Genomic DNA, 144179 nt, shown 5'->3' with positions numbered 1-144179 from the left:
CCTCTTCTTCAGAATCCTTAGCTTCTGCTTCCATCATCTCCAACTCATAGCCACTGTTAAGAAAGAATGGTGGTTCAGAAGATAAAACGGCATGGTGTGATGGTGCAAATACAAGCAACACAAAATTCAGCAGTTCCTCCCCAAATCCATAAATAATAATTAAGAGAAATTAAAATATCAGTAGCAGTGTTATTGCACGGTAAAAACTCAACATTATTAGAGAAACTCAACAATATTAGCACATGTTCCATCTATTCAATAAAGCTATCTATTTACTTATAAAAAAAAAACAAAATGTTCCATCTATTGCATGAACCAACAAAGATGCCTAAATCTTGTTAAAATATAAATTAAATAATAAAAACTACCTCTTCTCATCAATTTAAACTTTTGGAACAAATGGTGATTTCACGTAGTATCATAACAGAGATCCTTAGTTTGAACCTTGACTCTACACTCTACCTCATTTAATTAAATATTCCACGTGTTTGACTCACTCATTAAGGAAAAGTTTGGCCCACACGTAAAGGATTAAGATATTGAAAGACTCTTGATGGTCAGATATAATTCAATGATCATAAACTCTCTATCCCCCAATTTCAATATAACTTGTAGATTTATGGGCAAATGCATTAACTGTTGGTCCCACGGTCAAAATTCAAGGGCCGGTATGGATACCAAAAGAATAAGGGCATGTTTGGAAAGTGAAGGTTTCTCTAATTTTTTATAATTCATGGAAAGCAAATTGAGATGTGATTTCTTAGACTTTGTAGAAGTGGGGAGGTTGAATGAGAAGTTGTTTGAATAAAACTTTTAGGATATAAATTTTGTTTAAAATTCATGAAAGTGAGTAGGTAGATTTGAAAATATGTTTAGATAAAATTTTGGGAGCCTTTTTTTGGCGGGGTTTGTGAAAGTTATTTTTCTTTTGTTTTTTGAGATTCTTTCACTGAAACTCGGGTAAATAATTAGTTCAAAAGTGTTTTTGAGAGAGGAAATTTGTTTTTGCGTTCAAAAAATATTACAATTGACATAAACAATTTTTCCTAAAAAATTGTTAAAATTTTTTGTAAAATTTATTCTGAAATTTTTTTGAAACCAAGTATACCCAATTTCCTGTTAAAAGCACATAGGAATAAAAAATGTAGAATAAGAAACAACTGTGTTTATTCATGCATATAGGCATAGGATGTAATTAGCTTCTCACCAATACTATAAAAAAACAGAAAACAAAACAAAAAAGGCCAAACCACCTCCTCTACTCCCCTTCTTTCCAATGCAGCCTTGATGTAATAGATTCTTACATGCACGTCACAAAAACATAACACAAGCTTCGATTCAAATGCCTCACCTTTTGTCATAGTTTTCTTCCGGGAGGAGCTCCCAATCCCTTAAGCTGCAAAAGAATAAAGGGGAATAGATAAAAGAAAATCTTTTCAGTTGTACAAAAATCCAGTGTCTCATTTTTTATGAAGGTTCTGAGACAATTGTATATTTCATCAGTATATACCTCAAAATTTCAAAACATGAAATTACAAGTAGAATGTCAACATACCAATCTTCCAACCATCGATGATTGACAAGCTTTATTGTATTTATTCTTTTGGCAAGTTCATACTTCTCCCCTGCATACAAAAATAAATACCAGCAAATTTATTACTATTTTACTAATAGTAATCCACAGATATCTCTCTCATCTCAGGTTATATGGTTCATAATGAGCTTTCAATACAACATGAACTGATTGTGGCCAGAAAGAAACCACAATAATGACTGAGATAGAGTAAAATATCCACAAATTAGAGGATGATGACTTTGTTCTGAAAAATCAAAAGATGAGTGCCTTCCTCTCAGGAAGCAATAAATAACTCCTCAATAAAAAAGCTACCCAAATAAAACACGCACGAAGAAAGTTGATTACAGAACCCGGGGGAGTAGATTACAGCAAATAAAAGCAGCATATGTATAAGACCAGTAATCATATTTCATTTTAATACACTTTGTGAGGTCATTGAAAACACACCCTCAAATTTGTAGCAAATCAGATGAGTAACCTTGTTTGCCACCAACGGCTTAGAGAATTCAGCACCCATCAAGCCAACCATTGCCTGAGAAGAAAACATGTCATAATACAATGTCCTTTCATTGAACTGCTCTCCCAAGTAAGTTACAGTAGGATCCCTATTAAGTGCTGAATAGCAAAAGTCTGTGAAATGCATACCATAATGTCCTCTCGATCTTGCCGCTGATAACCAGTTAAGCATATTACTAAACTTTTTGCACCTCGTATTCCATTTGTATCTTTGAGTGGCCTGTACATAATCTGTTAAAAAGCAAACATGAATTTCCAATGATATATGTAAACAGTGTTACAAGAACTAAAACACAAATTGCCAAAAGAAAACACAGATTACAAACTAGGGTTTGGCTAACGATTTCTGAAGTCACAGGTCCACACAATTTAGGAGAAACATTTAAGTTACTCATTGAGTCCAAAAAATATAAGAAAAATTTAGGCGGCATGCACTTGTTGCTGATATCTAATCACCCTCGTGTTACATTGATCTGAACATGCATGTACAAAAAAAAAAAAAAACAACAACAACAACAACAAGAAGCAAATTAAGAGAAACACAAACCCGATAAACAAAATACAGGAACCTGCAGGAACCTCTAGTTTATACTGATACTTTAAGTGGTTAACACTGAAATATCGTTGTAAACAAAATATATTCAATTATCTGCCATACCTATGTTAATATAAATAAAATAAGTCCTATCAATCAATATATGAAGAAAACTGAGAAACACACCGAAGTGGCGTCAACAGGCATTCCAACGTCAAAACTATGATCAACCCATAAGGCCGTGACGAGAGTCTTGGCGTCGTTTCGAGCAGCAATACATACAGGATCGTCCTGCACAACATACATGGTAACAATAAGCATACATAAACAGTAAACACCTCCCCAGCAACAAAATATAAACTTAAGAAAGAGGGAAAATAAATTTATAATAAACAAATAATAATAATAATAAAAGGGAAAATAAGGGAAAACATAAATTGGGGCTTACATAAACAAGCTTATCCACGATTACATGAGTACAACTTGGGCTATACTGACCAGCATCGATTCCACCGCCATAAACAAGCTTGCATCTAACCTACAATAGTTACAGTTTCAAGTCTAATCAATTAGCAATCAGATCAACATAATCAACTATCCAAAGTCACGAAATTCAGAGAGAGAGAGAGAGAGACCTTGTTTTCGGTGGCTGGATTGAATCCGAAGAGAACGAAACGGACACCGAGAAAAACACTGGATGAAGAATTGTTTTCCATCGGTGAATCGAATTTCAGCGAGGAGATTTAATTCCCGATAATAGAAGAGGGTGTGGAAGTAAATGGAGGGGACTAGTGATGGGAGATTGAAGTGAAATGAGAAAAGCGAACAAAAAGGAAGGTTTTGTGTTTTGTAATATAAACTTGCAGAGGAAGAGTGAGAGATAGTGCAAAATAGTGTTGGAGGGAATTTGATTTTTGTTCCGTTGATTTTTTTGGATTTTGGTGTGTCCTGGCGGGACGACCCAAATATATGGTCGCTCTACATTGCGCCACGCAGCCTAGGAAGGAGAAGCGGATTTGGGACGCGTCTACAGACCCGGTTTCATAGTTTTGTCTCGTGGGTTTTTATGTATTTTAATTTCTTTCTTAATAGATAAGAAATTGATTAATAGTGATTTCTGTATTTTTTTTTTTAAATGTTTGAAAGAAAAATGAAAAAAATTACAAACGTACGAGGAGCACGCTTAGCGGTACATATTGGACACAAAGTAACATCATCTATTTATAAATTGATATGACTTCATACAGTAAGTTAATGATTATGGACTCATTTGATTACATAGTTGAGATAAATAAATGAAAAATATGTGAATAGTAATAAAATTGTTTGAATTTTTAGAGTTTTGATAAATTAGAGATAAAAATATTATAAAATTAAAATATTTGTATAATATAATTTTTAAATATAATATTTATTTTAGAATCTGAAAAAGTTAAATTATTTTTTTGTATTTTGTTTGAAAGTTTGGAAAATTTATAATGATTAAGTAATAATTAGATGAAAAATTTAAAAATTTAAAAATGAAAAGAGTTTGTATTTGAATTGTAGTGTTGCGGTTATGGAAGGTTCTCCCTTGGCATTCCTAACTTGTAATGTTATTTCTGGTACAATCTATTCTCTCAAACAGTGAATTTAAATTGATTTTCAAGGATATCGTGATGCTTGCTGATTGTTCATGGAGATGCCAGTCAATAGAGACACTACAGCACCAAGTTCCAGTTATTATGAACCTATAAAGAGTGATTATTGTCTATGCTTGGCTATTCATGCACCTCAATGTAAGAAATTATTGAGGTACATTCATTTTCCTCCTTCCTCTCATGGAAGTATGCTTTTGCTATATTTGAACCATTCATTGTTGTTTATTGATGGAGGTATCTTGCAATTCTAGAGTGTGTGATGTATATTCATTGTTTCATTTTATTTCTTCTTGCATCTAATAGGTTCTTATGTGCTTATGTTTCTCTGTGCAGTGAAGTTTAGCCAAGTCATTTAGGGTGCCAAAGCTTTTTATTGATATCCTAGAAACTACCATTGTTGGTTCATTGAATGTATAAAAAAGTTGGGACTTTCTTTTCTTTTGGCACTAATATTCTATTTAACTGGAAAAATAGATAAGTATATTGTTGAGGCTACACACTGCAATTACCACAATACTACACTTACTTTTTTTAAGATTCTCCTTCAATTCATTGTTGGTTATTGATGGAGGTATCATGCAATTCTAGCTAGATGAACTTGCCATTTGGTTAAGATAAGTCAGGGTATTTCAAAGGGATCAAGGGAATTTAGGTTTTAGTTTTATATTCATTACATCCCTTGAAACAAAATTATTGCTTTTTCAATATGCAAACAAAGATAATTTTTTGAAAAAAATAAAAGAATCGCTTTGGTTTTTTCTAATTTCTCCCACTACCAATTAAAATATTTTAAAATAATAAACATTTAAGATATGCACAATATTTCAAGTTGATAAATGTTCTAAGGTTTGAGCTTGGGAACCCCATGCCTTGAAATATTGTAGTTGTTACAGGTATAATATGTACTCATTCCTGAAAACAAGGAAGATGGCTTGTCGAGTCTTTTTTTCTAGCTTTTGTAGCTTAATTTGGCTTCTAGATTTTTTCTCAATTTAATATAAACTTAGATGTTACTTTCCTAAAACAGAAGATAGGATTATTGTAACAGACCGTTAGAAATTCATTGGTGGAATTTCTATTGACTTTAGGAATCTCGTGAAAACCTCATAAGTTTTTACAAATCGACCAATTGCACAGGTTTTAGTCTGTCAACATAGTCAGTGTCATCACTCACTATGGTGCTAGAATATATGAGTTTTATTTATTTGAGATAGTTAGAAGTGTCAGAATGTATTATGATCTACGACATTAGACTCAGTTGATTATTTAGGATTTTATGAAGTAATAAGTTTATTTTCATATTTTCGGACAAAACACATGTTTGAAACTATGAAATTATTTTTAGGGGCACTTTGAGATTGAATTTCGGTAAAAGATTTTAATTGTAGGTTAGTATGAATATTTATGAATTTTTAGTACTAAGTTTATAATTCACTTTTTCGGAAGTGAATAGTAATTTTAATAAGCGCACCAATTGCAGTGTTTCAAAATCACAGTGTAAAATGTCCAAATTAGATTAGAAAAGTTCTATTTGGACACTTGGCAAGATCTTAACCACACTTAGGGTACGTTTGGGTGTTGAAAAGTGTTGAGAAGTGTTGAGAATATTTGTGAATAGTTATGAGTAGAGATTTGAGTGAGTTTGTGGGTCCCATTGAAAGTATTTTGAGCTGTTTGGATGTGTGAAGTATGTTGAGTTGTTGACTTTTGAATAGGTAGTTGAAAAATATGTGGGTCCCGTAAATATTATAGTGATTTGATTTTTAATAGTAAATATTATAATAATTTTATTATAGTGATTTTTTAATATTAATAAATATTGTAGTGATTTTATTTTACTTTTATATATAATAATGATAAATATTATAATGATTTTATTTTTAATTTATATATAATAGTGATAAATATTATAATGATTTTATTTATATATATAATAGTGATAAATATTATAGTAATGTTATTTTTTATTTATATATTATAGTGATTTTATTTTTATTTATATATTTTAGTGTTTTTATTTTTTATTTATATATAATAGAGATAAATATTATAATGATTTTATTTTTTATTTAAATATTATAGTGATTTTTTTTTATTTTTTATTTATATATTATAATGATTTTATTTTTTATTTATATATTATAATGATTTTATTTTTTATTTATATTTAATAGTGATAAATATTATAGTAATTTTATTTCTTATTTATTATATATTATAGTGATTTTATTTTTTATTTATATATTATAGTGATTTTATTTTTTATTTATATATTATAGCGATTTTATTTTTTATTTATATATAATAGTGATAAATATTTTTTATTTATATATTATAGTGATTTTATTTTTTTATTTATATATTATAGTAATTTTATTTTTTATTTTTTATATATTATAGTGATTTTATTTTTTATTTATATATAATAGATATAAATATTTTTTATTTATATATTATAGTGATTTTATTTTTTATTTATATGTTATAGTGATTTTATTTTTTATTTATATATAATAGTGATAAATATTTTTTATTTATATATTATAGTTATTTTATTTTTTATTTATATATTATAGTGATTTTATTTTTTATTTATATATTATAGCGATTTTATTTTTTATTTCTATATTTTAGTGATTTTATTTTTTATTCATATATTATAGCGATTTTATTTTTTATTTATATATTTTAGTGATTTTATTTTTTATTTATATATAATAGTGATTTTATTTTTTATTTATATATAATTGTGATAAATATTTTTTTATTTATATATTATAGTTATTTTATTATAGTGATTTTATTTTTATTTATATATTATAGTGATTTTATTTTTTATTTATATTTTATAGTTATAAATATTATAGTGATTTTATTTTATTTTTTATATATTATAGTGATTTTATTTTTTATTTATATATTATAGTGATTTTATTTTATTTATATTTAATAGTGATAAATGCTATAGTGATTTTATTTTTTATTTATATGTAATAGTGATAAGTATTATAGAATGTTTGAGAATAGTTATGAGTAGAGATTGAAGTGAGTTTGTGAGTCCCATTGAGAGTATTTTTAGTTGTTTGGCATGTGAAGTATTTTCAAAAGTACGAGAATACTTAAAAAGTATTGAAGAATGTTTGATACCCAAACATAGCCTTAGTGAATAATATTAGACACTTGGCACCAAAATGAGCGTTTGATGGATTTGAAGAAATCAATGTGTGAAATCATGCCACCTAAGCAAAATTTTGTTTCATTTGCTCAACCAAATTGTGTCAGATCAAAGAGGGTTTCAATTCTAGGGAAACCCTAAATGGTGGGAATCCAATTGAAAGCCCAAAAGCATTGTTGAAATCGGAACCCTAAACGATTTCCCAAACCCTAAAGTTGGCCTCTAAACATTTTCTAATCCGATTTTTAGCATTGTGTTTAATCACTTGATTAAATCACTTCCACATGCTATTAATCCTTCAAATTTGTATTAGAACACCATTATCCAACCTTGTTAACCTTAAAAAATTGATTGGGCCAAGTGATATTGGATTTGAGCTTGATAGCAACACAAACCCTCTTTAAATCCCAAAATTTAGGCCCATTTGGTTTAGGCCCACGAAATTGACCACATTAGCATTGTTTCATGGCTAAGTTTTGTAACCCCACTTGGCTGGCCAGATCTTTACAAGAAGGGCCTATAAGGTTTTAGAAGTACAAAGCTAAAGGGGCCACCTCACTCTTATACTCCACATTGAGAAAAGATCTTGGACTGATTTTTATGAGAATAAAAGGGTAACACTCAAACTTGCTTTTAATCCTATCACTTTCCATAACTTGTGTAAGAGGCTATCCAGTCCATTTCCCACGAAAAGCAACTCTCCTTTACACTTTTCATTCATAGAACACAGAAGACACTTTCGGAAAGTTTTTCTTACCTCTTTTGAACGCCTGTTTCGAAACTTTTGTAAGTGTTTTCTCGCAAAATTTCCTTCATAAAAGTTGTTTATTTTGGAGTCTAGTTTACGTGGATACCTTATTCATTCCATTTTGAGATCATTTGATTGGTCAAACATTGTTTAGACCCCAAAAAAGTCATTCTGGGTGATAAACTGGAGAGTGTATTATATTTTGTAGTTTTTGACCAAGCTAATGAATAGATCTTGGTCCGAAATTTTTATGAAGTACCGTTAACATGTGTATATGATTATTGGTTGAGGATTTGTTGCATGATTATAAAAGTTTTGGTGAAATATTTTCTTAGGTCTAGAAACTTAGAAACTGGAAGAGGAAAAACAGTTTCTGTTTTGAGAAAGTTTAAATCTTTATGATTTAATCTTATTCCAATGGCTTTGATATTTTTATTGGAAGATCTTAAGCATCTTATATACATATTAGAATGTTATTTTGAAGATATTTGATATTAGTTTCGAAGATATGAAATTTTATGCATTGAGACATTTGGTTAGGCCAAAGTGATGATGTTCTTAGCTAAATTTATGTTTTGGGTGATGTTTAACCATGTGATCTTGAGTTTGAAGTTTGGATATGTTTTAGAACATCTTTTTAAACCATGTGATGTTTTGGTTTGAAGATCATATCTCTATAAGTCATGGATCAAGAGTTTGATCAAAACAAGTTAGAAACAAAATTATGTTTTGAACTTAGAAGAAAAACCAAAAAGTTCAAGTATGGTTTTAGTGATTTTGATCACTTTTGTTCATGATTTAAAACATGATTATTCTTATAAATATGTTATGGGTATAGCAGAAGAAAATTTTTGATTTTATCATGAGTTTTGAGATTTGAAAGAATTACAACAAAAATAAAAGGAAATAGCCTTTGTAAGTTTCGGCCTTATAGAGTTTTAATAGTTGTGTTTAGTTTTAAATTTTTCTGAATTGATATTTGAGCTTAGGACAAAATTTACATAATGTATGTAAATTTTAGTGATTTTTTGAATTAGGATGCAACATCCTTAAGTTAGGGTTAAAATGGTTATTTTTCTACATGTAGAGGGTAAAATGGTAATTTTACTCTAAGTTGATATTTCTCCATATTCTTAATTGTTAATGATTAAGTTTTAATTTTTAGAAATCACTACTTTCAGTTTCTCGTGATCACACTTGAGTTTTGTCTCGAAGCGCGAAGATCGAGGTAAGTTAACTTTTAACTTACTATCAGTTTAATGTGTATGAGTGATAAGTAAGTGAACTAAATTGTATGTATACATGTTATCATATGTGCCATGCCAAGTCATTACATATTTATCTGTTACACAGAATTTATTCTGTCATAAATTATTCATCTATTACTCAAGATATTCTGTCACATATTGCTATACATTGCTATACATTGCAAGTATGTCATGTTAAGTTAAGTATGTCATATGTTACATGTATTTCATGTCACGTAATATTCACTATCACGTGTTACGCCATGTTAAGAAATGTTATATGTTATATGGTATGACATGTTACGAAATGTTGCATGTTATATGTATGCCATGTTATGAAATGTTCTCTGTTACATTTATGTCTCGAAGTATGTCATGTCATGTTATGCTACTTCAGGACTTCTGTCTTTTATGTCACATTCATCTTACGTCACATTACGAAATGTCATATATGTCAGTTAAGTCATTCATGTCAATCACGACCCTAAGCGCTAGGATAGGGTAATATCCTAGTGGAACTCCTTTGTTCACGCTGGAGTGTCTAAATAGGTGTGAAATTCCCTAGGTTGACGAAGTACAGTCGACAGGTTGCGAATGAGGCCTAATTAGCTGGTCACCGGAGCACGCCAGACACTAACTCCGATAGTGCCACACATTATGTTACGTGTATCCACAGCAAATGTGGCACAAACAAATAAGTCATGGGGCCACAACAACTGTAAAGCATGAAGTATGGGGCCACAACAACTGTAGAGCATACACTACGTGAGACACAATAATTATGAGACGTTAAATACGTGGGGTAATAACAACTGTGGAGTACGTATTAACACACTCACAGCTGGTATAGATACATGTATTGTGATGCGGTAATCGGCAGGGACACACGGCTCAAGGGGACCTGTGTAGCACCCATATGGTCACTTTAATGATTAAGTCTATTAAATAAGATTTCAAGTTCATGCATTTCACATTCAAGTCATGTTTCATGTTATGTTATGTTTAAGTTTACGTTCACGCAATCATAGTAATCTCATAAGACAATAATATGTTTCAAGTTCATGTTATGTTATGTTATGTTTACGTTCACGTTATGTTCCAAATTCACATTTATGTTATGTCATGCTCAGGTTCATGTTATATTCAAGTTCATGTTCAAATTATGCATGTGCACGTTCATGTTATGTTTCAAGTCCATATTATGTTTCAAGTCCATGTTATGTTTTAAGTTCATGTACATGTCATGTTACGTCAAGTTAAGTTTAAGTTCCAGTTCAACATGTAAGCTCATGCCATGTTATGTCAAGTTACGTTATGCTTATTATTTCATGCCATGTTATGTCAGGATATGTTATGTTTTCTATTGATTTGATTATGCATTCATGCTTTTACTGCTATGCATGCATCATTAACTTGTATGGAAGTTTCCTGTTAACTTGCTGAGATTTATAATCAAATCTCACTGTAGTAGTCCCAACTACCATTCCCCCCGAATGATAAATCATGTTACAGGATCAGAAGGAGAACCGGGAGTTGACCAACTAGAAACGGTCGACTAAGCAACAAGGCGACGTAGATGTAGTTACCTTAGATTACTACTTGTATTTTGTGGAGTTCAATCTCCAGCACTCTTTTGTTCACAACCATTTTGGACTAGTATTGTGATCTCAGTTGTTTAGTACGTCATTATGTATGAAGTATATTTTAAGTATTTGGGATATTTTAGTTTTGTGCATAGGATTGCCAAAGAAAAAATTTATCCGCTGTGAATATTGCATAATGCTATATGCATGTTAGGAATTTGCATCTTATATGTCATGAACGGAGGCAGGTAACCTTGTGTTGCATGTCTTGACGCTTCAAATGTCCGTCCGATTCCAAACGAAATTTGGAGGCGTCACAATTATCTTGACTAACTTAAATATATCATGTATGTCACTATCAAGGTCCTCATAAGATTCAAGGGATAGGTGTTGGTTTCATTCCTTGGGTGTTGGAAGTTGTTCAAGTATGGCTCACACTTTTTTGATTAGTTAAAATCTTCTATAGCCTACAAAAATAATTAATATTATTTGTAGGATATCAAATTATATCAACATTAGGGACTTCTATGCAACATGTGTACTTGGGTGCCTCTCTTTTTGATTATGTGAAAAGCATAAATTTCTATCATGTGAATTACTAGTTTAGCATACTAGATGAAATTGAGTCATTACGGTGATGTTATAACTAAAGTTTTGAATACTATTTCGACCAATGCATTGGAACGAAATATTTCAGTACCGGTATCATTTCAAAATGATCTATATATGAATAAATTATATATATAAATTATATTATAAAATAACAATAAAATAAGTAAAACATTCATTAAATAAAATACTTCAGTACATATATCAAATATACCATTCATATATTAAATATATGAAATATATATAACCATTTTTTTCCCAAGAAACATACCATTCATTAAATAAAACATTTTAGACTTCAGTACATATATCAAATAAACAAGAAAACAGTTAAAAAAAAACAAAAGGCAAGAAAGCAAGAGGGTACATGTTACCTTTTTCTTGTAGTAAAAGTTAAACAAGAAAGCAAGAGGTACATGTTACTGTTTGAAACTTAAAATCAGAAAAAGTACATGAAATGACCCTATCTGTAACCGTTACTTGCAATTTTACAAAAATGACCCTATAGTTTTACTTAAACTACAAAAAAGCCATCAATCTGATTCAATTATTCAACTTCAAAGTACCGGACCAAATTTGCATATCAACCTGTATCTCAAATTTCGGCCGGTACAGGTCGAAACACATCGGAATGGCCAACATTTTTTCTGGTACGAAGCATGTCTCTTCTCTGTACTGGTTGTTGTTCTGGTATTGCATATTTCAACCGTACCGGTCTGTACGGTATACTTTTTAAAACCTTGGTTGTAACAGCTTGTTTAAGCCACATATGTTTTACACTCAGAAAATTCTAAATATATATAATATTGTATATATTTTTCAGCAAATGACAAGTTCATGTTCTCGTTTCGGTTCAAATTCATGGACTGCAAGAAGGAAAGATAAAGCTAGTTTGGATAGATCACTTTGCTATTGTGGCATTCCATCGAAACTACGGACTTTTGGAAAGGCTAATAATTTTAGCAAAAGGTTTTACGACTATCCAAACTATAAGATTAATAAACAATATAGATTTTTGAATGTACTGATATTGAAAGTAAACAATATATTTATTGCAAGATGACGCTAGAGTTAGTTCAACAAAGGAACAAGAGGTTACTTTATGAACGTGTAATGATCGAACAAGCCAAATCTAAAACATTGGAGAATAAGTATAAGAGAATATTGAAAATGTTGTTTTTGTCATGGTTTTTTTTTTATTGTGATTTGTGCTGAAATTTTTATGTATCCTGAAAACATTCATGTATGTCGGCTAGTGCTATGACTCATGTAGCCTGTTGTAATCTTTAGGATACTTTTTAAATAGCTTAATGTAATTAAAATGTGATGTAATAAGTTGTATTTGGTGAATGTAATGGACATGTTATGGATAGGTTTTAGAATGTAATGAATTCGTAATGAATGTGCATGAACATGTGATGGACATATTTTGGAAATGTCTTTGATAGGTTTTTGAAATGTTTTATACATTTTTGAAATATTTTTGACAGTTTTTGGACACAACCTGAAATAAGTACACAAATATAAAAGCTCATCAAGAAACATCCAAAATTCATGTTGCAGTATTACATAAAAAAAAAAATCCAGAATTTAGAATCACATAAAGAAATAACATCTGAAATTCGTAATCACATAAAGAAATAAAATTTAGAATTCAAAATCACATAAATAAATAACATCTAGAATTCATAATTACATAAAGAAATAATATCCGGAATTCAAAATTACATAAGAACAAAATACTTGCCTACAGTTACATCCACAATTCAAAACACATAGATAGAGTGACATAAAAAGCTTCAATCCACTCCGCCAAAACTTCACAAATTTTAATCCAATCCTCAAAAGCTTCACAATCTACTGTGTAATTTCCTGTTATTGAAGATGTGTCAAGGTTTTAAGTTTGTATTTCATTAATGACATTTTTTGTAAATAGATTAATGGCAAAGTTGTAATATTTGAGTGATGGCAAAGTTGTAATATTTGAGTGATGGCAAACTTGTAATATTTGAATGATAGCAAACTTGTAATATTAAGTGATGGTAAAGTTATAATTATAGAGTTTATATATAATGCAAAGCTACGGGAATCGAAGCAGGATGCAGAAGCAAAAAGAAAAATAACTTTACATTCCCGTTTGCGCTTGAGGAGATGATCAAGTATATTTTATGGTATGGTTTCGTTAGAGGATAATACGAGGAAGTCAATCCATATTTTTTGTAATGATCAATGGTTGTAAGTGATTGAAAACTCAAGTTTTTTGATGCATTCTTCAATAATAAAGACTCCTAGACTATTCCTACCAGTGTTGTGAATTTCGTACCGTACTGGCCTGTATGGCGAAATTTTTCGTATCGGCCTGTACCGGCCGATATTTCTGCTAGTTTTTTTTTTTTCAAACTACAAGCTTATTTTTTAACCCCCAATTTAGATTAGAGTATTTATAATATATATATATATATATAATTTATTTATATATCGACTATTCCACAATGTTATCCCAAAATGGTATCAGTACCGAAATATTTCGTTCCAGTGCCTTGACCGGTACGGCATCCGGTACATTATTCAAAACATTGATTCCTACCGTAGATGTAGACCATTAGGATCAAACCACGTAATTTCTTGTGTTGATTTCACATTTATTTTATTATTCTTGCTTTTATTTTAATATTGCATGAGTATATACTGTGATTTCGGATTTTCTAATTAATTTAAATAGAAAACTAAACCGATCACATTAATTATATATTTTCTTGAGATTTCGTTGTCTGATATTCAATTATAAATTGCATATTACAACCAATTACGTTAATTTGATTTTTTTTTAGTATTTGTTTGTGAGAGGCTAAAAATTATAACAAGTGGTATTAGAGCTTTTGTTCGATAGGGATTGCAAGGTTAGATATCGAAAAGTTTGATGAAAAAATGACTTTGGGCTATGGAGGATCAAGATGAAAGCCCTTCTCATTCAACAGGGTCTCCAAGAAGCTCTTATTGGAGAAAAAAAAATAGAATCTGTTGAAGAGAAGGATAAGCAAGAAATCTTGAGGAAAGCTCACAGCACACTCATTCTTTCTCTCGGAGACAAAGTTCTGAGGGAGGTAGCCAACGAAGACACTGCTGCTGGAATCTGGTTGAAATTAGAGAGCCTCTACATGACAAAATCTCTGGTCAACCGATTGTACAAGAAAACAAAGCTCTACACATTCAAGATGTCTTCGCAAGTATATCGATTTCTGACCATCTCAATACTTTCAATAAAATTATTTTAGATTTGGCTAATATTGATATTAAAATTGATGATGAAGATCAAGCAATTTTATTGTTGAGCTCTTTGGATAATTCTTATACTAGTTTGAAAGAGACCATGATATATGGGAGGGAAACACTAACCTTAGATGAGATTCAGGCCGTATTACACTCCTGGGAATTACAAGCCATGTCTGAAATAAAATTTGAAACTAGGAAGGGCTTGACTGTGAGAGGGAGAACTGAAAAAATAGGTCAAAATGGAAAGAACAGTAAAAACAATGTGAGGGGTAGGTCTAAGTCTAAAAGGAAGCAATTAAAATGCTTCCTATGTCACAAAGATGGGCATTTCAAAAGAGATTGCCCCAATAAGAGACCTTACACAGGAAATGGGTCTAAGGAGGAGGGGGATGCCTTAGTTGTGAGTGATGGGTATGAGTGTGCCAAGGTTCTAAACGTGTCCGAGGTTGATTCAGGAAAAGAATGGATCCTTGATTCAAGATGTTCTTTTCACATGTGCCCTAATAAAACATGGCTTGAAACTTTTACTAATTTAGATAGGGTGTTTGTGATGCTTGGCAACAATAAGTCTTGTAAAATCCAGGGTATAGGGTCGGTGAGACTAAGGCTCCATGATGGTATTGAAAGACTCTTAACTGAGGTTAGATACATACCTGAATTAAAAAGGAACGTGTGTTAGACCAATCCGGGTACACCTTTAGATATGAATCTGGATCTTTGAGGGTTGCTAAGGGTTCACTTATCGTGATGAAATGAGTCCTTAAAACTGGCTTGTATACCCTCATTGGGAAAATTGTTATAGGTGAGGTTTCTTCTATCCTTGAGAAGGGTGAGGATAGGATTGTTCTATGGCACAAAACGTTAAGTCACGTGAGTCATAAGGGACTTTTAGAACTCCATAAACAGAGGTTGCTAGGTGCGAAAAAACTTGAAAATTTACCTTTTTGTGAGGATTGCATCCTTGGAAAAGCAAAAAGGGTAAGCTTTAAAACAGCCACTCACACTACAAAACAAACCCTGGACTATGTGCACTCGGACCTTTAGGGTCTAGCTAGGGTCAACTCACATTGAAGGGGAAGTTATTTCTTCTCTATAATTGATGACTATTCCAGAAAAGTGTGGCTGAACATTTTTAAAAATAAGAGTGACACTTTTGAAAAGTTCAAGGAATGGAAGAAATTGGTAGAAACTCAAGTGGGAAGGAAAGTTAAGAAATTAAGAACTGATAATGGGATTGAGTATCTCTCAAGTAAATTCAATCAGTTTTGTAAGAAGGATGGTATGGCTAGGCATAAAACAGTAAGGGAAACCCCTCAACATAATGGTCTAGTCGAGAGGATAAATAGGACCATATTGGAGAGGGTTAGATGCTTACTATCAAACTCAAGACTTCCCAAGTCTTTTTCGGCTGAAGCTTCCACAACTGCAGTCCATTTAATTAATAGGAGTCTTTCTTCAGTCATAAGGTTGAAGACTCCTCAAGAAATGTGGATTGGAAAACATTCTAACTATAATTACTTGAGGGTGTTTGGGTGTGTTGCGTATGCTCACACCCGAACTGACAAATTGGAACCAAGGGCTATGAAATGTATCTTTGGAGGGTACCCTGAGAGAGTAAAAGGGTACAAGTTATGGATTGATGAGCCAGTGATACAAAAATGTATCATTAGTAGAGATGTGATCTTTAATAAATATGAAATGGCTCGAGTTAAAACTAAAAGACTTGAACCCACTCAAGATACTAACCCTGAGAAGATAGATCTTGAGGTGGAGCAAGCTGACAATAATTTGAGAAAATTAGAAGGCCAGGATGCTGAGACTCAAACTCTCACTTTAGGTGATGAGGACCAAGGTGGAGTTAATTCATACAACTTGGTCAGGGATTAAAAAAAAAAGGGTTATAAAACCCCTCAAGAGGTATGGTCAAGCTGAGATGACTATTTATGCTTTGACCGTAGCTGATGAAGTTATAGAAATGGATTCTAGATCCTACAATGAAGCTATGGAAAGTATCGAGTCTTATAAATGGGTACAGGCCATGGATGAGGAAATGGATTCTTTGAAAAAGAATCAAACTTTGGAAATGGTTGTTAAGCCTGAAAATGCTAAGCTGATAGGGTCTAAATGGATCAACAAAAGGAAATAGGATAGACCAGGAGTTGAGGGTCCTAGGTATAAGGCTGGGCTGGTAGCAAAGAGATTCACTCAAAGGGAAGTGATAGATTTTAATGAAATTTTTGCACATGTTGTTAAACACAGTTCAATAAGATTAATTCTATCATATACTGCTTATGAAGATTTACACTTGGAACAATTAGATGTAAAAACAGCTTTCTTGCACAGTGAACTAGATGAGACTATTTACATGCAACCCCTTGAGGGTTATGTAAAGGAGTTCAACATTAATTATGTCTGTTTACTTAAAAAATCATTGTATGGACTTAAACAGTCCCCAAAGTAATGGTACAAAAGATTTGACTCTTATATGTTTGACAATGGGTTTAAAATGAGTCATTATGATAGTTGTGTGTATTTTAGGCATTCCGAGGACCACATTATCTACTTACTCTTGTATGTAGATGACATGCTTATAACATGTAGAAATGCCGATCTAATTGAAGAAGTCAAATGTATACTGAAAACAGAATTTGAGATGAAGGAACTTGGGCCAGCTAAGATGATATTAGGTATATAGATAGTTAGGGATAGGAAAAGAAGACTTTTCTATCTATCTCAGAAAAACTATATCACCAAAATCCTCAACAGGTTTGACATGTCTAATTTAAAACATGTTAGCACACCAATAGGACAACATTCAAAATTGTCCATAAATCAAGCCCCTAAAACTGAGAAAGACATTAGATTTATGCAAGATATACCCTATGCTGTTAGCATGATAAGTAGGTTTATGAGTAACCATTGGAAGCCGCATTGGCATGCTATGAAATGGGTATTACAGTATTTAATTGGAACTCAATGTCTTGATTTAAGATTTGGAGGGGATGTGCAACAGGGGAGTGAGTTGGAGGGATTTGTGGATTCTGACTATGCTGCTAATTTGGATACTAGAAAGTCTTTGACTGGGTATGTATTTACAGCATTTGGATGGGCTATTAGTTAGAAAGCTAATTTACAATTTGTAGTTGTTTTATCAACAACTGAAGCTGAATATATTGTTATGACAGAAGCAATAAATGAGACTATGTGGTTAAAGGGTTTTTCACATGAGTTAGGCATATTTAAAGGGGTTATCACAGTAACCAAAGTACTATACATCTTGCCAAGAATTCAGTATACAACGAAAGATCTAAACATATAGACATTCGACTTCATTTTGTGAGAGATGTAATAACATCTGGAGAGGTTAAAGTAGAAAAGATTCCAACTGAGGAAAACTCTTCTGATATGATGACAAAATCCCTACCAGCTACCAAGTTTAGGCATTGCCTAAATTTGATTAATAGGAGGAGCTATTAGATTTCGAATTACTTTGCAGGAATAGTCTAGAGGAAGAAAAATATCACTTTACAAGGATAAAAGACTTGTCAAGGTGGAGATTTGTTGAAGATGTGTCAAGCTTTTAAGTTCGTATTTCATTAATGGCATTTTTTGTAAATAAATTAACGGCAAACTTGTAATATTTGAGTGATGGCAAACTTATAATATTAAGTGATGACGAAGTTGTAATTATAGAATTTATATATAATGTAAAGCTACTGGAATCGAAGAAGGGTACAGAAGCAAAAAGAAAAATAACTTTACCTTTCCGTTTGAAGCCGCACGCGTTTAGAGAGAAACGAAAGGGTTTTTCAAACTTTAGTTTTATCAAGATCAAATTAGAGCTTGAGGAGATGATCAAGTGTATTTTATGGTATGGTTTCGTTAGAGGATAATAGAGGAAGCCAATCCATATTTTGTGCGGTGATCAATGATTGTAAGTGATTGAAAATTCAAGTTCTTTGATGCATTCTTCAATAATAAAGACTCCTAAACTATTCCTATCGTGGATGTAGACCATTAGGATCGAACCACATAATTTCTTGTGTTACTTTCGCATTTCTTTTATTATTCTTACTTTTATTTTAATCTTGTATGAGTATATACTGTGATTTCGGATTTTCTAATTAATTTAAATAGAAAACTAAACCGATCACGTTAATCATATATTTTCTTGGGATTTGGTTGTCTGATATGCAATTTTTAATTGCATATTACAACCAGTTACGTTAATTTAGTTTTTTTTTTAGTATTTGTTTGTGAGATGCTAAAAATTATAACACCTGTCATATATTAAATTAAAAAATCATGTACATAATATAAGAAAAAACAAAAAACAAAATCTCATGCAACATATAAGCGAATGTTTACTAAGAATCTAAGTTTTGAGATATGTTATCAGTTGTAAGCCCAATATCCGTACATAAACCACAACAAAACACAAATAATAATAATAATAATAATAATAATAATAATAATAATAATAATAATAATAATAAGTTTTCAATTAATAACCAATAATGTACAAAAAATTTATAAACAACTATATCTCACTAAAGGACTGTTGTTCTTAGCATGTCTCTCATTATTGCAAATGCTATGACACATTTTTTTCATTACTTACGTCTCTTTTGAGTTATTTGCTCTCAAATATTTTGGTCTTCTTTTTGTTGGCACCCATGGAGGATTATGTATCTTTTATGAAGAAGTTGATACGACTTGATTTATTAACATATAGAAATAATCGGTTGATCGGTTAACTTAAATAATCAAGTTAACATATAGAAATAATCGATTAACTTGGATTTCTATCAAAAGTAGCTATTTGTGGACCTTGTCCAAGGCAAGAGATATGTGGTTTAGTTTTTCTATTGATAGTGATCCAAGTTCTGAAATGTCATAAAATTGCATCATTAACTTATTTTTTCTCATCGTAGGATCATCTTGTGGCATTACATGCCTTTCAGGACATGGTATGTTAAGAATAGCTCGACTCTTAGTATTGATTGTTCATCTTTCTAGAACATAGTGCCATGACAACCTATCTAATTGTGATTTCTTGCCAAGAACATATAGGATATACCTACAAAGAATTATCATAAACTCAAACATATGACATGTACATATTGTATTCTTTTCTCCACTCTCAAAAGTCACATAACTATAGTGACTTTCTTGTATAGACTATGACTGTCCCTTCTTTAATTTCGTGATAAGTTCTCAATATCACCCATGTAGATTTTGTTCACTCTTCATTTTCTTTCTCTTTAAAATAACTTACATCTAATGTTTTCTTATATTGATACACAAAGTCACTAACTATAGTGCTTGAACGAACATAATCCTTGAAAAACATATTCATGCTTTCACTCATTTGAGTTGTTGACATACTGATACAAAATGTTGAATGCAAGTAAGCTCGAACCCACTTCTCCCGTCGGATGTAAAAATTTTGCAGCAAAGTATTATCTCATAGCCCATACTTCACTAATATTAAACTTCATTCCTGCTCGAATTCATAAATTGTAATTTTCTTAGCGATACAATAACGAATATCTTTTTGAAAATCCAGAAATTTCAAAAAATGTACCACAAAGCATAATTTATGAGTCGTATTTAGGAGTACCTCTACAATGACTTTCGGCAGAGCTTTGTCATCATTGGTAATTATAGTTGAAGAGACACGTCCAAGCATTACCTTTTGCAATGTTCTCAATAATCATATATATGATTCGGTTGTTTCATTAACTAAAAAAACACAATCAAACATTATGGTTTGGTGATAATGGTTTACTCCCGAAAACGACACAAATGGTATGTTATAAATATTTTTTATGTATGAGGCATCAAATGTGAAAACATTCCACAAATATTAGTATGCAGCCGTTGATCTTGCATCTGCCCAAAAATAACTTCCCATACATTCATTCTCAACAACTTAGATGGAGTACACAAACCCATGTTTTTTGCATTATCGATCAAGAGTTGGCATATAACTTTTGTGAATCTCCTTCTTCAAATAATTTTATCATTTTGTTTCCCAAGTAATTTTCCACATCCTTGCCAATACAACCGATGTTAAAGTTATCTCATGATTCTTTACTTAATACTGATATTATCTTCCTTATCAGTACACCAAACTCATTTAAAATCATAATAAATTTTTTTGACACATGTGACTCCCCTATGTCCATGGAGCAAACTAGTATTTCTCGGTGTAAGTAGCACATGGTTATGTTCAAGCACAAACTTACATATTGTCCAGTTTTCATCATCTTTTTTTATTCTCATTATTGCTTTACATCCCATATTTGTTTCAACATGTTCATAAACTGTTCGTTCTTTTTGTTTGCAACTTTCTTACCGAAATCATTCTATTGAGTAAATATAGTCTACTATAATTAGTTTTCTCTTATCTTTTGACAATCGAGTATGATTGGTCCAAAACTTTTCTTCTTGCATACGCCTTGTAAAATGTCTAGGCATCTTTCAAATACCATACCAACGAATGACTCCAAGGGCCACTACTCAAAGAGAAAATCACATTCACTCCATCATCCACACTGACTCCATCTTCCACATTCACTCAATCTTCTACATTCACATCACATTGTTCTTCTACAGTTTCCGCTTGAAGCCCTACATCTTCACCTCCTAAATATGTGTGACTCATCATTATCTCAACTTCATCACAATTATAGCTCGAAATTTGATCATTCATTACAAAATAATCACATTTCAAAATCAGTCAAGAAATACAAAATAAGATCTTCAACAATCTAATTCGGCTGATTTAAAAAAAAAAAATGAAGCTAAGCACACAATCTGAAATTCATGCAATCATTTTAGTTGGAAATTTTTCAGATTTATACAAACATACTTGAAGACAGAGCATTTGATGCTCCATGTGCAGATACATAGCATCTACTAACTAGTAAAAGATATATGTGAATCAATTGGCCCCATGTGCATATGATGCTCCAAAAAATTATTTTCCATACTAATTAGCAAATTCTAATTTGTCAAAAAAATCTAAGTTTTCAAGAAAATCAATTCCATAATCTATCATTTAAAAAAAATCAGATTTATACAAACGTACTCAAGGACAGAGCATATGTGTTAATCAGTTGGCCCCATGTGCAGATGATGCTACAAAAAATTATTCCCATGAAAATATATTCCATATTCAGTCATTTTTGCCAGAAAATTTTTCAAATTTATAATCAATGCCATTAAAATGTATACATTAGAAATACGTATAAATAATTTTCAAGTTTCTTTCTAAATAACCGACCCATATGAGTGAAGAAATCATAAATAAGTGCAAAAGTCAAACGATGATGTGGTGGAGATAGGCCTGTAAACGAGCCGAGCTCGAGCGAGTCTGGGGTGTGCGAGCTTGGCTCGTTCACTACTCGAGCCGAGCTCGGGCTCGGCTCGGCTCGTTTATCAACCGGACAAATGTCTGCGTCCGAGCTCGACTCGTGTAGCACTGAATTGAGCTCGAGCTCGGCTCGAGCTCGGTTTTGTCAACGAGCCGAGTCTGAGCTTGACTCGAGCTCGGCTCGCTTATTACAGAATTTAAAGATTACAATATTTAATATAAAATTGAAATAAATGCATCAGTAAAATAATAAATCAAATACAAATTTACATCATAAAACCTTCAAGAGTATTATGGCTATGGACCTATGGTACATTAAATTACATTTTTAATTTTTACATCATAATGGAACTAGTGAATAAAAAAATAATGTACAAATTACAACAATAAATTATGAAATAAGATACATTATGATAAAAACAATGGGCTATGAAATGAATGAAGTCCTCATTTGTTGGTGAATGGAGCTATAAATCTTGACATTGTTGCCCTGCAAGCTGCATACACTAATACACTAAAAAAATTGAAGTTATTTTTAATCCCTTGCTCAAGTATTGTTAACTTAATAATACTGTCAAGGGATGTTTGACAGAAAATGCAAAACTTAATTTGCTTAAAAAATCAATGGCATCTCTAACAAATTAGACAGTACAATTATACAAGCAATCTCATAAACAAATATGTGCATTAGGGATTCAGACTCATTGAAATTTGAAATCACCATGACAAAGTCACAGAAGTCAGCAAGATTACCACTGAACAGATCCAAAACAACGACCCAACAATAGGCATGACTCATATAAGCCAGACAAGTGAGACAACAAACTGTTAGGTAGACAAGTTGACAACTTCAATAGGTATAGACTAAGCAGTTACCAGCCATTCAGCCACAGTTACCACAAGAACAATCGAATCTGCCAACCAGCAGGCAACAATATGCAATACTCAATAGGCATACACTAATACCACAAATACAAACCAAATAAGTTATCAAAGAAGTTATAAGTTCAGTAACAACTTGACAACAAGTTACCAAAGATCAGCAAAATAAGCAAGACAACCAAGACAGACAACTGCAGACTGCAGTTACCAAAAAAAGTTCACAAGAAGTTACCACAGTCCAACAAAAATAGCTAGAAAAAATCAGCAGAGAACTAACCAAAACAAGTTCACAAATCACAACAAGTTACCAAAGTTCAACAAAATCAGCCAGACAATTGCAGAGTGCACTAACAAAAATTAATCAAAATCACAATGACAGGAAAATACCAAACTTATACAAAATCTGGGTTCACCATGACAGAATTCAGCACGTACCCAAATTTTAAGAAAATCACCATGACAACCTGCAGGCTGCACACACTAATAGAATAAAAAATATTAATATAAGTTTTATTCCCTTGCATCATTACTCAAGTACTTTTAACTTGAAAATATTGTCAAGGGATGTTTGCAATGCAAAATTTAATTTGCCATTTAAAGAAATTTAGGAAATCTAGATGGTGAGGAATTAGAACTTAGAAATTACCTGAATTGTTATGATTCATATCATCCCAAACAAAATCAGATAGAACGAAACTGTCCAAATATCATATGTGTTCTAATCATATAGATTAAACAATACAAACAAGATAAAACCAGAAAGCTACCCAAATGTTCCATAGATTAAACATGATAAAAAACAGAATCTGAGTTTGTATGGGCCTATGGCTATGGCAAGAGAATCTGAGTTTCTGATGGAACATCCTTCTATTGACAAGAAAAAAAAAAGGCATTAGTACTTTTGTAAATAAATTAATAGGCTGCAGAATAAAATAGTAAAAAAGCAACATGCAATTAAAATAAATAGATTACACTTACAGAATTTGTTGATGATCTTTTAAGCCCATATAATGCTCTAACCCAATCTGACCCACATAACAACATCTGGACAGTTTCAGTTGACAATGAAGCTCGATGAGGATCAATGACTCTGCCTCCTGCGCTGAATGTCGATTCTGAGCTAACTGTGGTAATTGGTGTAGCCAATATATCTCGGGCCAATTTGGACAAAGTTCGAAACTTAAGACTATTTGCTTTCCACCATTCCAAGGCATCGAAACTTGCATCTGAACCCTCTTCACATATATATATACTCTCCTCTAAATAATTGTCCAGTTCTGATTTACTAGGCTGCACGGTATCAACACTTCTAACAAAAGATTTAAATAATAACTGGCCACTCTGCATGTTTCTCCCAACACTTGAGGAACAACTGGATACGTTTATTCGAGCATTTTCCTGCTCTCTTTGTGCCTCAAGAGTTGAATTGTATTCATGAACATACTCATCATATAACTCATGCAACACTTGAGAGACATAATCAATATTCTTAGAAGCGTCCGAGTTTTGATAAATTAAAGGAAAACAGAATTGGATCAGGACCATTTTGAATCTAGGGTCTAACACTGCAGCGATTGCCATCAATAGATTACACTCCCCCCAATATTTGTCAAACTTAGCAGTCATTTTCCTTACCATTGATTTCATGTATTCATTCTCATCTCTACTCTTCTTACCTAAGATGTCCTTCATTCTCCATACTTCAGAAAGAAATAAGTTTGCTGTTGGGTAATCACTTCCGAATACAATATTGGTTACTTCATTGAAAATAGCAAGTAGTTGACAAACATTTTCAACTTGCCCCCACTCTTCAACTGTTGGAACCCATTCAAAACTGCTATCTCTATCACCATATCTAGGAAAAACTTCTTTGAACTGAATTGCAGCATCCAACATTAAATATGTGCTGTTCCATCTTGTAGGCACATCTAAAATCAGTTTCTTTGAGGGCAATTGCAACTGTTTTGCAATTTCACTAAACTGTTTTAGCCTACTCTCTGATGCTACCAGATATTTTATACCATCTCTCACACAATCAACAATCTCCCTAATCTCCCCAAGTCCATACTGCACAAGTAAATTAGTTATATGCGCACAACAACGTACATGAAACAATTTCCCTCCTACAGACAATGTTTTCTTCAATCTAAAATTATCCTTCAAGATCCTAATGGCAACATCATTAGAACTTGCATTGTCAACTGTAATTGAACTAATTTTATTCTCAATTCCCCAACCTTGGAAACACTTTTCTAAAGCATCAGCAATAAGAAGGCCAGTATGTGGAGGTGACACATTACAAAAGTTCAAAACACGCCTCTGAAGATGCCAATCAGTATCTATAAAATGACATGTCACTACCATATATGAAAGTTTTTGACAAGAAGTCCACATGTCAGTTGTGATATGGACTTTGTTAACAGGTTTAAGCAAAACCTTTAACTTTGTCTTTTCAGTCTCATAAGTTATCATGCATTCCTTCTTTGCAGCAGCCCGAGACATTTTTTTCCAATATGGAGTGTTTGCACTCATGAACTTATTAAATACCACATGCTCCATTAAAGAAAATGGATACTCATGGTAAAGTATCATTTGAGAGGCAAGCTCTCGGACCCTACTACGATCATAGGTAAAGTTTGAGACAGTGAAGCCACCATCTTTCTCCTTAGACTCAACTGCTAAGACTTTCTGTTTTTTCTTAGAACCCATATATGGCAAACAAGTTAGCAAGTGTCTACGTAGTGTAGTCGTAGAACTTGATCGAGATGCTTTAAACAAAGATTTACACCACTTACATTGAGGTTGTTTAGTCCCATCTCGTTCAAGTTCGACAAAATCATTCCATACATTGGAAGTCCTCTTCCTCTTTTTCCTTTCATTAGTTACTGTTTGAACTTCTGTTTGGCCCTCAGTAGAGACAGTATTAGGGGCATCAGTATTTGCAGTGTCTCCACCATCATCAGATATGGGGTCTACATGGCTAATCCCAATAGAGTTTTCATTTTCATATTCCTCCACCGGATCAACCAAATTCACATGATCATCCATTTGCTAGGATCTAATATTTTTAAAACACAAAACCATAAACATAAAATAAGCATGCAAACATTGACCATAAGCAATGACACTAAAATATGCTAAAGTCAAAAATAACCTTGTCTTGATGGCTTAAGGTGCCTCCAGAAGCAAGGACACTAAAATATGCTAAAGTCAAAAACATTTCACTCCAACAGTTTTATCTTGGCAGCCTTGCCTTGATGGCTCAATGTGCCTCCAAAAGGCAAAGCTGATATAATCAACCAAAACATGTTAAGAGTCAAACAATTTTGACTCGAACAGATTTAGTGGACTCTTGCCTTGGTGGCTCGATGTGCCTCCAAAACAGGTTGAAGAAAGCATATTTAAAGACTTGAACTAAGAACATAAACCCAAAACAGATTGAAGACAAAATTAATCAACCAAGGTCCAAGACATGTTGAATATGGCATAATTAAATAGTTGAAGCAAAAACAATATATGATAATTTATAATCAATCAAAACAGGTTGAAGAAAGCATATTTAAAGACTTGAACTAAGAACATAAATCCAAAACAGATTGAAGAAAAATTATTCAACCAAGGTCCAAGACAAGTTGAAGATGGCATAATTAAATAGTTGAAGCAAAAACAATATATGATAATTTATAATCAATCAAAACAGGTTGAAGAAAGCATATTTAAAGACTTGAACTAAGAACATAAACCCAAAACAGATTGAAGACAAAATTATTCAACCAAGGTCCAAGACATGTTGAAGATGGCATAATTAAATAGTTGAAGCAAAAACAATATATGATAATTTATAATCAATCAAAACAGGTTGAAGAAAAAATATTTAAAGACTTGAACTAAGAATATAAACCCAAAACAGATTGAAGAAAAATTATTCAAGCAAGGTCCAAGACATGTTGAATATGGCATAATTAAATAGTTGAAGCAAAAACAATATATGATAATTTATAATCAATCAAAACAGGTTGAAGAAAAAATATTTAAAAACTTGAACTAAGAACATAAACCCAAAACAGATTGAAGAAAAATTATTCAACTAAGGTCCAAGACATGTTGAATATGGCATAATTAAATAGTTGAAGCAAGAACCAGATAGGGTTAGATTTATAATCAACCAAAACAGGTTCAAGAAAGCATATTTAAAGACTTGAACTAAGAACATAAACACAAAACAGATTGATTATAATCAACCAACCAACCATATTTATTATCAAGCAAAGCATCTTTCAATACTTAAGACAATAACCAAACATGAACAATAGAACAACATTAAATACTTCAAGCAAGAACAACAATAACCAAACATGAACAATAGAACAGCATTAAATACTTCAAGCAAGAACAACAATAACCAAACATGAACAATAGAACAGCATTAAATACTTCAAGCAAGAACATAAAATAATAAGCAAGAACCAGATAGGGTCATATTTATCAACCAAAACATTTAAAAGAAAGCATATTTAAATGCTGGGAGCAAGAACATACTCCAATCAACAATATACACAAATAACCCGAGACTACTTAGAGAAGCAAATGAAAACTTAATACTCACAGTGGGCTGTAAATGTTGCTTCAAGCACAAATCTGTAGGCAAACTCTTCAGAATGCTTTTTTTTTCCTCAGTTTTCATATATGAAATATAAAGCTTAAAACATATATTTGTAATTGTAAACAATAGCAAAACAGCCTAAAGTCTTAACAGGGCATATTTTGCCATTAGAAAATAAAATAAAAAAGATAAAGCATAAACTTATGAATCAAAGTGATGGACATTGAACAGTGACAAAGCACCAATAGCATGCATATACGACTGGGGATGTTACTGATGTATGGCAGTCTGGCAGAACAATGTCAAACCACTGACCAGTGACCACACAACATGTTTGGCATACAGTGTACTTAGATGATTAGATCTATCATCTAGATCTACAACACTACAATGTAACAACTAACAACACTACAATGTATAAAGAGTTAAGATAGAACTAGAATGATTCCTCGAAAATGGTCAGATAAAACTATAAGTAGATAAGAATCATAAGATCAATCAAATCTGCCAAGTTACCAAATCCCAGACAAATGCTTAGAAACAAGAAATAAACAAGGGTAATCGACTCATAGAGGGACGAATCGGCGAACCAGAGAACCACGAACCATAGAATCATGGATTCAGTTGGTTGGGAGTCATAAATGCATGCATTTAATGACCCATGTGTCGAGGACCGGCTACAATCTCAGAGGCTGAGATTACAGCCACGGCTCCCCAAAAATACGGTTACCGGCTGTATCTGCTAGGGTTTCTCGTAGTTGCGGACTCGCGAGAAACCCATATCGAGACGACGAGAAACCCATATCACAAGATTCACAACAGAAGCCCATCGGATTCTTGAATCTTGATGGCTGCAAGCCTTCAAGAATCAAGAATGTAAGCGACGAAGCCGTTGAAGCGTAGAAGGCTAGGGTTTCACGCTGGCTTTGAGAGGATAAGTGAGGAAGTGTGAAACGGCTGAAGGAGAAATGTGAATCGAGTGCAAGTGGGCAGTGGCCAAGTGGGTGGGGCGGCTAGGGTATTGCGATTTGTGATGATTGATGAATCAACGGCTTAGATTTGGATTTAAAGATCCAAGGGCCTAAAAAACTCCAAATGTTATACGACCATACGTGATACGGGTAGGGGTAGGCTGGTAGCCTCTCTAACATGTAATAGGAGTAACAAGTAGGCTGTAGCACGTTACATGATCATGTAACCCATAAGTTTTTTTTTTTAACTATTTTAATATTTAAGTTGTAACAAATGTTATATACTATAAAATTATATATTAGTATATTATTATAAGTTAATATTTAAGTTATATACTATATTTAAGTTATAGTACAAAACAATACAATGTTATAAGTTATAAGTTATATCCTATAAAACTATATTGTAATATTTAAGTTGTAACACATGTTATATACTATTATAATATATAACTATACTAATATTATAATAGTATAACTATAAGTATATAACATTGTCTAACTTTATATTTTATCAAACATTATAATTTATTACTCATGATATAATAGTATAGTTCTATTATATATTAATACTATAATACTATTATACTAACATGATAAGGAGATGGTGTAATTTGTAATGTTAAAATGTTATATATTATGTAAGATTATACTACTAATAGATTAATAATACTATATAGTTATTAATACACTGCTAATATTGATACACCACCATCTGTATATACTAATACTAATATGATATGTTAATATTATCCATCATCATACATAGTAACATATACTAATATCTTATACTAATACACCATCATATTTCTTTCATATTAATATTAGTATATTACTAATATTAGTATATCATATACCACTATACATTACTAATAGTATATTAATGTATCATCTTTCTAACACCACCGGTCACCATCTTTCTAACACCAATAATATATTAACATACATATACTAATATACCATTACTAATATCAATAGACAATATACCATATTTGAGTTCATACATTTACTAATATGAATATATATATAATATGGGTCATATGGTGTAATTTGTAAATTTATAATGTCATATATTTATTGTATGTATTCATCATAACTTCTAGTTTTATAAGACTATAAGTTAATATTATAAATTTATATATAGTATATGTAGTGGACTATAAGTCTATAAACTATAATAATAAGTTAATAACACTAAGTTTACATACTTAATTATGAATATTATAAATTATATACATATCTAAATTTTGGTTATTATGTATAATATATTGTATTATTAATTTTATATGTATAAATATATACGAGTCGAGCTCACGAGTCGAGCCGAGCTTCATACGAGTCTGTTCACGAACATTAATCGAGCCGGTCGAGCTTTATACGAGTTTGTATCGTTTAATAATCGAGCCTAATTCTATGTTTACGAACGGCCCATTTAATATTCGACTCGAGTCGATTTCGAGTTTAGTCGAGTCGAATTCGAGCTGCCTGTCGAGTAGCCTGTTCATTTTACAGCCCTAGGTGGAGACGACAGCAGCCTCTGTCGATGACGATGGCCAACTCAAACTCAAATGCTATGGTGCGCGAAGGTTGTGATGGCCAAATGTAAGTAATGGTTGTTGTGGTCTCCTGCAGCAACAAAACTTGGTGGGGGCGACAAAGCTTGGTGGGCGATGGCGTTATTCGATTGTGGTGGCGACGAACCTAGTATTATGCAACAGTTTAGATTCTTCCCAATGTTCACAGTAATTTACAAAAGTTCTAAAGAGGCGTCGAGGAAAATAAAGCTTACTTTCGTTGATTTTATCAGAAGAGATCGGATTCATCATATGCAGTGTAGAATTTTATTGTAGATAATTTTTATTGGAGGCTGTTAAAGGTAAAAGGATAGACAAACCATTCCAAATTGAAACTATAATAAAAATATTTTTTTTATATAAAAATATTATTTATTACGACAAATTCTTAAAATAATAATAGCTCTGCTGTGTACAACCGCCCTTGTGGAACCGTGCGTAACCGGATGAAGTGGCTCTGACATATATATTTTTTTTTAAGAAAAATAAAATCGAGAAGATTATCAGATGAAGCCGGCGAGTGAAAAACTTGAAGGAAGAAAGAAGGACTACCAGTACATGCGCCCAATAAATTCTCTCCTTATCCAAAGAAACTTAGTCAAAGGGGAATTAAATTCTCAGGAAACAAGCAACCTTCTCGCTCCCCTCCTTCAAACTGAATTCAACCCATACTATCCATTTCCAAGGACCCAAACTCTGGCTCTCTCTTCATGTTAGTAGTAAGTATAGTAGAGTGAGCAAAACCCACCAAACCAGATACGTTTATCTACCATGTGACCATTGATGAGGAAAGTGCGAAGCACGGCTACTATTCCACAGCTAAGAAGTGTTCCACCATGTGAACATTGATGAGGAAAGTGCAAAGCAAGGCTACTATTCCACAGATAAGAAGTGTTCCTGAGAAAGCAGGGGTCTTTTTGGTTAGGAAAGCAGGGGTCTTTTTTTTTTTTAAATGATATTGTCTATTCGTTTAACAGAATATATTTTGGTTCAAAGTATATCAAACTCGATTTAAGAAAGAAAAATACAGAATATGACTAATAGAAAAATGATGGTGGCCTTGTGTTTTGACAAATGAAGAAGTTTGTTGAGGAAGGCTGGGTCACGAGAGAAATCCCGGATGCGTGTAGCCACTTTCATCTAAATGATGTGGCGACTACCTGGAGGTTGAGAAACGGAAGACGAACAGAAGCTGGTGGAAGACGAACATAAGCTTGTTGTAGAGACAAAGGGGAGAGATGCCGTCGTGCTATAGGTATTGAAGGCTGGAGTGAAAACGAAGCTTCTTGAAGACGAATGGAGGGATACAAAGGGAGAAGAAAAAGTCGAATCTCATATTTGTAGGATATTCGACTGTGATTTTCTTCTGTTTTCTCGGCAACCAAACAGACTATAACAAACTATTGTTGTGATTTTCCTTTATTTTCTCGGCAACCAAACATACTTTTACGGACTATTGCAGACTAGTGCGTGACTTTCCTCTATTTTCTCGGCAACCAAACAGATTGACTTCTGCTGTCCCACTGCAAAGTTAGTGGCGATGATGGTGCCGAGCGTGCGCATGCCATCTTAGAAATTAGTAAAGAAATTATATGTAAGTTGGTAAGGTATTTAAGAATAAAATTCAACCTGGGTTCTCAAATTCATTGGAAATGTGAAGAAAAATAAATTTAAGCTTGTGAAGGAAAAAAAAAAAAGAAAAAAAAAGGAAAGAGGCTTCGGTTGAGATTTCGAAGGGTTACGAAGAAGTAGAAAAGTTTGAGGATTGATGGAAAAAGGGTACATACATACATTGACTCGTTTCCTTCTTTTGATCTCTTCATTTTCATGCTTATGCAAATTTCAGTTCTCCATTCTCTTTCGTTAATTTTAAGCAACTTAAAAGACTTTTGAGTAACATAGATAGAGATGAACAGTCGTAGAGCTGAGCGAAATGAAGATATATAAAAAATAATTTTTTTTAAAGAAATAGGCCCAATTACGTGGGAGTTTCGCCTACCAACCGATTGTAAGTAGAGTTTTTGAAATAATAATAGATAAATTATCATTGATGTGGCATTGATGTGGCAGTTGTCCATTTGCCAGATTCACGTGGCAGCTGCTGGTCAAATAACATTGTAGGTGTACTGTGCATCCGCTTTTGAAATAGAAAAATATTATTATATTCACTCTATTTGAAACTTTTATTTGACTGTTTATTTATTTTTTAATAATTAATATGTATTTTTTTAATTTTTAAATATATTTAAATATGTTAAAAAAATTAAAAAAAAAAAACTTTTTAAAGGGGCGGCACAGTAGCCGCAACCTTTTCCTTGAAATAAATAGGGTGGCTCTACCTAGTACCTACCCAGGGCTACCCTTCCTTCTACTTGATTTCCCTTTGAAGTACAACCTGGTACCTACCCAGGGCTACCCTTCCTTGAAGGCTTCAACTTCGTTTGAATTGTTTCCCCAGAGAGAGAGAGAGAGAGAGTCTGCAGTCTGAGAGAGATGGGTTGGTTAACGCGATTCCTAGCGGCCGTGGCTTTCCTAGCAATCGGGGTGATATTCTCGCCGGAGACCTTCGGATCGAAATCGGACGGTCAGAATTCGTCGAAGCTTGCTATCTACTTCAAGTTGGCTCATCTCCTCGGCTTCTCCACGGCCTTTGGCTCCGGTCTCTGGGTTACCTTCATTAGCGGCATCATCATGTTCAAGTAACATTCTTTCTCTCTATCCCTTAGTTCGTCACTACACCGTGTTTGATTTATGAGGAAAAAAATGGTAAAATATCACTCTTCTGTGTGTTCTGGCGTTCTCATTCGAAAAGTTGTAAAATTAAATTTGACGGAATTCGACGATTCGTTTATTTATTTATTTTAAGTTCATTCATTGGTTCCCTGATTTTCTTCTTCGAAGAGAAAAAGTTATTCACCAGTTCCATGATAATTAAGTGGAGCATTTAGCTATGTTTACTGTAAGACAGAATTAAAAATGAAATAGATGAAAATTTAGAGTGTTTAGTTTTGCACATCAAACTTAAGAAAGCCTGATGTTTTTGCCATGCTCGATTTCGCAGTATCATTGTTTAATATTATCATAGGTCAAGTGTTGAAGTTTAAGATTCGACAAATTTGATTTCTTTTCAATTATTGGCCTATCATCTCAACAACCCAACGTCAAAGTGGTTTAATTACTTGGAAGGGATATATGAATATATAAAATTATTGTAATGTGTATGAACTATGAAGAATGTCATACAAATGAATAAGTCTTACAAGTTCATAGAAAATGGTATAGGGATGCGTCTTTTGCACCAAATTAAAGGTCTCTTATAATATAGTATATAGAATCCATATTATTCCTCGTTAAAGTTCCTTATGAGCAGCATTTTCATAAACTATTTTTGCTAAAACCCCATTTCTAAATTTAGGAATCTTCCGAGGCATCAGTTTGGAAATCTGCAAAGCAAGATGTTTCCTGCATATTTCAGCCTGGTCGGTACCTGTTGTGCAATATCAGCCGGGTCGTTTGGGTATCTGCATCCATGGAAGTCATCATCTACTGCTGAGAAGTACCAACTTGGCTTCTTGCTGTCTGCATTTGCGTTCAATCTTGCTAATTTGGTTGTCTTTACTCCCATGACCGTTGAGGTAAAGTTTTGTATATTACAAGTTCATATGGCCAATTACGTGATTTGGATTTGTGATATTTTGAGTTGAGAAATGCTACAAGGAAGCCTTACACCAAACACCTCCACCTAACCAATATGTGGTTTGTCACTTTTGCCCGTCTATTTAAACACACACATATTTGTGCATTGAGATAGAGGGGCAAAAATGACAATCACATGTTGATTAGGTGGAGATGTGTGGTGTAAAGCTTCTATGTAGAATTTCTTTTTTGAGTTATGTGGTTATGATTTTTCTGAACCGATTGTTTAATCTAAAAAATATGTAGATTTAACTACCCTCTATTTGGTTCCCTTAGCATTCTCAAGTCCTCTGTTGAATGTGCGCATATATTTGTGGGTGAAGGGGTTTAAAGGCATCTCTTAATTCAAAGATGTACAGAAAGATCCAACCAGTTGTGTGATTTACAAGCCTCCTTTTTTCTTCAAAAGGGTTTTTCACTTGATGAAAAAATTGCCTTACTTATCTATCTATTCATGATGAACTACAAAATACGAGGGAGAGTTTAGCTACCTTATATGTTTCATGTGTAGGTTCTAAACTAGCTTTTGAAACAAGTTTATTCAAAATTAACGTGAATGGAGCTTTAGCCAAATTATTGGATTAGGCTTGATTTCAATTTTTTAAACACACAAATAGTGAATAATCGCGTTCATCGTATTGTTTTGGATTTTTTAGGAAATGTTCTGATAATGTTTTCTTGTTCATGCTGAAAATCACATTGGGTAAAAAATCTTTTGTTGGTGGTTTTTTTTATTTTTTCAGTGTCATGTTGTTCTATTTGTTGTTGTAGATGATGAAGCAAAGGCATAAGGTGGAGAGAGAATCCAGCATTGGGGAAGAAGTTGGGTGGTCAAAGAACGTGGAGGTTGCAAAGGTGAATCCCAAGCTTAAGGCCATGAACAAGAAATTTGGGATGATTCATGGGTTATCATCCCTCGCTAATATCATGTCCTTTGGCAGCCTTGCCATGCACTCGTGGTACGTGGCAGGTAAAATCAATCTGTAATTGGAAACTGGTTTTCCTTTATTAGGGAAGGTGTTGTCTAGCTATAGATTATGTCCATTCCATTGAGGGAGGACCTTTGTGCTTTCTCTTCTTCTATAATTACCTCGGATTCATCCTGTCAAATGTACGATGGAACAATGCTTAAATAAATTAGAAAAGGGGTAATTATACGATATGTCAAGAGTAGGAATCCTTTGCTTGTCTGTGGATTATAATAATATTTTTTATGCTAATAACAATTGTTTTCCTCTTTTAAATATATATTGCCACCCCTTTTAAGCAATGAATGTCACTTTCCTTGTTCACTAATGCTAGGCAAAGTTCTTTAAGATGCAAATTTGCAAGATTATACTTAAATTACACATTGTACTGAAATTCTTAATAAATTGCTTGAGATCTTTCAGTGATGCTCATACAAGCCCTTTTTTCGTTGTGCCTCATCTAGGGCTATATAGTGAACTACCTTCCATGCCTTTTTGTTATCCTCAGCCTGATGTCTTTTCAAGCCCCCCGCAAATTGTATGTGTAGGCTTTGCCAAACCCTCTTATTTCAACTCTTCCTTTTTCCAGGTTTTGTCTTCTTATCTATAATCCCAGAAATCAGTTTCCTTAAACACTTGTACTGTTTACAGCAGAAAAAAAAAGAAAAGAAACATAATTCCAATATGGGTTCCAGATGGCGGGGGGGCATCGGTCATTAACAAATATATTTATTTTACAGTTGAGCTAGATGGTATTGAAATCTGGGAGAGCTGGGGAGTTGTCTTCAAATATGACCAAGTCCATTCCTCACCCTCTCTTGATTGAATACTATACTACCTGTCAGTCAAAGAAAAAAAATTCTCAGTATAACACTAGCACATGCTTGGAATAAGATGGCTTAGCTGTCTATAGAATTTTTGTAGCTGAGGCTTTGTTCAAAATAGACTTATGTCACACTTTCTGAATTCTATGGTTTTAGTTTGACAAAGAACATTTGAGTATGGATGTTTTCAAGGTTAGAACAGTACTCCCTCAACTTTCCTGCTTTGATTTGGCTGCGTTTTGGAACAACAATCTAGAGACACAAGAACATGCTCTGGCGGTTTTGAATAACTTGTGTTGTATGTTGATAAGAGATAAGAATCAGTAACCGAAGGTGTCAGCTAACTTCATCCGAGTCTCTTGACGTCGTAGTTAAGGGTGGGAAGGAGAAATAAATCAATTGTTAATAATGTTTTGGAATTTTCTTGTTCGTATTTTTTTGACCTTGCACTTGCAGAAATGCCTTGGTGAGAGGTTCAACATCAAGAACAGAAGAAAAATCATATGTTCGTAATGGTTCTGGGTTACAAAGTTCCGATATTCTTCTGGTGGTAGTGGCCATTAATAATCGTAGCTGGGCTGAATTTGCCACCAAAGTGAGGCAGATGTGAAATTATTCGGACTTGCCATGAACGGCACGAAACCCAAATGGCAAATCTAGAAAACCCAATATATTCAAAACCGGACAAATCGTATGGATCCTATCTCCGACCCCTAAAATTGAGCTCAACAATTTTCTATCTAGACCCAAAGGACAGCCCCATTTTGAGGCTATTATTAGGCTAGGCCTCTATTTTGATGCTATTTTAACTCATCCGGATCGCTTGTTTTCACAAATTATTTTATTTTATTTAATTATTATAATTTTTTTAAATTTATATAATATATAATAAATAATTTAATTTTTTTAAATTTTAGAACAAAATAGATATTAAAAAATTATATTTTAATAATATTTTATTCAACTTTTAATTTTTAATTTTCATCTTATCTCATCTTATCTTATCTTATCTTATCTGTGTAACCAAACGAGGTTTAAAAATTTAATTAGTTGATATGAAATTTTGAATTTAATAACTTGATATACATTTTAACTTATCATTTTTATTTTTTTAATAATTTGATCGATTATTTAAGAATACAAAGTGGAATTTTGAATACCACGTACCAAAACTTTGAAGGTATTAAGTAGGTTGTTTTTTGTTTATATTCTCTCTCGAGAAGAGTTATTCTAATCTTAAGCTGATGTATAGATTAGCATGTCATACATATTATTGAAATAATAAAATTTGATTTATAAGATTTAAATCTTAAAATTTATCTTTTAAATTTTCAAATTATATTATGTAAATATTTTATTAAATATGATCTATACATAAATTTGATAATAAAATTTTTCTTACTGAAAAATGACACGAGAAAAAGAAAAAGAAATCGTGTGCATTACACAGTCTACTTTCTGACTATCATCTAATGAAATATTTGGACTGGACCGATGACTTTGCTGATTGTAAAGTCGTGAAAGATATTTATCCAAGAATTCAAGAATGATATAATCTATACAAATACTTTTCACAATAGTTTTTACAATATATAATTATAAAATGATGTGAAATAGAGTATTTTTATAAAATATTATTATTTTTAGAAGGTATTTTATAATAATTTTTTTAAAAAATATAATTATAAAATATATTATAAAAAAATATTATGTGTTTATCATTTTTTATAATTTCAATATCGTCGAAGACCCAAAAGCATGACTCATGAGATGGCTGGCGGAAGCAATTCTAGATTTTGAGTCTGGAAAGTCCTCGATCCTAAACGTACGTTTCCAACGTGGATCTGATTACCGTCGGATGTATTCGGGAGGATTGAATAGTGAATTATGATGAGATGAGATGAGATGAGATGAGATAAAAATTAAAAATTAAATAAAATATTATCAGAATATTATTTTTTAATATTATTTTTATTTTAAAATTAAAAAAAATTAAATTATTTATTATATTTTATATGAGAATTTAAAAAAATTATAATAATTAAATAAGATGAAATGAATTGAGACGTAATTGATCCTATTTTCATCCCACCTAACCACATGCTCGTTCCTATAATTAGCACCAAACAAGCTGCAATTTCATGCTCATAATTTTGGCCAGTTGGAACTGGTCCACCTCTAAGCTCTACCTTCTCCAAACAAAACCCTACCGAGTCTGTCATATTCATGATTTTGGCCTCTATCTTGTAAATGGTCCACCCTAACTTTTTCTTCCTGAGTTTTTCTTGTATTCTTTAGATTCAAGCCAGACTAAAATGGAGAACGTGGAGGAAGGTGGCAAAATTCACCCCCGAAAAATCTTTCGCAATTTGATCATTGGAACGGAAATCCAAAACAAGCTGCAACGTGGACGTGAAAATGATACAACTCTGAACGTAAACGCTGTAGCAGTGCGCGCGTAGGCTGTGTATTGTGTTGTGCAACGTCTTCAGACAGAGAGAAGTTAAGATAATTATAATGAAGCTTAACCCAGTAAAGCTGTCAATCTCCTGACTGAGACGGCTGAGTCTGCCTTGTTGGATGGATAGGCATTCAGCGCTCAGCCATTTTGGACACCTATTTTGTCTGCAACTCAGCTTCATGTGCACCCTCAAAAAGACCAGAACAAAAGGGTTGTCCTGGCCGGTGGCTTTGTCGTCTCCATGCAGCTTGAAAAGTGAATCAGACACGTGTTTAAGATGGATCCCTAAGTGGGCATTCAGTTTCTAGCGAACTTTTCTAAGTTTTTGGCTTTTCTTTTTTTATTTTTCACATTTTTGTTGGACACGTTTTCTAAATCCTGAAAACAAGATAAGCATGCTGCAGTTGTACTCTGATCAAAAGTTACCGCAGCAAAATCTAAGAGCCGAATGAATCAGGATTCACGGTTGGAATGATTTGCCAAAAACAAAAAAGGCAGCACGAAAGAGTGATATCTGGTACATATATAAGGCATGTCTGACTTATTTATTGGACTGACTGAGACGTTTGTTGATGGCTAAGTAGATATTCACAATGAGACGAATATCGTGTCTGTAACATGCACGCAATATCACGCTTTCAACACCTCTCCATTTTTAATATATATAGAAACCGAAGATGACTAGCTACGACCCTTTCCTTGCCTTAAACATATTGGTCACTTTGATATTAGATATGTAAACCCAAATTGATATGGGGCATTTCGGTCAAGATTTTTCGTTGATTGCATTGAATTATTTTAAGAAGGTGAATCTGTGCAAATATGAAAAAAGAAAAACTTAATATTTTCCTTGAATTGAGGTAATATCAATTGTTTTTTTTTTCAAATCATCTATTTATGTTCATTTTTGTCATGTAATGTACAAAATGTGATGAATATAGATTTGCATCGACAGATAGTAGAATTAACCCAAAGTTTAGAGATGTAAAACCTAAAGGGTCAGACGGATGATTTCAAGATCACCCCATGGGCTATTTAAGTCCGATTTGTGGACTTCATAAAATAATTTTGAATTTCATCATCAATCAATATATTTCAAAGTTCTCTCTCTGTTTTGCATATTTTCTCAATCTCAATCTCAATTTCTAGTTTTTGTTAATTAACTAGCCATTAGAATAATTCTAATTCTTCCCCGCGTCAAGAATACACAGGATACAGCGAACATGGTAATTGTTACTGTGCCCAAAAAAGATAAAGCACTAAATGCAGTACCATAAAAGAATCACTGCATTGATTGTCTAAGTTCATTTGTAGACATTAATATTTAAGTGTCCTTTACATACCCTTTGATGAAATTTTCCAATCTAAAAGAAGAAAGAAGACTGAATGCTTTTTTTTTTTTTTTCCTTCTGAGCCAACATGAATTGCTTTTAATTTTCAGAACTAATGAATAAAGAATCATCTAACCATCCTGCCAACCATGTGCCCTCAGCAATGAGCTACCCAAACAAAAAGGTGCTAAATCATGTGCCAAGCATGATAGGCTGGTCAACGAAAACTGATCATGCTGTATGCCCCTAAGAGTAACAACCGAGCTGGAAACAAGAGCACCACAAACAAATGCATGTGCTGTGATGCCACGAACCTACTGAACCTTTTCAAGGACTCTCTTCCTGTTTGTAAGATGCCGGAGAAATGGAACTGGTCTTGGCCCATGTTGATTGATATCATGGGCCTCCCCACAATGATACCAGCATTGATGCCACGCGTCGCAACAAGGGGCCACCAAACTTTGCGGCGTTGCTCTCTCCTTGCCTTCCTGATGTGGTTAAGCTCTTGGCGAATCACACCCCTGACAGATTTCACGTAAGAATTCATGTCGTGATCTCTTTGAATGGTTCCTTCAGAACCATATGCAGAGCGATCACTTAGGATCTCAAGTGGGTGTGGCGAGTTCAAAAAAACCATTTGTGCAGCCCGAAGCTGCTTCTCGGTATCATTGGTATCAGACAATGGGCAGCTTAGAACATACAGACCGCTTCCGGAAGGAAGGAGATTATGGCTAGGGGAGAATTTCTCATCCGGCTGTAGTATGAGAAGCTCACCTATTGGAGCATAGAGTAGTTTCTGTAGTATAGAAATAAACAAGAGTACAGTCAGATAACTTAGATGATTAGGAAACTTATTTGTTTCATTAGCTCTTACTTTCTTGAAAGCGTGAAAATTACCTGGTTATTGAGACAAGGATGATTGCGGAAGTTCCCATTGACAGCCTTGAGAATCTCTGCAACATGATTAGGATAATTGCAAGAGAAGGCCCGAGGTACAATGTCTCTGTGCATTGTGATCGATTGGACATGGCTCTGTGGCAATCCAAGCTTGCGAAGCAGGCGTTCACCTCCACACATGATAGATGGTGCACCAAATGTAATTACAGGAAGTAAGGAAGACATTGGCACTTCATGCCGTATCAGCAACATAAGATTTACGACTAGTGCCAAGCTTCCCCCAAGAGAGTGCCCAGTGAAACGAAAAATTGCTTTCTTTCCACGAGAGTTTAGGTGTGCATGGACCTCGGGCAACATCTGTTGATAGATCCCTTTTGCAGCCTCATAAATGCCTCTGTGCACAAGCACATCCAGTCCCTGTAAAAAGATGTATCACATTCCTCAGTTTTGGGAAACAAACGTCTATCACATTTCTATATAACAGTAGCAGTACAGCTATAAGCTTCATTTAAAGTGAGTATATGAATGACTTGTTTTCCTCATTCATCATAATTAGTTACAACAAAAACATTTCAAAATCGTGAAATAAATATGGAAAATTCCAAAAACACAGTTAGAGAATTTACCTCAAATTGAACGGGCTCAAAAAGTAAATTTGCTTGCCAAGATGCTAGTGATTCTGACCCCTGCACAGGAAAACTTTCAGTACAACTGAAAATACAAAAGATGCCAAAACTAGCAAAATTAGTTTTGTCCCGATAACCATCTTATATTATAGACCTGTCGGTCAGAAATGAAGCAATACATGCTCCATTGATCTACTTGCTAGAAAAGATAGATCATAACTACAACACATTATATGTGCCCCTTCCTCGTGAAGTAAACAAATTTTGTAGAAAGCACATGCAGTCCTCAGTTACCTGATGCATAGAACATAGCTTAGTAGAAAGCAGATAATATTAGTGATAGATTCACCCTACCTGAATGACAAAGAATCTTGTTCCACTCTGATCGTCATCACATATGAACCACTCACAAGGTGATGAACGTGTTGAGTTCAGATCATCCGCAACAGCTTGCTTCACTTCCTCCTTTGCAGCAACCACAGCTGTCACGGAGTCCCTGGTTGCCATAAAAGAAGCGACATCTGAGTTCATCATATTATAACCATTATCACTTTCACCGCTTCCTTCAGGTGGATGTTCACCAGCCTTGGGTTTTGAGGATTTGAAGGGAAGTATGCTTGTGGTATGAGAATGCAAATAGGAAGCTGCAGAGGCAGCAATATGGTATGCTGCAGATGCACTTATCCGATACCCTTCTTTCTTGTTTTCCTTTCCTTCCACCTTGTCCTTCACATCCTTTTCTGCTTCCAGAGTTTCAGCTGACAATTGATTTTGCTCTGCTTTTGCAGCCAATTCCTTCTTCTCTATCGATGAAGTTACAAAATGCAGACCATGGTATTTCAGGAGATTCCCTGGCTGGATTATCAAAAATCATGGTACTGGATTCATGAGATAAATTTTCCACACAAACCATGGCAGAACTTTCGCAATATTTTTCTAAAATGACTTAATTCAAATGAGCAAGGAATGCAAAGTGCACCAAACCAAATTCAGCACGAAATATCTATGAAAACAGAATATTAAGATATTGAGTTCCTTTATGCCCAAGTAAAATTCACAGGCTTCACAAATACAAAAGACAACCATTAAATTGGAACCCCTACATACAAAAACTTATTGCAGAAAGAAGAATATCTATTGAAACATACGTACCTGCAAAAACCCTACCTAGTACACCATAATTTTCATCATTCTTGTACAGATATCGACATTAGTTTCACAAAATGTTAGGGGTGTGAAAAGGATCAGTCCAGTGTTAGGCAACATGGAAAATGGAAGTCATATTCTCACTTTCGGTTTTTCTAGAGAAGGGGAACCTCTAATTCCATCTGAGTCCAAATTCAATAACTAATTCCATTGTCAAAAAACACAGCATCAGCTGTATCAGTTTCGATGTTCTAATTCAACGTTTCATATCCAATGAAAATCTCCTGGAAAGGATCAAACTTTTTCATAAAATGTCATCATGATCTGAAGCTTCAAATCAAAACAGAGATAAAATTTAACCTGAAATTAGCATAATTGAAGAAAAAACTGGAAACTTTAATTTCATGCAATGTGATTCAACCACCGGACCAGAAACAGAAACTCATCCAGATGAGATGATTCCCGCACGAAAAACTCAACGACAATAAAAAAGAAAAACTCTCTTTACAATGGGGAACTTGATCTAGGGTCTCATAAACCCCCAACCCCACAATCAAAACATAAACCTCCAAATCTCCCTCCATTTCAACAAACCATTCCATAAAATCAACCAACAATAAAATTGGGAGAACTCTGAATATACGAAATCAAGGAAAATACAAAAGATTGGACAAAAAGCGGGTACCTTGATCTTGGGAATGTCATATGCCAGGTTCCCCAAATACGACATTTGAGCATACAACCTGGCCTCGGCCAGGGACACCCTCCTTAGCAACCTCGAAAACGAATCTCTATCAAACTCGACCCGTTCCTTTTCATCTTCATCATCACCAACTTGACAAGCATCACACCCTTCCTCGTCATCTTCACCATCAGAACCAATTCTCTGATTAATTGCCACAGCGCCCCGTTCCTCCTTCTCTACCTCCGAAAGGTCAGCACTCCTTTCCTTCCACAGCGACCTCACGTGCAAAATCTTCAACACCCAGTTCTCGCTCTGCCCCACATCCTCCTCCACCTCCTCTGCCACCTCCACACCAACCTTCCCTTCGTCTCTATTCATAACACTGCTATTATTCTCGGAAAGAACAGCGTCTTCTACGGCCAACCCATTGTACCTACTGGTGCCGCCACCTTGATTCAGCGGCCAGAGAGATCTCAAGGGAACCTTGAAGGAGAACCTGGAAAATGGCGCCGTCTTCTTCTCCCTCCCCACAGCGCTCACCTGGGACGGCGTCGAACGGGCTTCAAGACCCCCAGCACCACCACTGCAGACGGAGATGGAGGAGCCCAGCCCCCCATGAATCCCCGTCTTCAAACACAAACTATCCATCATCGGATCAGCACTTTCTTCTCAACGCCTAACGTTCCTTAATTCTTTGGTTTTCAAATTTATGTATTTATTTATAGCACAGAAATTAAACGTGCACCCACACCCTTTGAGCACGGGTTTTTCCCTTTCTTGTTCTTCTTAGCAGAGCATTTAGACAGGTAACCAACCTTCGCTTCCCTCTTTTTAACGATCTTTCTCGACTCAAGATTCTAAGCAATTTTTTGTTTTTTCCTTTTTAAATTATTATTCCGTTTTAAATTACAGCTCCTTCCGGGAAGTTAGGATCATTAAAAAAAAAAAAAAAGGAGAGAGAGAGAGAGAGAGAGAGGAGATACGACGTCGTAATAATGTCAGCGTGTGCGTTAAGATTTTAGATCTGTCGGGGACGATGGGTGGAGTTACGTAGGAAAAAGCGCGTAGGCGTAGGTTGGTTTGTCAAAGTTTCTTGCCAGGATGGGATATCTATCTGTCTGATCTTCGCCACGTCAGAGGATGCAGATGAACCGAATAACAACAACTCACCAGTGACGTGTCCCTAAAGCACTTAACAGTTGTATATCTTTCGGTAGACACGTCTTTTGTAGGGATAACTCTACTCGCTTAGATATCGTTTCCAACGCTACACGCTGCATTTCATCAACACGTGTTATTCAAATCAACATATTTTTTTCCCAAAAATATCTATTTTTAAACTTTTTCTTTTTACAAATTCAAAGTGTGTCTCGTAATAAATAAATAGAAATGGTAGTGATAGAGTTACTACTTTATTATTACTTATTTACTATTTAAGTGTATTTTAATTTTTTTAAATATTTTTTTAACATCCTTAATTACTAATAAAAAATTAAAAAAAAATATAAATTTACAAATATTCACTTCCTTAATTATTAAGTAAAATAATTTTTTTAAAATAAAATATAAAAAGAGTAGTAAATAGGTAGTAATAGGGTGTAAACCTATCAATAATGCTACTCGCCATCTCAATTTTCATTATCTCATAATGTAATATTAGATGATTAAAAACTATTTATTATATTCTATTTATAAATCTATCATCTAATATCAATCATAAAATTATAAAAAAATAAATAATGAATAATTTTTTTTTCATAAATAAAAGGTATTGATATTTTAATTTTTCTATTATATTTATAATAAAAGTAAAAGCATATACAGTGATACACCACACGTTTATGTGAAACAATTTGATTTAGAATATTAATTTTAATATTTGATCTTATAAATTAAATTTTATTATTTAAATAATGTGAATGATGTGCTCTATACACTGACTTAATAATAGAATAAGTCTTATAATAAATATGTCGATAGATAAATTTTAAAATTTAAATTTTAAAAATTAAATTATATTAGTCGATAGTATAGTATGAGAAATGATTTATATAATTTTTAAATAGATAAATTTTGTATAAGATCTCATTTCTAAGAAATGTGAAAAATTTATTTTTTATTAAAAGAATTTATTTTTTTATAAAAAATTTGTGTAACTTGTTCTTAATATTCTAATATTAGTCATGTAATATAAAGATGTTCAAATAGGACAATAATGATGGTAATAGATGATAATTAAAGCGCCGCCAAAACAACTTCGGCAACATCTATTTTGTGGTCTAAATTCTAAAATCTTCTAATTAATTTTAGAGTAAGGCTAGCCAGCGGCTGGAAGTTTATCGCTGTTAGTATAAAATTAATGTTTTTTTATTTTTTTAAATATTTTAAAAAAATAAAAATATTTTAATATATTTAAAATTAATTTTTTAATTTTTTTTTTAATAAGCGATCAAATTGAGACGACGGACTAATTTTATTCTTAATTTTATGTAAACTTTCACTAATGCATTGGTTTTTTATTTTTAGTCGGCTTTACTTTAATTGCAAAGCAGTCGTCGGCTTTCAAGGGATGGATAATGCTGGAGCTCCCGCTGGGAGCTCCCGCTGGAGCTCTAGTAAATTTTATCATGTGTATTTTTTAATTTTTTTTTTATATAGATATTTTTAATAATTTTAAATATTTTTAAAAAATAAAAAAATTATAATATTATTAAATAATACTTACTTAATTACGAAGTAAAATATAAAATATTTTTTTATAATTTTTTATTTTACTTGGTGATGGGCTTCATTTAAGACCTAAAACTTTGCAGTTTATGGTTGAGAGAATTTAAGTTGGATACTCCAAAACTCTGTTCCCAAAGCTGGAGGGAACTCACGAATGTGCAATGGCTGAAATGAGTCGTCCATCTATTTTTAGGTAGGTAGGTAGGACCGTAGGTGAGTTAAGAGTTAAAGCCCATAAAAGCTCTCAAACATAAATTTTGAGTGTTTAAAGTAGTTGGGAGTAGGATGGACCATGAGGACACCATGATTTTCCACATTCCAAATCTATAATACAATATTAATATACCGACAAGTTAGAGTCTTGTACATGTTTGTTATGGTTGGGCTTGCTTGTGTTCTAGTTTGCCAAATTTTTTTTTTAGCTGAATTATATGACAGCCTCATTTGAATACATAATATTATTTTATTTTATCTCATATAATTTTATTATTATAATTTTTTTAAATTTACACATAATATATAATAAAAAATTAAACTTTTTTAGATCTCAAAATAATAATAATATTAAAAAATAGTATTCTAATAATATTTTATTCAACTTATCTCAAATGATCTCATTGTATCTCATCTGACTAACCAAACGAACCAGACCCCGTTTGAATAAATAGTTAGTTTCATCTGATTTCATCTCAACATTCAAACACTACTTAAATACAAACTTTTTTAAATTGTCTTTCATATTTTTTCATATAACTTTCTCAAACTTCTATTAAAACACAAAAAATAATTCAACTCTATTATATTATAACAATATTTTCACTTTATAATATTTTTATTTAATTTTTTAAAATCCAATAAAAATTTGAACTTAGACTATTTTACTAATATTCACAAATTATCTCACTATTATTTATAAATTTTTTATTTTATTTTATCTTACTATTCAAACGAAGTCTTAGAATGAAAAAATAATAATAATAAACACATAAAATTTTATCGAGTGACTGAAAATTATGGAATACATTTTATGTGTATATCTATCTTACATACTAAACTCTAAGTTCTATCAAGAATGGTGAAAAATCTATCCGGCTTTTGCTCGTACTTCTAATCATCCCATTTAGGTTCATCATAAACTGAGGGATGTCAGGACCGTATTTTTTGGATGTATTTATACGGAATGTTATGGAGACTAGAGAATGAGACATATCAAAGTGCAATGACAAGTAAATGTAGGCAAAATATAATATGGATGGCTACATGGAGCTTAGGATTTGTTTAGATACTTTGAGTATTTTAAAATTAGTAGTAAAATAGTTTAAATTAATATGTTTTATTGAGTTTTGAAAAAAGTAAGAGGAAAAGTAAAATAAAAATATTATAACGTTAAAAATTTGTTTGAATATAAATTTTTAATATAAATTATGTTTTAAAGTTTAAAAAAGTTGTATTAGTTTTTAAAAAATTAAAAATTTGAAATTACAAAAAGTTTTAAGAATTTTATGTCTCATCTCTATGTTCATATGTCTCTACTGATGACGTGTTTCAAACACTGGGCGACTTTTTCAACTTGTCCAACAGACCTACAAGACTCTTGAGGATGAGGGGTGGTGTGTGACACCCGATGCCTAAGTCAATATAGAGTGTAACGATGTCGTATGAAAGGAGAAGAATTCAGAGAGCTAAAAAAAAGATCCCTTACCTAAGCCTGGAGGTGGGTTTATATACCTCAACCGAGATGGTCCCCGACTCATTGTCAGTGAGTTGTTCGTGTGCTGTATTGGATGCTGCACTTGTGATAGGGCGACTGCTTGCCACCCTAGACACCATGTCACCACATTGAATGCGGGCATGCTCATTTTCATGTATGCTTCATGTGGCAGGTGGAGGATGCACCTATCGAATTTTTTGGAAAAATGTGAGGCTCCAGCCACGATCATTTCTTGTTGCCATCTCTGTACATTTAATGTGGCGTGACCTCCTATCAGGCATGTGGGCTGTTGTACATACGGGTGATGTGACTATCCCTTCCTCCTTGACACGTATTTCGAGGGTTGGGCCCAAATTTTCCTCTTTTACACACAGAGAGGTGGGTCGTCCATGAGTTAAGTGTGTCCAGAAAAATCTGCGACAAAAGAAAAATATCCTTCCCAAACGTCTCTTTAGTGTATTTTTTTGGAAATTTATAATAGGAATTGCTGTAATTAGAGACTTAAAGTGCTGCCCTTCCGGTAATTATATATTAAGATTAAAGAAAATGGGTAAAGATCATTCTCTTCACAAAAGGTTTAAAAGGTGTAAAAGGTCATTTGAATCAGATTGTATTAGTCATGGTTTTCAAATAGAACAATTAGCTTCGAACCTCCCCACCCTTGTATATATATATAAAAAAAATATTATGACAATAAACAAATGGGCCACAGAAGGTGGTCTCACTGATGGTGGCCACCAATTGAAGGTGGTCTCACAATTACCAAAAAAAGGTAATCTGATTATTATTATATAATGATCGTTATTGTTTGGTGACTTCGAACCTGTAACGGACCTGCTGATTGTGATATGGTTATGGCAATCTATTTTGATGTTTTTTTATTTCAGACGGCACTCTTGGATTTAAGAACAAATGCAAATTTTTATATGTGAAGATGGTATACATTGCCATGGCTTGCTATATTTGTTGTTAGCGGTTGAATCACCTCATCTATCCTCCTGAGAGTTTGGTTTCAAACCTCAGTTCTAACAACGATGTCCTAAGCGGTCTTTGGTATGTAAATTCTTGGTATAAGAAAGAGATTTCAACTTAACTTGGCTCTGAAAGAATGATCCGATCGTCCATTTGCTACCAGTTATCTTTGTTACTAAGATGGTAATATACTCCCAGTCAGCCTATTGATTTTAGGAATTGAAGCACCAAGTCGGAAGGCAAGAGTCAAGAAAATAGCATAGCAAAAGTTACATAAGCTAATCAAATGAAAATGGGTTTGCATTTTCATAGGTTTGTGCTGTGAGATTGAAAAGAAGATGTGCATAATTCATCACATTTTGCAGCAGACCTGTAGCGACAGCTTATGGCAGTGTCTCATGGATTATTGGATCCACAGCTAACTAAAACTACAAGAAAAGACCTCCATGGACTCTTTTATATTAGGCTTTACATGCGATATGTTCATCTCATTTGTCCATGATTTGATTACTGAAATGTTCTGCCCTTGTTATCTACACCTCATTGAACAAAAAGGGTGCCTGCCTTTTCCTATTGTTACTTACTGCATTTTTTAAAAAAGTTGTGTAATGAATCCAATATTATTTACATGGAATTCTCTGATTATAAAGAATGCAAGGTGTAATGACGTAGAGTATCCAGTTTAAGCAATGTTTTATTTTTTATTGTACTAGATGTCTGTTATTCCAGTATCAGCCGCTTCTAGAGAGTGTGGCACTTGTGGAGGACATTGTTTTGGAGTGTATCACCGACCTGGTAGGTACTTCTTTGGTATTCGTTACTTCTTACTTTTACATTAGATGTGATGGGGGATATCATGCTTTTAAATTTTCTGCAGGTACATAAAGCCCAAGATATTAAATCAAAGAGGGGGAAGCTATCAGTTGAAGATTTCCCGGTTCTGATACGCAAGGTACCTTGATTAGTTACCATTTCACCATACAACTTCACTTCACTGACATTAAAAATTTCTTTATGACTACAATTGGTCTGACGCATACCATCTAGCAAGTTTGGAATGCCACTTTTTAGGTGCAGGTTGGGTCTGCTGGTCTCATATATATCTCATGCAATTTGTGCTTCAGCCAACAGCACTAATACGCTTCATTTTCTTTTTCTATTGAAAGTAAATAACCTACATGAAAACAATTTTCTTGTCCTTTTTTCAATGAGAAAAGCTTTAGTTAACTTTATAGTCTTGAGACGTTTGATGCCTTTATCTTGCTTTATACTCGTGGGATATAGACTACTGCAGAATGTTCTTGTGCAAAAGTTTGTTATTTTATTTGATAGTAAACAAATGCCGATCTGACCAGTTGATCCTGCAGGACTTGCCAAAACTTAACCGGTGTACAGAGTTGCTTTCTATGAATGAGGAGCTGAAACAAGCCAGGAAGGTTTTTGAGTCAGATGAGGAGAAGTTGAGGAAGATGAAGATAACTAGATCGATTTGTGTGGTTGTTTTATTCTACTTGCATCTGTTCATACTTTCTGGTCTGGTAAGATGGTAAGAGTAGACCAAACTAATTTTTTGGCTTACAATAACTAATAGAAAATGGCTTACAATATATATGAATCTTCCATAATACAATCAAGATTTGGTTTTTTAAAAAAAAATTCAAGACCCTTTTTTTTCCCCTTTTGGCAACAGGAAAGTCTTTATTTGAGTGAACCTGTGACCAATAGTAATTTGGAAGATGTACAAGTCGGTTTTAAAAAACCAAACCATTATTCAGCATTTGAAACAAGTTCTGCTTAATTAAACCTGAAAGTTTGAGTGGAAGGAGGGCCATAGCCATAGGACCTCAGGCCAGCAGCAGTGATCTCTTCCGGCAATAAATTGTTGAAGAAGTTGGAATCGGCTTCAATTTCCTGAACCTGGGCTTCACGCGCAATGGAATTGAGAACTGCAATTTCAGCTTGGGTTTTAGCTAGCTGGCTTTCTGCAATATGTATTTGTTGATGTAAGTGAGAGATGATACCAACACATCCATAAACTGGGTCTTGAATACGACATTTTGCTTCCGTATACAAAGTATCCGCCGTTTGAGCTCGGAGATGTGGTGGCAGTTTCTGATTCGAGTAAAGAGCAATGAGCAGAAAAAATAGTAACAAATCCAATCGTATAGGCCCAGAGTTACAAGAAAAGAGAGAATAGAGATTCATTTGAGATATATTACCTGGAGCATCTTTCCAACATTACTAGCACCATAGATTCTGTGAACGCAAGCGAATCTTTGAGGATCATTGGGAGGGAAATAGGGAGAGAAAATGCAATGTGAAGGGCATCTCCTTCTCAAGTATTTGCAAGCTGCACAACGACCAGAGATCATGGTTCAAATCCTTCAAATAATCTATCAAACCATATCACCCACACCCACAAAGATTTTCTTCAATATTTTTGCTACTTCGGATGATCTAATGGAGATTTTGGTGATCTACTATTTGTCCAGAATGTTAGGGATAGAGTATTTGTAATAAAACTCGTAAGCCCAACGGCTAGTATTTCTTTCAAAATGTAGATTATAAGAAAGGAAAGCTTCTGATATGGTAGGAATGGACTATGACCAATTATAATTTCACCCCTCCCCAAAATAGGGATTTGGCTTACCATATATGAATCCTCCATTCAAACAAATTCGTTCCAACTTTGTTCTCAACCGCAGGAAGACCACCATCTTCCTCCAAAATCATCATCCTCCGCTAGTCCAAAACCCCGCCTGAAAACTACGAGCACCAGACCTACGCAGCGGGTAGCACTGTCGGGGGCACCTATGCGGGTTGTTGCGTGATGAACACAAGCCATACTGCGTAGAGCGCGTTTCCTCGCATCCCATTCACTAGCTGTTGAGACATGAGACAGAGATGTGGATGATGAAATAATCAGCCATTTCTTACGCTGTTTCTGGAACTGCTTTTGATGTGTTTTGAGATACCGAAGTGCTGATTTTGTCGAGTAAAACAACTGAAGAACACCCCAAACAATATTGTTCCTGACAGTTAATTTTCATCAGAATAAGCTGATGCTTACGTGCAATTGTGCATGCAGGCTTTCCTCAGTTTTTGCCCTTAAAACTCAATTATATTATGAACTCTAGTCTCGATTTTCCCACCATATTTCTAAACAGAGAAGGCTAGTATCTTATAACACGTCCAAACTCTATTGGTTATGTGCGAATTAGGGCCCGTTTCGATACATAAACATTCTCAAGTTATCTCATATTGTCATTATAATTTTTTTAAATTTTCTTACAAAATATAATAAACAATTCAACTTTTTCTAATCTCAAAACAATAATAATATTAAAAAATAATATATTAATAATATTTTATTCTAACTTATTTAAAATCGTCTAATTTCATTTTATCTCATCTTCCAAACTAGCCTTAAATTAGCCTACTCCTTAGTAACTGGCGTATATATTTGGAAGGTGGGCTTTTGTGGCCATAGTATGTATTATGTATGATATGGACTTGCTTGTTCTTTGATAAAATTTTGAAATTGAAGTTTTTTCTCATCAAAATTATCAGCAAAGTCAGCAATTCCATAAGCAGAAAGCAAAGAGATCAACGCTCGACCCATCGGTAAATTTAGTACCTTTCCATTCCTATTATAGTTCCCCTTAAAACAATGAGAAACTATGCCGCTAACGAGGGAAAACTGGTATGCCAAATGGCTTCAATGATTACAGCAAAAACATATTAGAAACATACTAAAACAATAGTGTCTCATCATCATGTTACAATGGGTACATCTTTGAACCCAAACAAAAACATTTAACCTATATCCTAACCAAGAACTTCTTTGATCTTCGTCTTCTGGTCCTCTTTTAGAAATGTTGGGAATAAAACCTCAAATGTTACGTAAAGATCACCTTTCTTTGTGCTAAAATGCAACGGCATCCCCTCCCCTTTTAACTTTCTCACTTCCTTGGGCTTAGTAATTCCCTGAGCATTTAAGGCACTCATGTCAGGCAAGTTGCTAATAGGATTTTCTTCCACCCACTCAGCTACTGATCTTAGTTATATAAAATGAAGCTAGATATGATCTTCCTTACCTTTGTACTGATGTCAACCAAATGGTCATCGAGATGTTTGATGCTCTTCTCAAAACCAACAAGAGCTTGAACCTGGAAAAAGGTTAAGAAAATCAGCCCCACATGATTATAAGGACTTGGCATTTTAAGAGGATAAAATTGAGTAAAAGAAATTGTGAAATGAGAATGCCCAAGTCTGATGTTTGCTCAGACTAAATTACAACTATTATACTCAGCAGAAATTTATCAAAAACCCAAATCAGGTTTCTTTAGGCTCAGTAAACCTAATACGCATCTCTCCCCTTTCTTTGTTCTCTCTATTTCAAGAATTCAAATTATGATCCTAACTCTCGTTTATAGTCTCCACAAAAGACCTAACAGTTCATTTTGGACTGGAAGTGTGCGAGGTCTCAGGTATGCCATGCAATACAATGATAGATGTAGATGGTTTTAACACTTTAAACTGAAGATGTTAATTTACACTAAGAAAATCCAATGCAAAGCCAGCTATTGATATGCACAGAACTTAAATTCAGTAATAGTTACCAGTGTTATGGTGACAGTTGTGTGCAAGTCATTGCCTTCTCTTCTGAAGCGACCATGGGGTGCTGTGCGGATGCGAAACTGCCCAAAAATTGGTACATATTGTCAGTAGACAGTAGATACATAATACCAATCCATAAACCATTGTTAAAGAGCTAACCCTTAAATCTCCAGCTTCTCCATCTATTATAGGCTCACCATCTTCATAGAAAACAACCTCCTGAGAAAAGCATGTAAATTGTTATTCTGCAATCAACAAATATCATATTCACAACAATTATCTTATCCACAAAAATGATTAATTAAGAGTAAGCTTATACAGCCTGCTTCCAGATTAGTTTTAACACAACTGTGATTTTAGAAGAGAAAAAAAGGTGGGGTGGGGGGAAGAGATCAATCATATTGTTCTTTTCTTTCTTTCTTCTTTTCTTGACGTATTATTAACATTGAATATCATTGCTGATGATATGCAAGAGAAGTACAAACTAAAGATTGTAAAGTTACGATCTTAACTAAATAAGCCATAACAAAGCTTAAAATTGAAAAATCTAAAAGCATACTTGCCCATCCTGCATCCCTTTCTCAATGTCAACGGTGACAAAATATCCCTCGCGTACATATTTGACATTTGGGCACTGTTCACAGACCTGAAATGCAAAACAAAAAAAGATATAATGAAGGAAAGAGCATCCAAGGGATAGTGGTCAACCAAGAGATGGAGACAAAACAATCACAAGTGATTATGCCACTGCAGTGTACAAGAACATAATTTGAAGCTAAACAAAGGCATCATCAACCATAGCCAGAATAAAAAAAAAAAAAAATATCACTAATGCTGTCTGCAAACTAGATATAAAGGAAAACAATGGGAAACAGGGGAAACACTTCAAAAGACTTTCTTTGAAGAATTGTTAGAGCCATTGTATACCTGTTCAGTCATCTGTTGGAACATCCCTGGACCAATTTGCTTGTGATATACCTCATTTCTACAGTTACAGCGTCTCTTGCCTGGGGCTGGCTTTAAAATGTTTTTCTCCCTCCAAACCTGAAAAATCGCACATAAAAGATCATTTAAAAGAAGAAAGCACCGCTTAACCATTTGTAAATAATTGTTTGTTTTAACCATTTCTACAAATCAAGTCAGGACACAAGGAGAACTACTGGCCCAGCTCAAAAAATGAAATTAAAGTTGATTTGTAAGAGGCAATTACCCCCCACCCCCAACCACAAGAAGATGTGAAATGAGATTAAGGGCATGTTTGGACACTATGAGAATTTCTCAAAAGTTCACATAATTTTATTCCCAAACATCATTCAAATATAAAACACTTTTCAAATCAAATTTTCAACTTTTTCATCTAATCATTACCTAATCATTATCCAAACACAAAAATTAATACAAATTTTATAAACTTCAAAACAAAACACAAAAATCAATACACCTTTTACAAACTTCAAAACAAAAATAATATCAAAAAATTAAATTCAAACAATTTTTTAACTTTATAATATTTTTATTCAACTTTTTATCTCTACTTTCCCAAAATCCAATAAAACATCTTCACTCAAACTGTTTCATTACTATTCACAAAATTCTGAAATACTCCAAGTGTCCAAACATGCCCTATAAAAAGGACAGAAACCAAACAACAGCACATAAAAAAATGTAGTACTTGATTCTTGGGGTAAATGCAGTTCAGTGATTTCCATTTTAAAATTCTTAAATGGGAAGGTCATGATACTGGTTAGTAGTTTGATGATTCCCATAAAGTATTTCTCAGGACTGGTATGCGCTTGCTTAGTTAGTCCTTTCAGCCATGTCTGGCTATATAGCCAATGTCACAAAAGATTTCTATTGCTTGAGGACATACATGCTCTAAATTACATATCGAACACAAGATTACCTTCAATGATCCTCCCATATATAAATCTTCCAAACTTGCATCCAAGTCAACAATCACATCGTCACCTTTAACAACTTTTTCTTCTTCATCCTCCGCTTGGCCCCCACCAAAAAACCTAGAAGACAATCTCAAGTCAGTAATAAAGAGACAAGCGCATGGTTGACGCATGCTACACAAGATATATGGAATGCCTCTACAATGACAAAGGAAATCAATCTGCCAAATCAATTCTGATTGTTCACTATACACCAAAAGATAATCGCACCACAAAAATAAAATTTCTTACACCTACAATAATAGCTTTCCCAGTGAAGTTAATGACAACAATGGTCCACGTAAAATAACAGATATCGTAAACTCACCCTGATGAACCTAATAGATCAAGTAATGCTATAGCAGATCAAACTTTGAGGGCGGCCATCCTTTCATTTTTAATTTTCTCAAATGCCAGCCGACGATAACCATTGAAATACCAATAAATTAGGTTTATGCTTTTAGCATTTATATACACTACAAAAAAAAAAAAAACCCACCAAAAAGACGAACACTGATCCTTTTCACAACTTCAACAGAGATTCAATCCAAGTTTTCCAAACCTCCACTTCCAAAAAAATTCAATTTTATTACCGAGCATTCAAAATTTCAAAAAGAAAAATGTACTTAAAAAGAAAGACTCACTGGCTAAAAATATCTTGGATGTTCATTCCACCGCCACCTCTGCCTCCCCCACTAGCTGCATGTTGTTTCAGCCCCTCTTCCCCATACTTATCGTATATATTCCTCTTCTCGTTATCCGACAACACTTCGTATGCTATCAATAAATAATAATCATAGTGAAGAAACTAATTATCAGCACCTACTACGTAAGGAATCAAAGAAAACAACTAGGATTGATTAAAGATTTTAATAAAAGCTTTGTTTTTAGTAAATACCGTTGTTAATTTCGGCGAATCGCTTATTAGCCTCCTCATTTCCCTGGTTCTTGTCGGGATGGTACTTCAACGCGAGCTTTCTATACGCCCTCTTGATCTGGTCGTCCGAGGCACCACGCTGCACTTGCAGTATATCATAGTAGCTCTTCCTGGCCGGAAAACCAAAGAAAATTTAAGCATCGCAACAATACAATTCATCACACTAGCATTTGAGAGAGAGAGAGAGAGAGAGATGACGTCCAACCCTGCAATGGCAGCGATAGCGTAGCACAGAGCGCAAAGGAGGAACAAGAGCTCTGTCCTTCGATGCGCCATTGGGAGCTGTAGGGATCGAGGGAAGAGTCGGATCTCTGTGTGTGGTTCGGCACTCTGGCACCTGGTGAGAGTTTTTTTGGAGTCCCTCTGAGAGAACTGGGCTGACCCAAAAGACGGAACCTACGCTTTGCAACGTGTTCTTGCCAAAACTGTCCAATGAGAACACGCTCTATGTTGTTCAACCCAATCGTTATTTGCCACGTGGACATCTGTTTCTTTCCTCTGTTGCTTCCTGCCCAATGGGAAACTAGCAGGTCGTCTTTGACCTGACTTGTCTTTTGGGGTCTTGAATGGGATCGGCCGTGACACTTACGGCGAAACAAAAATAAAAAAGGGGGAGGAAGCCCGAAGACATCAGGCCCATTAATGGAGTTGGGCTAAGGCCCAATACAACAAGAAAATGACCTTTTATTTTGGGCCTTTTCACTATTCTAGATAGAGCATATAACATACGAACCAAAGCCCATAAAAAATGGATTAGTGTTACTACAAATTTTAAAAAGAAGAAGAAGAAGAAAAAGACAAAGGGTAGACAAATATGAAAAAAATACATACAAGAACTTGTTTGGAATGTGAAGTGAGACATAGTATTTAGTACTTGTTTAGAATATCAAATTGTTATTAAATGATTATATTTTTCAATATTTTCCACATTGGTTTCACAAGAGCAAGTTAGAAAGATTGATAAACAAAGCCATGTTTCAAAATAATCTTCTCATTATCTTAAAGAGTAAATACAGTTACAACTCATACACCAATTTTAAGACAGTTAACATTAAGATAATAATTTGGTCACTTTAACTCAAACATATGATTTGACATTCAACAGTCAAATAGACAGGAAAAAAAATTAATTTTTAAACACTGATTATCTTAAAGTTGTATATAAGTAGTAACTCTATCAATTCTGTTACCTTAGATCTTAATCTCTGTTCTCAAATATAATGTTAAGAATGTAATTATATTTTATTTTAAACTTCAAATTTAATATGTTAGTTGTGATAAATATTAAGATGATAACTATTTGAGTTTAAAAGTGACAAATACTGATCTAGAAAAGTTATTAAAAGAAATATAGCTGATAAATTACTTGAAGAGTATAGAGGATCCTACTCTTTTTGTTTTTTTGTTTCTTTATTGCCTTGCTCTTTTGGTGGGCCGGGAAATATATAAGAATATGATCACTCTCTGAACTGGTCCAGGCATGCAACCACTTCAACTTGGTGGCTGCATTTATAAGTTGATAGCTGAGTACATTTTCATTAAAAAAGTGGTTGGATGGTAGTCAATCTATTAGGGCAATTTTATTGTATGAATGGAAATTTACCCATCTTTCAAGAGGGTATTGACTACACCACTCTTGAATGGAAGAACATTAAGGATTTGTTTGGATGCTAAGAATATCTCAAAATTTTATGAATTGTAAGAAAATAGAAGAGCATCAAGTTGACACGAATGATCTATTAGTATATCTTTCACAAGAACATTGTAATTGTTTTTGCAATTCCTTTCATGGATCAGTTGCTTATAAAGTTTCAAAAGTACCTCAGCACTACCTCAAATTAACAGTGGTACGTAGATACGTAAATTTTCAAGGCTATTCTCCTTCCCTTACAGCCGCGTACAGCAGTGCATGCAGAGTTGCCTCGTGCAAGAAATTTAATGGCATTCATTACTCTTACAAGCAACCCAATTCCAAAAAGTACTAAAAGTAAATGTAGCCAATATATTGGCCGCAGGCCGACTCCACAGAGATCTGTGGGGGAAGACTCACTCAAGGGACAAAGAACAGCCTTAAAGGCTATATATACTTGAGTATTGGCAATGTTCTAATTAAAACCAAAGTTAAAATTTGACTGAAATTAGAGATTTTGTTTAAAGCTAAAGTCATTAAAGATATTAATTCATATGCTAATAATATTATATATTTTAATAATAATATATATATTTTAATTTATTTTTCATATTCTACAACTACACTAACCATTGTTAATTAATAATTAATTTTTACTTAAATTATTGTTTCTCAACCTAATTATCTAGCAAACGCATTTTGTCAACCCTTCTAACACCCAACAATTACATGATATTCAATTTTTGAATGAACAAACACATTTTGCCAACTTTTCTTCTATCTAACAACTACATCTATAATTTTTGAAGCCATTAAACACATTATACCAACCTTTTTTCTACCCTCACATCTAAAACAAATTTTGAACAATCACAAAACAAAATAATCCACAGAGGTTCTTAACAATACAAAATAAATTCTAAAAAGCCAAGCAAACAAAACACAGTCCAGCTGAGAGAGAGGTTCTGAACAATGACATAGAAATCGAGCAAACCCCAAAACACAGAGCAACCCCCAAAACAATCACATATGCTTTCCCATGAACCACCACATATTTAGACCAATTCTGAAAATCAAGCAAACAAGCACTTCCATAGAAATTGAAAATAGAAGAATGGTCACATAAATTTACCTTTGTGAAGCACAATAGAAATCGAGGGAAGAGAGACTTGGAGACTAGTTAGGGCAAAAAGTGACCAGCCAAAATCCAGCTTTCGTAGTTGTTTTTTTTTTTTTTTCAATTTCCTCTTGCAATGGTTGAAAATTGTCCTTGCTGAGTGTTCCTAAGTCAAGAGGGGAAAATAACTAAAAAAAAAAAGAAATGAAACTAAAAGAAAAAAAAAACAGAGAAAAGAGGAGGGATGAAGTGTTGGCGAGGGAAGAGAGAAAGTGAGAGAAAGAGAATGGAAGAGAGAAAATGGGTATGCAAATCGGAAATGGGGTTCAGTAAGGGAGAAAGGAAGAGGAAATAAAAGGGGGGCGTCAGGAAGTGAAAAATGAAGGAAAATGTTTCTGCAATTGTGAAACAAATTTTGGAATAAAATGTGTGTTTTGGTTATGAAAAGTATCACACCAAACTTGAAGAAGGTTTTGGATTTACTATTGATCAAAGGTAGAGTTAAGGAGTTTTGATTACTCTAATACAAATCATTTCATCGATATTTAAGCAAAATTTAGAGATATACTAACATTTAGCTAAGTCAGTATCAGAGCTCTTAGACCATCCTCATTGGCTTGGCCAAATGAGGAGGTTGACTAAAATTTGTATAATTGATGTCAAAAACATCCCACGTTGAATTGGGCAAATCTAAAATAATTTAAACTTTTGCTACAGTGGTTAGCCAAATATAGAGAACCACAATTGATTCACCAAACATTAAAATACTAATTTCTCACTCCAAACAAACATTAAAATATTAGTTTCTCACTCTAAACAAAAATACTATTTGATTTGTAATTAAGAAATTTAGATAGAATTTTAAATGAGTTTAATCAAATATTTTTTATTATTAGCATTAAATGACTTTTGAAAATATGATTTTTTTAATATTAATTTAATTAGAATATAATTATTATTAACATTTAATTGGTAGATATACAAAATGTGATAAAAATAAATTAAATAAAAAATTATTAAATTAATAATATTTTATTATTATATAGAGAGTGAATGGATAATCAAATATGGAGATTGAGTTTAAATAGAATAGATAAATGTAAAAAAGTGTGATATTGTCTAAATTTTAAAGATAAATTTGATCAAGCTAATAAAAATGCTCTTAAGAGTAAATATATGCCTAGCTACCTGGTCTATTATATTCTTAACAATAATAAATGTTATATTTACAAAAAAAAAAAAAAAAATTATAAATTTATGCTATATCAATATATATATATATATATAAACAGTTCAGAATAATAACAATAATCAATAAAAAAATGAAAAACCTAATAGTTACTCAATCTCCACTAGTACTCCACCATCATTGCATTAATTAATCTGCACACGTACGTTTGGAGATGTCATTGGATTTTGGAACGTAATCTTTGGGGAATCCCAGCTCTTAAATTAACGAGGCTCCGATCCCTAGCTACAAGTAATGGCAGTGGTGGTGGAAGGGCACGTCCAAAGTCATCGTCACGTACATGTAGTGAGTAATCAATAAATAGAGTACTGGTTTTCTTAACTTGTAAAAAAAGAAAAAAAAAAACATTGCTATATGCATTATTCTTTGATATATAATTTTTTTTTTTTATAAAACGGATCATAATCTTTTATTAAAAAAAAATTTATAAAATTAACTTGAAAATAAATCAATTACAATAATTAATAACTTTTTAATATATTTTTGTGACTGACATAGTTTAATCTAGACGGTAACTCTTTAAAGACCTAGGTATTAAGTCTTAGAAAAATATCACATCTGTCTACGACAGAGGTTATAGAGCCCCCTAACCCGATTAAGTAGGATATGGTTCATCAAATCCCGTCAATGCAGAGGGAGGGACCACTACTCCATTCAGACTAAGGTCCGAAGATATTACTTATTTTTGGACTTTTATTTTCTTAAAAACAACATTACACAAAAGAAATTACATAGGAAAAACACTACATAAAAAGGAAAAAGCAGTGCACAGAGGCTGTGCCACTTTGGAAAGAGAACCAACAGTCAATTTTGGAGATCTCAGACTCACAGACTTCAAAGACACCGCACGTGACATTGGCAAAGGGCTCCCTGGTGGTGCTTGAGAGCCACGTGCAGAAAGATGTCAGGAACTTCAACCCGCACATGCAGGCTGCTTGCCTCTTCGTTTGGTGCTGCATTCAATGGTCTTGAAGATCGACGGCTGGGCAACATCATGACGGGGCACGTGCTAGCCTGTAGGTGGCGGGAAGATTCAGATCTGCGATTCTCCCTTATTTAGCCTGAAAACACACAAAAATACAAACCAAAATGCTACAGAAGAGAGAGGGAGGGAGCCGAACCACTCGCCCTAGCCGGATCTGTGGAGAGAGTTTTAGAGAGAAGTGAGAGTTTTTTTTCTAGAGAGAGAAGAGAGGAGGAAAACTTATTCCTTAATATTATTGATTGCTCATTAATTTGCTTTTGGAATGCTGATCATGAAATTCAGACCGATCGAGGAAATTCGGTAGTTCCTAGAATGGTTAGTGTACTTTTACATTTATTTTTCAGAAGTCATACATTCTAATATGAGTAGGAAGCTTATTCATAATTACAAGTAGTAATTACTTGATGAATAAATCACGACTCGCGTCAATCCTTAATAAAATTAGAAGTAGTAATAACAAACTAGAGTGAAAAGAGTAGCCCCCCGGCCACAGCTGGGGGATGGACGAGGATTGGCATTCCAAACCACTACTCTTTGGAAAAGGGGCGGAACAAGAAATTTTATTTAGGGGCCATTAACATTTTGCATGTAACGTCTGACACGTTCATTTATATAAAATAAAAATAGACAAATATTAATATTAATTTCATGAAAAACATAATTATATATAAAAATAAGATCTCAATAAATTGCTATATACATGTAGAAATAAAATTGTTAAAATCTAAGTTAACATATGTTTCATGAAATAAAATCCATCCATTATTATATTTGTAATAAAGTATTTAGAATTTGTTTTCTTTATAGAAACTATAAAATGATGATTTAGAATCTCATCTTTCATTTTAATATGTAAGCTAGTTTATCAAATTTTATATCAAATTAATTAGTTCCGCATATATTATACATCTTAGATTCAAATTCGAATATAAATTAGCCTAATATACTATTAGCACAGCTAGTACGTGATTGAGTAAGAATTTAATGAATTTCGTAGTGAGATTAAGGTCTAACCAATGCGTCAAAAATGACTTAGAGAGCGTACGTGACTTTTCATTATCTAAACTCATTTTGCCAAATTTCCACTGGTAGGATGCTATTATACCCTATATTCCTTCAATTATCCATTCCTACCATTTTACCTAAAAAATAACAAAATAAAAAAGGTGATGGATAATTCTCTCCTCCTCTTTGTCAGCACTAGAACTTAGTCATGAACACTGTTTCTCCATGCCGGAAGTCCCAGTCACTCTAATAAATAAGGTTTATAGAACGAAAATTTTCATTTCAAAAGATTGATATTTTATTCTAAAATATATTTTGAGATGAAAAAAATTGTCTCAAATTCATCCATATAAAACTATCCCAAAAGGTATTGTGGGACGAAAATCACAAATTCATCCCCAAAAATATCTTTTGGAATGAAATTAAACTGGACCGTTCGATCAAGTTTGAACGGATTCTTTTTTTTTGGACGATTTAAATTCGTTTTGGAAATTCTTTCAAACGTCATAAATAACGTTCGAAGTTGGAACAATGAGGAACTATTCGAACGGGTATTTCATGGCCGATCGATCGATACCATTCCGTTCGACTAAATACACCTGAAGAAACGTTTGAACATAAAAATTGATGATCGAACGCAAATAGTGAATTGCCTGTTCGAGCACGTTAGAACGGCGTGTGATTTTTTACCGTTTGAACTCTAATTTGCGATATTCGAACGGTTGTGTCCAATTTATATATATTTGAACGTTTGATAAGAATTCGAATGGTTATTATTTTCTTGGACAATACTTAAAATCAATAGATATTTATATTTCAAAAATACATTACAAATTGTTCAATATAAATAAAACTAATCTAATAAGTTACAACTAAATAAATAAAATACTAATAATACTAATAAAATTATCAGTACATGATATATAATTGTTCAATATGTAAAAATACTTCTAATGAAATTCAATTGTTTGGATATCTGAATTGTTGCATAAACATATGCATTTGAAGCTGTATCTGTCTTTGTTGTTCTTGCATTTGGAGTTGCATCTCTCTTTGTTGATCTTCTTGCTATTTTATGCACATCTCCATGTCTGCTAATTATTTCGTCAATTGAGCCTCTAACTCCTACTGTTTTGCCATCAATTATTCGATCATAGAATTTGCATTCTCTAACATAATGACAATAGTGCTTGACGTTGATGAAGAGCCAAAAGACTTTACGTAGCAATCTAAACCCTTCAAGTAGCCCGAACGTTGATCCATAATTTATGTAAAAATTTTAATATCACTTCTTTTTCGTTGCTAGATTGGGCGGAATCTCTCGTACGTAAACTTTTCATTGTATTTAAGCATATGTAGACTTGCAGCAGTACTCGGGATTGCTTGAGTAAAGGGCATATATATATAGTGCTTGATGAGGACGTAAATTACTTGGGAACTTAGATATAACACATACATAATATATATTCTTCTAGGTACGACGTAGGTGTTGGTACGTTTAACGTAGGTGACCAAGGGCATTGAGGTAATGGAGAATATCATGTACATCGGATCAACTAATTAAGATATATAAGGTATATAATAATAAGATCTATTATTAGTTAGGATATCACATGTCACGATCAGGTGAACACTGAAGATGTACAGTTCTCCGCAAGGCTTCATTTTATTTTCCTTTCTTTGGAGAGCAAATTAAGCTACAGTTTTCATGGATATAAATAACTTGGCTGCTTTTAGAAGCAATTAGCTAGCTAGTGAGCTGGCTTTAAGTTGTCTGAGTGAGAAAAAACTCCCAGAACTCCCGCTCGCTCGCTCTCTCAAAAACTCTCTGACTGGCTCGAGGGGGTGGGAGCTTCGGCTCCTTCCCCCCTCACTCTTCCATCTCCCTTCTGGTTATTTTGTAGTTTTTTTTAGTTTTTTTGTTTTTCCAGGCCTAACAAGGGGAGAATCGCCGTTCATGATCTTTCGGGTCCCTATAGTCAACAAGCGCCCACCAGGAGGTTGTCCAGCCGCCGATCTACACGTCCACCGAACACGGCCCCAACCGGAGTAGAGCGTAGCTTGCACGAGCGGGACGAAAATTTCGAGCTCGTCGGCGCGTGTCCTTCACGCCCCACCAAGGAGCTCTCAGCCGTTGCAACGCGCAGCTGATCCCGAACCGGCGACTCTGGATCTTCCAAGATCGACCGTCGGTTTTCCCTTCTGAGGCATTTTTGTGCACTGTTTTTCTCTTTTTACAGTGTTTTCTCAATGTAATTTATTTATGCCTTGTCTTTATTTTCAAGAAAACAAAAAAACCCAAAAACATTTATCCCTTTGGATTTAGGTCCAAAGGGTATTGTCCCCCCTCCGCTTAGTCGATGATGTTGGAGTTTGGTTTCTCCATACTCAGTCTAGCTGGGTATGGAGTTTTATGTTTGGTTACTGTGAACTCTGTCGGGAACATAGTTGCTATCTCTTAGACTTCGGTCTGTAGAGATAAGCCGTCTGGATTAGACCATGTCAGTCACAATAGTGTACTGAGATTCTACTAACGTCTGTAATTGACTTGTTGTTTGAAGTCAAAGTTGTATGTCCTCTTTAAATGAATGGAATGAGATCCGTTTTATTAAAAAAAAAAAGCTAGCTAGTGAGCTATATTCTCAGAAGAAAAAACTCGTTTATCATCCATTGATTCCATTTTACTACCAATTTCTCAACATCTCTTGACTTTGCATCAAATAATTGATTTACAAAAAAAATAAAAGAAATTATCTCTGATCATTTAAAAGAAGTGTAATTAGATGACAACTAGGAGAAAGATAGTAAAACGAACAGTGAGCAACATTGCTCGTGCTTCTATAAAAAAAAAAAAAAAAACGCATCAAGAAATTATCACCTCAAGTTATTAAGGTTGAAATATGATCTTAATTACACGACTTACCAAATAACATCAATTAGTGTAGCCTAGACTTTCTTGAAACCCGAATCATAGTTCGTTAAAAAATGAAAACCCTATGTTCACGTCATATTTTGTAATCTTTTGGGTCAGATTCTAGCAACTAGTTTCTTGAGTTTTTCACATGTACACTTGAGAAAACACAGAGAGTGAGGGGCCTTGGTAGAGGTCGGTGAGTCTCCGATACTAAAGTTAGTATATCTCTTTAATAGTTTGTGATTTTTAGGAATCAGAGAGGATTCTTCGTACCTGGGGTCGAATTTTATACTATATTTCTACATGGGGACAGCTCGTACCTAATTTCGAAGAGCTCATGTCCCTTCAAATGTTCGGTTAGTTAGAATCCTTTAATGCGATGTGGTTTCTGAGACAACATCATTATTGCGACGTAGAGTCTAAGGAGTGGCGCCATTAATGTGGTGTGGCTCCCTGACTCACTTTCCCCTGCGGATGTACCTCGTTAAGTCCCTCCATGCCTGCTATAAGGAGTTCAAGGGTTTCCTATATTTTCTGCCCACATCATGTGCATGTTTCTGAGGGTAAGGTGTCATTGGGTAGGTGTCAGGGTGGCGAGTCCCCTCTGCCCCTACCATCCGCTTTCCCCACGTGTGATTTGCTTCATGGGTGAATTTTGCTCATGGGACGAGTACTCTGTAGAGGCCCATTGACTCCTGTTAGAAGAGAGTTGTTGGGTTTGGCTGGGCTTGGCCGGACTATCTGACTTACTTCCCCAGTGGTCTATTGTGGGCTTGTTATACGGGCCGATAGGAGGGAAAACCCCCTTACAAGATACGGGTCTTCGTTTTCATGCTATATATTTTCCTGCAGTCGCTGCAGTTAAGATCCTCTTCCCTCGAAATGGGTAGATATTGCTCTCTCGGCTCCTCTACGTGTCAAGTTCTAGGCTTTAGATTAGGCTTGTATGGTTTTCTCATCATTTGACGATGTTAGGCAACGGTTCCTCTCTCGACTTTATTGGCACGTTTTTTGACGGTTGGGTTTTGCACTTAAATGTGTCCTGGTTCCCTTAGCATTGATGGTGTTAGGCAGCTTTTCCTCTTCATGCCACATCATACAGTACATGTCGTGGGAGTCATGCACGTCTTGCCAGCTTCATGGGGCGCATGCATTCCCACAACTTCAGGATTCTAATCGTCGCTGGGGTTTATTTAAATTCCCCCTTATCGTTGGAGCCCACTTTGCCTTCACTTCCTTTTTATAGAGCTCTTCGTGCTTCTTCCATTTCTCTTTAAACTTCTCTCTGCATGTATTTTGTCTTCCCTTATTCCGTCTTTACATTCACATGGCTCCAAAGAACTTTTCATGTCCTGCCCCTAAAAACCCTAAGCCTGCCAAGCCTTCTGATTCTCTGCATGCTCTCTAGGACCTAGATCCTCTTGAGGTCCGCACAGAGTCACAAAGATTCGACGGATTCTTGTGGTGATCGATGGTGACTCCTGGTAAGTTGGAGTCGCTAAGGTCAACCAACAAGGTGCCTGGCATTGTAGAGTTTGAAGTGCTGTCCTTCAATGAAGGCGCGTTGAACTCTGAAGGGTACGCGTTGAAGGTGGCTGTGTACTCTAGCATATTCTCTAGCGGCCTTAGGCTGCCTTTCTGCCGTCCAGTTCGTGCTGTGTTGGACTAGTTGTGCTTGGCACTTGCCCAACTCCACCCAAATGCGTGGAGAATTTTGGTATTGTGTTACGTCATTTGGCAGTGAGCGCTGGAGGAGGCGGGTTTCGAATATCCTGATCTCACCGAGCGTGAGTTCCTCCTTATCCACTACCTTTTGAAGTAGAGTGACAACACATGCAGTTTTAGGTTCATTTTAAGTGTTGGCTCGTTTAGAGCCACAGTATAACAGGGTGAAGGGATATAGTGCGCTTTTTCTCCTTCTTTGGTAAGGGGTGGGGTGGGACCGTGGGAGTTCTCGGTCAGGCAGGCCAACTAGTGTGACTGCCTTGTTCGCGCTTGGATGAAAGCTCATCCGAAGGCTATTTTTTCAGAGGCCCTATTGGATGAGGGCAGCTTTCGCCAATATTTGCCTCTTCCGACCAACATTCATTTCGCTGACCAGACCGCATCGATGTAGGCGATTGTGCCTCAGGTACGTAGATGTTCCCCTAGCTTGCCGGTGGAAGGGAAAGGGAAGACACCTAGGAGGGAGTCTCCTGCCAAAGCTGACTCCAGTGTAATGCCCATTCTCCATTCGGGGCAATCTTTTGTTGTGGTGCTCATTCAACGACCTTTTCTAATGTGGTGCACAGGGGCGATCGTGCTGGGGTCCCTGTGCAGCTACCTTTTGCCTTGGGCTCCCTTCCCTCGTTGGCCTTCTGACTTTCACTGCACTTCTCTCTCGTGATCTCCTCCTCCACTCTCGCTCTGACCTCTGCACAGGAGGGTACCGCGGTCTTGGCCGCCCACCCTGCTCTCTTTCATCTTTCAAGGAAAGGTAATCTTCAGTGTTATGAGTGTTAGACTGATGGTAGGTGTAATAGCGGTGGCTAGAGCTATTGTAGCCGTCTTCTTGGGAGGGTTGACGATCGTCTTTTTTGATGGTGAGCACCAGCCGATCAAATCGAAACCCCAGGCCTCTCGTAGGGGCTTCTTCTCTCCTATTGTCGCATGGTCCTTTCTCCGGCTTCTCGCGAGCCTTGCCTTTGGTTGGTGCCTTCTCCTTCTTTTCTACCTGTTCCAGTTCTTTCCTCTTCGCCTCGGTGAAGGCCCAAACTGGGTCCTCGACGTTAATAAAATTGTTGGTTTGATCCATGAATTCTCGCAGCATGGTAGGAGTTCTCCTTGCCAATTCTGCCATGAACTAGGATCGAGGCCATACACCTCCTAAAAGTCCTGCCAAAGTTATCTTCTCATCATGGTTGTTTGTAGTCATGCATTCTTTGTCGAACCTGTTTAGGTATATCTTTAGAGTTTTGTTTCCCCCCTCCTCTTCTCCTGCTTGCCATAGACTATATAAGGAACAGGTAGGCCAACTCTCCAAAGCTGTCTATGGACCCGGGTGCTAAAGACCCAAACCATACTCTTGTTGGCCCCTTTAAGGTTAGCGAGAAAGCTCTGCAAGCCACTTCTCTTGGGAAGCCGTGCAGGGTCATGTGAGCTCTAAAGGTTTCCAAGTGTTCAAAGGGGTTTCTGGCCCCAACGTACATGTCCATGAGGGGAACTTGGAATTTTGGTGGTATGGGCACAACCATCACCTCCTCGCTTTAGGGTAGGCCCGTACTAGTGAGCAGTTTGTCTACTGATGATGATGTGCCAATTTTCCTCACCATTTCTTTGTATATTCCTTCGAGGTTATGTAGCTCATCTTGCATGCTTTTTCTTTCTTCCTCCACATTACCTCCCATTCTGCGTTTTTGGACTCTACGTGCTCGCTATTGCTTGGTTCTGCTACATTCTCTGGCCCATTGGTGGCTACTTTGAGTGTCTCGTTCTCTTTTCAAAAGGTCTCCACTTCGGTAGATAGTTTTTCTACTAGTTGTTCCATCGCAGAGAGCCTTGCTTTCATGTTTGTTGACGTTGTTTCTTCTTGTCTCCGAGTTGTCTGAGAATGGGTTGTCACAAACATACAAAAGACACATGAAATCCATAGAAATCCTACATACGACACCACTGTTAACGTATATGGCTTTTTATTATCTAGATTCTAGACTCATTTTGCCAAGTTTCCAATTGGTAGGACCCTATTATACCTTATATTCCTCCAATTATACATTCCCACCTTTTTACCGAAAATATAACAAAATAAAAAAGGTGATGGATTATCCTCCTCCTCCTCTTTTAATGAACTTAGAGTTAGTTTAGATAGTATAGTATTTTCAGAGAATATTAATTACTATTTATTATTTTAATATTACTTTTAACTATTATTTAATACTATTTAATATTTTATTATTATTTTTCACTACTATTCATATAATTTTTGAGATCACACCTCACTAGCCAAACACATTAACCTTAGTCATGAACACTGTTTCTCTATGCCGGCAGTCCTAGTTAGGGGTGTTCATCCAGGTTCCAACCCGAGAACTCGAGTATACCCGGACCGGGACTCGGGTTTCAAACCTGGGTCGGAACCCGGACCGGGTCAGGCTGGGTCATTCCCGGGCCAAAACCCGGTTGAACCCGAGTTTTTTAAAACCTGGATTCCGGGTTCCAGGTTGAACCCGCTTTTTTTTTTTAAAGAAGTCTGTATTTAAAAGCATAATCTTATTTTAATAAAAACCTATACCATATTAAAGATTTTTCAAGAATAATCCATGTTGAAAATCATATATATTTTTTTATTTTTATTATTATTTTTTTTTATAAAAGCCTATATTATGTGAAATTTTTTTCTAAGAAGTAATGTTGAAAAGCATAATACTAACATTGTGCAGAATAATAAAATATATAAGAATAAAAAACTAAAATGCATGCAATCTACTACATATTACATTATTGCAAAATATAAAATTACAAGATATGAGTTACAAATCAATAACATAATCTTCCATGTTATTTAATCACACCAAATAAAACTTCAAGCCTATTCGATGTAGCCATCCAACTAAAGACAACCGCTACATTGAATTCCTAGTATATTCTCTACAGCCACCCAAACTGAAGAGTAAGAATGCATTTCAACAAAGAAAAACACAAACCGTGGAAAGGAACAACACAAGCAATTGGAAGTAGACACAATATATAAAAGCAGCTCAATGACCAAGTATTGACATGGAAATAAGTAAAAATAAATAGCTTGTAACCTCACGACATCCCATAAACTCCATCTCAATCCACTCTGAAAAGACTCCCAGAGAGAAAAACAAAGCAAAAGGGTTAAGCAATAGGAAATCTTCTACCTTCATGTGTTTACTTTTGAGCAAAAATAAAAAAAGCACAAACAATATTACTGTGTTTATGCAAAATTACTCATAATATTGCACAATATTACTATGTGTATGCAAGAAATTAGGGATGATGTATAATTAATCATTCCAGAAATTAGGGTTAGCAATCAACTAATTAATGATGCATGGAGGGATAGAACCAAACAGACTCCTCTTTGAAGCAAATCAATCGGGCTAGACATGCATGCATACCTCAAAAATCACCTGCTCAATGCATGGTGACATTTAATTAGCAATAGCACTATAGAAGAAAGATCTGAATAAGTTTTTAAGGATGTTTGCAATTAATGAAACAAAAATGTGTAATTAAGTTTGGAGCTAATTAATGTAATTTTCTAAACAAACATAAAGTGCTTTTGTAAAGGCTTACCATCAGGATCTGAAGCAGAACCAACAAAAAATAGATTACTTGAAAGCAATGACAGATCAAAATGAAGGATTGTTTAATCAGAAACCTATATCTTAACAACCCATTAATAATGATACATGAAAATCTTATGAACATTCAAATATTAATACTTAAAAGAATTAACAAATGTTTCTAAGTAATGAATGATTGATATGAAGGCATCCTCAAAGCCAATAACAGGATATATATATATATATATATATATATATATATATTTATAAAGCACTTCACTTTTTCAATGTCACCAGTGACTTGAGAATTCCATGACCTGCATTTCCAGAAACACCATTGTCAAAAACCTTGAAAGCAACAACATAGAAATCCAAAATGTTCATCACTATAAAAATATAATCATCAGTACTGAATTCCATTGAATTACAAGCATAAAGCGCACAACTTTGGCCAACTGCAACATGTATGTTCAACTATTACCCACAATCCAAGCACACAAATGGATTCTCAATTTTCTAAGAAATATAACCCCTTCACCATAAATGCGTTGCTCTTATGTTACACTCCACCCAGAAACACAACTGATTTAAAAAAAAAAAAAACATCTAGAAAAATCAAAGATACAACATCCTAAAACCCAATTCTTCCAAATACTAACAAATCTCTCTGCATCAAAACAAAATCCTTTATTTATAGGTCTAGAGCTTAACGAAACTAGAGTGCCGATTCTTATCAATAAAGCACAAATCGGTTTTGAAAACATCTAAGTACCTCAAAAAGATTTTTTTTTTCGATCCAAAAAAAAAAAAGAAGAGAGCAGCAGCTTACCCATGATTCACTCCTAAAGTTTTCTTGGCTCAAGCCTTCTTATATAGTGTCAGAAACTCCAACGAGAAAAAATGCTTTAGAAACTCGAAGGCTATGGCTTTGGAGAGAGAGAAAAAACTAAAAGATACGACTAGAGAGAGAGCTAAGGTTTCGATTTCAGTTTGGACTTTGGGAGAGAGAGAGAGCTAAGGTTTCAGAGAAAGACATTAAGAGGTTTCGGTTTGAACTCAGGGTTTCGATTGGAGAATGAGAAGATGGAGAGAATGAGAGTTTCGGCTGGAGCAGGGGCAGTGTTTAGACGAGAGGGAGAGAGAGAGAGTGAGAGAGAGAGGGAGAGAGTGAAAAACGAATAGAAAGCGGCGGCTGGCGCTTTAGATGAATAAAATGGAATCCGAGTATTGGCTTTAAGATATGGTATCTGGATTTCAAACTCTACTCAGACCGAACAGGTCCGGGTTTTGACAGTTCGGGTTCCGGCCCGTATTTGATCCTGGCCAGAATCTGGAACTGGAATCCGGTCTTCTGGATTTCAAATTGGATCGAGAAAAAATTCATCCCGAATGAACAGTCTTAGTCTCAGTACTTTAATTTCTTTTTCGTTGCTAGATTGGGCGGAATCTCTGGTACTTATACGTAAACTTTTTATTGTATTTAATTAGATGTAGACTTTCAGTAGTACTCGGGATTAATGCTTGACTGAAGGGCATATATATAGTTGATGATGACGTACATTACTTGGGAACTTGGGTGTATATTCTTATAGGTACGTAGGTGCTGGTACGTATAACGTAGGTGATCAAGGGCATTGAGATAATTATGAAGAATATCATGTACATAGGATCAACTAGGATATATAAGGTATATAATAAAGTAGTACTTTTAGTTTTATGATCTATTTATTATTAGTTTGGATATCACATGTCATGATCAGGTGAACAGTACTGAAGATGTACAGTTCAACGCAAGGGTTCATTTTATTTTCCTTTCTTCGGGGAGCAAATTAAGCTACAGTTTTCATGGATATAAATAACTTAGCAGCTTTTAGAAGCAACTAGCTAGCTAGGGAGCTAAATTCTCATAAGAAAAAACTTGTTTATCATCCATTTTACTACAGTTTCTCATCATCTCTTGACTTGGCAATTGATTTACAAATAAGATATAAGAAATTGTTTCCAATCATTTAAAAGAAATGCTTTAGTTATAATTTTTTTTTAAAAAAAAAATAAACTCACAAACAAACTGACATGAGAAGAATGAGTGTTTAATTACATGATGACAGCTAGGAGAATAATAGTAAAATGAATAGTGAGTAGCATTGCTCGAGCTTCTATAAAAAACGCATCAAGAAATTATCACCGCAAGTTATTAAGGTTGAAGCATGATCTTAATTACACGACGTACCAAATAACATCAATTAGTGTAGCTTAGACTTTCTTGAAACCCGAATCATATTTCGTTAAAAAAATGAAAACTCCATATTCACGTCGTGTTTCGTACGTTTTTTAGTCGGATTCTAGCAATTCAATTTTTGAATCTTTTACCTACACACTTAAGAAATCACGAAAAGTGAGGGGTCTTGATGGAGGTCGGAGAGTCTTTGATATCTAAAATCAATATATCTCCTTAGTAACTTGTGCATGAGTTTTTAAGAATCAGAGATAGTTCTTTGTACCTAGGGTTGACATTTATACTAGATTCTTGGATGGAGACAACTCGTACCTGACTTCAAGGAGCTCATGTCCCTTCAACTGTTCGCTTAGTTAGAATCCTTTAATGCGGCGTGACTTCTGGGGTGACATCATTAATGCAGCGTAGAGTCTGGAGAGTGGTGCCATTAATGTAGCCTGACTCTCTGACTCACTTTACCCTGCGAAGATACCTCGTTAAGTCCATCCATGCTTGCTGTTAGGAGATCAAGGGTTTACTATATTTCCCGTCTACATACCTGTGTAGGTTCTTGATAGTAGAGTGTCATCAGGAAGGTGTCAAGTTGGTGAGTCTCCTTTGCTCCTACTGTTCGCTTTCCACATGCATGGGTTGTTTCGTCAGTAGTTTTGCTCATGGGCCGAGTACTTTATAGAGGCCTACTGACTCCTTTTTGAGGAGGGTCACTAGGCTTGACTGAGTTTGGCCGAACTCTTTGACTTACTTTTCTAGTGACCTCTCGTAGACTTGCTATATTGGCCGATATGATAGAAAACCCCCTTACCCACCATTTAATTTAATTTGCAGCCATCTTTATGACTCTATGTTAGGCTTGGGTCTTCAAATAATAAATAAAGGAGGCGTTTATTTAAAATATTTCTAATACTGTACGTACGTACGTACGTAGCTTACAATTAATTAGCATTTAATTAATTCCATATGCTTAAACGACGGAATTGACATCCTAGGAAAAAAAAAAAACATTCCTGAAATATAATCCAAAGCACACATGATCGACAATATATATATATATATATATATATATAGTTTGTTCTACAAGAATATGAAAATGAAGTCTCTAGAAGTGTTGAAAAGAATTGTAAATAGTAATAAAAAAAGAATAATAGAATATTAAATATTAATGAAAAATAATAAATAATAATAAAAAATAGATAAAAAATAATAATAAAATAATAGATAATAGTTGAGTATTATGATAATTAATATCTGAGATATTCTTAATATCCAAACGTAGCCTTAAAGTCATGCCGAAATTAGTTGGTAACGTCTTAACTAGCTAGCTAGGTTGCATTCGTTTTATTAAAGCTCACATTTATTTTATTGCATGTTACAACTTTCTTTTTTTGCCAAATAATTATCCTAATATATTAACTTATGAAAATTTTTATTATTAAGTTGGTGTGTAGAATAGACCTAATAAAGTATTTACATGATATAATTTAATCTAAAAGAAAAATTTTAAAATTTAAATATTATAAATAAAATCTTATTATTTAAGTTATATAGATAATATATATATATATATATATATATATATATATATATATTCTACACACAAACTTGAGAATATTATGTATAATAACTTTGACTGGATATATACCGTAGAATGAAATCATAAGATTTCAAACTGGTCGAAATTAAATCACATCCAGTTACGGGTAAACTAGAGTTCAATATTCTACCTTTAATTATTTTCTTAATATATATATATATATATATCTATCTTTAAAATAATGGACAGTATCATGACTTAGGTTATTAATTAACTTTTCTTTAACTAATTACAAGATTTTCCAAAACTGTTTGTTCCGATCGATTATTAATTAATCGGCATTTTGGCACGTATGTACATGATGAGTAATTGCCCGGCCATCCCCTACGTAGGCGCTCCCAAAGCAATTAGCAGATGGATGCATGGGATCGGCCGACTTGAAGAACGTAACATAAATGATCAGGTGCAGCCATTACAATTTATTGGTATTTACCAGTGGTCCTAGTCTTGCATCCGGATGGTATTAGAATTCATCATCAAGAAGGAAAAGATAAAAAAGAAATGAAATGAAAGGTATTATAAAAAAATTATTTATTTATGATCAGTTATTTTCTGTAAAAATAATTATTTCTTATTAAAATGAATATATTTTTATCTCAAATAGTCATTATTATCACAAATAATCCGTCACAAATATTATTTTTCTTGTAACGAAGAAACAAAATAGCTAGGGGAAACAAAAAAAATGTATTCATGAAGAAAAAAAGATTTATAAATATAAACAAAAAATGAAAGGGAAGTGATTTAAGGGAGATTAAGGATTTTAGTAATTAATTATCTCTATATTAAGGTTAATTACTTTCTTTAGGAAGTGTTAAGAGTGATCAATACTGAAACTTTTGACGAAGGGTCATCGTGAAAAGATGAACTTTCATTGGGTTTTGTCCATAAAATTTACATTAAAAAAAGAAAAAAGAAAAAGGAAAAAAGAAAGGCAGTACACTATGGCTGGGCTGGGGGTTAGATGAGATAATAAAGGCGAGGAATTTAATTAAAAAAATACAAAACAAAATGCAGGATATGCACGGAAGAGGGTGTTGAATTCGTTAAGGGCATCAACGTGGAGAGTAAAGCCCCGTCACGAGGCACTCGACGGTAGAGTAGCCACGACTGCGGCCTTAATAGGTAGCCCTCGTGGCCAAGTCATCCACCACATATACATCTCCATCAATAGCCCCACACCTACGTGGCTACTCTCTCTCTTTCTCTCGTTTCCTTTTATAAATATCAAATTTTTAACTTCTGCTTATTACTTCCAAACTTGCGCACGGATACATGAATTCCGTAATCTTAGCTACCTAGTCAACGGGGCTCGATCAGCTCTCTCTCTTTTTTTGTTTTGTAGCGAAATGGGAAGGGCTCCTTGCTGTGAGAAAGTGGGCTTGAAGAAGGGGAGATGGACTTCGGAGGAGGATGAAATCTTGATCAACTATATTCAGGCCAACGGGGAAGGGTCATGGAGGTCATTGCCAAAGAATGCCGGTACGTATAATGATAATGAATGATCCATATATGCTTTCTGTTTTCGTCTTCGATCTCCTTTTTTTCCTGACTGGTTTCTGTTTTCTTTTTTACTTCATGTAGAGAGAAACAGAGAGAGAGATTGTTCATTTCATGGTGTTTCTTTGCTTTTGTGAACAAATGGGCATGGTTTTGATCGAGAGTTTAGTATTTTATTCATTGATAGATGATCTGTGTCATTTTTTTTTTTTTTGTTATTTTGAAGGGTTACTGAGATGCGGAAAGAGCTGCAGACTGAGATGGATTAACTACTTGAGAGCCGACCTGAAGAGGGGAAACATTTCTGCTGAAGAGGAGCAAATTATCATAAAGTTGCATACTTCAATGGGAAATAGGTTAGTGCAGCGGCAATATTCAGTCGTTTCCATCTCCACGACGGCCTAATAAATGTACAAAAGATCCGAAATCTATCTCTCTGTCTCTTAATATCTTTGGTTCAAAACTGTGATGGCTGTCCTCAAAATGGTGTGAAAAGTCAGGGATTGCATCATGTAACATCGTTAATGTCTTTATCATCTTTTTCTTTCGTTTGGCCTTTTCCTTAATTTCCCATTGGTTTTTTTGTCATTTTTTTTTTATACATGGTGATTCTTCGATGTTTGATTCTCTTTAGTAAGAAATCAAGGTATTTATTCAAAATATCTTGACCTTTTTTTATCATTTTTGTGATCAACATCAGCAGTTGAAAATTAATATGCCCGCAAAACTAATTATATATTGCTCTTTTTATTTCTTTTACGTACCCAAAAGAAATACAAACTAAATAATATAGGGGTTAATTTTTAACAATTCTGATTTTACACTTTTAAATTAAATTTTTGCGATTATTTTTTTAACAATTAATTTGAATTTTTTTTAAGTTACAGTATTATTGGATGTATCATAATTGAAATAATTTTTTTTTTAAATAACTGGTCTAAAATATATCACATCAATTAATTAAAAAACAAAGAGAAACATTATTGTGATAAGAAAGACGTGAAGAGTAAGTAATGCTACAGTATCAGTACTGGTCCTATACTTTCTATATAGGGTTATATTATTATTTTTTGAGCAGCCTTACCAACTTTCACCCACAAATATTACAGGTGGTCTCTAATAGCAAGCCAACTGCCTGGAAGAACGGACAACGAAATAAAAAATTACTGGAACTCTCACTTGAGCAGAAAGATTCATACGCTCAGGAGGGTTTCCCGTACCGAAACCCTAGTACCGACGATCATGGACTTAGCCAAGGTGGACGTACCTGTTAAGCGAAGAGGAGGGAGAACCAGTCGATGGGCCATGATGAAGAAAGGCAAGAAATACATCCAAAAACATGTTGGGATTCCGACAAAACCTAAAGATAGCACTGTGAATACAACAGTATCATCAATCCCATCGCCCCCAACAACATCGTTGGTGAAAGAGACCACCTTCTCCACTGCCGTAATAGACGATTGCATGGTTTCGGATCATCCAGATCAGGTTAATGACAAGGAGAGAGACAACAGCCTGGTTTTGTGCCCTGAAGAGGAAAATAAATATGAGAACCAAGTGGTACTGTTCCCAAGTGGTCATGAGAAAGAGACTGAAACTTTGGGACCATATGATCATGAGGTCGGCGACATTGATGGGGTTTGGTTGGGTTTTGATTACAATATGAGCAATGGTTTGATGGATTCAAATGGGATTCTAACTTTAAACGATAAGGGGAATGAAAATCCTGATCATCATGATGTCATGGGTACTATTCATCATGATGTTGAGAAGAAAGATAGTACAGGGTTCGTGTGTGCAAACAAGATGGCGATGATGGCGGCTAGTGAGGATCTTGAGAGTGTTAATTACAGTTCAAATGGAGAGAGTGGGGAATGGTATTCCTGCTCTTCAATGGCTTCTGGTTTTGATGATGGGGTTGATAATTGGGAATGGGAGGGTGTTGTACAGGGAAATGGGATATCGGATCAAAATGAGAGTATGTTATCCTGGCTGTGGGAGAGTGATAACTTGGAAGGTGATAGTTCTAACTTGGCAGGTATAGATCCTGACAAACAAGATGCTATGGTGGCTTGGCTCCTATCCTGAAAATGCTCTTTCTTTCTTCTTCCTTTTTTGGAAATCATGATCATGATATCTTTCATGTATTTCTGGAGTGCTATTTTTTTTCCAATTAATTATACGGCCTTGAATTGTTAAAGCTCTCGATTTGCACTTTAAATTACTAAATTTTGGTAGTTTATAAACCTTCGGTTAAGATCTAATCGGCAAGAATTCATTGATCATTTCAATATTGGCCAGATCTTTATTGATCGAAGGTGTAAACTGTCAATTTTTTTTCTCTAGCTCTTGTTGAGCGTAGATGTCGTCGGCTATATGCATGGATATATCTCCTGTTTGTTCATTTTGTTTTTCTTTTTGTATCATGTAAATGTTTTTTGTTTTGTCTGAGGCCACTGTAAGTCAATGTCGGTGTACTTATATGGGCCCTGGAGTCGGTTAATTCTGCGTGTGGATTGTGGAAGAGAATCGATCGGTGGATATTTTTTGTGGAATTCTTATGTCTCAGATTTTTTAACGCCCGAATTAATATTAAATATTAGATTCGTATAATTTGAGGGTATACAACTTTTAATGTTTGAAAAACGTAATGAGTGGATCAAAAGCATGCACGCGTACTTCAGCTAGCGTTCATCTTCTTTCAAATAAAAGTTTTATAAAATTCAAACTTTACTACTGCTACCACAGGCCGTACGTACGATGACGATTTAGATGATATTTAATTGTCACAAAGCACGTGTTAAAAATATATTATTTTCCTAGTTTACTCCAACGAACATGATCATGATCATATATATAAAACTAGACAAATTAATTAAGTTTCCATTCACGTTGGCTAGCTTCTTATGGCATCCAATCCTGCTGGAAATTAATTAAATTCGAAGAGAATTTATATTTGACCTTAATGTTATGGGAAGTTAAAGATTTCTTTTTTATGTAATAATTACTTTTATATATGATTTCTCTCTCTCAATTTTCTTTGGCCATGAAATCAGTCTTAATCATTTTCATTTTATTTTTTTAATCATTTTGATTTTATTTTCTCAAATGGAAAATGTCAAGTTATCACTTTCTAATAACCTACGATGGATCGAATTGCACACACTCCATCGAGTCGCTACATTATTACTAAATTATCATTCAATTCAACATGTTTTGATCTGTACCCATGTTTCTATCAGTGTGTGAGGCTTACGTGCTATTACGTGTCTTTGTACCCCCAATTGTCAAAGTAAAGCTTGTTTATGGATAAATATTGATCTTAACAATAAAATCCTAACTATTTGTCTATTCTTTCACTTTTCCTGTTGGAGAATCTAGAGGAAAAGTGATTGAATGTCTCTTTCAAACATGTCAAATTAAAGAGTTAAAACTATAATGCTTATTTACGATTTGAACTGAACTTTATTGATCAATTTAATTAAGGTGTGTATATATATATTAATATATATATCATGGAGATGAGAAATTTCAAAAGATGCGCGTGAAGAAAGTATGATAATATAACTAAGAAACGATTAATTTAAACTGCTAAAGTTAACAATTATGACTTAACAATTATCTGGAAAAAAAAAAAAAAAAATCTTGCAGGATTGACATTTTACCACATCAACACGACAACACTTATATAACGATTGAATGCTTAGATGACCCACTTGCATGCCAATCCCTATCAGCGACGTGCTTGCTGGAACACCCTAGAAAATATATAATGGAGCTCACTGTACCTCGATCTGCAACACTTTTAGTGGATATTGACTTGACTGTCTGATGTTTCTACAATTATTTCCAAAGCAGAAAGGACCATGCTACAGTCCCTGCTCCAGCCACCGCTGGAAGGTGCAGTATAGGAATTTATTTATTTATATATTTATTAATATTTTTTTAAAAAATAAAAATATTATAATATTATTAAAAAATAATTTCTTAATAAAAAATTAAAAACTAATAAAATATTAAAAAAGGTTTGAACAATAATGATAATAAAAAAATGATATTATTACTCTCTTATTATTTATTTTATTTAATAGATAAAGAAGTAATTATTAATAAAATTATATATATTTTTAAAATATTTTTAATAATTTAAAATGTTAAAAAAATATTTAAAAAAATAATGAAAAAATAAAAAATTTCAAATATAATATAACTAGTAAAAGAGTAGTTAACCGGTCGTAAGAGAATCATTACCCCTAAAACGCACCTCTTTGCAACTTTAACCTTCGAGGGTTCTGAAGGTAGAACAAACTACGTACGGTTTCTGAATGGATCCATTAATATTCATTCTATTAAAAAAAAAAAAAAAAAAACTTTTGAGGGTTCTGAAGGCATATAAATGTTGTGGGTTCTCAGATATAAATGTGGTGGGCATAGGTGATGTACATATCACTGATAAAAACAAAGGGCAATGTCCTTCCATATCATCATAATGTATAGGTAGCATTCGTTGCTGATTGATTAGTAGTAGTTTTCGAGGTCTTGGGGTGTCCTTATAATTGGCTTTATCTTTTAGCTAGCTTCGTGCCCTTAATAATTTGCTTCATGTAATTCATGTGAGTATGCTTTGAATCTCAGCTAGCTCTCTCATCATGAGTCCAGGTTTTTAATTAATTTGCACCCTAAAGTCTGGAAAGAATGCATGCATGTTCATAATTATATATATCAAGGTTTCAATATGAAATATTTTAACATGAAACATTAAATATAAGACTTTTCAATTTTCTGTAATTCATGATAATAAATAATTATGGTTAGAAAATGTATCTCCTTGCATCTCAAATTGATAAAAAAATCTAACTTGATTATGATAGAATGATCACCCTAACAACTTTACCTCTGAGTGTCTTCTGATAGCTAGAGACACAATAATATAGTAGGTGAAAATTCTTAACTCCTCAGTGCTATTTATAGACTTCTGACTATCATGAAATCTAGAGATATTTGTATCTTAGTATGACTAGAATAGAAGTATTTTTGTCCCATTGTGACTCATTAATTAAGTGATAATATTTGAATTAATTTAAACTCATTAAGATATAAGTTTGTAGGACATAGAGTTTTAATAAAACTCTTACATTCTCTCACTTGGCCCATAAAATAATATTTTTTGTTCATGAGTTTATTATAGGAAATCAACCATATTGTGCATGTTCATTTCCAAAAAACTTTCCTAACTAAAAATACATTACATGAGTTTTGTAATATCAATGTAAAATCAGCTACCAATGCGAGTCATGGTGATCCTCTATTATATAACCAACGAATTTCTTTCTATGTATCACAACAATAATAATTTAATTGAACACGATCTTTAGTTTGGACAATTAAGACGAGTACTGTAATATGCCTTGGGTTCTAATTTATGTCTATTTCAAATTTTATTTTGTTATCATTCATCCACAAAATTTAATGTACATATAAAGTGGAAAAATAAGAAAATAGAAACAACCATAATAAATATCTCTCAATGTCCAGTAACAAAATATTCAGCATATCAATTATCTGTTTAACATGTTCACATCATGGTATAAGCATAATACCCATCTTTTCAGCATGTTCTTAAAGTATAATCATTAGCGTACTTTCTTTCTAATACTTAGGTATTTAAAATTTCATTAAATACTCATCATTCGAAGAAAAATACTCTAAGAAATTCTTGCCATACATTCTTAGCGGTTTGGCTATAAGCTGACAATTTTAAGTCTTAAGATAAATTTCCTCAGTCAAATACCATACATTGTGGCCTCAAAGTATACCACAAACTCAGTCCATATTACACATGAAGTAATAAGAGAGTTGCCTCATACTTTTCCCTAAAATAACTCTACTAGATAACAAAGACATAACCATAACTTTATTTTTCATCATTAGAGTGATCCCACAAAATAGGGTCTGAATATCTGGTTACCTTAAGAGCATCAGTTCTTCTTAAGACAACAATAGTCTTTAATTTTTTGCAAATAACATTGCACTATTTTCACAGCTTTTAGTTCAAATATCTTTGGGTTGCTTTGGCAACAACCAATGATGCTAGCTGAAAATTGATATTTAACTTTATACAAGTTTGTTCAATTATCAAATTTCTTATAACAATCATATACAAAATTTCTTTAACAACATAATCAATTCAAGAATACTGTAAAATACTGAGCATGCACATTTTATTTTTATATCATCTATTGACCAACAAGCCTGCAAAGTCTTTTAAAACTCTATCCAAATATATTGAGACAATCATACAATCCATGATTTATACATGCTAAAAAGTCATATATATACATGACCATAAATGAAAATACACTCCCACTAACCTTCGAGTATATATATGAACAATAAATTCAAAAATAATATTGGTATTATCAAATTTCATATACTATTTTTTAAAAAATCTTTTACTTTTTCTGAGTTGTCCTTTTATTCATTTCTTGTAGACTTCAAACTTTCACCTTACAATTATTTTCACATCCAGTTGATATAACTCTAAATCGTAATGAATTACTAATGTTATAGTAATCTTGAATGAGTCATTTCAGGTATATTAGAAAATCTATCTTTCTTATCAATGCTTATTTTTGGATAAAATCCTTAATTACATGTTTGACTTTATGTCGTTCAACATTGCTTTTAATAAAATCAAGGAGATCCATTTACATTCGACTTTTTATACATTTCGGACAAACTACAGACTTTATATTAATTCATGTATTTTAATCACTCTTTTATGTATCGATATTTTATAGAATCACTTATTTCTATAACTTGTAAAAACATATGTAAATTTTCATTTTTTTTATATCAAATTCAAAATTTGAAAATACAACACGTAGCCTAACCAAATAGCAAATCAAGAAGATTACATGAGGTTACCTGTTCTGATGTCTCCATGACCAATTCTTCAGCAATGTTTATTTGATGAGGTAGATGATCATTTGCTTGTTGTTCCATGTGATTATTGAGATAATCAGAAAAATGAACTACAAGCATTTTTGAAATACAAGAATGCACTTCACGACAATCACATCTCTAGTTTTTATACTCCCACTGATTTTGCAAACTATAAGAAATTTGACATTTCAATTTCAATTTCCTCAAAATTCAAACTATGAATAGAGACAATACAACCTAAATCATTTGAATCTCCCTGAGTAATCAAAATGTACCCATTAACTGTTATACGATCTAACTTTCTTTTATTTAGATTGTAAAGTCTTACTTTAGATTGACTACTCATATACGTATATGCCTTTAATCAGGTACCCTATCACTCTACAACTCAAAATAAGTTTTTGAGACTGCTTACTAGAAACACAATCTAAGATATATAGGATTGTTTTTAAAAATCTTACTACACATTTTTTCAAGAAGTTAATGAAATATGTTAGGATTATGGCTCAACTCTGAATATTTTTTCATGACACTACTTCAATTCAATTAAATGATTTTCACATTTCTATCTAACTACAATTCCCCCCCATGAGAACTACCTCAAGAATTACTAATGGCTTGAGACTTCTCTATAGCAGATAGATACATTCATACCATGAAAATCATTTATAAGAGTAATGAAGTACTTCTATCTATCAAACATTATAGAGAAAAAGGTTTACATGCGTCTATATTGATTATCTCAAGAAACTCTCTATTTCTTGTACCATCTTTTTTTGATATATTTGACTTGTTTTCCTTTTATATAAATCAACATACATAATGAGATTAGAAAATTTAAATGCGAAAAATATTTTATTTACTAACCTCTACAACTTTTCTTGAAGATATTCTCCAAACTGGAGAATCTTTTATGCCACAAATTATGTTTCAAATTCTATGCCAAAAATTGTAAAAAATTTTCATAAATAATGTTCATTTGAAACCAGTACATGCCGTATGAGTAAAAAGGGAAATGTTTTAAGAAAAACATTATTATAAAGGCATGAAAAATAAAAGTTTTACCGGAAGATAAATGGAACCAACATAAATGACACCTTGAAACAAATTGAAATTTGAACATTTGTGCTCGAGTTCAACCACCAAAATAAGTATAAAAATTTATAGAGTTTGATTTGAAACTTCTACAGACAAAATAAATATGAACATTTGTATTCGAGTTTAATCTCAAAAAATGGATAAACATGTATAAGATCTTATTCGAAACTTACACAGAAAGAAAAGTTTACCTTTCCTTTCGAATCAAGTCTTATGTTTAGGACACCTAAACCTTCATATGCCCTTATTTATTTCAAAATTTAGATGACACGGCTTTTACACTTCTGTGACCATCATTTCCTTGATTTCTCAAAAGATACAGTTGTTTTTCCATACAAATTAACAAAATAAATTTGTATTTAACTAACAACCAAGCTACCAACTTATTCATATTATTACTTTAATGAAATAATAATTCCCATGGAGTAAACCATTATGCACCAAACTAAGAAATTCCTATAGTTTGATATGTATCAATTAATTCCATCTTCTTAGGCATTTTACTTTTATGACCCTTATCACTATTCTCAATAATAATTGATGTTAGACTTAAAATAGATAAACCAGGATCTAAAACTCATAGTATAAGTTTGGCATGCTCATGTTTATCTAAATTAGAGTCAATTATGTATAGGAAACCTTATAAAAATATTCGTATACTTAATGCAAGAAAAGCCTTTTAATCACATTAATGCTTTGAGCACGACACTCACAAAGAATATCAGAATTTAAACTATTATAGATGAACTAATAGTGTCATCAAGATCCCTCATCTAGGTGTGAACCCAAACACACAAAATGTTCCCTCCAATTTTAAATTTATGTGGATGAACTAGTTGTATCATCATAATTCTCCTTTGGTAATAAACTTTGACATACAAAGTGTTCCCTCCAACCTTAAATTATGTAAATGAACTAGTTGTATTTTCAGAATTTTCCTTTGGGAGTAAACTTTGGCATACAAATTGTTCACTTTAACTTTACTTTAATAGATGAATTAGTAGTGTCATAAAAAATTACCTTTGGGAGTAGATCTTGACACACAAAATTATTCACTCTATCATACCCATCTTGTACTTTTGGGCAACCAATATTTTCCTTAACTTTGGTGCAAACCATTTGCTTCATATGAGTTAAGCAATTATATATATATAAATATATATATGTATATATATATTATATGGCTAGACATACACTCAAATCAATAAAAAAAAAATAATTGAGAATTTTATAACTAATAGCCATAACTCAAGTTCAAATAACTCATACATTTATATGACCTACCATACAATAAAATTCATAGAAAGCAATAATTAAGAATTTTTATAACATATAGCCATAATTCAAGTGCAAATATTCATATATTTATATGGCATACCATAAAATAAAATTCGTAAGAAACAATAATTAAGAATTTTATTACTAATAGCCATAATTCAACTTTAAATAATTTATACATTTAATAAACAATAAAGCATTTTCTTTGAGAGAGAAGAGAAAGAGAGAGTTATTTTTCCTTTTATTTTTAATTTTTTTAAAATAATATTAAATAATAATAATATATTATAATCTAACTGGTTCGGGTGCGAATCGGACTAGTCCATTAACCCAGGCTGAAACCCGATTCATTTGTGATACCGTGGGTTGGGTCACATGTCACCCTTTCATCTGGGTCAAGCCTAGTGTACAAGCCTGACTCTTTGGCCCCTCTTTACATTTTTTTTTTAGTTTTACTTCTGGGTTGGACCACAGTTGTAGCCAATGTTTCGAATACCGTACCGGACGCCATATCGATCAAGGCATTGGAATGAAATATTTCGATACCGGTACCGTTTCGTGTACCGTTTCAGGATAGTCGATATATAAATAAATATATATAAATTATTTTCCAAAATCATAGTTTATATATGAATAAATTATATATAAATACATATATATAAAAATTATAAATAGTCTAGTCTGAATTGAGGTAAAAAAAAATGAGTTTATAGTTTGAAAAAATGAAAAAACAAATTAAAGGACGAAATATCGACCGGTACGGGCCGAAATATAGGTCGGTACATGCCGAAATATAGGTCGGTACGATAGGTATTTGGACCGGTATGAAATATGTGTAGTACTTGTACCAGACCAGTGGTCGGTACAACATATTTCGACCGTACAGACTGGTACGGTATGGTATTTAAAATAGTGGTTGTGGCCCATTGTGTTGGCTCGCAACTCTATTAGCTGTTTTTTATTTTCTTGTTTCTATCATTGGGTTGGGCTAGTTTTTTAGCCCACTACGCTGGCTCGTATACATGATTTCCCTTTTATTTTCTTGGATTGGGCCAAAACCTAATGGCCAACAATCATCCCACAACCCTTAATGGGTTGAAGAAAACCCTACCCATTTCACATTTCTTCTTCCCTCAAGCAGCTGCCGCACTTGACTGGAGAATGATCACCCTAACAATTTTACATTCGAGTTTCTCCGGTTGGCTAGAGGTACAATAATATTGTAGGTGAGAATGCTTAACCCCTGAGTGTTATTTATAGACTTCTCGCCATCATGAAATTTAGAGATATTCATGTCCCACTATGACTAGAATAGAGGTATTCTTGTCCCAATGTGTAGGGGTCAAATCAACAGCTTATAATTTAGCCTTGAGATAAGGCCGAAAATCAAAAGCTAAGAGATAAAACCAACAAGAGATAGGACAAGTGGACTCAGACTCCTAAAAGGAAAGGGACTCAAAATGAACTGTCCACGAGCTCTCTGCACAGAAGCTCCCTACACCCAAACTTCACTACAACTCTAAATGATCTTTTCTAAATTTTCATATTGTATTGTGAGATGTGTGAGGCCATGAAAGATTGTAAAACCACCCATTATAATCAATTTTGCCCCAAAACAACCCGTGGATATAGACATTATGCCGAATCACGTAAATTTTCGTGTCTCTCTTTATTTACTTTTATTCGCTTATTTATTATTTATCATATAGATGTACGTGAAGAGTATCGTATCGAAGTCTGAATCACCAACGTAGGTCGGTAATCATTATTTCCTTCTTTCCGATCTGTTGTGCAAATTAAAACATTAACATAAAGATATGTCGATGGAACTAATCAAAATGATCCTAGAATGAACCATTATTTTTCTTTTGAAAGGAATGATAGAGATTTATTCATCAAGTAGGGACCAAATGACAAATACAACTAGGAATGTCTTCTAGCTCTATGATTACATAATCAATAACAAGAGCATGCTTAGCTAAAACATGAGCAATCTCATTGGATGCTCTTTTAACATGTTGGACAGACCAAGATTCAAATCTATTTAGAAGAATCCTTGTATCCATGGAAATTAGACCAGCTTGAGCCCAGTCTTCACTTGTGCCTTTGAGTTCATTCACCACCTGCAGGGCATCGCCTTCAAGAATGATGTTTCTAAGTCCAATGTTTGTAGCTAGAAGGATAGTCTGTTGAGCATCATAGGTTTAGAAAGGTGGGGGTTTGGCTATAAGGATCTTTTCATCCTCATTATTGCAACAAAGTTGCCTTCCCAATCTCTGATGGCCACACCAATCCACTTGTACAATTTTGTTTCTGAAGACTTGCATCTCAATTTATCTTATAGAAACCATGAGGAGGTGCCTCCCACTGGGATACTAGATTCCCAACCAATGGAAAGGATGTCAAGATGTGATTTTGCAAAATTTGCATTTCTTCCATCTTTTGTTTAGACTGAAGAGATAGAGTAATAGGATTAGTGGAAATCTGCTTGAAAATTGGCTCATTCCAGTACTAGATTTTTTGTCTTCTAGTTATTTTTTCTTTTCTAGGTAGACCAACATTATTATTTTTTATCCATCTTCTTTCTCCCCTTAGGACATACAAGCTGCATGCATTAAGCAAAGTGGAAAAAAAGAAGAATTAGATTACTACAAGAGAAACACATGAATTTAACAAAAGGAACGTACCTTAATAATTAGGATGGGTGATCGATCCTAATTCCATTGCCTATCATATGATTGAAAATTCAAACTGCAATTCAAAGATCAGAAAATAAATATCTTTTTTTTTATAAAGGGAAATTACCATCATTCATTCTTAAGAGAAACTTACATTCATGATCAGATACATTATATGATGTTCCCATATCAAACATGACATCAGAAACTAAAATAATGCATTTGAAGCTCCACTAGTATACTATTTTCTTTTGTGACTGATCTGGTCTTTACTATTACTAATACTCTCTACAGACAAACGTCCAAGAGACAACACTCTCTGCCTAAACAGAGACTTGACCTCACATTTCATAGAAAAAGAAAACTCAACCTCTATAGACAAAAGTCCGAGAGACAAACTATTTTTTTAATTTTAATTAACAATAAGAAAACAAAAAAGGAAACATTAAGATAGATGTAGAAAATATTGGATTATAGTTTGGACCAATTTCGGTAGACTTCGGAATCTATGATAGTCCGTGAAGGCAACGCACTTGTTTCTTTTCAGTCACAAAAGTCAGATTTGAAAGGTCTGGTGGTAGCGAGTCTAGTGATCTAACGTGTGTGTCGAGAAGAGCTGTCGAAATGGGTGGTGCGTGAGGACCACGCATAGATGTAAGTGGCGTGTGAGAACCACGTACGGTGATTTTTGCAAAACCACCACTTTTCTCCTAACGATTTTCGACCTATGAATTTGCTTTAGTTGCGCATGTCTCTCAGGAGTTATCGGAAAGCTGCAGGTCTATTTTTTTGGTCTTGAAGAAAGTAAAATAAAACTAAATAAAAGAAACCTTGATAGGCAAGGTGGGCAAATGGGGGAAGGAGGGAAGGAGAGGGAGGAAAAAGAAGAAGCTGATGCCTCATCCCCTTTGGCGAAAATCAAATTTGGAGTCCTTGACTTTTTTAGAGAGAGAGAGCATACTCCTAAAGTCTTTACTGCTCAAAAAAAAATTTGATCTAATTAATTATAATTTGCTTAAGTCTCGGTTAAAAAATAAAATCAAAACCTCACAATTATAACAAAACAAAAAAAAAAAATTATTTTGGCTTGCTAATAGCGAACTATATATAAATGAAAAATTTGTCTCATTAATCACTATTCACCATGCTACATCCCATACCATATGAAAAACATCCCCATACCTTATGAAAAATACCTTCACGCCTTACAAAAAAGCTATAAATGTGGGGTGTGAAAGTAAATAGTGACTGATGCATATCATTCCTATATATAAATATATATAACAAATATTTATTTGGTATTATTAGAGCACTAGTAGTGGCCTCAACAAACTTTGGCTAAAACTTGATTAGAAAATTCACTTTTACAAATTTAGCTAGTGACTTTTCAACAATATCAAATAACAGGCTCAACAAATCTATCACTATTCTATTAAAATATTAAAAAAAAGGGAAATGGAATAAAAAGAGAGAGAGAGAGCAAAAAGCTCATTTTCTTCTTCACCATCATCTACTCCGACTAGTAACTACTAGTTCTTCTACTGTTCTGCTCTTGTTGACAGAGATTATAACAGAAGAAACCAAAATTCCCAAAAAAGGCCCAAAATTCTACTTTTTTTTTTCCCTATACTTTCACAAAAAGAGACCAAATTCCAGAAAAAATGCCCAAACATCACAAACCAGATTTCTACATTCCAGAAAAAAAATCCTCATCCACATTCCATTTTCTGGAAAAAAAAAAAAGAGACAAAGAAAAAAAAATGGTTCGGCTTGGCTTACCAAGAGGCGATGGGCTGCAACGGTGGCAGATGAAGAAAGTGTGGGATTTGGGCGAAATGGTTTGGCTGCTGGTAAAAGCACTTGTTCGTGGGTCACCTGCAAGGATATGGCTTGCGAACTTCATTTCACACGGGACGGATATTCCCGGCAATGACAATCCTAAAAGTCTTGGTGGTCACATGCGACTTTTGAAAGAGAACCTCGTCAATTATCCATCCAGGGCTTCCTTAATTATCATGCCATATTCAGAAAGAGAATCTAGGAGTGAGGAAAGCCATTTGTTAAAGCATGAAATGGGGCACAAGTGAAACACGCGGAACGAACAACACGGGGGTTGGGGATTTTTTATGCCGAAATAATATTTTGGCCAGCAGTTGGGGCTCAATAGATTTGGCCAATGAAAATATTGAAAGCTAAAATTACTTTAGCTTTATTGAGTCCATTACAACTCATTTTTGTGCAATTTAGTTAAATTTTGGTCAAATTTTAATTTTGTTCAACCCACTATTGGTGCTCTTAGCATACGACTAGCTATGTAGGTGCCTAAACCCTAATCCTAATTACCCTAATACTTCCTCTCTATTTTACCCATAGAGCTTCGATTTTGAATAATAATGCAGGTACTTATTAGGTTTTGAAAACCGGCTTTCTTCAAATATATATATGCACAGGCCATGTTCCTTCTTTGAGAAGCTCAAGCGTTTCTGTACGCCAATTATATATATATATATATATCTATTCCTATTATATAAGAGTCTATCTGAACAGTATCTGTCTTGTTTTTCTGTGTGTCCTTTGTGTGTTATATGTTTACTTCTAAATGTCTTTTAATTTATTTTTTCTCTATTTGTGTTAATGGGCTAGTAAGCCGGTGTATTATTTTAATTATGGGAAAGGGGATGGGCTGTGTCAGTGATTTTATGTATCTGAGTGCTTGTGTCAGTGTAAATTTTTTTTATTTACTTCTTTTTTCTCCAGTAAGTGACAGTGCATATTTTAATTATGGGGAATGAAATTGCTTGTGTCAGTGATCTGTGCATCCATCGAGTGCTTGTGTCAGTACAATTTTTTTTATTTACTTCTTTTTCTGTTCTTTTCACTTCATGTTTTCTCCACCGAGTGTAGTTTGAGAGCATACACAAATCCCTCTCACATTCACGATTCCCTCTCTCCTTTGAGTTCTCTCTCAACCTAACATGCTCTCTTCTCTCTCTCTGTCTTCAACTCGCAACCCCTGCCGCTGTCAACAGCCACAGTGCACGATAGCCCCTAGCGAAACCGTGTGTCGCCTCCAGCCACCAGATGCAAGCCCCCTCATCCCATAGCTCTCTCACTCCTCAATTTCTCTCATTTTTGCCACCAGTGACGTCGTGCGTCCCCTACAACCACCAACTTAGCCACCCACAGCAGCAGCGCCACCAGACATAACCCCTCAAACCATTGAAGTGGTGAGACCCAGCCGCAACGCCTCGCTGTCCCTCTGTTTCTCTCATATTGGTCACAACCTAGGCAATTTCTAGTGCCACCACCAGGCGGCCACCTCATGCGGGTAAGCTCCTTTCTGTAGATCTTTCTCCGATAGCATCTCCCTCTCCGTATCTCACTCTCTGTTTCTCTCTTCCTCTCTCCCAGGTCTCAGCAACGTCACTGGCCTCTGTGTTGTGGTAATGGCTCCACCGTACCAAATGGTGAGTATGTTTTAAGGGTGGAAGTAACTTATTTCTTTGTCTGATAAAATATTTGAACAACCTGATCCAAGTATTTCAAGAATTTGCACAACAATTTTGTAGTGATCTAGAACTATATGCATGCATTCCATTAATGCTAGGTAGCTGTTAAACAAGTTCTATTTAGTTGAGCACCCACTATTTTGATATATAAATGATCGAAGACATGCGAGTTAGCAGTTCAAGTCAGGAGAAAGGAGAGGTGGTGGTGGCTAATATAACTTTGAAGTATTTGGGTTCCGTCCAACTTGAGAAAGGAGTCATCAATCCTCATTTCCAGGTATTCTCATAATTAATGTCTATGTGATTATGGGTAGTGGATCGGCTCCCCTCCGTCGTGACCCAGCCCCCAACTCAGCCCATTTTCCTTCCTCTCCACGCACAGCTAAAACATTGGACAATAATTGGTGTTGTCTAATATGTTTATGTTCTTATTTTTTAAATTAACCGATAGTTATTGCTTTTTGCAGGAGATTTGGACTCTTTGGTTTGAAGTTTATGCTGCTTTGAGATTGTATGTTGTAGTAGATATTCTTCTGGGTATGAAGAAAAAAGATGCTTTTTAATTTTTTTCTTGTTGGACTAAAAGATGTTGCTATGTTATTTTTTCTTAATATATTTGGTTAGATTTGTATATTTTGAGAAATTGCTATGTTATTTTTCTTTTATATATTTTGTTGGAATTGTATATTTTGTTAAAGATGCTTCCATTTAAAAGTTTGTTTTCTAGCTTCAAATCTCTATGGCATAATTGATGCACTTTTAGCTCTACTTTTACAGGCAGATATCGAATCTTAGATGGCTGGCATTTCCTCTGTTGTTGATGTTATGCAAGCAATGGGATCCTCTATAGGCTTCTTGCTCTTGAGGGTGACATTTGCTTGATACAACCATTTCTATCGCTTATATTGTATTGCAGGTTCTATGTGTGAGTAAATCTATATTTACCCCACTTTTTTTTTTGTTACTAAACGAGTCTCATTTTGCACTCAAGTGGTTTGTACATTATGTGTGTGGGACTCAAAGTTACATGCCATAATTCAGAACTTTCATGTGTTTTTGTAAATTGATTGTGTTGATGTTTGTAGTTGGATAGTTAAGTGAATGAACCTAACTTTGTAAGATTATAACCTGTTCTGGAATATTTGATTGCTCTTCTGTGTTTGGACAAGTTTAATATGTAGTAGGAAAGGTTTATGATAAAGGTATTGGATCAATATTTGCCTATGATTTCCTGCAATATGTTTTTATATTCAACAAAGCTTGATTTAGGGGGTTTCATTGTCACTATAATTTAGGAATTAGGACAATATAGATACAACCATTTTCTTCCACTTTTTATAGAACTGAGATGTACCCTAGCAGCATTTCACACTTTCACCTCTTGACCCATCACACAAATGGCAAGACGAGCCATCAATAAAGACTTGTCAGAGCTTCATGAGAGGTGCATGTTTGGCCCATTCTGGGAAGCCGATGAATTTTGCCAGAAAATTTGCCAATATTTACCCCTTAATAGTATTACTTGTTGCTGGACCTTGATACGTATTTGTTAAGGGCCGCTACCTGCCCGGCTAGTTTCTGCACTTCGTCTATGCTTCGAGGAGGAGCCATGCTGAGTATGTCTTCCGATTTCTTCGGATTAGCTTCTATTCCCCGTTCCAGCACCATGAAACCCAATAATTTTCCGGAGCTTACACTGAAGGCACACTTCACCGAGTTCAACTTCATCTAGTATTACCTTAATACTGTAAATGCTTCGCGGAGGTTATCCAGGTGTTGCTTGGGGGGTTTTTGCTCTTGACCAGCAAATCATCCACGTAGACCTCCATGTTTTTCTCGATCTGATTTTGAACATACGGTAGACTAGCCGCTAGTAGGTAGCCCTCGCATTTTACACTGATCGGTGATGAACCAAGTCTTCTCCTCATCATCCAGGTTCATATGGATCTGGTTGTACACGAAGTAGGCATCCATAAAACTGAGCATTCCATGACCCACCATGGAGTCGACAATCAGGTCGATTCGGGGTAGCGGGAAGCTATCTTTTAGGTAAGCCTTATTTAAATTAGTGAAGTCAACGCACATTCTCCACTTGCAATTTTGCTTCTTCACCAACACCAATGGGACAACCAGTTCGGGTAATGGGCCTCCTGTATGAAGCCTGTTGTGAGTAACCAATTGATTTCTGGGGCGATGGCAACATTCGCACTGAAGTTTTGATGCTTCTACCATACTCCTTTAACTTTTGGGTCCACGCTCAGGAGGTGTTAAATGATCTTTGGTTTGATTCTAGGCATCTGCTCGTCACTCTAGGTGAAGACATCTTGGTGTTCCATGAGGAGCTATTGCATGGCGCTCTTTATTTTGAGTGTCATTCCGCCGCTAATCCTGGTGGTGGCTTCTCGGCGGCTTGGGTTTAAAGGGATCAACTCCAGCGATTCGTTCGGCTCGACCGTCCTAAGCGCTTGCTCATCTTGGATCTCTGCATTTCTTGGGTGTACTCTGGTGGGGGCAGGAGACAGTGGTTTCAATTCCTGCATGTAACACTCCCATGCCAGAACTTGCTCTCCTCAGATTTCTCCTATTCCTTGAGGGAACTTCATCTTCAAGTCGTTGGTCGACGTCACCACCCTTAGATTGTTGAGGGTAGGGCTGTTGATTATGGTGTTCTAAGATGAAGGGGCCTTTACCACCAAGAAGTCGACCATGACAGAAGTTGTACAGGAGGCACTACTTGCCAAGATGGACAGTGTGATAGTCCCGATTGGTTGGACCATTTCCCCAGAGAAATCTTTGAGTGGCATGTGAGATGGTTGGAGTTGTGCGGTGTCTATCCCCATATGAGTAAAGACTTCTAAGAAGAGGATGTCTGCGGAGCTGCCATTGTCGACAAAGATCCGCCTAGTGGTGAAGTTGGTGACCAGCGTAGTCACCACTTGGGCGTTGTCTAAAGGAAATGACGGGGGCCGATTCGTTTCTCCTGTACTTGGTGGGGCGGTACTCTGTCGATTATACTTCTCGATATCTTGCTTACTTGGCGTGCACCTTCCGACCGAATGATGTTGCGCCCCGGCCAGTGAATCCTCCCGTGATGGTTCTAATTTCCCCCAACGACGGCCCTTCTACTGTGGTGTGGAAGGGCGATCGTGCTGGGGTCCTTTCCCTCATTTCCATTTGTCTCGGACTCCTTTCCCCTTGGCCTGTTGGCCTTCTCGGCACTTCTTTCCCGTAATCTCCTTCTCCACTCCCTCTCTAGTCTCCTGGCAGGTGGATTCTGCAGCCTCGGTTGCCCAGTCTATTCTCTTTCCTCTTTCAAGGTAATGTAGTCTTCTGTGTTACGAGTGGTGGAATGATGCTAAGTGCAATAGCGGCGACTAGTGCTCTTGTAGATGTTTGCTTATGTGGCTTCCCGGCCGTCTTTCTGGATGGTGAGCGTCGTTCGGTCAAATCGAAACCCCAGGCCTCTCATAGGGGCTTCCTCCCTCCTGTTGTCATGTGGTATCTTCTCAGGCTTCTCACGAGCTTTGCTCTTGGTTGGTGTCTTCCCTTTTTCTGCCAACCTGTTTTAATTCTTTTTTTCTTGGTTCGGTCAAGGCTTGGAGTGTATCTTCAATGTTAATGAAGTTGTCTGCTTGATTTGTGAACTCTCGCTGCTTGGTTGGAGTTCTCTTCGCCAATTCTACCATGAACTGGGACCGGGGCCATACTCATCCTAAAAGCGTTGCCAAAGTTATTTTCTCATTTTGTTCGTCTGTAGTTATGCACTCTTTATTGAACCTAGATATGCATGCTTTCAAACCTCTATCTTCCACTTGCTTGATGGTAAGGAGATATGTCGCAGGATGTCTTCTTTTTTCGCTCGTGATAAAATTGTGTGAGGAATAGACGAGCTAGCTCCTCAAAGCTGTCTATGGACCAGGGTGCCAAGGACCTAAACCATACTCTTGTCGGCCCTTTCACGATCAGCGGGAAAGCTCTACAAGCCACTTCTCCAGGGAAACCATGTAGGGTCATGTGGGCTTTGAAGGTTTCTAGGTGTTTGAGGGTGTTTCTGGTCCTGTCATACATGTCCATGAGAGGACTCGGAAGTTTGGTGGTAGGGGCACAACCATCAACTCCTTGCTTTAGGATAGTCCTGAGTTGGTGAGCAATTAGTCTACTAATGATGACTTGCCCATATTTTTCTCCATCTCCTCGTACTTCCCCTTGAGGTTGCGCAGCTTATTCTACATGTTTATTCTTTCTTCTTCCACGTCACCTCCTCTTCCAGTGTTTCTGGATCCTACGTGCACGTTGTCACTTGGTCCTGCATCATTCTCTGGTTCGTTGGTGGCTACCTTGAGCGTCTCGTTTTCTCTTCGGAGGGTTTCTACTTTGGTAGTTAGCTTTCCTACCAGTTTTTCCATCACGACAAGTCTTGCTTCAATGTTTGTTGACATTGCTTCTTCTTGTCCCTGATTTTCTGAGAATTGGTTGTCACAGGCATACGAAGAAGATATGAAGTCTATTAAGATCCTGCAAACGGCGCTACTGTTAGTTTGTGTGTGAGTTTAGAGGGTTCCAGCAACTTGGGTCTTGAGTCTTTCACCTGCACACTTAAGAAAACACGTGGAGTGGGGTGCCTTGGTGGAGGCCGGAGAGTCTCCGATGCTAAAGTCAGTATATCTCCTTAGTAGTTTGTGTGTGAGTTTAGAGGAATCAGAGAGAGTTCTTCGTACATGGAGATCGACTTTTATACTAGGTTTTCGAGTGGGGATAGCTCTTACCTGGATTCAAGGAGTCCATGTCACCTCAACTGTTTGCTTAGTCAGAATTCTTTAATGTCGTGTGGCTTTTGGGACGATGACATTAATGCGGCGTAGAGTCCAATGAGAGGTGCCATTAATGTGGCTTGGCTCCCTAACTCAATTTTTTCTGTGGAAGTTTCCTGTTAAGCCCTTCATGCCTGCGGTTCCCCATATTTCCCGCCCACCTGCCTGCACAGGTTCTCAAGGCTAGGCTGTCATTGGGGAGGTGGCAGGGCGGTGAGTCTCACCTGCCTCTACCTTCCACTTTCTCCACACGTGGGTTGCTTCATGGGTGAGTTTTGCTCATGGGCTAAGTACTTTGCAGAGGCTCACTTACTCCTTTTAGAAGGGGAGTCGTTGGACTTGGCTAGGTTTGACTGGGCTTTCTGACTTTCTACCTTAGTGGTCCCTCGTGGGCTTGGTATATGAGTAGATGAAAGGGAAAACCCCATTATACTAGTCATATTCTAGTAGTTTTTATTATTTGACCGTCCATCTCCCATCCCTTCCTTCCCACCTTCAGACAGTGCTATTGTTAACATTGTGTTTCTTACGCCTTTGGGCCAGGTTCTAGCAACTCGAGTCTTGAGTCTTTCACCTTCATACTTAAGAAGACACGGAGAGTGAGGGGGCCTTGGTTGAGGCCGGAGAGTCTTTGATGCTTTGTTAGTATATTTCCTAGAACCTTTACAAAAACTCCAAGCGATAATTCTGGTACAAATCCTAAGACTCTTTTTCCCTCTTGGCGCACTTGGATTGTATTATCAATATCTGATTGGGTAATTTTATACGCTAATTTCATGCTCCTTGTAGTCCTTCAATTGATCAAATTCTTTTTTAATTTCAAAATCACATTCTTGAAAATCTGCAGATGGCCTATTGTGATAGAATTCTACATGTTTGGATAATGAGATGAGATAAGTGTTCTGTGAATAGTAGTAAAATTCTTTGTAAAGAGTAGTGAAATGATTTGAAGTAAGATATTTGATTGGGTTTTGAGAAATGAGAAAGAAAAAATTGAATAAAAATGTTATAAAGTTAAAAAATTGTTTGAATATTATTTTCATTTTGAAGTTTGGGAAAATATTATTTTTTGTGTTTTATTTCAAATTTTGGAAAAGTTGTAATGATTAGATGAAAAAGTTAAAAATTTAAAATTGAAAAATAATTTGTATTTGAGTGATGTTTGAAAAGAAAATTATGAAAAGTTTTGAAATGAGTTTGAGAACTCATCTTATCTAACTTTCTAAACAACCCCCAACTCTTCATCAAAATTTCAGATAGTGGTGGGGCCTTTGTCAAAATTCTATGTTTTGCAATTTTCAAACCTCCATTTTCATCCAATACATAAATTTATCTCATCAAATAGAGAATTCTAAATGAATTTGATCTCTTAAATACCCTTATTCATCATCCCTGTAGCTAGATAAATCTTATATATCAATCCAAACCAAGAGTCTATTTGGGTTGCATTATGAGTCTTAAAAAATTGTTTAAATAGTTTTAAAAAAATTTTAATAATAAAATTAAGTTGTTTAGTTGTTTCATATTAAAAAAAATTTTAATATAAAGAGCTAAAATGTATTTTAATGATAAAAGTACCTTTTAATTGATATTTTTCTTTAAACATACTTTTTTCAGATATTTCGAAACGTAGCCACGCTTAAAAAAAAACTGTCAATGAATGAAAATATCTATATAACTTTTAAATAATTACAACTTTACCCTTATTTTATCTGATTGAGTGACAATCCATTTTATCAATATTTTATATTTTAATTTTAATTTCAAATTTCAAATTTCAAATTTTAAAATTTTTACAATTTTCAGAAGTTGACACATAAGCATGTATGATTGTGTAAGTAAAATTATAAGTATAGATTGGATTTTCCATCTTTAAAAATACAAATGACTTTTTATGTCATTTATACTTCAAAAAATATATATTTTTAATTTGTTTCCAAACAAATGTAATATATTTGAAAGTAGTTTTGACATATGGTTACTAAATAATAAACAACTTTTTAATGATAGTATTTATTAATTTAAGCTCTACAATTATAAAGTTTAAGCTAAAAGCTAAAAATCAAATAGCCATATTTCCTTTCGGCAACCCTCTCTTACAAAAAAAAAAAAAAAAAGCCTCCAAATGAGTTTTGCTAGAGGAGAGGGGACTTCGATTTCCTCTTCCTTCCCCCTCTCCTTCCCTCCTTTCACCGTGCTTGGTCCTCACATGCCGCTCACAACTGCACATCCTCACATGCCACACGAGCTGGATCACCACAATCACCACCACCAGATCTTTCAGATCTGACTTTTGTGACTGAAAAGAGACAAACTTGTTGCCTTCACGGCCGTCAAAGTCCATCGGAGTTGGTCCAAATTGTAATCCATTTTTTTTCATTCTTATTTTCCTTATTGTATGGTAAAAGTAAAAAATGAGTTCGTCTCTTGGACGGTTTGTCCGTAGAGGTTGAGTCCCCATTTTCTATGAAAGGTGAGGTTGAGTCTTTGTTTAGGCAGATTGCTGTTTCTTGGATGTTTGTCTCTAGAGAGTATCAGTATCAGTGAAGTTCAGATCAGTCTAGTAGTGTACTGGTTAGCTCCAAATGGTTGATATGAGGATATTCCAGCATGTATCCGGTCATGAATATAAGTTTCTCTTAATGAATGAATGAATGATGACATTTTCATTCAAAAAAAGAAAAAGCTAAAAGCTATATTATAATATTACCCACCGCAACCCTAAATAATAAACCTTACTCATTATCATGATTTTTATCACAAACCTTATCCATTATTTTGAAATTGAATTTAGCTGATGTAGCACTATTCTTAACAAAAATCAAAGTTTGTTAAGTTATGGTCCTCTCCTTGTTGGGTGAGATTTCTCTCTAGAATAGAGTGAGTCTCTTAGGCTAGTGTGGCTGGTTTGAAGAGGTGGTTATGGAGGAAGAGTTAGCAAAGTTGTGGGAGGAGTTATGTCTCACTTAGAGGGAAAAAGAAGGGATGGTTCTACCGTCTAATTCAATGGCTAGAGCAGTGCAACATGGTCAGTTTTGTCTGTTGACCATGACTATGGCTGATAAATCTATTAATAAAGAAGCATTCAAGAGTACAATGACAAAGGTTTGGAGGTGTGAGAGTTGGATCCAATTCTCTGAAGTTGGAGTCAACAAGTTTCTCATAGAGTTCAACAAAGAGAAGGATATGCATCGAGTGATCAATGGCAGGCCATGGTCATTTGATTGATGGCTTCTGTGCCTTCAGGTTCTTTATGGCAACATGTTGATCAATGAGGTGCCTTGAATAAAGAGGAGTTATAGATTCAAGTTTATAATATGTCATTTGCTTGTATGACATAAGAAGTGGGATATCAGATTGGAGGAAGTCTAGGGAGGGTGCTCAAAATCCATGCAGATGCTAGAGGGATTGGTTGGGGGACATTTCTGAGAATAAGAGTGGAAGTTGACATCACAAAAGCTCTCTTAAGAGGTATGTTCATAACTGTTGAAGGTAAAAAGTCTTGGGTGCAATTTAAATATGAAAGATTGCCTATTTTTTGTTTCAAGTGTGGAGTAATCAAACATTCCCAGAACGCTTGTTCTAAGTCTTGAGTGATAATGGACAACAACAATATGGTGTATGGCTAAGAGCCCTTGCAGTTAAGGAAAGTGAATTTCATCAGAAGAGGTATGGTGATGGGGATAGTCAGTTTGCTAAATCTGAATACCAGTCATGCATGAAGGGTGGGGAGGATAGGGATGAAGCCCAAAAAGGCAACACTAAATCTCTGGAGTGGATTCAAGATCCTACTAAGGAAACTGCAGAAATTAAGGCCAATGATTCTAAGATGGAAGGTCTGCATTTTTTAAGGATTCTGAAAAATTCAAAATCAATACCTGAAAAGGAAAGGGAGACAGAGCTATAAAAGGAAGTTACTACAATTACCAAAGTAGAAGGGGGCATGTGTCAAATGCTAGTGGTTGAGGAAACCGACTCAGTAAGGAAAGATTCTACTGATGAGCAAAAAAGGTCTAGTCAAAGCAAGTATCATAGCTCAGCACAGGATATTGAGGCTCCTAATGATCTAATGGCTCAGGTTAATTCCCTTGATCAATTCATTAATGACCAAGTTCAGGTTCTGGATTAGTCCAAAAAGAGGGCCAGTTGGAAAAGAAGGGTCAGGGATAAATGTTTTGAAATTTTAAATTTTGGCCCAAGAGAGAGTAATACAGGCCTTTCAACCAAAAATGAGAGAGTTGCAAGTTAGTCGAATGAAGGAATTGTCAAGTATATGGTTAAAAGATCAAAAATTGAGGGAAAGGAAACTGTGGACTCAAGTAATACAAATTTGGTGGTGGTTGTTTGATAGTCCCACCAAGAGCAATGAGTTGCCTCAGCTGGAACTGTTGAGGGTTTGGGAACCTTAGGACAGTTCATGACTTGCATCTAATGGTGCAAAATAAGCTCCCATATTTTATTTTCTTAATGGAAACAAAATGTAAAATGAATAAGGTGGAATTAATAAAAAGGATATTGAAGTTTGAAAACAGCTTTGTCATTGATTGTAAAGGGCTTACTAGAGGGATTGCCTTCCTTTGGAAGGATGATGTTGAGGTTGAGGTTAGTTCCCATACCCAAAATCATATTTCTCTATTGGTTAAGGGGGAAAAGGAAGGGGTGAATTAGATTTTAACTAGGTTTTATGGCAATCCTATCACTACAAAGAGAAAGTAGAGTTGGCAGCAACTCCAAGCAATCCAACCTGAGGACTCCAAAGGGTGGTTATGTGTAGGGGATTTCAACAAGATACTCAGTTATAGAGAGAAATGTGGAGGGGCTTTGAGATCTTACAAAAAGATAGAGGCCTTTAGAAAGATTGTGGATAAGTGTGGTTTTAGTGATATGGGATTCATTGGCAACAAATATACTTGGTCTAATGGCAGATATGGTGAGGCCTTCACTAAAGAGAGGCTTGATACAGCCTTCAACAATAATATATGGGCTGAGGCCTTCCCTATATCGAGTGTATACATTCTTCTAGCACTGAGCTCAGAACATAGTCCTTTGCACATCACTATGGAATATAATAATTTTGAATGGCCAGAAATGCTAAGCAATTCAGGTTTAAGGCTAGTTGGTCTTAAGAGAGGAGTGCTACAAGATATTGGAGGAAGCTTGGAGTCAACCCAGGATGGCTGAGACTAAACTAAGTTTTACAAATGTAGGCCTTAACAAGTGCAATATGAAATTGATGCAGTGGAGTAAGATGAACATTGGCAATTCAAAAAAATAGATTAATGCTAAGTTGGCTCAATTATCAGAACTACAAAAGGTCAATAAGGGACATCTGAATGAGAACATTAAGCAGATGCAAAACAATGTGGACAGATTGCTTGAAGAAGATCATATCACATGGAAGTAAAGAGTCAAACAAAGGTGGTTGAATGAGGGGGATTGGGCACAAAATTTTTTCACCAGTGTGCATCTCAAATGAACAAGACAAATTTGATAAAGAAGTTGTTTGATGACAATGAACATGAAGTACATTCTAAAGAGGGCATTTGTAACCTATTTCAAGAATACTTTAAAGAATTATTTACCTCTTCTGAACCCAGAAATATTGCAGACTGCCTTGGATCATTGGAGACTCGAGTAATTGCTATCCAGAATGAAATGCTGATCCGACCATACACTCAGTAGGAGGTTGAAGATGCACTTTTTCAAATGAATGGCCTCAACTCTCTAGGCCCATATGGGTTCCCTGCAGCCTTTTATAAAAAATATTGGGCTATAGTTGGAGCACAGGTGCGTGAAGCAGTTTTGTTTCTGTTGAACTCTAATGACAGCTTAGCAGAAATCAACAACACCTTCATTACACTAATCCCCAAGAAAAAGGCCTTACTAAAGTGACTGTGTTTAGACCAATTTCTCTTAATTTGTAATGTGATGTATAAGCTTATTTCAAAAGTAGTGGCAAATATATTAAAGAAAATTTTGCTGCTCATAATTTCTCCTACCCAATCAGCTTTTGTTCCTAATAGACTAATTTGTGACAATGTCATTGTGGCATTTGAGGCTTTGTATATTATGAAATGTAAAATCACAGGTAAGGAAAGCTACATGACATTGAAACTAGATATGAGCAAGGCTTATGACAGAATTGAGTAGAGTATTCTAAGAGTAGTGCTATGCAAAATAGGATTTTGCAGTCAATGAGTGGAGATGGTGATGAAGTGCATTGAATCTGTCTTTTGTGCAATTATGGTGAATGGAGATCCACAAGAAACTTTCCATCCAACTAGAGGTATAAGACAAGGTGATAATCTTTCACCCTATATATATATATATATATATATATATATATATTTTTTTTTTTTATCTTGTGTGTGAAGCTTTCAGTAATCTGATTGGAAAGGTTGAGGCGAATGATTTGATTCATGGTGTTCCAGTTGCAAGAGGTCAGCTTAGAATCTCTCATATTTTCTTTGCGGATGATAGTCTTTTATTTTGTAGGGCTAATTCTATTGAATGTGAAAGGTTGTTCAGTCTTTTGAGAGTGTATGAGACAGCTTCAGGAGATAAATTAAATCTTGAGAAGACCTATATTATTTTTAGTAGAAATATAGCCAAGGTTACTCAAAATTACGTCCTATCTATTGCTGGGATGAGGACTGTCATGTCATATGAAAAATATTTTGGGTTGCCATTTGTAGTGGGAAGGAATTGAAGCAAGTCCTTCAAAAGAATCTTGGATAATATCATAATGAGGCTTAGTAATCAAAGAGTTAAGATGTTATCTCAAGCAGGGAATGAAATATATATAAAAGTTGTGGTTCAAGCTCTCCCCACCTACAATATGAGTGTTTTTAAGCTGCGTAACTACTTGTTGAAATCTATTAATAGTGTAATCCAAATTTTTTAGTGGAGGCAGCAAGAAAAAGAGCATAACATTCACTGGGTACCATGGAAACTGATGGGGAAGGCAAAATCTGTTGGGGGCATGGGTTGTAGGGACCTCGAGTGCTTTAATAAAGCTAAGCAGTGCTGGAGGTTGATCTAAGAACTTGATTCTGTTGCAGCTAAGGTGATGAAAGCCAAATACCATCAAGGCTCCACATTTCATAAGGCAAAACTGGGCTCTAAACCATCATATGTGTGGAGAAGCTTTCTTGCAACTAGGCATACAATGGAAGTAGGTTCTTTTGGAGGATTGGTACTGGGAGTGATATCCATATCTAGTAGGATAAATGGCTAGATCATTCTAATCCTAGTAAGGTGCTAAGCCCTTTCAAGGTGCTGGACAACAAAGCCACAGTGGCAGATTTGATTGAGCTTAATTCTAGGCAATGCAAGTCTGATTTGGTGTAAGAGAGTTTTTAGCAGGGGGATGCTAATATTATTTTGAAAACTCCAATTAGTACTCTAAACAGCAATGATAGAATTATTTGGTAGGGCTCAAAATATGGTTGCTTCTATTTCAGGAGTGCATACCAAAGGGAGAAATCAAGGGAATTGGCAGAAAATGGACAAGCTTCAAGTAGTAACCATTTTAAAGAGGTATGGAAGCAAATATGGCAACTCAATGTGCAACCTGGAGACAAGGTTTTCTTGTGGAGGGCCTGTCTAGAGGCTCTTCCTACCCAGTCCAATTTATTAAAAAAGAAAGTAGTTGATCAACTATTATATCCGATCTGTTATATGGAAGAAGAGAATGGGATAAATGCTATATGGAGGTGTGAGTCTACTAGGGATGTCTGGAGTCAATATTCTAAAAGATTGCATAAATGCTATCTGCCTCAATCTTCTATATTGTAGCTTTTTGAAGCACTAACAGGTTCTATGGACAGCCAGATTCTTTAAGAGTTTGTAGTGGTGGCAAGGAAGATTTGGTGGAGAAGGAACTGCATCATTTTCAACATTGAGTTTTCACATCTTAACTCTATTGTGAAAAAGGCTAGAGTCATTCTTGACTACATGCTAGTTGAGGAAGACCTTAAGAACAAGCAACAAAGTTAGACAATTATGCACATCAGCTGAAGAATAGAAGGCCCCGCCTTCGAATTGGTTCAAGTTGAACTGGGATGGATTTGTTGATAAAATTCATGGTCTGATTGGAGTTGGTGTGGTTGTGAGGGACAGTGAAGGACAGATAATTGCTACCATGAGGCTAAGAAAACAATTATTTCTAAACCCACTGCTGGTTGAGATGTTTGGAGCTCTTCAGGCTATTAAGTTTGGTGTGGATCTAGGCCTCAAACAGGTTATTATTGCGGGAGACTCGTTGCCAGTAATCAATACATTACAAGATGATAAGGAAGGTTGGAGCAATGCTAGTATGTTTGTATGTGAAGCAAAACAGTGGATGACAAATTTTGCTAAGTGGGAGGTTTCTCATGTTTAGAGAAATTGCAACTTTATGGCTTATTTATTGGCAAAAGATGCTCTTTCCATTTTAGATATAATTGTAACTTTGGAGAATGCTCCTACTTGTATCTCATCTTTGTTATAATGGAATGGTTTAAGAGTTTTTCCTTTAAAAAAAAAAAAATTGAATTTAACTAATATTAACAAGAGCAATTTCTGCGGGTGAAATTAGAGTCATCTAGGAATTCATCCTCTATATGTCCAAGACAATGTTGGGAGTTGCGTTCAGAATTGGGAACATCTTCTCAAAGACTGCTGATTCAGCAAATACGATATGAATGACTACAGATCGAGAACTTCATTTTTAGGATCACGCCATTCTGGCGAGTATGTCTCGTACTGGGTGTGTATTTAATATAATTATATATATATTTTTATTTCAAATATGTTTTAAATATTTTAAAAGAGAGTTAATTTTTAGAGACTATTCATATAAGTTCATATAGATATTTTTAAAAAATATTTAAAATTATAATAATATCTTTTTTAAAATAATAATTTTTCTCTTATACCCTCATTCATCAATAGAACTACACACAATCTCTTATTTAGGATTGCAAATAAAATTTTTCAGAAGTAAAATCATGATGAATCTAACATTTTCCTCTTTCTATGCTCTGATCTCCAAAATCCAATGATAGAGAAGTGGTCGTTTAGATCTTTTTTATTATTTTACATTTCATTCGGTTTTGTGTCTTTTTTTAGTAGTTGTGTAAAATGTAAAACAACTGGTTAATCCAACATCATGTTTGAGCTATCTGTACTTACACACAAGCGTTGAAAAATTATCTATCATTTTCTGTTTTTAACCAACAAGCGAGTTCAATATGAAATGTTCAATCAAAATAGATTGAAGTATAAAATCACAGTAGAAAGTGAATTTAGTAATTTGCTTTATTTATTTTCAAGAAACTTTTAAACTCATCTCATATAATTTAATTATTATAAATTTTTTAAATTTTAATATAATATTAAATAAAATAAATAATTCAACTTTTTAAAATTATTAAATAAAAATAATATTAAAAAATATATTTTAATAATATTTTATTTAATTTTTTAATTTTAATTTCATCTTCTCTTATCTCGACTTTAAAAACATATGAGACCTTAATTTATATTGTAACACTTTTTTATTCTTAATATTAAAAAATTTAAATTTTAAAAATATCCCAAAATTTGTAATTTAAAAAATACAGTTTTTCGCCACCTAAATTTTTCCATTGCCCTCTCACAACTTGGCACGTCATCCAAACACGTCAACATTGTAACAATCGGAACGACCAAGCAAAGAGATTGCCACGTACTAATGACGAATGGAAAAATGCCACGTTAATAAAGTGTGAACAAAGGGGCAGCACATTACTAGCACTCAATGAGGACGCACGCTTCTAAGCTTTATCCGCTGGACACTCACCTGCTCCAACTCCAACGGAGCAGATATATATATATACACATTTCTCCTTTGTTCAGTTCCCCATTCTTGTAGCTTTTGGTTTCGGAGTGAAGGTACAAACAGAGAGTGCGAAATGGAAAAGCTTCTTCAGATCTGGTTAGTCTTCGTAACCTTGGCTTTGTTGGCTGTATCGGCACTAGCAGACGACGATGTCGTCGTTGTCCTAACCGAAGAAAACTTCGACAAAGAGGTTGGTCAGGAAAGAGGAGCTCTCGTCGAATTCTACGCTCCTTGGTACCCCTTCCTTCTCTCTCTGACCTTTGATAAATTGATTCCTTTTTGTTAGTATTTTTGGTTTTAGTGCTTAATTTAGCTCTTTCTGTTTCCCGTCGATCTGTGTTTTATAGTTCTGTCAGATCTCCGATCAATTCCTTTTAAATCAATGGGGATAGTGTATTACTCATCAATGTACTCATTAGAATCTCTTCAAATTATATATGCAAAGTAAGATTTTTGACGAAGAATAATGTATGGATGCAATCAAATGACGAATTGCGACGTAAACGTCTGTTGCATTGCAGTGAATTCTAAGTAGGTGGGTGAAAAATAACTATGAACTAGAAAAAAGGTGTAGCTTTTAATAATATACTAACAGGGCTCTTTGTGTAAATCCGTGTCTTGTAAGCTATTTCAAACTGCACTATACGGTCTGTACCGATGTTTACATTTTGTTTTGTTTTGTTTTGTTTTTTTTTTTTCATTTTAAATTTTCTGAAAGGTTCCCAGAAGGCCTACATACAGAGTTTACCAACATTACCACTTACATTGGCATTTTGTTTTGTGTAACAGGTGTGGTCACTGTAAAAAGCTTGCTCCAGAGTATGAGAGACTTGGCACAAGCTTTAAAAAGGCCAAGTCGGTTTTGATTGCAAAGGTCAGCTCTTTATAGTGGTCCTTGTACGTTAACTTATAAATTGGTTATAATTTGTTCGCTACAAGTTTTAATTTTCCATATCTTAAGCTGGTAGATATTCAATGAATGACATATTGGTCATACTTATTTTTTCTAATTTTACTTATCATTTCTAATTTTATTGAGGCTTTGTTGCATTCTTCTTGACGTATCATTTGGGAACATGGAGTAGGTTGACTGTGATGACCAAAAGAACTTGTGCAGCAAATATGGGGTTTCCGGATATCCAACAATTAAGTGGTTCCCTAAGGGATCTTTGGAACCCAAAAAGTGAGGGTGATTCTACTAATTAATACATAGTTCTAAATTGTTTGATTTGTGCCAATGGTCTATCTCCAGTTTTGACTGTATGTTATGTACGCTTATAGGTATGAAGGACCGCGAACTTCAGAAGCCCTTACTGAGTTTGTGAATACTGAAGGAGGTAGGGTGTCGTTCTTGAAAAGTTACCTTGTACCAACATATCAAGCATTTTTTTTCCCTTCTCTTGAAACGGGAAATATGTATATATATATTTATTAAAATTTGGCACTTTTCACAGAGAGAATTGTTTTGTTTTTTCATTTATTTATATTAATATTTTTACTTCAAAAGAGGGGGGCAGGGTTTTTTTTTTATTTATATTTTTGTATTTTATTTTATTTTTGGCTTCACTTTAATTTCTCTGTTGTTTGAAGCCTACTTTATGGATATGGATCCTAATCGTTGTGACGCTAATCTGCAATACACACCTCCACATTTAATCCTATATCTTCAAAGGATGCATGTCTCTGTAGCTCGGTGTGCCTTCAAATGAGTTCTGAGGTGTTAGCCTAGCATACGTGTTATTTTCCTATCACATCTTCCCAATGTGTCAACATAAATTATTCTGGCCTGGCCAAGCATGTCTCTTAGAACATCAATTGGCATGCGGATTTTGTGTTCATTATTATCCTTTTCACGGTATCACGAACTTGCATCACTTTTTTTTTTATTGGTATCAGGAACTTGCGTCACTGTTAATTACTTCTCTTTTTGTTTTTGTATTTTTTTGTTTTTTTCCCTTTCGTTCCCTCTAGTGTGTTTTGAATAGACTTGTATAACACCAAGAGTTTCTAATAATGTTAATCGATGGCAGGGACCAATGTGAAAATAGCTTCAGTTCCATCTGATGTAGTGGTGCTCACAGCTGATAATTTTGGTGAGGTCGTGTTGGATGAAACCAAAGATGTTTTGGTCGAGTTCTATGCACCTTGGTAAGGATGCCTTTTCTTCTCTCTTTTTAATATCAGTATATTTTTAGATACTCTCGATCTTGCTTCCTTCATGGTTTGTAGATTTTGTTTTTAATTTTTGTTCTTTTTTATCTAATGGATTATGGTTCTGCCAGGTGTGGTCATTGCAAGAACCTTGCTCCAGTATGTCTTCCCCTTCTATATTCTTATTGTGTTTGGCACCTTTAACTTCTGTACTCTTGACGGCATGGATTTTCCTTTTGTTGATTCAGACCTATGAAATGGTGGCCACAGCATTCAAATTTGAGGATGATGTAGTGATTGCTAATCTTGACGCTGACAAGTACAAGGATCTAGCAGAAAAGTAAGTGCAAGCTCGGTTTATATGTTCAATTTACATGCTGAAGATGGATTTATGTTAAACTTAAGAATCAATGTCAAAGGTCGGTGTTTTGTGTTAAGGTATGATGTAAGTGGGTTTCCTACATTGAAATTCTTCCCAAAGAGTAACAAAGCTGGTGAAGAATATGATGGTGGCCGAGATTTAGCTGACTTTGTCACTTTCATCAATGAAAAGTGTGGAACCAGTCGTGATGGTAAAGGACAGCTCACTTCAAAGGTTAGTAGCTATTGAGATAAAAACTGATGGCGATGGCAATTTATTATTGTCTTGTTAAGTTTGATGGTTAATACAGGCTGGTATAATTTCAAGTTTGGAAGCCTTGGTGAAGGAGTTTGTTGCTGCTAGTAATGAAGAGAAGAAGGCTGTCTTCTCTAGGATAGAAGAGGAAGTTGAGAAACTCACGGGTTTCAGTGCAAGGTACTTCCATATGGGTGTGAGGCTGTCTGCTTTTCATATCTAACTGTTTTAATTGTTAACTTATAACTGATATTAATGCCTTGGGAAAGTTTGTATTACTATATTATTGATGGCTGTCCTCTGTTATTTGCTTGAAACTATCATTTGTTTTTTCTTTTCTCTACAAATGCATTTCTTTAATTAATTTATTTGAGATAAAACCCTTGTAAACCTCAATGTAACTCTTACAAGCCCTTTTTAGGTATGGAAGGATTTACTTGAAAGCTGCCAAAAGTTGTATGGATAAAGGTGCAGATTATGCTAAGAATGAAATCCAGCGACTCCAGCGCTTGCTTGAGAAGGTAAGGTTTATGGGCTGTTCATCTTATTTGGATAGCTTTAAATGGTGCCATTTGGTGGAATCGGTATACATTGTTGACAAATTGAGTCGATAATACTCCTTAGTTTTAGTTCCTGTGTTTTTTCCCTTTCTTTCGGATAAGGAAACAGCAGCATTGAGAATAATATATTAAACATTGAAGATGAATGATTATAAACTACTACCATATGGAAATTTTGTCGCTGCGCCGGAGGAATCATGACTGTTGGTTTTCTTGTTTGTTGCATGCAGTCAATCAGCCCAGGCAAGGCAGACGAGTTCACCCTGAAGAAAAATATCCTATCAGCATTCGCTTGATCGTGATCTCCGGTAACCTAGCCTAGTCTAGAACTCATCTTGCATATACTGGGAGGTGTTTATTAAATGGTTTTCCTGCCATTACAATTGACACCCATCTGACTCGAGCTGGCTCGAGCTGGGCATCTCAGCGGTTACAATTGTAGGCCTTGATGGTAATCGGTCACCCATGCTACTATATCAGAGAATTGTTTTGAGATCCAATTTTAGCTAATTGCTCAAAGAGTTTTGTATTTTGAATTCTGGATAATAAAACTTAATTTTGGGTTGAAGCTCAGTTTCTGCAACCTATATTTCTTTTCTGTTACATGTCTTAAACTTCCAATTCACTCATCAAGAAAAAGAAAAGAAGAGTTTGTGAAACTGGGATGTCATGATCGTTGTGTTTAAACTACCCAAGAAAAAATTGATACGATATGATTCAAAGACAAGACCAGCCTCCCTTCCCACCGCCGACGCAATCCGGTCCCCACTCCGAAATTAGTTCAATTAGCTGCAAAGTCTGTTTAAATATTCACTTCCGCCTCTGCATGGGAGAAGAAATTATCCAAACTAACATAGCTTTCTTCTAAATTGGGTTGAAAAAACTTAAATAAATTTGTCACTGCCTTGATACCAACATTAGAATATTAGTATAGTGGAATAACCAATGCTTTTGTTACACCAAAAGATGATCCTCAATGGGGCTGTTCCACCCTTTTAACAAAGACAGGAGAATTAGAAGTAGAAAGAAGGGAAAGAAGAAGATGATGGGGAAGAGAAAGATTGTATACTCAAATTGTATGAATATTAAAAACCTAACTCTACTAGACAATGCTACTCCACATTTGTATCATCCAGCTGGAGTCAACATTATCTGAATTTGATGTCAACTAAAACATTGTCACATTAAAATAATGAGAGAAATAATTTTTTAATTTATTTATAGCTAATGCTGAGCAAGTGGTGTTAGATTCATTGTACTTCATTAGTGGAGTTTTACGTATATTTGTACATTTAAATATTATTTGTTGTGCTGTTATTGATTTTAAGGTTATCAATATTATTTGTTGTGGTGGTGGTGGTGTGGCCATAGTGGTATAGTTTGATTTTAAGTATTATTTGGGTGGTGGGGATGTCATGGATCTGGAAAATGGATTTTCTTGTTTTGAATATTGTGCATGGTTTGGATTTGTGGTGTTGGTTTTGTCATTATTTTTTTTTTCTATTTTTTGTATCATAATTTGACTGGTGCATATTGCTAATTTGAGTTGTCAAAAGATTTGACTAAAAAATGAACACGTTGTTTGAATACTAATAATAAAATATTATTAAAGCCTAGTAAAATAAATAAATTCATACTTCTGTTGTACCAACATAAGATCTTCATTGGGATTGTTCCTCCCTTTCAGTGAAGAGAGGGGAAGTAGAAGTTGAAAGAAAAGGTAGAAGCAGAGCTTCAAGAAGAAGAATGAGTGAAAAGGACGAAGAGAAGAAGTAGAAAGTTAAGAAGTGAGCCGGGTAGAGAATGAGAAATAGAAATTGAAAAAATAACCAACGATAAATATGTTCTATAAAAAAAATGGGGGAGTATGTGAATCAAAAGTATTAAACGACCAATCAATGTCTATTTAAAAATATGTATCATATTTATGTAAAAGGTTATAGATAAATTCATCTCAATCATAGTATTTCTGCATGAGTGATAATGCAAACTGCTTAATCCAAAATATATAACTAGGCACCGATGAGAGTCATCATAATAGTTGAGTGAAAGAGTAAAGAATATGAAAACAACTAGCATATATGACACCAATATAATAATGCTATTAAATTATGGTGTAATAAAGAATCTCATACCTTGATTGCATCAAAAGATCTTCAATGAGTGAGAGTTCTACACTTTCAAACATATCCATCAAAGTATTTTTTCCGAAGGTGGGGGAACCCACTAAATCTATAGCCAACTCTATAAAAATTACATTCCAAACTCTAATTCATTATGTACTCAAATTGTATGAATATTAAAAAACTAACTCTACTGGACAATGCTACTCCACATTTGTATCATCCAGGTAGAGTCAACATTATGTGAATTGGATGTCAAATAAACCATTGTCGCATTAAAAAAATAATGAGAGAAATAATTTTTTAATAGATTTGTAGCTAATGTTGAACAACTGGTGTTGGGTTCTGTAACAACCCGATCCTAAGTTTAAGCTATAATATAAGTTTTATGTAAATTTATTTTCATATAGCTATAAATTTATTATTAATATTATTATTATTTTCTCTCCAAAATCACGAGTCATTTTCATAATAAAATTCCATTCTATCGGATTTTTCTTCTATGAATTTCAACAATCCACTCACATGCACATTCACGTCTCTTTTTATCTAGGGTTTTCTTTTAGGTTTTCAATCATTATATATACATATATATATATATATATATATGTTACACTCACCAAAATTGCAAGCCGCAAGTCCTCCACCGTGAGTCTTCCTCTCATGCATCAAACCTATGCATGCACGACTTCATCTGTTTCCTCCGCAAGCACGTCATGGTGTCTATTTATACACTTCATGCATAGCCTTGCACACACTGCCTTTCATATATCCTAGGGTTTTCAGAACAGCAAGCCCACTCCGCTGCACCATGAGGCAATCGTGTACTCCCCGACACCGCATGGAAAGTGCACTACGCAGCACGTCCAACCAATAACCCAACGTAGCAACGACCCCTGCACCTTGGTAAGCTGCCAAGTACCGGTTGCATCACCAACAACCAAACCGAGAACCACCATAAAGCAGCCCCATTGCACCGCCAGTCATCCCCAACCTCTTGGAATACTCTGTTTTTCTATACAAAAAACAGAGCATCCCGAACGTCCGAAACCACCATCACCCACGTTCCTCCGCGGCGACTCCACCATCGCCCAGAACATGCCGACGCCACCACCACTTTTAGATCACGCCGGTGCTAGCTCATGGACCACCACTACCCGAGAAACCAGCTCAACCACGCTGCGGCCTCTTGCACCGTAGACGAGCACCTCGATGCAGTCAATCCAAGTGGTTTCGCCAGCCACCTTAAGGACGTCGGAGCACCTTTCAGGAATCACGGAAACCGCCGGTGAAGACTCTTGTCACCTCAGGTACGCCACGCGCCACCTCAGCCTCGACTGCCTCACAGTTCTCGGCTAGGCAGTTCTCTCTCTTTCTCTCTCTCTCTCTCTCTCTATCATGGCGTCGCACCACCCTGCCAGAGACCCAGTCGCGCTGCCGTGACCCCTCGCCAGCCACCCAGTCGCGCTGCCGTGACCCATCGTCAGCCTCTCTCTCTTGGTGAGCCCCTCTCCCGAGCCTCTATTCTCTCTTCTAATGATACATATTGTATTTTTAGGTTTTCAAGTGTTAATTGATAAAATTACAAGTATGCCCTTTTTAATCTAGTATCTGGAAGCAGTGTTTTAAGTATAATTATATTTATAACCTTAAGTATATGTTAATTATGAATATTATTATGTCATTTTATTTAAGTTGAGTTTAATTTTATTAAATAAATATATTACTCAAATGCTCATTTTATTAAGAAAGTGTTGAAAGAATTTGAAATATAATTTAAAGTATATTATTGAGCCTAATATTTTGTCAATATTCATTTGTCTATTTAGTTGAATTTAATAAAATTATTATGTTAAGAATATTTAAACAATATTAGTATTTATTAGGTTTCTTATAAGATTTAATAATTATGTTAAGAAATGAAACTTAGTTTAAGAATTTAAGTTTTATGAATTATTTTAAAATAGCTCAAGTATTCTACTAAATTATAAATTAGTATTTTAAGTAATTTAAATACTAGGATTTATTGTGTGATACCCCGTATTTTAGTGTATTTTAACTGAATGATTATTTTAATTAATTTAAATATTAGTTCTCTTATTTTAAAATTTATTGGATTTCTCGTTGGTTTATTTTATGATTTTTTTTAAGTTGTGAAAATTATTTTGTTATGCTTTATTAATATTAATTATTGTTTTGCATTTAAATTTATCTTAATTTAAATTAGTTTGTGGGTTTTAAAATTATTGTATTGTTGGATTTAATTATTTTATTTTACTTAGTCACTGTGTTTAAATTTATTTTATTTAAACTGTTGTTTTGAAATAATTTTCGTTGGAATTTTGTGACCCAAGTTGTGAGGATTAGACCTCATTCATTTCGTTCCATTTTTCTTTTTTCTCTTTCTTTTTCTCTTTCCTCTTTTTTTTTTTTTCTTTTTCTTCCTGAACTGCTGCTTCCTCCCTTGCACGATGTGCCTCTCTCCCTCTCCCCGTGCATTTTCCTTCCTCTCCTAGCCCGCCATCGTGCACCACCGTCCGGTGACACCACCCAGCCCACGGCCTTCCCTACCCTCCAGCAACCACCTCCCTCCAATCTCAGCCCCTCTTGGGTCATCGTTTGCCCCCACACGCAACACTATGCCGCGGCGTTCCTTGTGCTCGCGCACCGCCGTCACGCCACCACCGGCCACCATTTTTTCACCACTTCATCCTCGACCTTCTAGCAACCCAATGCACTCAACCCCAGCTCCGATCTGCCACCGATGAAGTCCCCACCATCACTTTACGCCGCCACCCACGGCCAACCACCACCACCACTAACTTCACCGACATCCCTAAACCCTTCCCTATCAATCTCGAATCTTGGTTTGTCCCCGTTCAAAAGTGGGTTTTTGAGACCCACGACCACAGTGCATTTTGCACTATTCCGTTGCTGTGATGCCACTTCTAGCACCTCCGTGATCTTTCAAAAAATATATTATAACATTGTAAGTATTTTCCTAAAGAACTTTTGAGATTTAAATGTATTTTTGCACTAACTCATTTTACTGTGAATTGATTGATTTTGCCGGACTGAGTCCGAGGAGTACGGGGGTTGGATGGATTGGATGATGGAGTTGTTGGTGTGATTGGTTTATGCTATGAGATTTGTTGGCTATTTAGGGTTTAAATATTGGTGTTTTGAGTTTGACGTTGGTCATGATGGATATTGGCGATTTTTAGGAAGTGATAATATATTTTGGGATTATGAGGGTTTTAAGTTTTGAAAAATTAAAATAGGTTATTTTAGAAGCTTATGCTTAAATATCGAAATCCGTGATTGATTGAAAACTTACGAAAATTATGTGATTATTTTTATAGGTGACGATTTATAGTCGACTCGACATTTTTTAGGAAAATTTTGAAAAGCTAAGTTGTCTAGGTAAGCAGGGTTCATATACTAGTTTTGCATAAAAGAAATAAAATGAGCTTGACTTTGAAAATATTCATGTTTATTTTTTAAAAGAAATCTAAAAACAACCTCAGATGTTTGTTCTACATATGCATAAATTCTATAAGAAAAAGTATTTTCTAGCATGACTGGTGTAGACATGAGCTAGTTTTGTGCATTCTGTTTTGGAACTATACAAAAAGAGCGAATATGAAAGTCTAAAAGTTTTTGTTATGAATAAATGAAGATGTTTTGGTGTCTGTTTATTTCGAACATGTGAAATGATCTGAACATTTTCAGTATTTTGTTTTGATATGATGTGTCATTTGAAAACATTGACATGAAGTTCTGATTTTGTATCTGAATGTGATCTATTCCGATAATGTTCCATTCTGTTTCTGTTAAGGCCCAGCCACGTGTATAATCATGGTTTATAACCCTACCACGGGGTGAAACATGGTATACGGCCCAGCCACGGGTATTATGATGGTATATAATCCTACCACGGGGGTGAAATATGGTATACGACCCAGTCACGGGTGTAATGGTGGTTTATAACCCTACCACGGGGGTGAAACATAGTATGCAGCTCAGCTACGGGTATAATGATGGTATATAACCCTACCACGGGGGCTGAAACATGGTATACGGCCCAACCACGAGTATAATAGTGGTTTATAACCATACCACGGAGGTTAAACATGATATTTGTCCCGATGTGATGCTATGAGATGATATGAATATAATGTTTCAGTTTGGATATGCCAAAGGATTTTCTTTTTGAGAACAAGTTTGTTTTTCTGAAAATTTCGCTCTGATGATTTGTAACAAGTTTTGTTTATACATTCTAAAAGAAAATATGTTGTTTCTACATTCTGAAAGTAAATGTCTTGTTTTGCATACCGAACTTTTTAAATGCTAGTATATGATTTCTGCTTACTGAGTTGTTGATAACTCACCCCTTATCTCCACAATATTTTTCAGATATTTTGATTGTTCAGCTGAGAATCAAGATTTTGAGGCATTGGGTGAGATGATTTAAGTATAGTGGTTTGAATCGAATTTTCTATATGATATTGAGAATTTGGAATCTATTCTTTATATTGTTAAAATGTGAGTTTAAGTGTTAGGAAGTAACTCTCCTACTCGTGTGAGACCGGAGCGTTACATATTGATTATAGTGTATTTATTCAATTTATTCATTTAAGATTTTGGAAGACAAATTATGCTATGATTAGTTTTATGGTTTAAGGTTTAAATAAGTTATTTTGATAAACACATGAGATTTTCATATTTTTTAAATAAGTACTTATGCAGACTCTATTTTGGATTTTCAGTATTTATTAAAATTTGTTTTATTTATGGAAATCTTTCACATCTGGCGCTTTGTTAAAAAGAAAAACTTTTAAGTTTACGTTTAGTATTAGCACATTGCCTCTCTGAAAATTCTAAAATGTCTTTTTGGAAAGCGGGATGTTACAGGTTCATTGTACTTCATTAGTGGAGTTTTACGTATATTTGCACATTTAAATATTATTTGTTATGTTGGTATTGATTCTTAGGTTATCAATATTATTTGTTATAGTGGTGGTGTGGCCATAGTGGTATAGTTTGATTTAAGTATTGTTTGGGTGGTGGGGATGTCATGGATCTGGATAATGGATTTTCTTGTTTTGAATATTGTGCATGGTTTGCATTTGTGGTGTTGGTTTTTTCTTTATTTGTTTTCTATTTTTGTATCATATTTTAACTCGGGTACATTGCTAATTTGAGTTATCAGAAGATTTAACTAAAAAAAGAACACGTTGTTTGAATACTAATAATAGAATATTATTAAATCGTAGTAAAATAAATAAATTCATACCTCTATTGCACCAACATAAGATCTTCATTGGGATTGTTCCTCCCTTTCAGCAAAGAGAGGAGAAGTAGATGTTGAAAGAAAAGGTATAAGAAGAGCTTCAAGAAGAAGAAGTGAAAAAGATGAAGAGAAGAAGTAGAAGGTTAAGAAGTGAGCCAGGTAGAGAATGAGAGAAATAGAAATTGGATAAATAATCAACGATATATATGATCTAAAAAAAATGGGGGAGAGTGGTATGTGAATCAAAAGTATTAAACGACCCATCAATGTCTATTTAAAAATATATATCATATTTAAGTAAAATGTTATAGATAAACTCACCTCAATCATAGTATTACATTATGCATGAGCGATAATACAAACTTCTTACTCCAAAATAAATAACTAAGCACCGATGAGAATCATCATAATAGTTGAGTGAAAGAGTAATGAATATGAAAACAACCAGTATATATGACACCAATATAAGAATGTTATAAAATCATGGCGTAAAAAGAATCTCATAACTTGATTGCACCAAAAGATCTTCAATGAGTGAGAGTTTAACACTTTCAAAAATATCCATCAAAGTGTTTTTTTCGATGGTGGAGAACCCACTAAATCGTTCAGGATGTGTTCCACTGCTACGTACTCCGAATCTCCTGCAACCAAAGAGTAAGAGGGCTTGGGGGTTGAATGGGGACACCTCTAATACCTAAGTCAGTAATAATATGAGTAGTCTTAGAGCCAAGTGTTCCAGAAAGGTTTATTAGCGTACCTGAATCCTTTAAATAGAGGGCTTGTCTTCTTGAGACCACCTAGACTAACTGGCTTGCCCACTATTTGAAATTTGAATCTCGGTTCCTTCAGGCTATCCACTCGTTTTGAATGAACGAGTATTGTAACAATCCTGGGATAAGTAGGCAAGCGTTCCCCTTAACGAACTGACCTGAGCCCTATTAGGTCAGGGGGTGGGTGTTTAGGCCTTGAATGACTTGTTGGGCCCTCATGGCCCAGGCCTAGGGAGCACCCCGCGAGCCCTTATGGTGGTATTAAAGCCCTTTCAATTATCCCGCGAAGTCTCATTACATATGGTGTGATGAGACTTTTATATTAAGTGTCTTTGAGCCCTCTCGGTTAACTTAATTTGTGCCCCTCCAATTACCCCACGAAGCTTCATCGTGTGCCATATGATGAAGCTTTTTAAACCACAAGGTGTTGGGCCTTGCGAGTTGGGTCGAAGCCCCCTCTGGTTACCCTGCGAGTCCTTGCCACGCGCAATTCATTTTTGGGGCGACGTTTGAGGTTCTACTTCATTATTCCCCCAGGATGTCTGTCAGCAGCCGATACGCATTCCCCCTTATCAACTGCCGCCAGTATTTATTGTTCCTTGCTGTTTGTTTTTCTTTTTCCTCCCTTCTTGTCTTTTTGCGCAAGCTTCATGTTCTCTTGCATCCAAAACCCTTTGTGCCTTCCAGTCTTCTCCTCATTCTTCCTGCATTACTTTCTCTGTTCTTGGCATTTTCATGGGATTCTTGATGGTACCCAACCCAACCCATGTGCTTGGTTGGGAAATTCTTGGTACCCCCTTATCGGCGGGAAACTTAAAAAAGGGACCACCCCCGGAGGCGCGGGGAAAGAAAAAGAAAGCTCGCCTCATGGTGAAGTCGTTAGACGCGTCTAGCTTCTTCCAAGGGTATTCCACCTCTCCCTCCAGCGAGCAAAGGGGGAGGGGTCGAGGGATCCTCCAGTACCCCGGTTCAATTTGTTAGATGACATCTTGGACCAGGTGGACGCCGAGCTGGACTTCATTCTGGAAGCTGAGGAGGCCCTAAGGTCAGAGGCTCATTCTTTAAAAAAAGGCTGAGACTTCTGGGCTAGCGGTCAATCCTAAAGATGCCCCTTCTCAAGAGGGGGATGATCTTATATCTGTTCTGGACCTACACTTCCTCAATGCACCTCTTGTGGGCAACCTTCATTCATTACTTGATGAGTTTGGCGACTCGTTTCATCCTGGAGATGCTGGTCAACCATCTCCTGCTATCTCGTCGACGGCTTCAAGTGGGGACACTCCTGAGTTGTCTTTTGTCTTTCCAAACCTATATTTCGCTAGCTGGAGCAGGGTGTCGATTCCTTCCTCGCCCTTCAACACTTCCGCGAGAGAGGGTGGGGAACCTTCTCTAACTTTTTCTATTGGCGATCGTCAAGTTGGTCCTCCCGGTGGATCTCCATTCCAAGAGGGTGTCGTCGCTCCCCAAGTTGACCAAACAGTTGGGATGTCAGCTCAGGCGACTAGCGACCCGTCGCCTCCCACTACTTGAGAGTCATTGACCTCGGAAGATGCTGTTGGGGTCTCCTTTCAGATTCCAAGTGCTCGGCCTTATGACTCTTCTCAAGCCTTCAGATCAAACCGCGAATAGGCATTTCATTCCACTATCCTCAACTTACACATCATCCTTTTGCCAGTGAGCTTCATTCTCCTTTTAGTTTAACTTTTCACTAGGCTGTTATTTTCTTTGTCTTGACTATTTTTTGCAAGAGTTGACAAGTTGGTTGTTGCACTGGTGAAAGAACGTATGGAGCTCGAGGAGGAAAACGACTCCATGCGTTCAATCATTGGTAAAAACCACGGGGTTGTTGTCTCTGCTCGGGCGGAGAAAGAAAAGCTAGCTGGGGAGCTTTCCCAAGTTGAAGCTACCTTTTAGGATCAAATTTCCTCACTCCAATCCTAGTTGGCGAGCGCATTGGGAGAAGCTGCGTTGTACAAGGCTAACGCCACTGATAGGGAGGCTGAACAAGATAGCTTGGCCGCCCGCCTAAGTGAGGTGGAAAAAGAAGCAAAGGAACCACGCGCAGGAGCAGATTAATCGCCTTATTCCTCAAATTAACTCTACCTGCGCAATTTGAGACCGAGGTTTTGGCCTTGGTTTCAAGCTCGAGATTAAGCAACTGCAGAAGCTTCTACTTGCACATCTTGGGGCAGATCTCTGTAACTCGAAGTTGAGAGAGATAAGAGCTAGTCTTGTGGCCTACCATTACTTTGATTCTATCGGGCGAGATGTTATGCTGGATGCCTTTCCCCTTCCTCATCTCCCTTGATGTTTTATTTTACCATTTCTTGATTTTGTTAAATTTCGGGCAACTACCCTTTAGTAATTGTATATTTTGAACCATGGTTTATTTTTAAGTAAGATGAATGTTTGCAATCGAAGACTCTTTACCTTTGTTTTGTTCCTAAGGATGACTGTAATTGATTTATGGAGTGTGAACCTAACTGGTTCTAGCCTTGGTCATGTGGAATCAAGTTACATAAGAACAATGAAACCAAAAGTAAAGACAAAATTAATTTATCCAAAATTTAGACGTGTGGTTTGGTGAGCTGCGAGAAAGTTCTTTGACCATGTAACATTAGCGAGAATGTGTGGCGAGAGAGTTGATCGACCGCATAACCTTGACGAGTGGAGTGTAACGGAAGAGTTGATCAACCGCTTTACTTTGGCGAGGATGTGTGGCGGGAGAGTTGCTCTACTGCATAACCTTCGCGAGTGGAGTGTAGCGGGAGAGTTGCTCGACCGCGTTACTTTGGCGAGAATGTGTGGCAAGAGAGTTGCTTGATCACGTAACCTTGGCGAGTAGAGTGTAGCAGGAGAGTTGCTCGACAACTTTATTCTAGCGATAAGGTGTGGTGAGAGAGTTACTTGACCGCATAACCTTGGCGAGTCGTGCTCTTAAGGTTCTAAAGTGTTAAGGTAATAAAAACAAGAATACGATACGAGCAACTGAAAAAGAAATCTTTTCGTAAGAATAACTATTTCATCAAAAATTTCATGGGCATAACAATGTTTTAAATATAAAACTTCCTTAAATGTTCAGCATTCCACGGGTGAGGCAATTCACGCCCTACTGCATCCTTTTGGTGATAGGCTCCCTTACGACTAGTGCCCGTGACTACGTAAGGCCCCTCCCATCTTGGGCTCAACTCTCATTCTTCAGTGGTCACCCCTGTTTCTTTTAACACCAGGTCGCCATCCTTGACCTCGACCTTGAAACATTGCTCCGTCTTCCTCTTGTAGGCAATCGCCCTTGTCTCGACATTCCCTATTTTTTTCTTCTAGCATGTCCAGATGCTCTTCCAATTTCCTTCCATTTTCATCAGTGTCAAAGTGGAGCTTCCTATGACTTGGTATTCTCATTTCTACAGGTATCATGGCCTCGATTCCATACGCTAGGACGAAAGGAGTTTCTCCTGTTGATGTTTTGGGTGTTTTCTTGTATGCCCATAAGATCTCGAGCAGTTTGTCCGGCCACGCCCCCTTCTTTTCGCCTACCTTCTTCTTTAATATCTCTATTATGGTCTTGTTGGTTGTTTCAACTTGTCCGTTTGCATGTGGGTGTTCGGGAGATGAGTATTTGACTTTGATCTCGAGTTCTAAACACCATCTACGATAATTCTCTGCATCAAAATGATTGTCATTGTAGGAGATGATGCTTTGAGGTATCTCAAATATGCACACGATTGTCTTCCAAATGAATTTCTTCACACTTTGAGCAGTCACCATCTACATTGCCTTGGCTTCTATCTACTTTGTAAAATAGTTGATGGTGACGATGATGAATTTGGTTCATCCTTTGCTCGGTGGCATAGGGCCGACCAAATCTATCCCACATTGGGCAAACGGCCATGGGGCTATTATCGACTTCTCTTGATGCAATTGGCACTGGACACACTTTTTCATGAACTCCTTTGATGCAAGGCGTTGGGCAATAGTAGCCTGCTTTCATGACTTTTGCCGCCAATGACCTTCCTCCTGAATGGTTTCCACAAACGCTTTCGTGTATCTCCCTCATCACATACTCAGCCTCCTTTGATATGCATTTTAGCAATGGGCTCGAGAAAACCCGCTTGTACAATGTTTCGTCTATCAAGGTGAATCGAGCTGCTCTATTTCTTACTTTCTTCGCCTCTTCCCAAGAAGCGGGTGCTCCCCATCCTTCAAGTAACTGATGATGTTTTTTGCCCACTCCAGCGAGTTTCCTTTGATCTCAAAATTTCCTCCCTTATTGTTGTTGTGTCTACTATCTTGAAGGTTACTTCCCATGGCAACATCTGCTCCTACCCTGTCGGTGCCGCTCGTGCTAACCGATTTGCCTTCTAGTTGTCCTTTGGGAATTCATTCGATCCGAAAATACTGGAACTAAAGGGATTTCTCATGGACATGACTGAGGTACCTTATTAGCTTTGGTCCCTCTGCCAAATATTCTCCCGTGATTTGGTCAACCACCACCTGGGAGTCCGCTTTCATTACCACTAACGTCCCTTCTCGGGTGCCTTCGGTGTCTCCTTGGGGAAGTTCGTTAGTTCCGAAACAAAATTGACCAAGACTTGTCCATTGACAGTGGTTTTAGGAACATAAATGATGTCATACTTGCTCAACTAGACAGACCATTTCACCAGTCGCCCCGAAGTGTCAGGCCTTTAAAGCACCTTATACAAGGGTGTGGAAATAAGGGCGTAATCACCGTGCCGACATCATAAGGGCGAAGGCGATCAACTCTATATTTGGGTATCTCTTCTCAGCCCCTCTCAAGGCTTTGCTGACATAATACACCGGCCTTTACTCATTGCCCTCATCTTTGACTAGAGCGTAGAAAACCACATCTAGGGTGGCGACCAGATACAACGACAAGGGTTCCCCTACTTGGTTTGACTATGTGTGGATTAGGTATTCTTTCAACTGCGCAAACACGTCCTCACATCACGCTTCCCATTCTTGAGCCTTTTTAAATTCCCGAAAAAAGGCATGCTCTTGTCCGTTGAGCAGGACACAAACCTATTGAGGGTTGTTATAATTCCTGCCAATTTTTGGACTTCATTAAGGGTCTTGGGCAGCTTCATTTCGATGATCACCCTGAGTTTCTTAGGATTCGCTTTGATACCTCTCTCAGACACCATGAAGCCCAAGAACTTGTCCAACTAAACCCCGAACGTGCACTTGGTTGGGTCAAGCTTCATTTTGTACTGTCACAACACATTGAAAGCTTCCTTTAGGTCTTCCAAGTGTTGCCCAAACTCCATGCTCTTTAGCAAAAGGTTGTCCACATACACTTACATATTCCAGCCTATCTGATTCTTGAACATTTTGTTGGCCAACTTTTGGTAGGTTGCTCTTGCATTCTTCAGTCTGAAAGACATGATCGTGTAACAGTACAACCCCGGTCGGTTATGAAGGTCGTCTTATCCTGGTTAGCCTGGCCCATTTTGATTTGGTTATACCCGAAGTAAGCATCCATGAAACTCAACACCTTGTAACCCGTTGTGGCATCGACTATTAGATCTATCTGGGGGAGAGAGAAGTTGTCTTTTGGGCAGGCTTTGTTGAGATTCGTGAAGTCTACGCACATTCGCCACTTGCCATTGGATTTCTTTATTAACACAACGTTCGACAACCAGTCAGGATACTGAGTTTCCCTGATGAATCATGCTGCCAATAATCGATTCACTTCTTCAGCTATTGCTTTGTAATTCTCAATGCTGAAATTTCTCTTCTTTTGCTTAACAGGCGTTATTTCCGGGTTGACGTTCAGTCAATGCTCTATCACATCTTTGCTTATTCCTGGCATATCCTGATGATTCCATGCAAAGATGTTTTCGTGCTCCAAGAGGAGTTGGATTAACCGGGTTCTTTCTTCCTTCGCCATTGTAGTTATGATCCTCACGTGGTTATATGGCTGAGTCAGATCAAAGGGAACGAGCTCCAATGGCTCATCGACTTCTCATTGTCTAAGCGTTTCGACATCCCTTGTTTCTGCCTCCATCATGAAGACTTCAGGTGGAGGCGACGAGAGGGTACCATCGTGGTATTCCCGCGGCTCTACTGTTTTCACATCCCGCTCTCCTTTCCTCAGTTCCTGTACATAACATTATCAGGCAAGCACATGTTCGCCACGCACCTTGCCAACTCCAGCTTTCGTGGAAAACTTCATTTTAAAATGGTAGGTAGATGTGATCGCTATCAAGGCGTTCAATGTTGGTTGACCTATAATGTGGCATTATATGCCAATTGTGTTCTTACCACTAAGAACTCAGTCAGGGTGGTAGTGAGGTGATGGTTCGTTCCTACACAAGTAGTGTAATAGACCCCATGGGTTGAACTACATCTCCCATGAACCCCTTCAATGTGGTTGGTGCTAGGCGAAGCTGACTCATACTCAACCACATCTTCATGAAAGCATCCTAGAATCCTAGAACAGGATGTCTGCCGAAGTTCCATTATCTGTCAATATCCTCTATGTCATGTAGTTTGCTACCAGCATTGTTACTACCATCACATTATCATGTGGGTATACTACCCCTCGAGAGTCATCATCGCCAAAAGAAATTGGGGGTGAGGTTTGCACCCGCGCCTGCTTGACAAAATTTTACACGCTGTACTTTCACATACCTTGCCCATCTTGCATAGGCCTTTCTTCTTGATGATGTTGGGCCACCTCCTGCATATCCCCCTACTATGGTACAGATCTCCCCCAAGGGCGGATTTCATCGATCTATATCTTACCTGGGTCAGCAATTCCTTGGTTCTTGTGACCTCCTTGCCCTCTTAAGTGATTCTCTCCTCCTTGGGCTCTCGCTTCGTCTCGTTTTACGCTCCTATCTTCTGTCATCTAGATGCCGTGGTAGATAGGCATTTTTGGCGACAATGCATTCTCTAGTTCCTCATTATTCTTCATCTCTTCAATTTTCTGTTTGAACGTGTGACAGTCTTCGGTTTGGTGACCATTCGCCCTGTGGTATATACAATACCTTTGAGCATGTCGCTCGCGGTCTTCCTCACACCTAGTTCCCCTTCGCCTTGTCATGGTCTTGCACACTAGAATAGTGTATATGTTTACTATTGTATCGCCCTGCGTGTGCTTCTCATTTTCCCTCGTACTAATTCTTCCTTGGCCTTAGACTGGTTTCTCCAACCTTCCTTCGACGCATTTTCCTCCTTTTTCCCTGGCCTGGCAGTGAGGGCGATCAATGTATCATCGGCATTTACAAAGTCATTCGTCCGATCCATAAATTCATGCAAAGTGGATGGGATTTTCCTTGCCAATTCTTTCATGAAAGGATTCCTTGGCCAATTCTCCTGAGTAGCACCGCCAACATGATTTTCTCGTCCTAGTCATCAGCGGTCATTCTTTCCCTATTGAATCGTGACAAATATGCCTTCAAACTGTCGCCCTCCCTTTGCTTTATTGTTAATAAGTACGATGCGGGCCGCCTGCATTGTCGACTGGCCATAAACTGGGTGATGAACTGTTTGCCTAGTACCTCAAAATTCTCAATAGAGCCTTGCTACAGTGCTCCAAACCAACATCGGGCTACTCCCTTTAACATCAAAGGAAAAGCCCTACTTGCGATCTCTCCTATGAATCCATGGAGAATCATGTGGGCTTTAGAAGTTTCCAAACATTCCACCGGGTCCTTGGAACCATCATACATGTCTATCGACAGGACCGTGAATTTCAGTGGTAGCAGTACCTCCATGATCTCCGAGGTGTATGGTAAGTTGGTGTTGGTTAGAGGTTCCTATCTTCTTGGCAATTTCCTCGTATTTATCCATCAAACTGCACAGATCATAGTGCATCTTCTTTGCTTCCTCGTTCTCCTAAGGAGCTTTACCTGTGCCTATGCTATGAGCCTCCATTTCCACCCTATCTCAGGCGTTGTGTCTTCTCCTGGTAGCTCATTCTTTGCCTTGAGAATCTCATTCTCCTTTCTTTTGTAACAATTCAACCTCATGGGTGAGCCTCCTCATTACTTCTTTCATTTCTGCAAGCCTTCCTTCCATGTTCCGCGACGTCTCCTCCTGATCTCGAGTTGCCTGAGATCGAGTGGCGGCGGGCATGTGAAAAGCACGTTGATTGCAAGATAGCTAACTATCCCACAGGTGAAGCCAACTGTTGAGGACGTGTTTCACTACTAAGCACTCCCGATTTTCTGCAACCAAATAGTAAGAGGACTTGGGGGTTGAATGGAGCCCCTTCGATGCCTAAATCAGTAATAATATGAGTAGTCTTAGAGCCAAGTGTTCCAAATAGGTTTATTAGCATACCTGAATCCTTTAAATTGAGGGTTAGTCTTCTTGAGATCACCTAGACTAATTGCCTTTTGAAATTTGAATCCCAGTTCTTTCGGGCAATCCATTCGTTTTGAATAAACGAGTATCCTAACTATCCTGGGATAAGTGGGTGGATATTCCCCTTAACGAACGAACCTGAGCCCTATTGGGTCAAAGGAGTGTTTAGGTCTTGAGTGACTTGTTTGGCCCTCATGGCCCAGGCCTAGGGCGGCACCCCGCGAGCCCTTATGGTGGTATTAAAGCCCTTCCAAAATCCATAGCTCACTCCATAAGAATTACATTCCAAACTCTAATTCATTGTAGACTCAAAATTCTTTAAATATTAAAAAACTAACTCTACTAGACAATGTTACTCCACATTTATATCATCCAGGTGGAGTCAAGATTATGTGAATTTGACTCCACCTGCTGGTGTTAAAAGATTGTCACATTAAAGACATAACAAGATAACTAGTTTTAGTAGATTTTATAGCTTATGCAGAGCAGGTGGTGTTGGATTCGTTATACTTCATTAGTAGAGTTTTACATATATATACATTTAAATATTATTTGTTGTGTTGGTATTGATTTTTAGGTTATCAATATTATTTGTTGTGGGGGTGGTATGGCCATAGTTGTATAGTTTGATTTTAAGTATTGTTTGGGTGGAGGGGATGTCATGGATCTGGGTAGTGGATTTTGTTGTTTTGAATATTGTTCATGGTTTGGATTTGTGGTGTTGGTTTTTATTTATTTTTATTTTCTATATTTTGTATCATATTTTGATTGATGTACATTGCTAATTTGAATTATTATAATATTTGACTAAAAAAAGAACACGGAACACCAATAATAGAATATTATTAAACAGTAGTAGAATAAAAAAATTCATACATCTATTGCACCAACATAAGATCTTCATCAGAATTGTTCCTCCCTCTCAGCAAACAGAGCAGAAGTAGAAGTTGCAAGAAAATGTAGAAGGAGTGTGACGGACGAAGAGAAGAAGTAGTAGGTTAAGAAGTGAGCCAGGTAGAGAATGAGAGAAATAAAAATTGGAAAAATAATGATCAATAAATATGTTCTATAAAAAAAAAAAAATGGGGGAGGATGGTATGTGAATCAAAAGTATTAAACGACCCACCAATGTCTATTTAAAAATATGTATCAAATTTAGGGAAAATGTTATAGATAAACTCACATCAATCATAATATTACATTCTGCATGAGCGATAATGCAAACTGCTTACTCCAAAATAAATAACTAGGCATCGATGAGAGTCATCATAATAGTTAAGTGAAAAAGTAAAGAATATGAAAACAACTAGCATATATGACACCAATATAAGAATATTATTAAATCATGGCGTAATAAAGAATCTCATACCTTAATTGTACTGAAAGATCTTCAATGAGTGAGAGTTTAACACTTTCGAAAATGTCTATCAAAGTATTTTTTTTCGAAGGTGGAGAACCAACAAAACCCATAGCCCACTCCATAAGAATTACGTTTCAAACTCTAATTCATTGTATACTCAAAATTTATGAATATTAAAAATCTTGCTCTACTCTACAATGCTACTCCACATTTGTATCATCCAGGTGGAGACAACATTACGAGAATTTGATGTCAAATAAACCATTGTCACATTAAAAAAATAACGAGAAATAATTTTTTAGTAGATTTATAGTTAATGCTGAGCAAGTAGCATTGTATTCGTTTTACTTCATTAGTGGAGTTTTACGTATATTTGTACATTTAAATATTACTTGTTGTGTTGGTATTGTTTTTTAGGTTATCAATATTATTTGTTAGGGTGGTGGTGTGGCCATAGTGGTATAGTTTGATTTTAAGAGTTGTTTGGGTGGTAGGGATGTCATGGATCTGGGTAGTGGATTTTGTTGTTTTGAATATTGTTCATAGTTTGGATTTGCAGTGTTGCTTTTTATCTTTATTTGTTTTCTATTTTTTGTATCATATTTTGACTGGCATACATTGCTAATTTGAGTTATCAGAAGATTTGACTAAAAAAAAACGTTGTTTGAATACCAATAATAGAATATTATTAAACTGTAGTAAAATAAATAAATTCATACCTCTATTGCACCAACATAAGATCTTCATCTCCCATTGTTCCTCCTTTTCAGCAAACTGAGGACAAGTAAAAGTTGAAAGAAAAGGAAGAAGACGAAGAAGAAGAAGGAGTGAAAAGGACGAAGAGAAGAAGAAGCAGAAGAAGCAAAAGGTTAAGAAGTGAGCCGGGTATAGATAAATATGTTCTATAAAAAAAATGGGGGAGGGTGGAGGTATGTGAATCAAAAGGTATTAAACGACCAATAAATGTCTATGTAAAAATATGTATAATATTTATGTAAAAGGTTATAGATAAACTCACGTCAATCATAGTATTACATTCTACATGAGCGATAATGCAAACTGCTTATTCCAAAATAAATAACTAGGCACCGATGAGTCATCATAATAGTTGAGTGAAAGAGTAAAGGATATGAAAACAACAAGCATAGATGACACCAATATAAGAATGTTATTAAATCATCGTGTAATAAAAAATCTCATACCTTGATTGCACTGAAAGATCTTCAATGAGCGAGAGTTTAACACTTTCGAAAATATCCATTAAAGTATTTTTCCCGAAGGTGCAAAACCCACTAAATCCATAGCCATAAGAATTACATTCCAAACTCTAATTCATTGTATACTCAAATTGTATGAATATTAAAAAACTAACTCTACTGGACAATTACTCCACATTTGTATCATCCAGCTGGAGTCAACACTATCTGAATTTGATGTCAAATAAAACATTGTCACATTAAAAAAATAACGAGACAAATAATTTTTAATAGATTTGTAGCTAATGCTGAGCCAAGTAGTGTTGAATTCGTTGTACTTCTTCATTAGTGGAGTTTTACGTATATTTGCACATTTAAATATTATTTGTTGTGTTGGTATTGATTTTGAGGTTATCAATATGATTTGTTGTGGTTGTGGTGTGGCCAGTGGTATGGTTTGATTTAAGCATTGTTTGGGTGGTGGGGATGTCATGGATCTGAGTATACAATGAATTAGAGTTTGGATGTCATGGATGTTTGGATTTGTGACGTTGGTTTTTTCTTTTCTTTTTCTTATTTTTTGTATCATATATTGATTGTTGTAAATTGCTAATTAGAAGATTTGACTAAAAAAATAACAACACCAATAATAGAATATTATTAAACCGTAGTAAAATAAATAAATTCATACCTCTATTGCACCATCATAAGATCTCCATCAGGATTGTTCCTCCCTTTCGGAAAAGAGGATAAGTAGAAGTTGAAAGAAAAGGTAGAAGAAGAAGAATGAGTGAAAAGGGCGAAGAGAAGAAGAAGAAGGTTAAGAAGTGAGCCAGGGAAAGATTGAGAGAAATAGAAATTGGAGAAATAATCAATGAGAAATATGTTTTATAAAAAAAATGGGGGAGGGTGGTATGTGAATCAAAGGTATTAAACGACCCATCAATGTCTATTTAAAAGTATGTATCATAAACTCACCTCAATCATAGTATTACATTCTGCACGAGCGATAATGCAAACTGCTAACTCCAAAATAAATAACTAGGCACCGAAGAGTCATCATAATAGTTGAGTGAAAGAGTAAAGAATATGAAAACAACAAGCATATATGACACCAATATAAGAATGTTATTAAATCATGACGTAATAAAAAATCGCATACCTTGATTGTACCGAAAGATCTTCAATGAGCGAGAGTTACTTTCGAAAATATCCATCAAAGTATTTTTTTCCGAAGGTTGAGAACCCACTAAATCCATAGCCCACTCCATAAGAATTACATTCCATACTCTACTCTAATTCATTGTATACTCAAAATTTATGAATATTAAAAAACTAACTCTACTCCACAATGCTACTCCACATTTGTCATCCAGGTGGAGTCAACAATATGTGAATTTGATGTCAAATAAACCATTGTCACATTAAAAAAACTAGGAGAGAAATAATTTTTTAATAGATTTGTAGCTAATGCTAAGCAACTGGTGTTGGATTCGTTGTACTTCATTAGTAGAGTTTTACGTATATTTTCCCATTTAAATATTATTTGTGTGTTGGTATTGATTTTGAGGTTATCAATATTTCTTGTGGTGGCGGTGTGCCATAGTGGTATAGTTTGATTTAAGTATTGTTTGGGTGGTGGGGATCTGGGTAGTGGATTTTGTTGTTTTGAATATTGTTCATGGTTTGGATTTGGGGTGTTGGTTTTGTCTTTCTTCTTTTTTTTTTTCCTATTTTTTGTATCATATATTGACTGGTGTAAATTGCTAATTTAAGTTATCAGAAGATTTGACTAAAAAAAGAATAATACCAATAATAGAATATTATTAAACCGTAGTAGAATAAATAAATTCATACCTCTATTGCACCAACATAAGATCTTCATCGGGATTGTTCCTCCCTTTCGGAAAAGATGAGAAGTAGAAGTTGAAAGAAAAGGTAGAAGAAGAGCTTCAAGAAGAAGAAGAGTGAGTGAAAAGGACGAAGAGAAGAAGTAGAAGGTTAAGAAGTGAGCCGGGGAGAGATTGAGAGAAATAGAAATTGGAGAAATAATCAACAAGAAATATGTTTAATAAAAAAAAATGGGGGAGGGTGGTATATGAATCAAAAGTATTAAACAACCCATCAATGTCTATTTAAAAATATGTATTGTAAAAGGTTATAGATAGATAAACTCACCTCAATCACAGTTTTACATTCTGCATGAGCGATAATGCAAACTGCTTACTCCAAAATAAATAACTAGGCACCGATGAGAGTGTCATCAAAATAGTTGAGTGAAAGAGTAAAGAATATGAAAACAAGAAGCATATATGACACCAATATAAGAATGTTATTAGATCATGGCATAATAAAGAATCCGATACCTTGATTGCACCGAAAGATCTTCAATGAGCGAGAGAGTTTAACACTTTCGAAAATATCCATCAAAGTATTTTTTCTGAAGGTGGAGAACCCACTAAATCCATAGCCCACTCCATAAGAATTACATTCCAAACTCTAATTCATTGTATACTCAAAATTTATGAATATTAAAAAACTAACTCTACTCCACAATGCTACTCCACATTTGTATCATTCATGTGGACACAGCAACATGATGCAAAGTCGATGTCAAATAAAACATTGTCACGTTAAAAACATAACGATAGAATAATTTTTAGTAGATTTGTAGATTTGTTGTACTTCATTAGTGGAGTTAGTATATTTGTAGTTTTAGATATTCTTTGTGGTATTGTTGATTTTGAAGCTTTAAATATTATTGGTTGTGGTGGTGGTGTGACTATAGTGGTATGCTTTGGTTTTGTGTTTGCGGTGGTGGGGATGCCATGGATCCATGGTAGTGGATTTTGTTGTCTTGAATTGTTCATGGTTGTGGATTTGTGGTGTTGGTTTTGTCTTTGTTTTTCTATTTTATGTACGATCATATTTTGATTGGTGTGCATTGCTAATTTGAGTTATCAAAGGTTTCACTGAGAAAAGGAACGCGTTGTTTGACACCAATATTAGAAATTATTCAAGCATAATAGAATAAATAAATCCATACCTCTATTGCTCCAACAAAGAATCTTCATCGGGGTTGTTCCTGACCAGCCATTTTCAACGCATAATAAGAATAAACAGATTTCTTTTTTCAAAAACAGCAAAGGAAATAAAGAAACAAGAAGATATATAATAGGAAATAAACCCAAATCATAGTACGTCCTATGTTGCCCCAATCTCGCTGAATAGTCATATACATTATTTATTATACAAGAGAGGGTTTCTAGCAGAATTTCAAATTAGAGACGAACTTAAACAGTTTAGAAGGATTTATCCCATCTGAACGTTAATATCTATTGCATAAACAGTAGAGAGAAACAGAAAGTCTAGCTCGCCCCACTCAATTACTCCAAATTTGAACATCAGCCTCGTTGAGGTTCTGTTGAATACTCGGTAATTTATTTATTTTTTGCATCCACAAGCAGTGTGAGTTTATTTTTTTATTTTTTTTGCATTCCAATGCCCATGTTAAAAGTCCGTCTCATCTCAGCATCTTCTATTTTTCCCGCCTAATCAGAAGGAAAGAAGAAATTCAACTATTTTATCAAAGAAACATATATACAACCCAAAGTAAAAACATTCATATCAAATAATAAAAAGTTTATATCAAATAACCAACAGAAGTACTGAGCCAAACATTCACTTGGTCTTTGTCTCATATTTCTATTAGGAGAAGTCTATTTTACCTCTTGAATCCACTTAAACAGAGTTGGGACTTCCCAGGAGTTCTTATGGATGACAGCTCCAAGGCCTTTTGGAAACACTCGAGGTATGTTGTAAGTTAAACCACCACCTGTGATGTGGGCAATCCCCTTTATCCCCACCCTTGCTAATCAAGCCAAGCAACTAATTTGGAAGGAAAGGGGGAAAAAGCATTTTTCAGTCTAGATAACAAGACGATATGAAGCATTATAGAGGGAGGGCAATAAGTAACCTGCTTAACATAGATAACAGTTGGGGCCATCAAAGCTTCACCTGATGAAACATCTTCACCAGGAAGTTTGTCCTTCAAAGAAAAGCCACTTCGAGCTAGAACCCTGAGAAGTCACTATACATATCAGCAATTGACATAGATAAACGCTTCACCCATAGTTATAATTTCATTTGCGGAAGCCTTTTCATTTGACATATAACAACAACAGAAAAGTGGAAACGTTTGAAAATAACATAACTTTCTTACAAGAGAGAAACCATTAGAGTGAACACCACTGGATGGCAGACCAACAAGGACATCTCCAGCCACAATGTCATTCCCATTAATTACTGAATCTCCTTTTACAATGCCAACTGCAAAACCACTGAGGTCATACTCACCGTCAGCATAAAAATCTGGCATCTCTGCAGTCTAAAAAGTATGTAAAACCAATAAAGCACAAATTAAGACGCTAAAAAATGCATATTATATTTTATCTAATAGTTCAAACCTCACTTCATATCATACTACATAAATTTATCCTCCATCCAAATGGGCAATGGCTTGTCCAAATCAGTAAATTTTTAGTAAGTCGAACAAGAAGTTTGAACATAGTCAACCACATCTTTAGATTCCAGGGACCATCTTGATCCATTAAAAAAGACTTCTAGTGCTTGACTCTGGTAACCACAGGGCTACAAGAAACACTGGTTAACTCCTGGGGTTACCATAAATATACTGACCTCAGCAGACACTTGCAATATTTTAAAAAGATTGAATTTTAAGTACTCTGCCGTGGCAACCATTAACTTGAAATGCTTGTTTGCCTAAATAAAATAGCGTTTATTGCATGCTCAGCCAATTCACGGCTAGTAGAACTTTGTTATAAGGTTAAATACATTGTACTCGACGGTTCCTTAACCTTCAGCACTATCAACTATTAAACAATGCTGAAACGCATTAAAAAGAACAATAATTGAGTACCTCGCCTCCTAAAAGAGCACAATCAGATTGTTGGCAACCATCAACAATTCCTTTTATAACCTATATAAGAACCAAGACAAAGATCAAATCAGCTTATGCTTGAAGTACATGTACTATTTCAAACAGCAACACAACCCAGTCAGTGTGTGGCATTTTGTGCACCTTTTCAGCAAGGTCAACATCAAGGTGGCTAGTAGCAAAGTAATCAAGGAAAAATAATGGCTTTGCTCCAGAAGTAAAATGTCGCTGACACTCATCGCAACCTGTAGCAGGCAGAAGTTCATTAGAGAGCTGATCACAGATAACAAAATGATTTAAGTTAACATCAAAGTTTTACCAGGTCAATCCCAATAGTTTCATGGATTTCAGTTTCAAATGCAAGTTTAAGTTTAGTTCCCACGCCATCCGTACAGGCAACAGGGTATGAATCACCTGTCGAAGAGAATCCGATTAGAGAACCGGAAACCAAAAGATAGATACTCATAAAAACGTTATCAAGCTCAGTCTTTTTCCCCACAGTCCCGAATTTGCACCTCTTGATATAAATAATGAGAAAATAAGAAACTTACATCACCGGCGAAAAAAATAAAATGAAACAAAATTATACCAAGAGGAAAAAGTCCACCAAAGCCACCAATTCCCGGTGCCATTTTGGCAATTGTACGAACAAGTTCAGGGCCAGCATCTATGTCCACGCCAGCATCCTTGTACGTTAGACTCTCACTGGAACTGTTTCTCGGCATCGAAAGCACGCGGGGAGAAATCCTCGTCCTTCTTGTCACTTTTAAGTTCTCGGAAATCAATAAGGTATTCTCCAAAGGAAATCAAAATGCAGATGCTACGAATAGAGATAGGTTTAGAACTCAAAAGGGAGTCAGAAACACCTCTGGACTGCTGCAGAGGAACAAGAAATCCCAAAACAGAAGCATCAAAAAGAAATAGAGCACGTACCGTCCCTCTGGGTTCTTGAAGTACGTCTTCAGGCCCCGAGATTGAGCATTTGTCGCGGATGAAGACAACGTCATGGCCATGGGCGTCGTCGCCGCCGATGCCGACGTCATCACCCCGTTTCCATAACCGTTGTGCCCGCTGTGCATCATCTTCTCGATTCTTTCCGTCTCTCCGCTCATCTCTCATTGTCTATAATATTTCATGCTCTGACATTTTCGTAGCGCTCTCTCTCTCTCTCTCTAATTCTTTTTTTTTTTTTGAAAGTCTCTCGAATTCTATTGATTCTTCTTTCGAGTCGCTGTATTTCTCTCTCTACAGAGATGGACTTTTCAATTTTGGAGTATACAATGGCTGAATAGAGAGAAATCCAACAGCTGTTCTTTATAGCTAAATTGAAATTTTCTAGCCGTTAGCTTTCAGCAATATTAGTAAAATCGGAAGAGAAATGCAAACGGCCCTTTACACTTGTATTCGCTTGAATTCAAAATTTTCTTGGCGTTAATACGCTGGTAATTTTAAACCTTAAACCGCTATTGCCTGTCACAAGACCAAAAACCTCGTATAATTTGCCCAACTTAAAGCAAAGTGACACGATTTTCAGAGGTCTGTCTATATAATCATGGAACAGCTGTTTTGCATATATCAACCCCAACTCCGACCAGACTCAAAAATAACGTTAGTGGTTAGAGATCATACACAGAAATAATAACGCTGCTTATAATTACTGAACAATTAATATTTAGATGGAGTATTTTGAAACTAGCTAGAATAATTACTGAACAATTCATATTTATAGATTTATATATTTATCTGACACCGTTTTTCTCTAAATTTGGTCCAAGGTGAAAATGTATGAGCTCATGACATATCTCAGGCCGTGTCACTTGAACATGTAAGACATATTTTTTAATGATTTTTTAATGTTACTAATAAAAAAAAAATATGTAGTACTCATATTCCAAAGGTATAAGAGGCAAATTTATGGATACATTGAATGAAATTTCTTTCATCTTAGTTTGAAAAGCAAACTTTGTCCTATTCGAAGTGTGAAGTTGAAAAGCAGAATTTCTAATATATTTTTAGAGAGAGCAAGAGCTGGACAAAAGATGAGTGTTTGCGTGAATCATGTATTATGAGGAAATAAATAAATAGCGGCTTTTTTTAATATTAAAAAAAGCCTGTCATATATGTGTGTATACATGCACACACAAAACTAAAATTATACTAACACGGACTCTGGGTTTTGATTGGGTAAAAGATATAATTGCATTTGCATGGTCTCCAAAATTCTCTATCATAAAATTTTAAAAAAAAAAAAAAATTAAAGAAACGAATACTGAAAAAAAAAAAAAAAAGAGATAGAAAATATGAATCTAAATGTTAAACATCTAATTATTGATCTAAAAGTCCTATAATTGTTAGATACTAATTTAGTTAAACATTGAACCCTCAAGATCATAACATTCCACCACGCTTCCGAATCTAATGTCCACGACGGCTCACTCTATCAACACTGACCCAGTAATAGTTATTTCTCTTTTGGCAGTTTCATTCATCTATCAGTATTCAATGACAACACTATACTCATACAAAGTACCAAAACATTTTAATTTAGTCTATAGGTCACCCCCTCCGTGACTTGAACCCATGATGTGATCCATGCTCTAATACCAATTATTAAAAACTCAACTATTGATTCAAAAGTCCTAAAACAGTTAAATACTAATTTAATTAAACTTTTAAGAGAAATACTCTAGCCACAAAGTGATTATACAAAAGTAATCCCACAAACTGATGTAGCTTGATGTGGTTTGTCAAATTGTAAAATTACTTTTATTGTAAAGCAGATCTAACGAATCATATTAAGCCACGTATGTTTGTGAAATTACTTTTCTATAATCTCTTTATGACTGTAGTACTCCTCAACTTTTAACCCTCAACATCATAACACTAAACATGTTTAATTTACAGCGAAATGATAAATTACAGGGTTTTGTTGACGGTGCCCCTAGATTGAAATATCAAGCAACGATGTTACAATGCCGGAGTTCTGGTTCCGTTGTATATTTCACCGACAAACCCAGGCTGTGTTCATGGTTATCAAGAGGGAGAAAAGCTCAATTCATGGGGCACTACCAAACCACAAGCATCAGACATGGCTCATTCACAGCGTTTTGCACTAATTTTTTTCCCTTCTGGATAAATTCACGACTTAAGTGGAAGGCAATTAAGCGTAAATGATTACCATTATAAAAACTAATGCCACATATATCTCTATTTACAACATCAAAAGACTCAAAACGCAAGCAAAGCTCAAGTTGCTGCCTAGAATCGTGAAAGACTGGGAAACAAACCAAGTCCCAAGTGAAAACTCTTCTATTTTTAGAGAAGAAACTGTCAGCAACTGTACCTGTGCATGAAAAGATGAGATAATTCAAACAAACTCATGAGTCAACTATGTAGTGCTGCGATGATCCAGCCAAGATATGTTGACATATGTTGGGGCTTTGAACTAACACAAGCAACAGTGATCCCATAGTAAAAAGTGCCCATGATGAGATTTGAGCTTTGTCTTCTAATGCCTTTCCTGAAGAATCTAATCCCCAGAACCATTCCCTTTAACATTCATATTCAATACTCTGCAAGACCTCTCTCGGTTAAAATCAGAGTCTGGCACACCCATTGAAGAACACTCCTCAATTTGATACTCCCTCTCATCCACCAGAGACTTCATATATGGCTCTTCAGTTTCTATATTAGGTACAGGATCTTGTCCTGAACAAAATGCCATTTCATGAAATGATGGGCCTGTAGGCTGTGTTCTCATCACAGATCGCAAGAGTGCAGCCCTCCTCAAGTCAGCTGAATGACATATATCACTAGGTGATGACGGGAACCGACCCTCGGAATCTGAGCCTCGTTGACGAGGCTGCGAACAAGTGACAGTAGCAGGAACGGCACAGCCATGCGAAGGGTGTGAACTAGAGGAAGTTCCGTACGAGAATCCACCAAGAGGTCTTTGATACCTGTATGGAGAGACAGGACTGGTGGGCACACTGTCAGGTTGGGATGAGCAAGTGTTTATGGGGGTCTCACAAAATCGAGTGTCATCCAAGTCTTCTGACATCGGTGAATACTGCAAGGACAGCTCATCCCTAGAACCATACAGAGAACACAATGAAATTCAGTACCTTAATAATAAAAAATTTTATTTAGAATTACTGAAGATAGTATCTATTGCAAGGAAGCTATATATAAATTTGAAAGCAAGGAGTCTCTCAAAGCAAAGTAATTTAGTCATAAGGAGATTAAATGTATTGAACTGATATTCTTTCTGTACGATCATTGTATAAAGCTTTGTTAAGCCAAAATCATACTTCGTTCCCTTGGAAGCCTATTTGGAAAAGTATGGTGCCTCCTAAGATTGCCTTCTTTGGGTGGCCAGCAGCTCTTGGAAAAGTTTTGACGTTGGAGAATTTGAGGAAGAGGGGTCTTGTCGTAATGGAATGGTGTTACATGTTTAAGAAGAATGGAGAAACGGTGGACCATCTTTTACTTCATTGTGAGGTGGCAAGAATGTTATGGATAGAAATCTTTTATAGAACGGCCATTGCTTGGGTAATGCCCAAGAGGGTGGTTGATTTATTTGCTTGTTGGCAAAGATGCAGGGCCAATTCACATATTCAGGATATATGGAGGATGAGTCCTTTATGTATCATGTGTGCTTATGGATTGAAAGGAATGGTCGAAGTTTTGAAAACAAGGAGCATTAGCCTCATGAGCTAAGAAGTTTCTTCTTCCATACTTTATTTCTTTGGACATCCTCTTGTGTACTTAATGGAGCTTGCTTCAATGACTTTCTTGTATCCCTTTCTAGCTCCTTTATATGTAACTAGGTGTAAACTGTTTGTATACCTACTGTGTATTTGAGCTATGCCTATTTACTTCCATTAATAAATTGTTGTCTTTAATTATAAAAAAAATGTAATGAACCGATAATCACAACAGAGATGGTGATGATGTCTCACATATTCACATCAAAGGATTGTTTCTCTTAGTTATCTACCCAACCTAGAGTGACAAGGCCGCGATGAATGTCGAATGAGCCTGCAAGCAAAGTGAACACCAAAATCACCGGCAAACAGATTCCATGTGATCTGCTACCACATCTGCAATTAATTGGCTCCACTTCTTTCTCAACTGATTTGAACTCGATTTGCACTTGCGATTGTTTCCATTCAAAACTTAAAAGTACCAAACGATTGGAATATATATTTGGGAAATATCAATCATGGAGTGCTTAAAACAAACAGTAAGATACAAACCAAAGACCTACCAAATTCCTCGCGCCCCCGTTACCACCAAAGCCAAGGCTAGGGACAAAACTAACTACTTGAAAGTCATTGCGTGGTGAAAACTTTCTTCCATCATAATGCAATGTTTTATTAGTCCAGATCGTGAACTTTTTTTTGGAACAACAGTAGACCGAAAAGACAATTGATAACTTACCTGGGGTAGAACATGATTTCAGACCTCGCTGGAGATTCCATGATATTCTCAGGTAGTGGGTCTCCAACCGTCAATCCATTCAAACTGGACGCCATTATCTGTGGTAAAATAGAAAGAAGAATCAAGGACTTGAACAGCAAATTTCAGAGATAAACTAAAGCCAAACCTCTTAAAATTTACCACCCAGCAAACCAAATACACACATAACCAATTAAGACAAAATAGAAGATAGATGTGAAAATTGTTAGGCACTCGAACAAACTCTCAACAAAGTGCACGTTTTTTGTAATCGATTTTATTCCAAGAAACCCATAACAGAGATTAGAATTTAGAATTTGGAACACAAACGTTGAAGAATACCCATTTAAGAATTCGAGCCACATTGTCTGCTAAAACCGAAAGCCCGTGGTTGAAAACAATAAAAGATATAATTTTCTAAACGTTTATAAACATGACAAAAACGAATAAAAACATTGTGGGATTATTATTATTATTATTATATATATATATATATATTTCTTATATTTATATTTATAGGTAACAGCATAAACAAAACAAACGAGCAAGGAAAAGAAACACCGAACCAAACCTCGCTGAGGTAGCGTTTGTGAGAATGGAGATTGTCAAGGTAAACCTCATCTTCTGGATCTCTAGCTCGCTTTCCGCTGGGCGATGACGTTGACGATGTAGATGCTGCTGAGTTCGAGTCTGAGCCCATTATTGCTTCGATTTCAATCTTACGAATTCGAAACCAAAATAAAGGAGATAACTTTTCTTTTCTTTTGAATATTTTTGAGTTCAGAATTGGGAGTAAGAACAAAGAAATAAAGGAAGATGGAAAAACACGCAGAATTATTAACCTTCCTCGCACGTGCCTGACCCCCGTGTGGGACTTGCCACAGGCTCACAACCACTTTCTTTACCCTCACAGGCTGCCCAAACCCGACCCGACACACACTTTTCGGGCACTTTCCGCCGGAACAAACAAAAGCCCTAGATATTCCTCTTCAAGTCTTCATTGCATAATTTGCATTCCCGCTTTCTTTCCCCTTCTCTCGCCTACTCCTCTGCTCTCACTCTTTGAACTTCTCTCTCACCATGTCTGCTACCTTTGGAGTTAACACAGAGCTATCCCGCTGCGTCCTCCGCTTAATCGGACCATCCGATCATAGCCCTAGTCCAATCCAACGGCATTCCACTCTCCCTCGGTTTTACAATGGATTTCTGTCCTTATCAGCGGCGTCCGAGAACTTAAAAGTGACAAGAAGGACGAGGATTTCTCCCCGCCTGCTTTCGATGCCGACGAACAGTTCCAGTGAGAGTCTAACGTACAGGGATGCTGGCGTGGACATAGATGCTGGCTCTGAACTTGTTCGAAGAATTGCCAAAATGGCACCGGGAATCGGTGGCTTTGGTGGACTTTTTCCTCTTGGTATAATTTTGTTTCATTTTGTTCTTTTTACTGGGGATGTAAGTTTCTTATTTTTCTCATTATTTATATCAAGAGGTGCAAATTCGGGGCTGTGGGGAAAAAGACTGAGCTGGTTTTCTAATCGGATTCTCATGGACAGGTGATTCATACCTTGTTGCCGGTACGGATGGCGTGGGAACTAAACTTAAACTTGCATTTGAAACTGGAATCCATGAAACTATTGGGATTGACCTGGTAAAACTTTGGTGTTAACTTAAATCATTTTGTTATCTGTGATCAGCTCTCTAATGAACTTCTGCCTGCTCCAGGTTGCGATGAGTGTCAACGACATTGTTACTTCTGGAGCAAAGCCATTATTTTTCCTTGATTACTTTGCTACTAGCCACCTTGATGTTGACCTTGCTGAAAAGGTGCACAAAATGCCACACACTGACTGGGTTGTGTTGCTGTTTGAAATAGTACATGTACTTCAAGCATAAGCTGATTTGATCTTTGTCTTGGTTCTTATATAGGTTATAAAAGGAATTGTTGATGGTTGCCAACAATCTGATTGTGCTCTTTTAGGAGGCGAGGTACTCAATTATTGTTCTTTTTAATAGCGTTTCAGCATTGTTTAATAGTTGATAGTGCTGAAGGTTAAGGAGCTGTCGAGTTCAGTGTATTTAACCTTATAACAAAGTTCTAGTAGCCGTGAATTTGCTGAGCATGCAATAAACGCTATTTTATTTAGGCAAACAAGCTGACGTATTGTTAGAGGCCATTTCAAGTTAATGGTTGCCACGGCAGAGAGTACTTAAAATTCAATCTTTTTAAAATATTGCAAGTGTCGGGTGAGTTCAGTATTTTTATGGTAACCCCAGGAGTTAACCAGTGTTTCTTGTAGCTCTGTGGTTACCAGAGTCAAGCTTTAGAAGTCTTTTTTAATGGATCAAGATAGTCCCTGGAATCTAAAGATGTGGTTGACCATGTTCAAACTTCTTGTTCTACTTACAAGAAATTTACTGATTTGGACATGTCATTGCCCATTTGGATGGAGGATAAATTTATGTAGTATGATATGAAGTGAGGTTTGAACTATTAGATAAAATATAATATGCATTTTTTAGCCTCTTAATATGTGCTTTATTGGTTTTACATACTTTTTAGACTGCTGAGATGCCAGATTTTTATGCTGACGGTGAGTATGACCTCAGTGGTTTTGCGGTTGGCATTGTAAAAAGAGATTCAGTAATTAATGGAAATGACATTGTGGCTGGAGATGTCCTTGTTGGTCTGCCATCCAGTGGTGTTCACTCTAATGGTTTCTCTCTTGTAAGAAGGTTAGTGTTATTTTCAAAAGTTTCCCCTTTTCCGTTATTGTTATATGTCAAATGAAAAGGCTTCAGCAAATGAAATAGTTTTTGCTCTCTTATAACTATGGGTGAAGCGTTTATCTATGTCAATTGCTAATATATACAGTGACTTCTCAGGGTTCTAGCTCGAAGTGGCTTTTCTTTGAAGGACAAACTTCCTGGTGAAGATGTTTCATTAGGTGAAGCTTTGATGGCCCCAACTGTTATCTATGTTAAGCAGGTTACTTATTGCCCTCCCTCTATGATGCTTCATATTGTCTTGTTATCTAGACTGAAAAATGCTTTTTCCCCCTTTCCTTCCAAATTAGTTGCTTGGCTTGATTAGCAAGGGTGGGATAAAGGGGATTGCCCACATCACAGGTGGTGGTTTAACTGACAACATACCTCGAGTGTTTCCAAAAGGCCTTGGAGCTGTCATCCATAAGAACTCCTGGGAAGTCCCAACTCTGTTTAAGTGGATTCAAGAGGTAAAATACACTTCTCCTAATAGAAATATGAGACGAAGACCAAGTGAATGTTTGGCTCAGTACTTCTGTTGGTTATTTGATATAAACTTTGTATTATTTGGTATGAATGTTGTTACTTTGGGTTTATATATGTTTCTTGATAAAATAGTTGAATTTCTTCTTTCCTTCTGATTAGGCGGGAAAAATAGAAGATGCTGAGATGAGACGGACTTTTAACATGGGCATTGGAATGGTTCTAGTTGTGAGCCAGGAGGCATCTAATAGGATACTTGAGGGTGGAGGTGGGGCTTATAAAGCATACCACATTGGTGAGGTTGTAAGTGGTGAAGGTGTGAGCTATCATTGAATTTTGTATCATGTGTTAATTGCAGCAAACACATTATGCTGTAATTTATGAATTTGAGGGAATGGTGATATGATAAAGGCTGTAGTTCTATAGAAATGTTAAATGTTAATATTTTTTTTTCGCAATACTCGCTTGGGATTTTGTAAAGGAACGGTCTATGATCCCTCAAAATGCAAAATTTCATGTGAGAAATTCCTGCTCGGTTTCACTAATCAGCCAAAGCATGAGGAAGGTTAGCCTCGTTTGTTTTTACAATTCATTTCATTTAATCTAATCTAATCTTTGTAACTTTCTCAAATTTTTACACAAAATAAAATAAATAATTTAATTTTTTCAAATTTTCAAAACAAAAATAATAATAATAATGTATAATGGAGCATGGCGGGCATAGAGCCAACAACTAGAAATGCCAAGACAAAAGGGTTAATGAACAATGCACCTTCATTGCATATCAACCAGGAGCCTCGATTTAAAAAAAAAAAATGCAGCCTCAATCAATCTCTCAGTGAACGAGGGATCAAGAGCAACGACTGAATAGCTCATGTTTGCAAATCTCAAACTTGTGATTTGGATGATTTAATCTAACCTGTTTGGTTTTTATTATGATACGATCGAGCTCTAGTTCCTACCATAGAGAGTAACGCAGTTTGTCTCCCACCACAAAGAGTTACGAGATTGAGTCATCCTTCTACTACATTCACATAGTCAGAGTTACGCAGTCAAGGCATCCTCCCATTGCACTCACATCGTCAGAGTTACGCGAACAATACATCTCTCACTACAATCGCATCGCTAGAGTTACATGGTCAACAAATCCTCCCACTACACTCGCATCGCCAGAGTTACGTGGTCGAGGCATCATCCCGCTACTCTCTCATCTCTAGAGTTACACGGTTGAGGCATCATCCCACCCTCATCTCAAGAGATATGAGGTCGAGGTACCCTCCCACTACACTCGCATCGGCAGAGTTACGCGGTCGAGGCATCCTTCCGTTACACTCACATCTCTAGAGTTACGTGGTTGAGGCATCCTCCTACTATACTCGCATCACTAGAGTTACATGGTCAAGGCATCCTCCCCGCTATACTCGTATCGTCAGAGTTACGCGATCGAGACATCATTCTACTACACTCACATCCGAGTGTCTCAACTCGCTACAATCGCTGCCAGCGGGTTACCTTCGGGAACGAGTCGATAAGCTCATCAACTACTTAAAATAGATCCAGAAGGTCGACGAGCACCCTGACCACTTAAGCGTAGATTACTACAAACAAACTCTTACATCAACATCAAAACAGAAAAGCACCAACAGAAAATTGCAGCAAGTGGCAAAATCCATTGATACAACCGAAAACCAAAAACGATCTCCAAGCACAAAAATATGCGCACTTTACTAGCGTCAAACAGTCACATACAAATCATCAATACACTTAATTATTATGCAGACATTCTCACAAACAAATTTCACAGAGGCCCATCCTCAAAGGCAATACTACAAATCTCAAAATAAATCTTTTTGAGAACCCCTCATGGAGATCTCCATTACATTGCATAATAGTGACAGACTATGGACCAGTTCCCAAATTTTTGTTATTTTATTTTTTTAATTTTTTGCAATTTTCATAGGTTACCTCCATCACGGTTGACTTGAAGATTCTCAAAACCTTATTAATGAATAAGTCGACCTTAAGAATCGCGGGCATCTATTAGGGACAAAATTGACTGGGTCCAACCCATGGAAACCTATCATTAATAATACAGAAAGAGATAGAACCATTAGATAAGACAGAAAAGAGATAAGGCAAGGAAGAGATAAACTAAAAACAGTTGGCTTAGACTCCTAAAAGGAAAATCCTTTACACGGCAAGTTAGACTCAATCACTCCAAAGAAGAAAATAGATATTTCTAAGAGGAGGAGATCTCTACAAATGAAGCGAACTCTCGACAGGCTCTCAAGAGAAGCTCCCTATGCCCAAACTCCACCACACTTAGCGATTACAAAGAATATTTCCTAAAATTTTCATTGTATTGAGAGATATGTGAAACTATAAGAGATTATAAAATCATCCATTATAGTGAATTTTGCCCCCAAACAAGCCATGGGCATATGTTCTTACGTCGAATTACGTAAATTTTTATATTTCTCTTTATTTATTTTTATTTGGTTATTTATTTTTATTTTATGGATGAACGTGAAGAGTATCGTATCGACATCCAAATTACTATCGTGGA

General features: G+C 35.4%; 11 protein-coding genes across 12 annotated transcripts in view; 5 read left to right on the top strand and 6 right to left on the bottom strand.

Annotated features, from left to right (window-relative positions):
• Nucleotides 1-3538, bottom strand: part of LOC109009928 (BRCT domain-containing protein At4g02110) — a 7337-nt gene extending 3799 nt beyond the window's left edge. The window contains exons 1-8 of the mRNA XM_018990598.2: nucleotides 3263-3538; nucleotides 3076-3165; nucleotides 2814-2918; nucleotides 2222-2323; nucleotides 2024-2108; nucleotides 1556-1625; nucleotides 1352-1396; nucleotides 1-53 (exon numbers count right to left, since the gene is read on the bottom strand). The exon at nucleotides 1-53 is cut by the window's left edge and continues 2221 nt beyond it. Of these exons, the coding sequence (XP_018846143.2) occupies nucleotides 1-53; nucleotides 1352-1396; nucleotides 1556-1625; nucleotides 2024-2108; nucleotides 2222-2323; nucleotides 2814-2918; nucleotides 3076-3165; nucleotides 3263-3343 (631 nt within the window). The 5' untranslated portion in view covers nucleotides 3344-3538. The remainder of the gene's footprint in view (nucleotides 54-1351; nucleotides 1397-1555; nucleotides 1626-2023; nucleotides 2109-2221; nucleotides 2324-2813; nucleotides 2919-3075; nucleotides 3166-3262) is intronic.
• A 29085-nt stretch (nucleotides 3539-32623) lies between these two features.
• Nucleotides 32624-35249, top strand: LOC108991421 (transmembrane protein 205). The gene is made up of 3 exons (XM_035682831.1): nucleotides 32624-33012; nucleotides 33729-33948; nucleotides 34781-35249. Exons 1-3 carry the CDS (start codon nucleotides 32807-32809, stop codon nucleotides 34994-34996), a joined length of 642 nt encoding a protein of 213 aa, XP_035538724.1. The 5' UTR covers nucleotides 32624-32806; the 3' UTR covers nucleotides 34997-35249.
• A 4282-nt stretch (nucleotides 35250-39531) lies between these two features.
• Nucleotides 39532-43824, bottom strand: LOC108991419 (phospholipase A1 PLIP2, chloroplastic-like). The gene is made up of 5 exons (XM_018965660.2): nucleotides 42948-43824; nucleotides 41471-41971; nucleotides 41117-41176; nucleotides 40491-40907; nucleotides 39532-40389 (listed from the first exon to the last, which is right to left on the bottom strand). Exons 1-5 carry the CDS (start codon nucleotides 43596-43598, stop codon nucleotides 39811-39813), a joined length of 2208 nt encoding a protein of 735 aa, XP_018821205.2. The 5' UTR covers nucleotides 43599-43824; the 3' UTR covers nucleotides 39532-39810.
• A 4248-nt stretch (nucleotides 43825-48072) lies between these two features.
• Nucleotides 48073-49907, top strand: LOC118343798 (transcription initiation factor TFIID subunit 13-like). The gene is made up of 5 exons (XM_035682582.1): nucleotides 48073-48157; nucleotides 48273-48322; nucleotides 49087-49152; nucleotides 49235-49309; nucleotides 49725-49907. The coding sequence occupies exons 1-5, from the start codon at nucleotides 48073-48075 to the stop codon at nucleotides 49905-49907; spliced, it is 459 nt and encodes a 152-aa protein (XP_035538475.1).
• Nucleotides 49908-49982: 75 nt separating this feature from the next.
• On the bottom strand, nucleotides 49983-51101 carry LOC108991422 (LOB domain-containing protein 24-like). Of its 2 annotated transcripts, XM_018965663.2 has the most exons (3): nucleotides 51008-51101; nucleotides 50577-50707; nucleotides 49983-50469 (listed from the first exon to the last, which is right to left on the bottom strand). In XM_018965663.2, exons 1-3 carry the CDS (start codon nucleotides 51072-51074, stop codon nucleotides 50152-50154), a joined length of 516 nt encoding a protein of 171 aa, XP_018821208.1. In that variant the 5' UTR covers nucleotides 51075-51101; the 3' UTR covers nucleotides 49983-50151. The 2 variants fall into 2 exon arrangements, with proteins under 2 accessions (XP_018821208.1, XP_018821209.1); XM_018965664.2 differs by lacking the exon at nucleotides 51008-51101 and having other exon boundaries at nucleotides 50577-50781.
• An 877-nt stretch (nucleotides 51102-51978) lies between these two features.
• On the bottom strand, nucleotides 51979-56247 carry LOC108991423 (dnaJ protein ERDJ3B). Its single transcript, XM_018965665.2, has 10 exons — nucleotides 56057-56247; nucleotides 55813-55961; nucleotides 55559-55691; nucleotides 54881-54995; nucleotides 53905-54021; nucleotides 53537-53623; nucleotides 53137-53196; nucleotides 52980-53057; nucleotides 52455-52526; nucleotides 51979-52344 (listed from the first exon to the last, which is right to left on the bottom strand). Exons 1-10 carry the CDS (start codon nucleotides 56125-56127, stop codon nucleotides 52186-52188), a joined length of 1041 nt encoding a protein of 346 aa, XP_018821210.1. The 5' UTR covers nucleotides 56128-56247; the 3' UTR covers nucleotides 51979-52185.
• An 18876-nt stretch (nucleotides 56248-75123) lies between these two features.
• Nucleotides 75124-77924, top strand: LOC108991418 (transcription factor MYB13-like). The gene is made up of 3 exons (XM_018965659.2): nucleotides 75124-75351; nucleotides 75596-75725; nucleotides 76479-77924. The coding sequence occupies exons 1-3, from the start codon at nucleotides 75219-75221 to the stop codon at nucleotides 77455-77457; spliced, it is 1242 nt and encodes a 413-aa protein (XP_018821204.1). The 5' UTR covers nucleotides 75124-75218; the 3' UTR covers nucleotides 77458-77924.
• A 27568-nt stretch (nucleotides 77925-105492) lies between these two features.
• Nucleotides 105493-109475, top strand: LOC108980698 (probable protein disulfide-isomerase A6). The gene is made up of 11 exons (XM_018951701.2): nucleotides 105493-105784; nucleotides 106340-106424; nucleotides 106636-106733; nucleotides 106832-106887; nucleotides 107581-107698; nucleotides 107833-107860; nucleotides 107950-108041; nucleotides 108140-108296; nucleotides 108373-108497; nucleotides 108739-108838; nucleotides 109108-109475. The coding sequence occupies exons 1-11, from the start codon at nucleotides 105624-105626 to the stop codon at nucleotides 109171-109173; spliced, it is 1086 nt and encodes a 361-aa protein (XP_018807246.1). The 5' UTR covers nucleotides 105493-105623; the 3' UTR covers nucleotides 109174-109475.
• A 21957-nt stretch (nucleotides 109476-131432) lies between these two features.
• Nucleotides 131433-134175, bottom strand: LOC108979048 (phosphoribosylformylglycinamidine cyclo-ligase, chloroplastic-like). Its single transcript, XM_018949623.2, is given in 11 exon segments — nucleotides 131433-131501; nucleotides 131679-131813; nucleotides 131815-131838; nucleotides 131927-132029; nucleotides 132165-132337; nucleotides 132890-132949; nucleotides 133052-133128; nucleotides 133131-133152; nucleotides 133227-133321; nucleotides 133497-133727; nucleotides 133841-134175. Coding segments are annotated over 10 exon segments (894 nt in total). The 5' UTR covers nucleotides 133633-133727; nucleotides 133841-134175.
• A 1870-nt stretch (nucleotides 134176-136045) lies between these two features.
• LOC108979050 lies at nucleotides 136046-139195 on the bottom strand. Its single transcript, XM_018949625.2, has 3 exons — nucleotides 138939-139195; nucleotides 138350-138447; nucleotides 136046-136995 (listed from the first exon to the last, which is right to left on the bottom strand). Exons 1-3 carry the CDS (start codon nucleotides 139065-139067, stop codon nucleotides 136437-136439), a joined length of 786 nt encoding a protein of 261 aa, XP_018805170.1. The 5' UTR covers nucleotides 139068-139195; the 3' UTR covers nucleotides 136046-136436.
• Nucleotides 139196-139302: 107 nt separating this feature from the next.
• On the top strand, nucleotides 139303-142071 carry LOC108979049 (phosphoribosylformylglycinamidine cyclo-ligase, chloroplastic/mitochondrial-like). Its single transcript, XM_018949624.2, has 8 exons — nucleotides 139303-139781; nucleotides 139921-140015; nucleotides 140090-140191; nucleotides 140294-140353; nucleotides 140928-141100; nucleotides 141251-141353; nucleotides 141442-141600; nucleotides 141776-142071. Exons 1-8 carry the CDS (start codon nucleotides 139448-139450, stop codon nucleotides 141944-141946), a joined length of 1197 nt encoding a protein of 398 aa, XP_018805169.2. The 5' UTR covers nucleotides 139303-139447; the 3' UTR covers nucleotides 141947-142071.
• The last annotated feature ends 2108 nt before the right edge of the window (nucleotides 142072-144179 follow it).

This window comes from Juglans regia, chromosome 11 (assembly GCF_001411555.2).
Source record: "Juglans regia cultivar Chandler chromosome 11, Walnut 2.0, whole genome shotgun sequence".
In the NCBI taxonomy this organism is placed as follows: domain Eukaryota; kingdom Viridiplantae; phylum Streptophyta; class Magnoliopsida; order Fagales; family Juglandaceae; genus Juglans; species Juglans regia.
The sequence above is the reverse complement of the archived record's forward strand: the minus strand, read 5'-3'. Positions and strand labels throughout refer to the sequence as shown.

Excerpts from the sequence above, each read along its gene's own strand:
- LOC108991423 (XM_018965665.2), bottom strand. The coding sequence starts at position 56,127 with ATGGCGCATCGAAGGACAGAGCTCTTGTTCCTCCTTTGCGCTCTGTGC. Across the intron at positions 54,022-54,880 it reads ATATGGGAGGATCATTGAAG|GTTTGGAGGGAGAAAAACAT; the intron begins GTAATCTTGTGT and ends GCGATTTTTCAG. Across the intron at positions 53,624-53,904 it reads TCCAACAGATGACTGAACAG|GTCTGTGAACAGTGCCCAAA; the intron begins GTATACAATGGC and ends TTTGCATTTCAG.
- LOC108991418 (XM_018965659.2), top strand. The coding sequence starts at position 75,219 with ATGGGAAGGGCTCCTTGCTGTGAGAAAGTGGGCTTGAAGAAGGGGAGA. Across the intron at positions 75,352-75,595 it reads GTCATTGCCAAAGAATGCCG|GGTTACTGAGATGCGGAAAG; the intron begins GTACGTATAATG and ends GTTATTTTGAAG. Across the intron at positions 75,726-76,478 it reads CATACTTCAATGGGAAATAG|GTGGTCTCTAATAGCAAGCC; the intron begins GTTAGTGCAGCG and ends CAAATATTACAG.
- LOC118343798 (XM_035682582.1), top strand. The coding sequence starts at position 48,073 with ATGACAATAAACAAATGGGCCACAGAAGGTGGTCTCACTGATGGTGGC. Across the intron at positions 48,323-49,086 it reads AATTTTTATATGTGAAGATG|TATCAGCCGCTTCTAGAGAG; the intron begins GTATACATTGCC and ends CTGTTATTCCAG. Across the intron at positions 49,310-49,724 it reads TCCCGGTTCTGATACGCAAG|GACTTGCCAAAACTTAACCG; the intron begins GTACCTTGATTA and ends TTGATCCTGCAG.
- LOC108979050 (XM_018949625.2), bottom strand. The coding sequence starts at position 139,067 with ATGGGCTCAGACTCGAACTCAGCAGCATCTACATCGTCAACGTCATCG. Across the intron at positions 138,448-138,938 it reads ACAAACGCTACCTCAGCGAG|ATAATGGCGTCCAGTTTGAA; the intron begins GTTTGGTTCGGT and ends ATTTTACCACAG. Across the intron at positions 136,996-138,349 it reads GAAATCATGTTCTACCCCAG|GGATGAGCTGTCCTTGCAGT; the intron begins GTAAGTTATCAA and ends GTATGGTTCTAG.
- LOC108980698 (XM_018951701.2), top strand. The coding sequence starts at position 105,624 with ATGGAAAAGCTTCTTCAGATCTGGTTAGTCTTCGTAACCTTGGCTTTG. Across the intron at positions 108,042-108,139 it reads TACAAGGATCTAGCAGAAAA|GTATGATGTAAGTGGGTTTC; the intron begins GTAAGTGCAAGC and ends TTTTGTGTTAAG. Across the intron at positions 108,839-109,107 it reads TCCAGCGCTTGCTTGAGAAG|TCAATCAGCCCAGGCAAGGC; the intron begins GTAAGGTTTATG and ends TGTTGCATGCAG.
- LOC108991421 (XM_035682831.1), top strand. The coding sequence starts at position 32,807 with ATGGGTTGGTTAACGCGATTCCTAGCGGCCGTGGCTTTCCTAGCAATC. Across the intron at positions 33,013-33,728 it reads AGCGGCATCATCATGTTCAA|GAATCTTCCGAGGCATCAGT; the intron begins GTAACATTCTTT and ends TTCTAAATTTAG. Across the intron at positions 33,949-34,780 it reads TTACTCCCATGACCGTTGAG|ATGATGAAGCAAAGGCATAA; the intron begins GTAAAGTTTTGT and ends TTGTTGTTGTAG.
- LOC108991422 (XM_018965663.2), bottom strand. The coding sequence starts at position 51,074 with ATGGTGGTCTTCCTGCGGTTGAGAACAAAGTTGGAACGAATTTGTTTG. Across the intron at positions 50,708-51,007 it reads GAATGGAGGATTCATATATG|CTTGCAAATACTTGAGAAGG; the intron begins GTAAGCCAAATC and ends GTCGTTGTGCAG. Across the intron at positions 50,470-50,576 it reads ATGTTGGAAAGATGCTCCAG|AAACTGCCACCACATCTCCG; the intron begins GTAATATATCTC and ends TACTCGAATCAG.
- LOC108979049 (XM_018949624.2), top strand. The coding sequence starts at position 139,448 with ATGTCTGCTACCTTTGGAGTTAACACAGAGCTATCCCGCTGCGTCCTC. Across the intron at positions 140,192-140,293 it reads ATGTTGACCTTGCTGAAAAG|GTTATAAAAGGAATTGTTGA; the intron begins GTGCACAAAATG and ends GTTCTTATATAG. Across the intron at positions 141,354-141,441 it reads CTGTTATCTATGTTAAGCAG|TTGCTTGGCTTGATTAGCAA; the intron begins GTTACTTATTGC and ends CTTCCAAATTAG.
- LOC108991419 (XM_018965660.2), bottom strand. The coding sequence starts at position 43,598 with ATGATGGATAGTTTGTGTTTGAAGACGGGGATTCATGGGGGGCTGGGC. Across the intron at positions 41,972-42,947 it reads ATGACATTCCCAAGATCAAG|CCAGGGAATCTCCTGAAATA; the intron begins GTACCCGCTTTT and ends TTGATAATCCAG. Across the intron at positions 41,177-41,470 it reads CAAGATTCTTTGTCATTCAG|GGGTCAGAATCACTAGCATC; the intron begins GTAGGGTGAATC and ends TTTCCTGTGCAG.